Raw genomic sequence first — 144179 nt, 5'->3', positions numbered from 1 at the left:
GATATAATCCAGTTCAAAACAGCTAATCTGGATTTTATATGGCTGTGTAGATGGGGTCTCGGTGCAAGGAGGAATTGTGACAGGGCTTCTGCTTCTGAGGGTTCTTCCAGACCTGAATCCCAGGCCTGAATCCCAGGAGAAACTGGGATATTTTGAGATTGAGGCCCTATATCCATCCCAAAACCTGGGCTCTCCTGGGGGCGGGGGGAGGTACAGTGTGGCTAAATGCCTTCCCAAGTCAATCAAAAATCCAACCCTCCAAACCTCTTGATGCATCATTTTTACACATCAGGAAGCTTCACCTTCAGAACACTTTTTGTATCATTTTAAAACAGAGAAAGAACATCTAGAAGGCTGAACCTTCACCAGAGGTCCCTGAGCATGCAGCAAGGTCCCTCGTGAAAGTTTTTGAGGTAAATGGGTGGCTGGGAGGGGAGAATGGGGGCGCCATCCTGTTCTTTCAGGCTCTTGGGGATCACAGTAGGGATTGACTCCCAGGATCGCAGAAGTAATCCCAGGAGTCAATCACCACAGGGCCCACACCTGTAAAGATCCAAACTTTATATTAAGGTCCAGATCTTTCCAGGTATTTTATTAATTTAATTGATCCTGGGAAATCAACATTTACTCAAGATTAATTCAGGTTTACCCAAGACATCATTTGGATGCCTAAGTAAACCCATGACAGGTCCAGTGTTTTGGGCCTGTCTGGAAGAGCCCTGATTGTTATACCAGAGATCATGGGCAGGAGATTGACAACAGAACCCATTTGTTTATAGTGGCTAATGACTGGTAAGGTGGGACGTTTGGGGAGACTCAGGAACATGACTGTCTTTATAGAGTCTATCCATTTGTAATGTGGTCTTCCTCTTTTCCTACAGTTTTCAACCTCAACCTTACCTTATGACTCATGTCTTCTCATGATTAGTCCAAAGTGTAACAGTCTCTGTTTAGTCATCTAGGCAGAGTTCAAGCTTGATTTGCTCTTTCACCCATTTATTTGACCTCTTTAGCAGTCTACAGTACACAGAAAAATCTTCATCTTATGTCCTTATTCCTTAACTACAATTTGCGCTATCCCATTCTTTTATCTTGTTTACAGTTTGGCCATGTCTTGCAGCACTTGTCACCATAGGTAATTGGGTGTTATTCTGAGTTTTAAATTGTTGTTTTTATATACTATTGTTTTCTACTTTTTATTGTACTGTGTGTTTATTTTATGCTTTGTTTTAGGCACTTTTTGTCAGAGAAACCAAGGTTGGGGGTGAAATAAGTACATTTGGGAGTTGTGGCTAGTTGTATGGATGCATTTAGGGTAATATAACATCTGGGTGGAAAAAGAAGTTGAGAGTTCATTAGGCGCCCTGAATCGCTTCGGGAAGATGGAGGTGGGGTACAAAAATAAAATTATTGTTATTTATTATAATTATTATCATTATTATTATTCTATAGCACCACATTTCAAATTAGTTTTCTTCTTCAGAGCTTTCTCCCCTTCCCAAATTTCACAACAATACCAAACTAAGTAGCTGTTCTAGAATTTAGGCTGCAGTTTCTTTCACAGGAAAAAAGGATACATTTTGTGTATACTACTACAAATTGTTTTTGAAAATAGTGCTGTTTTTGAAAAGTTTCTCACAGCAAGGAGATACTTCCTAATATTATTTATTGCTTCTTTTGAGAATTAAATAAATGAAGAATATTAATCCTATTAAAAATTCAGCTGCCATTGACCAATTCCGAGTAAATCACTATGGCTGGATCTACACTGGCCTATATCCCAGGATCTGATCCCAGATTATCTGCTTTGAACTGGATTATTTCTATACACTTCCAGATAATCCAGTTCAAAGCTGATTATCTGGGATCGGATCCTGGGATATAGGCCAGTGTAGATCCAGCCTTTGTCATTGAGAGGTAATAGACATTGTTGAAGTAAGAGCCAGTAAACCTCCCAATGAACTCTCAACTGCTCTTTCTACCCAGATGTTATATTACCCTAAATGCATCCATACAACTAGCCACAACTCCCAAATGTACTTATTTCACCCCCAACCTTGGTTTCTCTGCCTCTTTAGGGACTAAACCTTGTGGTTAGAAGCAGTGTCACCTTTATGTTCTGCACGTCTCCAGAATACTGTTAGCACAGAATAAATGTTCACATAATAAGGGAAGCATCACTGCAGGACAATTTTTCAAGTGTTTTGGGATACATCAGTGCCATCTAGTGGAACACATCTTTATTTCTTCATAGGGTGTCAAACAATCAGTCTGTTTGACAAAATGAAGAATAGGATTGTGAAGATTATGCTGAACAGCAAGTTCAGCAATAGATTTATGAAATTAAATTATATTGTAAAATCACTTTGGTTCTTCGGTTGCTTTGTCAGATAGTGGCAGAAAAAAGTTGTCTAGAAGAGGTCTGGGATGATTTATTGCAGTTTGAAACAATTCTCATGGGTGTTCATTCATGACTGGGTACAATTGTCTTCCAGAGGTAGAGTCTGGTGGTGGATCCATAAATGACTGGGAAGATCAGTTGTGGATCCATGCGGTCTTTCACACCAAGGACACAGATTTCCAGATGGAAGGTGGTCATGACAAGGGTTTGCTTGATGTTCCTCTTGGCACATTTCTTCCTGTTCACCCTGTATTCATGTATCTTCAAAATCCATTGCATCATTGGTAACACCAGTCACCAACTGTTAAGAAAAAAAGTATGACTCATTTATTTCATCATCCCTAGAAATAAACATTTGAAATAGATAAATATAGATGACAAATAGATTTCTGAAAAACATCTATTGTACAGTTCCACTTACCAGCTACACCTTCCTGTCAAGTATCTTACTCAGTGGCAAACCCACAACAGTTTCTGAAATTAATAATAATAATAAAAATAATAACAATAATAACAATAACAACAACAACACCATTGCTCAGATGATTCATTGGAACCTGTGCCACAAATAGCACCTGCCAAAGAACTTGTGGCATCACAAGCTGGAAAAAGTTACAGAAAATGAACATGGAAACTACTCTGGGACTTCCGAATTCAGACAGACAAGGTTTTGGAGCACAATACTCCTGACCTCACAATTGTGTTAAAAAAAAGAGTATGGATTGTCGATGTTGCAATCCCAGATGACAGCAGGATTGAAGAGAAACAACTGGAAAAGCTGACACGATATGAGGATTTAAAGATTGAACTGCAAAGACTCTAGCACAAGCCAGTAAAGGTGGTCCCAGTGGTGATCGGCACACTGGCTGAAGTGCCTAAAGACCTTAAACACAATCGGCACTGACAAGATTACCATCTGCCATCTGCAGAAGGCCACTTTACTGGGATCTGCACGCATTATTCGCCAATACATCACACAGTCCTAGACACTTGGGAAGTGTCTGACTTGTGAACCAATACAACTGCCAGCAGAGTGATCTTGTCTGTTGTGGACTCATCTTGTTGTATTTCAAATAATAATAATAATAATAATAATAATAATAATAATAATAATAACAACAACAACAACTTTATTTTTGTACCCCGCCTCCATCTCCCTGAAGGAGCCAAGCCCAATCAACATAGTTAAAATAATACATTAAAATTCATTAAAACAGCAACAATGAAAATTATAAGCATTCTTTGGTTGGACATGAAGTCATAGATCTGGAATCTTATTCAGAAAGCACAACTGCCAAGGGCCAGTAGTATCACATGGATGAGGAAATGCATAGTGCTCCAGATGATGGTGGACTATAGCCTGTCAGTATTGCTTCTGCTTTCAGTTGAAAATTTGAAGAACTTTACATTCTTCACTCTTTCCATAGTAGGTTATTATAAAGAAATAAGTGCTTTCTTTGTCCTGTAACTTAGTTTGAGTCTGTTTACACAGGCCCAAAGTCATAGTTTGCCAGAGATTCTTGGGGAGGATTCGACACAACCCATGGCTTTTGCTAACACCATTTAGCGCTGAATCAACCTGAATTAGGTCCATGTATCCTTTAGCCACAATAGAGCCAATTTGCCTCCCCCACTTTTGGGATAACTGGTCAGTGTAGAGGTGCTCTTAAAATCTTAATTTACAACCAGAGAATTAGGATTTAAGCATGACAGATTCATGCTTCAATAGTCCCGTTACTTTCAACTAAAGTCGACCCATCAAATCAATGACATTTACCTACATGTTGATTTACAATTCAACAATTGATACAATGGATCTACTCTAGTTGGGTCTAATTAATTACATTGAGGACAATGTAAGGAAGGAGGAAAAAGAAAAGCTATGGCTGCTACATTCCCACCCACCCCCAATGCCAGAAGATATTGCATCAAATATTATGCAAGTTCACACCACAGATGCTCAGCCCAACTGTACCATGATTAGCACTCTACCTCAAGAGCTAAGATCTGAGTCTGTTGTGCTAGACACTTGGCTTATTGTCAAATTGCTGTAATTATATGATTTAAAAATTTTAAAAGTAATTGGATTAACTGGATTGTATTAGTTTAGCATAAGCTGGTTGGCTAAGAAATAGAGTGGATACCATGTTTCACTGCATTCAAGAAAGTAAATGAAATATGGGGAAAATCTATTTAAGTGTCAAGAGATGTCAATGAAATCATTTGGAAGTGAACATATTGATGGTTCATACTCACACCTTATTCCCTCAGTTCTAAGTGTCCTTAAAGTCTTGGCAGTCGAAGTGGAAATCTGTGCAAAAAAAGAAAGGAAAGGAAAGGAAAGAGGGTGTTACCCTAATCCAGGAAGTTCCTCAAACCTACAGAATATGTCTTTGTTCATGCTTCACACATTTCTATTTCTGATCTGATAGCAAGTGGATATTAGTGGTGTGCACAGTATTTGTTTCTTTTGTTTTATTTGTTGTTTTGTTCCTTTTGTTTTATTAATTGTGCATGAAACAGTAACATTCTCTAGGGCAGTGTTTCTCAACATGGGGGTCGGGACCCCTGAGGGGTTCAGGAGGGGGTGTCAGAGGGGTTTGAAGCTGGGACGGTCACAGAATCTCCAGCATATCATGGAATTCTGGGTGCTGTGACCCAAAAAGAAAGCTTTAAATTGCCTTTTTCAAGACAATGTGTGGCCTTTTCTCTTCTGCTGGCAACTTCCCTTGTTCTGGCATACATAGAAATGACAGTTCCCAAATTTCCAGCTGTCAGTGTCTGAGGACTGCAATGAAATTGACAAAATACAGAGTGATAACTGAATCAAGTCGATATGGAAATATTTGAGATGGAAAGATGATCCCTCTAATTTAAGATGAGGCAGAGAATACTTTGCAGTCAGGAATAGTTCTATCAAGTTGATTTCATTTAAACTGCCGGGTTCCATCCTATGGAATTCTAGGATTTGTACTTTAGTGAGATACTGGAGTTGGAGACCTCTGAACTCCTCTGAACTGTAGCTCTAGAGCTCCCCAACAAAGAACTTTAAATACCTCACTAAACTATACATTGCAAGATTCTGTAGGAACAGAGTCACAACTTTTCAATTATCAATTATATTTTGAGGCTGTCACTTTTCCCCCCACTTTTCCCCTCAGTGTGAGACTTCACATGCAATGGAAAAGAAATGGATTGAAAGATCCAACCCCAGAATCAAACATGGGTCCTTTTATACTGATTTTAGATGCTTCCTGTTACAAAATGGGCTTCCTTCTGAAAACAACAGAATTGAAGCCAGGCTGAAGCTGAAATGTCACAGGGGCTTCAGGTTTCACAATAGCTATGGAAGAAAGAAAAGGAGAGTGCACCCATTAGGTCATGTTTTATAAAAATGCTTAAGACAGGAAAGAATGGGAGGTGACAGCTCAAACTTCCAGTCCAAAGGAAGGTTTTAGAAGAGACGTTTTGAACTCTTCTTTGGGGTAAGGCAAGGATGGGTTACATTTTGCCAGTAGTAAAAATTTTGCTTGCAAAGCAAGTGTCATTTTCTTATAAAGCATGTATTTACAATGGAAGAAAAAGAATAATAAAACACTCCTCTGAAAAATACCAGATTTTTTGTAAAGAGATCTTGATGGCATATGTATCCTTTAAGAGCATTTTTTTTAAACAACAACAACCTTTGACTATCTAGCTGAAACCAATAGTTTACATCTAATACCTTGTATGCTTGAAAAGTCAGGAAATAAAAATATTCCTTCGTCAGTGAAGCTGCTAATACTTTCTGCTGTACAGTCCAAAACATATTTTATTCAAAAGCATATATCAAGCTATAATTCCGAAAAGTGTCTGCTTTTTTAGGGCTTCTGTGTTTACTTTGAGACAGGTGGCTCTACATCTCCATCAGAAAGACTTGTATGATTTAAAAAGTCTTTCCAGTGCAAAGCAAATTAAACACTGTGATGAAGTGGTTTGATCATTGGACTTGGGTTCAAATCCCGACTCAGTTGTGAAACCCATTGGATGGCATTTGGCAAGTCTCACTCTTTCAGCCTCAAGGTGCATCTATGCAGACCATACAATGCAGCTTGAAGACAGCTCAAGGGTGGGGTGTCCACAAAGTGCACACCCTATAATGCACGTTGTTGCACACATTAAGCCTGAAACAGCATGTTAAAAAAGTGCACCAGAACGTCTGGTATACGACAGATAATACACTGCAGCCGGTCAGAGTATATTTCATGCAGAGTTCGAAACCGGCATATGAAAATGTAAGCACTTATCAAGATACCTCTAATGCTGACACATTTTTAAAAATACTGAAACACTCTGGCCAGAAGGTAAATAAGTACTCCCCCAGCAGCAAGCATGTAGTGGGGGAGGGGGGCTTGAGGGGCTTCAGCCCCCCCCCCCCCAAATTCTCATGGCGGTCTGCGAGAAGGCCTTACTGATGCATTATTTAAACTGTTATGTTTATTCATATCATGATCTGATCACTATGCTCAATATATTCCATATGCATGGGGGTATTGGGGTAATGATACAAAAGGATTGCTAGGGTAGACCCTCTTTCACTCAGACTCACCCCCCCCCCCCTGAATCAAACTCAGCCCCTCCCAAATCAAAATCCTGGCTACGGGCCTGCCCAGCAGGGAAACCACATCATTACCATGGGGACTCTCTTTATCAGCTCCTTTGTTATTATTTCCTGTATCCCACCACTGTCCAGCGCTGATCCTGAATGGACATGCTGATGTGCATCTGTGCATCTCAACAGATGGGTTAAAGAAAGAGATTCCCAGGATCAGTTCTGATCCACAATCAGTAGCTACTAGGGGTGTGCAATTTGGCAAAAACCTGTACTGGTTTTGGTGCCTGGTTTTCGGCTGTCCCCTTATTCCATTTTTAGGGAACTTCCCAAATTTGGAAGTGGATTCTGTTTTTATTCTGGAAAGATTCGGTCCATTGCTGCCAATGGGGAAAATTTAGAGGCTCATTTCTCTGTCATATTTAGGCTTACTAGCATGAAGCTCACCTCACTTGTAGGCTACATGTACTTCTGCAAGACTGCCAATTTTCAGAATGTTTCACTAATCCACTGATGTTTTGGAATTTTTTAAAGTTTTTATCATAACATTTAAAAAAACACAGTTCTGGGAACTGAAGTCCCAAGTGCACACCACAAGACAGGAGGAGAATTGATGGACATAGAAAATCAGGCATCTGATTGGCTGAGAAAGAAAGTGAGAAACACACTCACAGGGTAACCTGCCCACACACCACCACTTCCGCCTCAGATAGAGTGCCGCTAAGCCCCATTGGTCCCCATTATTAGCCACCATTCGCTGAAAAGATCTGGCTGCTGTGATCTGTACTGGCTATGGCTTCAGTTGCCTTGAGCCATGCTCATTTTCATGCATTCGGCAACTGAATCTGCTAAGTCATTCAAATCTGGTACATAAAAACTAAATTGTGTACACCCCTAGTACCTACCATCCCAGCCTATGGTGTTTATGTAGGTGCTACAAAGCAAAATTGGTTTGTTTTCATCTACCTCCAAACTTCATAATAGCATCACTGTGGGAGCATCCTCAGATAAAGTTAAATAAATCCCCAAACAAATTTTGTCAAGAAAAATCTGAGATAGTTTTGCCTTAGTGTTAACATTGGTCAGAAATAACTTGAAGGCATAAAACAACAACAAATATAGCCCCAGAAGACAAAAGTCCTTTGTCTCACCCTGGTCATTCCACAGATATATAAACCCATTTTTCCTACTTCCAACAGACCTCACTACCTCTGAGGATGCTTGCCATAGATGCAGGTGTAACGTCAGGAGAAAAATTGCCTCCAGAACATGGCCATACAGCCCGGAAAAACCTACAACAACCCAGTGATTCCGGCCATGAAAGCCTTCGACAATACATTGAACAAATATAGAGTTAAAGATAACTAAATGCATGTAGCATATTTTTTTGATATCCTACTGAAATATTACATTCCAGTAAACTAGATCTAATAGTATTGTCTATTCAAACAGATTATTTGGCAAAATCAACACTAATTTTAAAATCCACAATTGATCTGGGCTTAGTAACAAAAAATTCGCTGCTTCCTGTTTTGAGCATCAGCTGTTAATTTTAACACTCTGCCCAGGACAATATTCTTCTACATTCTCCAAAGCCTATAAATAAGGAAGGGAGATTAAGGGCTGATTTAATTAAGTTAAAAGCTTCATGAGGTGCCAGCTTTCAAAATAAAACTGGAGAAAGGCTTCAAAATTTATCCTCAATTTCCAGACATGGCAAACTTTCAATGTCTGTACTGCAGAGCTGGGAAACCGACCAATCTGCCTGGATGGGTCAGGAAAATGTCTAACAAGATGAGTTCTGGAATGAAGACAGTATATGTTTTATTACATTTTATAAAGGAAGGAAGAGAACTGAAAGATGCCGTGACAGCCCTCTGCTAGGCTAGCCTTATCACTAGGCAGAAGTTACAGGTTTATTAGATGCTGAGGGAAATTGGTGATAGCTTCTTGAACTCTTCAGATGTTTGCTTATGAAAAGAACAGAGCTTTGTATACCACTTGGTCTTATCTTCACCTTTAATAATAAGGTGTGATGGAAGCAGAGGCGGTCCTAGGTAATTTTCAACGGTAAGCAAACATTATTTTGGCACCCCCCCCCCCAACCAATCACTGATATATATTTTCTGTTTGTGTGGGAGTTCTATGGAGTTCGGAATGCTCTTTAATTGTAGGTGAACTATACATCCCAGTAACTACAACTCGCATATGTCAAGGTCTATTTTCCCCCAAGAGCGCCTCAAGAGCACTCCTGGGCAAAATCAACTATACTGCAAATGCTTACTTTGCATAATGGGTTGAGCCGCCCCTGGATGGAAGACACTTTTTCAAATGACAAAAGTTCGACTAATTTTCAAATGTCAGTCCAGATATCTTCTGTATGTTTTCTGGGGAAGGCGATTCCATTTTGTCCTTCACCTCAAGCCACAAATCGCTATGCTTTATTCACTACTGTTTCTGGACCTACTGTAATATAAGTAAAAGTGATATAAACCTATTGAGAAATGAAAATTCAGACAAAGCTTCTCTCTAGAAAACCTGAGAGGTAGTCGCTCATTCCCCTGACACCCCCCCCCCCCCCCAATCTATCTGTCTATCTATCTCACTGGTTCTCAGCCTGTGGGTCCCCAGATGTTTTGGTCTACAACTTCCAGAAATCCTAAAAGTTGATAAACTGGCTGGGATTTCTGGGATTTGTAGTGTAAAATACTGGGGATCCACAGCTTGAGAACCATTGATCTATATGGAGATCCTTGGATGCATTGTCATTATTAAAACATCATAAATACTAGCCTTTCAATCTAGCGGAAAGCTTCAGTGTGAGAGGAAAATGGGCTAAAAATAGAGCATTATATCAGATGAAAGCAAGGTACTTATTATAGAAACTAGCTGAAACTAGCGAATGTATTGGTAATCCCAGGACACTTTTTTGACCATCTGAACACTCCATTTATGTGTCCCTGCATGGCAGGAGGTTGGAATGGATGGTTCTTGTGGTCTCTTCCAACTCTATGGTTCTATGAAAACTCAGCAACACTTTCACTGCTCCATAGAATGGCCTTCAACGAATCCACAGGTCATAGCAATATCCATAATTTTGGCCTCAAAATTTGCTCTTGACTTATACTTGAGATTGACTTATAGACAAGTGTTTAAGTCATGTATGAAGTACAGCTGTATCTCACTGTAACTGATGAAGCATTACATCAGAGAAGTAGGTATTTCCTCATGCAAATATATACTCTTGTAGACAAGTTCAAAGAATATAGCTCACCCAATTTTTCTGACTGTTGTATGCTGAAATTAAAAATTAAACAGATATCATCATGGCCTGCATTTTTGACCCCTTTAAGATATTGGAAGGAGCATGTTGGTTAACACGGACTTTTGGTTTTACCCAGCAACACCATAATCATGTTCTTATTTTAATTTTTATAAATGGTTAGAAACATCCTTGTTCAGCTTATGTATCAAGGGGTACCTCTTTGTTCCACTCCATATTGTACAACTTGTAGATACCTGGCCTCTTTTAAACTCTTTCCTGATCACGTGAAACAGTATTTGTATACACGATCCATATCATAGTTCTGTGCAGACACCTGTTAGAAGAAAATGCAGTGACTGATGGAAGGACACTTGTGTACACTGTGAATCTCCTCTTTCAATCTCTAGACAAGGCCCAGTTTTAGTTATCTTAATACGGCTTTTTTCTTACAAATGCAGAAGGCAGTTTACTGAAGTGATTACTAACAGCTATCTGGATACATTCTACTTTCATGTTTTCCATAATGTATTTTTTTCCTCTTGGAAACATGCCTTTCCCTACCTTATTTTGAAGACTGCCATCAAGTGAGTGGGCTCCAGACATTCTGTAAAGTGTAGAAGGTGTCATGTCAACATGTTCTGGAGATTATCTGTATGAATCAGATGTCTGAAAGCATCTTCAGCATGTAAAATGAAGCGTTACTCATACCAGGAGACAATTTCTACTGACAAAGTACATTCAAATTAACCTCCCTCCTGCAACTGCCCATGACAATAATGTGTTTTGAAACCCTGTGCCAGGTCTCCCAAGGAGAAGCGAATGACAGGAAGACAGTTTTGCTACTGATTAGGAAATGCCTCAAATTAATATATCTTTATATATTTCTACAAGAAAGTTCATGGGAGGGGAAAATGTGTTCTCTCTCACTTAAAAGCAAAAACAGCTTGCTTGGACAACCTGCACTTTTGCATTGGGCAAACTAGGTGAACTGTAGAAAAATGTTATCTAACTCTATGACCCATGCAGTCAGGATCAGATTTGCAGTAGGCTTCTACTTTGGAGAAATGGCCTTTTAAATTATTCCCATGGGATGTAAATATGGAGAAACCTGATATTGCAATATATCGTGCATGCTGAGATGTGCCTTGCTCCATACATGATTTTATGAACTGAATCTGAAAGTACCCAGATTCTTAAGACTGACCACTGAACATGATGTCATCCAATGCAAGATCTTCACATATGTGAATTTGCATGTATTGTCACTTTTCAGGTTATTCTCTGGCTTTAACACAGACATGGGCAAATTCAGGCCCATGGGCCAGACATGACCCTTTGGGTTCTATGCCCCAGCCTCCATCTGCTTTGGCCTCCCTTTCAGTACGTGGATGCAGTGGCCCATCACGTCTCCAGGCTGAGAGGAGGGCCGAGGCAGACACACAGCTCTTCCAAGTACTCTCTGGAGAGCACTTAGCAATGGTGTGTTTGTCTCCCTCCCCTGATCCCAGGGGAAGATAGGCTGCTGTTTTCCCAGATCCCAGAAAAGAGCTGAGGAGAGGAACACATTGTTGACAATTGTGCTTGACAGTGACGTGTTTGTCTCCCTAGAGACAGAACCACCCCTTCCCTCTACCAGCCCCTCTAAGGCTCTAGCTCTTCCAGCCCACAACCCTCCCCGCTTCTGGACCACCACCCTGACTTTTCTGCCCCCCCCCCCCCCAAACACACACACACCACCTCCCAACCCAGCCCTTACAGCAAGGCCCATAAAGTGGCCCCAGGGCAAAAAAGTTTGCTCATGCCTACTTAACATATCATATTAGAACAAGTGAATCAGAGGTTTGCTATTGTGTTCCTCTTTATAAACAAATAAGTTCTAATAGTTTTCATTAAGTTGTTTCTGATGTAGGATGACCCTAAGGGAAACCAATTACAGAGTTTTCCTGAAAATATTAGTTGGGGGTGGGCTTTGCCTTTGCCTTCATCTGGGGCTGACAGTGTATCATTAAGTGGGTTCCATGGCTAGTGGGAATTCAAACTCTGGTCTCCAGAGTCATAGTCCAACACTCAAACTATTGCATCATGTTGGCTCTTTCATTAGGAGTAGCCTGTTGTAAAGGTAATGCACCCTGCATGGAATATACTCTGATGGGCTGTAGCACATCACCTGCTTGTTCTGGACTTTCTGGTGAGTTTTTAATGCTCTGTTTCCAGTTTGATGTGTACTGCAGTATGTATGGGGGTGTATGGGGGTGTACTTTTGCCATCTAATCCATACCATCTATGTTGCCTGTAAAATATTGGGAGTTGTAATTTAATGATTGACTTTTCCACCTAGTGTTACCCTAGTCTTGATGTGTTTAATGAAAATGTGCTCAGCAAATAAGTATACTGTCTTGCCTTTGAGCCTTACTTGGCACATGCCTCTTCTGGGATTAAATCTTCCAGATAAAATGAAGAACTAAGAGGCAAAGATGGTGCTGTATAGCATGTTATAAATCCTATTTATGTTTTTTGAGCTTTGAGCTGAAGATGGTTCAAAACCAACCTCCTGCATTCCCTTTCCCCCCCCCCCTTTTTTTTCCACATATGCAGCCTAACCTTTGGAGACATTCCATTTACATCAGCCTAACTTTGGAAAAAAATATATACATGGGAGCTCCTCTTCCAGAAAACTGTCTCAATGAACTATGTGGATGGATGTAGAATTATTTCCATTGTGTCTGTATTTGTAGTACCAGTTAAGCCTCCCTTACATATAATTTCAAAATACTCCAAAAACCAAAACTTTGCTGTCAACCATCAACTTCTTCTTCTGGGGAAAGGGAGCTAGTCACACATTCAGTGGCAGCTAATTTTTTCCTCAAGGAGAGGGCAAAGAGACTCCAGGGAGCAGGGAGGACTTAACTAAAATGCAAACATCCCAAAACATGATTCTTTAGGTAAAGGTAAAGTTTTTTCCCTGACAATAAGTCCAGTCATGTCCGACTCTGGGAGTTGGTGATCATCTCCATTTCTAAGCCAAAGAGCCAGCATTGTCCATAGACATCTCCAAGGTCATGTGGCCAGCATGACTGCAATAGGTACTGCCAGAGCAGTACCTATTGATCTACTCATATTTGCATGTTTTTGAACTGCTAGGTTGGCAGCCGCAATTCTTTATGAATAGTTTTTCTTTACTAGACAAACTATTTCACCACATCAGAGGATGAATCCACTATAAATCCAGTTTCTGCCTCCTGCAGAATTCTGGGATTTGTAGTTTAGGGAGGAGCATTTAACAGCCTCACTGAACTACAAACCCCAGAATTCTGAAGAAGGTAGAAATCAGATTTAAAGTGGATTCATGCTTTAATGTGATGAGACTGAAAGAGTATGTCTTTTCTAGTATCCACCATTCAGTAAAAAGACATCTTACCGCATCCAGATTCTGCACCTCATCAGAAATCCAGAGAACTCAGGGGAGGACGGGTATTTCAGATAGGTATTTTTACTGTGCTATTGTGAGGCATCTAGGCTCAGATACCTCTTGAATTATTGCCTCTTTTCCTCCATAGTATGTATCACCAAATAAAGCATGCAAAGGAATGATACAACTGTAAATGGTGCTGTTCACCATTTATACATTCCTGAGAAAAGACTGTAGCCTTGTTATTTATATTGTATACTCATTTCTAGTAAATACAGAATTAACATTCCTTCAATTACTTATCTGTATAATAAGACTTAACATTTTTTCCAGGATCTATAGTTCTTAAGGCATTTGATCTCAGCAGGTTTCTGTTGTAAACATGCTTTTTCTTGCTAGGGCAACGCTAATTTCCAGAAGCCATCAAACCAAATTATGCCAAGATTGATAGTCCAGCCTTCCATGGAGAGAGAGAATTAGACTATCTATCACTATCCTCAACAACACAGAGTTATGCATGCATTTGCCAACTGCATAGCAGATGGGTTCGTTTTCCTAAGCTATAGATACAATTTTCCATTATATACATACACCGTGTGACATCTAATTAAGGGATAAAAATTACTCCAGATCCTTAAAAGCACAAATCCAAGCAAGCAAGTTTGCATTAGGGAAAGAATGCAATGCTCTCTGAAAGGTTAATGTCATAATGAAAATGCAGTAGGAATCCAGTTGAGTGATTTCTACAGCTTTCAGAGATGGCTTAATGCAGCTTGGCTATTCATTGCATATTTTAACCATCCTTTCATACACAAACAGTGAAGGTGGTTAAAAAGAATTTGGTGCAGGGTGAGAACATGAAATGATGCACATTTGAAAGTGGTGAAGGAATGAAGCTTTTAATTTCTGTGAGATAACTGTCTGCATTAACTACTCTACTATGAAACAGCATATGTGTTGACAGTAAGGATATAGATCTTTTATTTTCATGTTCTTTTTAATCGCTTTAGCTCTATGAGCAAAATGCTGGTTGAAAGTTTAGAAAAGATGTTTGTATCAACTTCACATTTCCATACATAATATTAATGGTAGACATTAGTTATTTTAAAAAAATGTGGAACTAGTGGCAAAAATAACTGAGACCAGAAGTCTGTGTTGCTCCAGCTCACCTTTACTGTCCTCCCTGTACTGATGCTGGCAAACCCCTCCTGGCTAGAGAGAGGATGGGGAGGATAAGGCAGGCTGAGGGCATGAATAGCTGTTGGAAAAAGAGGATTCACCATCACAGTTTTTTTGATGATGATGACGATGATGATGATAATAATAATAATAATGACATCACGATTGTGGAAAAGAAAAAAGTCTGGATTATTGATGTTGCCATACCAGGTGACAGTCGCATTGAGGAAAAACAACAGGAAAAACTCAGCCGTTATCAAGACCTCAAAATCAAACTGCAAAGGCTCTGGCATAAACCACTCCAGGTGGCCCAGTGGTGATCGGCACACTGGGTGACGTGCCAAAAGATCTCAGCCGGCATTTGGAAACAATAAACATTGACAAAATCTCGATCTGTCAACTGCAAAAGGCCACCTTACTTAAATCTGTGCACGCGCACACACTTGGAGTTTGACACCCCTGCTGTAACCACTACACCAAATTATCTCTGACATCTACTTTGCCCAACAGAGTCAGCATCTCTTAGCAAGACTGGTGCTGAATTTGTGGATTAAAAAATGTGTCTAAAAATGACAAATGGTAGAATAAAAGAGACATTAGTGTTCTGGATTTAATGGAGATGTGTGATTTGCAAGGCTTGTTTATTGCCCCAACGAGTGAATAATATATATAAAAGCAACACTTAACAGAGTGTGGACCTTTGAAGGTACTATAATTTTTACATTGGTGAATCCTGCAAATTCAGCAGTGTAACATTTGGAGATGTGACCCTTTTGTCCTTACATACTATTCTCAGTAGTTGATAAAATGAAAGTGCTTTCCTTTTGTGGAATAGAGGCAGCTGTTTTCCCTCTGCAAGTACTGAAGAAACAAGTTGCTTGGGGGAAACAACACCTGATCCTCTTACTTCTTTTAGCCTAGTTTTGAGTCTGCCACTGCCTTTAGGGGGTACAAATATTGGATTTATAGTTTGTGGAATCCAACAGTTTCCTGATAACACAGTCTGCCTTCTACAGACTCAGAAAGTGAAGCACATAGAGCAATTTGGAACAATTGTATTTGATCAGCTACTGGGACTGTCAGTGTACAACTCCAAGATATCACGGTTTCTTAGTACTTGGACTGTGGTAGCTGGCTGCTTAACAGTAAGGATATCAGATCACAGCTTCAACCATCCCTTTGCAGTAGGACAGGTTATGGTCATTTCATTCCTGGCCATGTTATTTACCAAGGCCTGTTTCTATCTCCCTCCCTGTCTGAAGTCCTGCTTTCATGAATGGGGTCTATATCCTGTAGATATGAGTGTGAAATTCGCTCCTACCATTTCTACTGTTTCTTTCATGTCTTCCGTTTCTGGAAGTACTGTTTTGCAGTGGCTCCAGTCATTCCTAGAGGGTCGATCCCAAAAGGTGTTACTGGGAGACACCTGTTCAACCCCACAACCTTTGTCTTGTGGTGTTCCTCAGGGCTCAATATTGTCCCCCATGTTGTTTAACATCTACATGAAGCTGCTTGGAGAGATCATCCAGAGTTTCGGAGTACGGTGTCATCTGTATGCAGATGATGTCCAACTCTGTCACTCCTTTCCACCTGCTACTAAGGAGGCTGTCAAGGTCCTGAACCGGTGCCTGGCAGCTGTGACGGTCTGTATGACGGTGAACAAATTGAAATTGAATCCAGACAAGACAGAGGTACTCCTGGTCAGTCGCAAGGCCGAACAGGGCATAGGGTTACAGCCTGTGCTGGATGGGGTCACACTCCCCCTGAAGACACAGGTTCGCAGCTTGGGTGTGACCTTGGACTCATCACTGAGCCTGGAACCCCAGGTTTCAGTGGTGACTAGGGGAGCATTTGCACAGCTAAAGCTTGTCCGCCAGCTGCGCCCGTACCTTGGGAAGTCTGACTTGGCCACGGTAGTCCATGCTCTGGTTACATCCTGATTAGACTACTGCAACGCTCTCTACGTGGGGTTGCCTTTGAAGACAGCTCGGAAGCTTCAACTAGTCCAACGTTCAGCAGCCATGATACTAACAGGAGCGGCGCGCAGGGAGCATACAACCCCTCTGTTGCGCCAACTCCACTGGCTGCCAATTTGCTACCGGGCTCAATTCAAAGTGCTGGCATTGGCCTATAAAGCCCTAAACGGTTCCGGCCCAAGTTACCTATCCGATCGCATCTCTGCCTATGAACCCACTAGATCTTCCAGGGAGGCCCTGCTCTCGATCCCGCTTGCAACACAGGCTCGGTTGACGGGGATGAGAGACAGGGCCTTCTCGGTGGTGGCCCCTCGGCTGTGGAACGCCCTTCCCACGGACATTACATTGGCTCCATCGCTAATGGTATTTCGGAGAAAAGTGAAAACCTGGTTATTTGAACAGGCGTTTGAATAGGCAGTGCAATGAATATAGGAATGGAACAATGGATGACGAGTTTGGATCATGTTTTCAGTTATGAGATGCCAGTGAATGGTTATTGTTGTTAATTGATTAGTCTGTTATTGTGTTAATTGTTTTTAATATCTTGTTGTTGTCGCATTGAATTTTTGCTGCTACTGTTGTTAACCGCTGTGAGTCGCCTGAGAACAGCGGTATACAAATAAAGTAAATAAATAAATAAATAAATAAATTACTTATTTATTTACAGCATTTTACCATGGGGCGGGGGGGACTCACATAGGCAGCAATTCGATGCCACAACGAAAACAGCAGTATAAAACATAAATACATAGCAGGTTAAAAACAGTAACAGTTATATCATCACACCATCACATAACCACATATCCGTTTCACAGGGGTTTAGCTCTGCAGGGAAAAATAAGGGGTTCCGACCAAATTTTAGTCACCCAAATGAAATTTTCCATCAGTTCCCAAATTTTTAACATTGCAAGGAATGAGATGTTGAAAGCTGTTTCCACCTTGATTGATGTGTTCATTTTTTTATTTATCCATACAACAGAATAATGAAGGGGAGTGTGCGGGGGGGGGGGGGGGGATTAGTGTTCTTGCTACACATTACTAACCATTGTGCATTTATTCCAGCATGACTTTCCCTTCCTAACTTGCTGTTATTACCATTGTCAACAAGGAGCATTGGGCTTTCATGGTGATTTTTAAACATTATCAAACAGAAGGAAAGACAGGCAGCTGGTATCCTTTGAAAATGTAGTCCTCAGCAAAATCTTGGAGCCTCTTAAGGCTCCTTTGGTGCAGCAATAAAGGAAGTGATACGACAGAGAGCTACGGTAAAACAAAGTTGCCATCAATTATTCATATCATAAAATCTAATTGTATATAGAAGATAGGGTGTATTGAAAGATGATGAGGAGAAAAGAGACGTGAGATAAATTGAGAATAGCTATCCATCTGGGCTTTTGAGGGGCTTTATGATGACCTGGATGGAGTGAGTGGTACATTTTCTGCTACTTTCAATTCTCACGGTTTCTAGCAATGTCTGTAACATAGTACAATAGCAGAAGGATTTACCTATTCACACTTTTATTCAGTTCTAAGCCCAAAACAATGCAATGATAGTAGTGTTGCAATTTTCTTTAAAATGATTGCCTTAGATCAGTGGTTCCCACCCTTTGGTCCTCCAGGTGTTTTGGACTTCAGCATCCATTATTCCTAACAGCAGTCTTTTCTGTTTAGCCTACAGAAAAGAAGGCTGAGAGAAGACAGGATAGCCATGTATAAATATGTGAAAGAATGTCATATGGAAGAACTAGGAGAAATAGATTCAAATTACAAGAAAGACAATTCCAATTGAACATTAGGAAGAACTTCCTGCTAGTATAAGATGTTCAACAGTGTAACTCCCTGCTTCAAAGTGTGGTGGAAGTTTCTTCCTTTGAGTCTTTAAACAGGGGTTGGATGGCCATCTGTCAGGGTACTTTGTGTTTTTTCTGCATGGCAGGGGGTTGGACTATGTAGTGCCTTCCAATTCTATGATTCTAAGGTTATATACAACATGCTGCAATAGTTAATATTTTACACAATAAAATGGTAGGAGATGCACTAAATGTAGAATATAGATTTGTTTCAAATGACAGGTTTACACATTTCCCTTGAGAAAAAGCATTTGTCATAAAAAATGCTTTGGGTCATGCTGTCAATAAAACCCACTTTTGCTTTTAATAATAATAACAACAACAACAACAACAACAACAACAACAACAACAACAGCACCAATAACCACAACAGGAAAAACTCAGCCGTTATCAGGACTTCAAAATCGAACTGCAAAGACTCTGGCATAAACCAGTACAGGTATTCCCAATGGTAATCAGCACACTGGGTGCCATGCCAAAAGATGTCATCTGGCATTTGGAAACAATAAAGACTGACAAAATTATGATCTGTCAACTGCAAAAGGCTACCTTACTTGGATCTGCACACATAATTCGAAAATACACAGTCCTAGACGCTTGGGAAGTGTTTGACTTGTGATTTTGTGATACAAAATCCAGCATATTTATCTCGTTTGCTGTGACATACTGTGTTTTTGTGTCAGTAAAATAATAATAAATTGATGTGTAACGTGGATTCCTTCTAAGAGTAGATTCCTCAAAAATGGCAGTGTAGATGCAACTGTAGACTATACCCTCAGCATATGTCTTTTAGTGATGTGCTACCAATGGCTACATCAAGAGAAAGAATAAAGAGGTGGAGATAATCCACTATATAGTTCCATGATTTCACACAATTCCTCCCCTAAACACTGTGATTAGAGAGGATTGATGAGATCTATTGACCGGGTTTCCCTATCAAGACTGTCATTGAGTGAAGCCTATTTCCATTATATAGTTATGTGGAAGACACACTGCCTGTCCTTTTCTTGCATAGTTTTGTTTTTTTTCCTCTAGATCAATTTGAATCATTTGAATTGTGTGTTGTTCCATTCCAGAACCAAATTGGACTAATCCGATTCAATCCAAAGCTGGCTCAAATTTGTCCAAACTGACTCCACATTAATTCTTATTGAGACCTCAGATGAAACAGTTGCACATTCCTAGTTAAAATTAATTTGGAACTGCAATGTGAGTATAGTAGGGCCTGAGTATCCACTATGGTTTGGTTTCAGGAACTTCCATAAATATCATAACCAGTGGATTCTCAAATCCCATTATTTAGATGGTGTAGTAAAGTGCTGTGCCTTATTTAAAATGCTGAACAATTCAAAGGTTTGCTTTCTAGACTATAAAAATATTTTCAAGTCATTGAATCTATTGATGCAGAATGTGGATACAGAAGGCCAACTGTAGTTAAATGCTATGAATAAAATTAAGCACTACTAACATTAGTAGCTATGGTGATCATAGCATAATCCAGACAATCTCCTTGGAGGAAAATAAATGGATACATTATAGTACTGCTGTCTCTGGAGTTCCACACAACACAGCAATTGCTGCACAGCCTTTCTATGAAAGTTTATGATCAATGCAAAATGAATGTGTGTGTGTGCACGTGCATATGTGGAAATTGTAAACTAGGGAGGCATTTTTCTAACCTCTCATTTCAACCCATAAATCAAAAATAGGAAAGATTACATATGGCCTCCAAGGTTATTTTGATGTGCAAACACATCGCAAAAATATTTCCTGTAATTCAAGGGGCTATGGGGACAATTCTGCCACATCTTTGTGCTTCCCTGATCCATTTTAAAATCAGGAGAAGGTTTGACATCCATTTTACTTCCTGTTTAGAAAAGGACCTCTTCTCAACTTAAAAGAGACCATGGAGACTAATATCATAGTGGAATTAGCCTTATGCCTTCTGGATGAGGAAACAACCATTTTAAAAGATAAAAAATGCAGACATAGTTGAGGTGTGTGTGGCTTTCTGGTTATCATGGAAGATGGATAGATCCTCCCAAACTCCGGCAATTGTTCTGGTCTGTAAATCATAACCATATGAAGACCAGGATCATATATTATTGACTATGGCTGTGTGTACATGGGCCAAGTAATATAGACTCACATTTTAACTGCTGTGGGGAGTCTACACAACATACAGTTGGATTCACAAGAGAAGTGCTGCATCCAGGAAGATCTAGTGATCCTAGTGTTTTGGAGATGTAGACAGCTGAAACAGCAATTTACTCCAGATGAAGTGAGAAAGTGTTGATTCATCCTTAGTTATCAATGTGTAACTAAAGACCTCATCAGGTGGGCTTAGTTTCAGCAGCATGTGCCAGATCTTGTACAGTTTTATGATAATGTTGAACTACTTCCAGTAGGGCTGCATTGTAAACTATAGAAGATCCAGTGCATGCCATCATGGCAGCAACACAGGAGGCTTCCTGTGTTGCCTTTGAGAAAATGGGGAGAAGCCAGATGGCCAATGTTTCCCCCTGTGGGATGTGGCAACCATCGAGTCATGAGATGTGGGGTTTGGGGCGAGGGGTTCCTCCCACCCCCCACTGGGGAACGCTGGATTCACCATGATGCATGGCGATTCCAGTGGCTCATCTGAAGAGGTCCTAAGTATTGTCTCCTGGCCCAACTCTACCTGAACAACCAGCATCCACATCATGTGACAGAACTCTGTTCTGTTGGTGATTCCACACAGAATCCCTTGCCTTGCCATCTGTGGTACAACAAGGAATTTCACCAAGGTTTTCTGCTTTTGACTATCACGACCGCAACTGCTGGTGGGTGGTGGTTGGAAACATCATCCTCTTGCACCCTGATCACCATCATAACAGACTTTCATTGCTCAGAGCAGCTCCTTCAGTTTAAGATGTAATTGTAATTAAGATGTAAATGTGTTTATTAATCCCACCTATGTGAATACATAGTATATTATGCAGTGTATGAATATGTAATATAACTGAATATGGAAAAGGTTATGAATCTGTAACTGCAATACAGGATACCAGCCAATGTGTTTTACTTTCTTATTTGTTTATCCCTAATAAATTAAAGGTAAAATAAAATAAATATAATTGGAAGTCTGGCAGAGGTCCAGTAGAGTGTGTCCTGCAGTAGCCTCCAGAGTTGTGATGCATGTGGTCAAAACAATTCAGGCTTGAGTCTTGTGATTATGAAAGCATAATAAGTCTTAATCTACACTATGAGCTCTGCAACACATGGTTTTCTTGGCAAGATTTGCTTTTTTGGTACTTTTTAAATTTTAAAATAGCTTGCTCAAAGAAATACAGCATAGGAAAGTTGTTCCTTAGAGAAATATGGCAATTGATATTCTCTGAGCTCTCCAAGGAAAAATGTTGTGTGAGGTATTCAGAAACACATGCCTTCCTCAAAGATGTAGAAATGCCCAGGATCGTTCATTGACTTAACAGAGTCAACAAACTATTGACTCTTATTCCACTCAAAGAACATACAACTGATGACTAACCACGGAATAACAAGACCTGACAAATAACCGGACTGAGTAAAGGCAATGTTATATGGGCAGAAATTTATTTAGACTAAGAGCTCATCTACATGGGCCATGTTAACATGTTATAAATCTGCCTTGGAACAGCACATACATGCTGAGTTTGGGGCTATTGTCCAAATGACTCAGGTGTCTTCTTCCATGTGGCTGTTACCACCACTTCTAGTCAGCCACAAAACTATACCTGAGTATTAGGATACTACAGTTGCATCTGCTGATATCAGAATGGAGCACTCATTTGATGGGTGAGATGGAGGGGTTAATCTCCCCTCTTTCTTCCTGGGTATGTGGCTACATCATTATGACATCAACAGAGGTGACTATAGGAACCAGATGTTCCAACTGAGAGCCATGGTCAGCTAAGAACAGCAGTGGTGACATGGCCCCTTTCTGGGTAGAATAGTGTCTCCTGAAGAGTATTTTTGTTTTGTAAATATTTTAAGTCATTTGGAAGCTGCAGAGAGTCCCACTCTGGGGGGAAAGCAACATACAAATGCAATAAATAAAATAAGTAATATAATAAATATTATGGGCACATCTGGCAAGTGCTATTGGATGTGTCTGGGTCCTGCATAACCATGAATGACAAGAGGATGAATGAGGTCTTGAAGGTCTATATGGCATTTTTAGAACAATACCAAGACCTTTTGGAGTTGGGCAAAAAGCTTTAAGTATATTCACACATAGACATAAATGTTTTGGGATCAATGTCTAATTGGTATGTGCAGAAATTACTTCATGATTGAGAAGATTGAGACATATTATATGACCTCATCTTTTTTGAATTTGATGAGACTTTTGTGGCAGTGACTATATGGTCAAGGATGTTCATAAACAGAAAGTATATTTCTTGTCTGACAACCAGGCAGTGGTCCAAGTTATCATAAAGCAATCTTCCCATTCATATAGAGTTATGGATTTGCACCAGTTTGATCTATCTTGTGATTAACATCACTTTCTCATTCTGGCATGCTCCATGGCTGGATAATGGAATTGCAAATGCTTTATCTTGATTTCAGAGAGACGGTTTTTGTGCATTAGCATTGGAAGAATAAGGGCAACCCACACCCTTTCTAAAGGAACTATGGCTATAATATGGAGAATACTTGATTTGGTGGTCTCCTTTGGGTATGTCAGAGGGAAGTTTAAGGTTTTGCCACATTATTCAAGAAATAGGGTTATGGGATAGCATGGTCAGCCTCACCATCATGATGTTGCATTATTAGGCATCACTCAAGTAATTGGGCTTTACTTTCTTATTAAAAAGCATGGTGATGGAAAGAAGGAACACATTTTACTATCAGATTCCAGACTATTATTCCATGCCATGCTTGTTGAAATCTATTTTTGCTCTGTACTGTACCATTTACATTAAATAGACAATTGCTATAGAGTTTGGAAATTTAACGTTTTTGGATTGTAGTTCTTAGAACCCTATGAAGTAGGAAATTCTGGGAACTATAATGCAGGAAGACATTTTCCAAATATCTAATTGCAAGTAGTTTACAATAAGGGCCTGATCAGATGGGCAAAATTGTCAATCGTACAATATTTCCACTTCACTTGCGGCATGGAGCCCGCCGGCTCCCATCCCATGACATTGATGAGGTCCTGTGCCACAAGTGAAGTGGAAGCGTGTATCATGTGAGACTTTCCGTGTTGCATAAAAAACAACAGTGCAGAGCCAGGTGCCAGATGCTTCCTCCATGGGATGGGATGAGAGAAAAAGGCAGGCAAGATGGGGTGCAGGGCGGCGGGTACCTCGTGCAGGAGTTGCCATAATGCGTGGCAAATCCCAGCCTTAATGTGATGAAGTCTTTAGACAGAGCAGAGTGTATACTGGGATCTACTGATAGAACTCTGGGACATCTACAATAGATTTGCAGGATTTATGAATCTTAATTTTCCAAGAACCAAAAAAACCCGACCACCCCACACTGGAACCCTCAAAAAGCAAGTTTTTTTTTTAAAAAAAAAAAACAGAAATGGATTTGAATATTGAAGTAATCCAATTTTTTTGAACTAAAAAAACTTCATTCCAGTGCTCAGAAGCATTCTACGATATATCTTAATTCAAAATTTATCCCACTATTTGATACTTGACCCTTGTTGAAGGGTAAAGAACATAAGGTTCACCTGTTGTTGTTAAATTGTTACACTTCATCTCCCATCAGCAGGGCCGTAGCCAGAAAAAATTTTTGGGGAGGGTTGACAATTTGGGGGGGGGGGGGTTGAAAATGGGGGGGGGTTGAAAATTTTGGGGAGGGTTGAACATTTGGGGGGGGGGTTGAAACCTGCCTCCTAGCTCACGCTGAAGCAAAGAGCACAGCAGGGGGCAGAGCAACCTTCCATAGCCTGCAGCTCCGCCCCTGTCAACCACCTCCACCAAGTCTGGCCTCCTTAATGAGAGCATTCAACACACACACCCCCAACTTGGTTGCTTCACTACATCGGCTATTGCTGCAAGTAATGACAGTGTAAATAAATTGTCAATATTTGCTTGAGATAGTGCTTACAGTTCTGGAGGGACTCTTAATTTTTTGCATCTCATAGACTTAGCATGGGGATTTGGTTAACCAATTAAAATTCATGAGTAAACCAGTTTTTTTAAAAAAAAAATCTGAAACATTTCGGGGGGGAGTTGAACCCCTAAAACCACCCCTCGCTACAGGCCTGCCCATCAGTCCTTTCCAGCATAGCTGATGGTAAGGAACAATGGGAGTTCCAGCCTAGTAACATCTGGATGACTGTACTGTACTCTCCCCAACTATGCTCTAGTTAATGATTCCCTAAGTTCCAGTAAAAATAGTATATAATGGTGAGAGCATGATATTTTCACTTTACAGATTCAGGTGTCTTGAATACCTTGGCACACCACCCACCGAAAAGCTACCCTCACATTCATGTTACACGTTTGATTATATATTTCCTTATCCAGGTAATTAGAAAGAAACACAACTCTATAAACACTGCTGCCTTAGTCTACCCAGAAATACATACACCAGCAAGACAGATGCTTGGTTAGCATCTTGTCTGCCTGCACACAGGGCACCGTTTAATATGCTGCAGAAGCTATTACACGGATAATGGTGAATAATCAGAATGTTCTATGGTCTTGTTTGATTGACTGCTATTAATTTCCTTTGTGAATGTGCTATTAAGGAAATGACTTCTTGAAAGACTGCATGGAGGAAGGCAGAGCTTTTAATGGTGTTATTTATTTTCAAGACCTGAATTAATGACAGTGGAGCAGAAAAGATTGACTTTTAGGTGAGCTTTTTCTTTCTGCTGTTCTTCCTTTCCTTGTTCTTCCTTGCACCAATTAAAGCAGAGATTAAACAAGGTGACATCTTTAGCATTTAATCTGATTTCTCAAGCATCTCAGGCTTGGGATTTTTTTAGTCTATGAAAGCTTAGGTTACTAACTTTATTCTCTCAGTTAGTCTCTAAGGTACTGCAAAATCCCTTTGTATATTGATATTCCAGACTAACATGGCTATGTCTTTAAATAGCACTGAAGTAAGCGGGGTACTGTTCCATTAGGTGGTGCTAGAGAGAGAAGGATAGTACATTTTATGGGGGGAAGTTGAAAGAGGAAAACCATTTTCCCCATTTTCACTGGTTATTCCTCTCCCCACTTCCCATTTCTTCAACGAGGATTGTTTCCACAGTGGTAACATAGGTGGGGAAAATAATGGGAAAACGGGGGAAAACGGTTTCCCTCCTTCAACCCATCGTCCACCCCATAAAATGGACTATCCTTTTCTCTCCAGTGCCCCCTTGTGGCCTCCACCTGGATAATGAAACAGTACCATAATCAGGTTGAGGAGCTAACTTTCAGAGTGAATGAGCTGGCCTTCATGCACGATACCAAGCGGAAGAAGACATCAAACTACCATATATAATCATGTATATCTAAGTTGAAGGCAGATTTGGGAGCCAAAATTATGGATTTTGATATGGTCCATGGATAAGACAATCATCATTTAATGGAGAGAGGAAAGCATCAAGAATGCCTCAGGGGAACAGCCATCTCCCCACCGGGGCATTAAAAAACGCCAGAGTAGAGATCATAGAGGGGATCACAGAACATGAAAGGCACCGCAGAGTAATTTAACCAGAGAATACAGCTATAGCAGACCACTTGATAAACCAACCTGGGCACAGAATACTATTTGAGAACACAGAAATGCTAGACCACTCTGACAACCATCATGTCACACTACACAGAGAAACCACTGACATCCACAAGCATGTGGACAATTCCAACAGAAAGGAATAAACCAGGAAAACAAACAAAATCTGGTTACCAACAGTAAAAAAAAACAAACACCAGAATCAAGACAGTAATAAAGAACAGCACTCAGAAACAGGGAAATTCCAGACAACAATAAAGTGCCAGTTAAAACCTTTCAAACAAAGGATACCCCCAGGCAGCAACAGCCAGGCTTTGCAGCTGCAAGGCTACTCAATGCTACTCAAGCTGGCTAATTGAAACATTCACACTGGCTTCAAACAGACCACAGTTCTTCCTTCCACCCTGGACATTCCATCTACAGTAGAGTCTCGCTTGTCCAACATAAATGGGCCGGCAGAATGTTGAATAAGTGAAAATATTGGATAATAAGGAGGGACTAAGGAAAAGCCTATTAAATGTCAAATTACATTATGATTATGTTATGATTTTACAAATTAAGCACCAAAACATCATGTTTTACAACAAATCGACAGAAAAAGCAGTTCAATACACAGTAACATTATGTAGTAATTACTGTATTTACAAATTTAGCACCAAAACAGACAAGGGTTCTTTCTTTCTCCTACCCTGGACTGCGATGGATAATATAGAATGTTGGATGAATGGAGGTTGGATAAGCAAGACTCTACTGTATGTGTGTGTGTGTGTGTATATACACATACATATACATATACATACATACATACATACACACACACATTTGTGGAAACTACTTTGAGTCCCCACAGGGAGATAGGACAGGATACAAATAAAGTTTTATTATTATTATACACCCCACTTGGCTCATTCCCACAGACCTCTGAACAAACCTCTGAAGATGCCTGCCACAGATGCAAGTGAAATGTTAGGCGAGAATGTTACTGGAACATAGCCATACAGCCCCCCCCCCCCCCAAAAAAAAACCAAAAAACAAAAAACCACATACCAACCCAGTGATTGACAATACACAGAGGTGACCATTGCTTCTTTTAGGTCCTTCCAGAACGGACTAAGCTCTTGCATGGCACCTTTCACTACTCAACTCTGAGGTGGTTCTTTTTTATATATAGGAGTTAAAGTAAAATACTCATATTGACCTGTTGATATGATAACCCAATTTTGAGGGAGATTAATGTTTTGACTTAAACGTCTATGAGTATATAAGTCTAATAGCTCAGTGTTTCTTGAACGTACACCCATGGTGATGAGCAAGGGCTATTTTTTAATGAATCTTTGTTTTTCTCCTTTGTTTGATGGATTATTTGTTTACTAAACTTGTGGCAATAAACTCACCACTAATTAACTATAAAGTGCACTTCTTTTTCTATTACCAGCTTCCTATCATGTGTTCTAGATACCATATAAGCCATATAGTCTGACAGCACTTCCTTCTCTAGAGAATGATTTATCCTAGGTCTAGGATAAAGGGATGCAGTGCTCTTATATAAGGTTTAAAGGGATGCAGTGCTCTTGTATTTGAATAGGCATCACCATTGGCCACTTGAACTAGTGGTGCAGAAATGAAGTGCACAAAGGAAGGAATTGGCCCATTATAATTCCCCCCCCCCCCAATTAATGTTTCCTTCAGTTGAATCTTCCAGAGGACCAAGTTTCTCCTGTCCTTTGTTCTTATACTTTTTTCCATCTAGAGCAGTTCTACATAGGCAAATTATGCAGGCCAAAATAGGCATCCTCAATGCTGGTTCCAGCCTGTTTTGTTGCCTCAGAAGGATGCCCTAAGTTGCCTCAGTGGCAGAAAGATGTCCCTATTTTGTTCTAGATTTCTGTTCTAGATAAACACCACTCCTTGCTTGTCACTGCTATCTGCAGTTACTTACTTAGGCGATTCCACATTGTCCAAGTAAGATTGTCCTCCAAGTTCGCTCTCCGGGCAGTGGGTATGTAGGTGACTGTGGAACCCGATTCTTGACCTGCATGTTCTCCCACAGTGATGCATCGGTTTCCAGATGGGAGGCGGTCCTGGTTGGGGTTCGCTTGATGTGCCTTCCTCTTGTCACATTTCTCTCTTTTGCCCTCCATTCACATCTCTTCAAATTCTACAGCACTGATGGTCACTGCCGACCTCCAACTAGACCGCTCAAGGGCCAGGGCTTCCCAGTTCTCGGTGTCTATCTCTAAACAGCTCAGAGGACAGAGACGATATGGAGGAATAACTAGGTCTCAGGCCACTAAGTCATAGAATCATAGAATCATAGAATCAGAGTCCTCGAAATAACAAAAGGTCTTCCACCTTCCCATACAACCAGATATCTGAAAACTGTGTGCCAGGAACAGCATTGGCAGAATCAGAAAGTAACTTCAATCTGATTATTTCATTTATATTGCTCCTTTTTCTTTCTCTTTCAACTGGTTTTGTTGGCCTCACTATATTGCAACATAGGCAAACCTGATTATATTGATGCATAATAACCTCATTCCATTTAGTATAGGATTTCTGATTGACTAAGATCTGCTCGGGTGACTTTCAATTGATTTCATTTGTTATCACTGATGATATCATCCCATAGGCAATTTGGATGGACAGTTTTGTATTTTGGCATTATTCTATTCACAACATGAAGCCAATTGGGCGGGATGGAAGAAATTGGTGAAAATGGCACAGATGACAAGAAATGTATATTTTCTGGGTTTTATTCATTTCAGTTTTTTTGTTACATTTACAGTCTTTCTCCTGATACACTCAAGGGATCATACTTGGTTCTCCACTCCCCATTTAGACTGACAACAATCTCATGAAGAAGGGTGGGCTTAGAGAAAGTGACTAGTCCAAGTAATGCCAACAGTTTCATGGCTAAGAACCTCCACTGGAACTACTGCTGATCACCACAGCCCAGTGATCCTGGCAGAGCTCACCCAGGGGACGTAGGGACCTATTGCTTCACACCCCACACCATCCTGGTTTCCTCCCTTCCTCATCACAGAGAGAGAAGCCTTGTTAAGCCAGCTCAACCCATTTTCCTTATGGGAAGATGGAGAGTGTCCTGTCGTGTGTCGCCAGCAATTTTTCAGTGTTGGCAGAGTTGTTTTGTCAGTCTTGCCATGGAGCCGCCCTGAAAGTACTTCTCTGGGGTGTGATGGGAACTATCAGGTTCTGTGGCAAAACTACCAAAAATCTGTTACTTCCACCACTGAAAAACAACCCGTGTGAAGAGGTCCTAAGAAAGAACTAGATCCTGAATCTTCAGTTCACCCAGCACACCTTCATCCACCTTTCCAACCAAGATACTCTACTGGATCTTTTCTGGAAATGATTGAATATTCTTCCAAATAAAATGCCTTTCTAGCCTCTTTTGCAAAGGAATGATTATAACGGGAAAGCATTTAATGCATTCCAACACATAACAGCTTTATCCTTTAACTGCCAGAATTTAGGAGGGATCAGTCATGTATTCAAGAAATGCAGCATGTGTACCTTGACATTCATTATCCTGCCTCAGTAAAATACAAAAAAATAAAAAGACTTATAGATAAGCCCTATAAAATTCCATACCCAACAAACAATCATTTACAAAATTGGAAGGGAAAAACAACCTTTAAAAATCCCTGTTTCTGTGTAATTAGAAACAGCTGCCAAATCAAGGCACAGTGGTATTTTATTGATTAAATTCCTCCACTAGCATTTAGTTAGCTACCTGATGGTTCCAAGTAACATTGATTATTGTAAACTAGCATAGTGCTTTGTTCATTCTGTTCCCGGAAAGGCCATACTAAGATGAAATTATGATCCCTAACATAAGTTGAGCTTTTTCAAAATGCAGTTTTAGCTCTTTAGCTCCTTAGATCTTCATGTTTGAGAGCAGAAATAATCCACCGTGTATTGGCACCTTATATTACTTAATAATAAATCAAAGTCACTTTCTTCCAACCTTTCCCAACTTTAATATACGCTGACATGTTTTTGGCACTGACAAGCAGCTATTATTTTTTCTTAAAACATTCCTGTTAAGATTATTATTCCTGTCATGATGGATATTGTTTGGGTTTCAAGGAACATGAGAAAAAACAATGTGAACATTTTGAGATGCACAGAATTTAGTCCTGTCCATTGACCTTACTTGTTTTAGTTCTGCCTGGATAATAAATCCCACCAACTGCTACTGGGAGCAGAGTTGAAGTAAAAGTCAGTTACTCACTCCTATCAGATCTCAAAATCCAACTGGGACCTCCCTCTAATGAATAGGGATGATAATCACCCCCAGATTCTTTAAGTACCATTTTGGTCCCCTACTGAATCAATGAAAAACCATAGTGTGGTGTGTCCTGTCACCTCTGTGCCAGCATGCTGGCAGTCAAGTGATTCTCCTCCTCTCCCCCGTCTCTCTTACTGTTCCCAAGCTGGCTATTTTCCTTTTATTTTATATATGTTTTTGCCTTTTTCTTTTGTTTTTAATGTTAAAATTGTGCTTAAAGTAAAATAAAGGAAACGTAGCAGTACATCAAGACAGAGTTACAAGGGTATGAATCAGCACAAATGAAGACACTAATCTACATCAAATAATTTTTCCATTTTCTCATTAAAGTCCTTCAAATTTAGAGAGATTGGGATATAAGTTAGTGTGTTAAGGCGTTAATACAAAGACTATTATAATGGATTTAAATGTTAAAAACATAACATTTCTTCAATCCTTCATGGACCCTATGTGATAACATTGCAGTACCCCAGGGCTTTGTGAACCATAGGTTGAGAACCACGGATGTACACTAATGCACCTGTAACAGAATAGTGGGTTGGTGTGATAAAGTCCTTAGACCAAACTGGAAAGTTCTTATGTAAGCATGCATGAATAATGAAGATGACCCAGAAATGTGAATCTAGCCTGCATGAATAAAACTATAGTTTCCAATTTTTTGTTTGAATATCCATTCATCGACTTCAAAAGCAGTTATTTTCAACTTAAGAATAAAAACTCGGATGTCAGTGGAAAACAACAGATATTTAAAGATGAGTTTCCAAAAATAATGCGATATAAACACTAAGAACTAGGAAGCCATGGAACTCGAGGATTGTAAGTCAACTGTTATCAATGATGCTATGGATTTTGAAGAGACACTAATACAGGGGAAAAAGAAGAAACATGCTAAGAAGAAGATACATCAAGCAAATCCTTGCTGTGGCCACCTTCCATCTTGAAATCTTTGTCCTCAATGTGAAAGATCATGTGGAATTGGTCTTCAGAATCATTTATGGATCCACCACCAAGGCTCTACCTTTAGAAAGCAATCATACTCAGCCACAAGCAATCACTCATGGTGATGATGGAGCAGGTGCAGAGAAAGGTAATAAAGATGGTAAGAAGTATAGAGAACAAATCATATGAGGAAAGTTGTAAATACTTGATCTATTCAATCTGGTAAAGAAAAGACTCAAGGGTGACCTCATTGCACTCTTTACATTTGTAAAGAGCTGTTGCAGCAAGGAGGGTTCTCTAATGCCCCAGAAGATAGATGTGTCTGAAGTCCCTTCTACACTGTCCTTATATCCCAGGATCTGATCCCAGATTATCTGCTTTGAAGTGGATTATATGTGTCTCCACTGTCAGATAATGTGAGATAAACAGATAATTTGAGATTGGATCCTGGGATATAAGACAGTGTAGAAGGGGCCTGAGTTTAATGGTTTTAAGTTATAAAAAAGAAAATTTTGATTGAACATTAGAAGAAATTTCTTGAGGTAGAGCCACTTAGCAGTAGAACGTGTTACCTACAGAGGAAGTACTTCTCTTTCTCTGGTAATCTTGTCTTGTCTTTTCTTGTCTTGTTTATTTACATTCATTTAAAATTTATTGAGTTGTCTTTATTTTGTTTATTGATTTGTTTATATATTACTGTTGGCATTGAATGTTTGCCATTGTGTATTTTTTGTAAGCCTAAGTCCCTTCAGGGAGATAGGGTGGGCTATAAATGAAGATTCATTCATTCATCTTCAAAAAGAGAATGGGCTGCTTCATTCTAGGAATGCTTCATCAGTGGGTCCCCAGGTGTTTAGGCCTACAACTCCCAGAAATCCCAGCCAGTTTACCAGTTGTTAGGATTTCTGGGAGTTGAAAGCCAAAACATCTGGGGACCTACAGGTTGAGAACCACTGCGAGATCCTGCACTGAGGAGGAGGCTGGAATCAATGGTATATAAGGCACCTTCCAATTCCATGATTCTGTAAAATTTTATAATTTTGTTCTTATGTCTCTCTACTGGAATATATACTCCATGAGTTATGAAAAGTTTATTTCTCTTAGTAAGGGAATATGTTTCCAGTTAATACGACTAAAATCCTTTTTTTTGCAAAAATAAAAAAATAGGAAGAATAGAAGAATACTACATAAAATGAGGGACCAAAGTTTGAGGAAGCAAAATCTTTTCAAGAAATATTTCTATGATTATAAGTGATGTAAATACAAAGCCTTTTTCTTTTGCTACACAAATGGTTTGCTTGCTTTCCATCTGTTTAGCGAAAGAACTATCAAGTTCAATGTGAATGATGACTAACTTCTTATTAAGAGTCATGTTCCTATTTAACAGAGTGCTGAGGATTATGATGTCGTATAAACTCAAATTTTAATTAAGAGGAAGAGAAGTGGAGGTTATTAGGAAAAGACATTTATGGATGTAAAATTTACACATTTATGAACCTGCAAATAGAACATGCTGGGGGGTTTTGAGAGGGGAATGTTTTTGTTAGCAGTCTCATTCACAATACACCATTATAGTGCTATCTTCCACTTTAACTGCCATGACAATATACCATCGACTCTTGAGATTTGCTATTAAAAGAGGGGCATTTCGTTTTCTCAGCCAGAGACATATAGTCCCTCACCAAAATATAGTTCCCAGTATTCTATGGGATGTTGCCATGGAAATTACAATGGAATATATAACAAATGGACAAGAAGTTTGGGAATGTAAACTTGGTACTAATATTACATGAAAAAAGGAGGTTGACATCTTGGTCTACCCTGAATCTGATTCTTACTTCTAGAACATTTTTTGTATCATTTTAAAACAGAGAAAGAATATCTAGAAGGCTTGGCCAGGAGCTGCAGGGGAGGCGAAGAGAGATAAATTTTAAGAAAGATAATAACCTTACTGTTGCTATGACCAAGTAGCAACAGTAATAACAGACCATGGAACAACAGATTAGTTCAAGGTTGGAAAAGGAGTAGAGCGGGGCTATATACTCTCACCCTATCTATTCAACTTGTAGGCAGATCACATCATGTGGGGCTTGATGAATCCAAGGCTGGAGTTAAAATTGCTGGACAAATCATTAGCAACCTTAGATATGCAGATGATACCATTTTGATGGCGGAAAGCAAGGAGGAGCTGAGGAGCCTTCTAACCAAGGTGAAAGAAGGAAATGCAAAAGCTGGGTTGCAGTTAAACATTAAAAAAACAAGATTATGGAAACCAGAGTGATTGATAACTGGCAAATAGGATCTCTAATGTGTGTCTCCAATGCCGCTCTACACCTGGAGACTGGCTCCTTGAGAGTTGAGGCCGGGGTGTGGGTGGTAATATTGAATTACTTGCTCAGGCTATCCCTCTCTCCTCTGGGCCTTGCACCTCTCATTATGTAGGACAACTTTCAATCCAGTTGGCAAAGGAAAATAGTAGGCAAAATTGCAACTCTGGGTCTATCCTCAGAACTACTAACCAGCATTGGATATGACCAAGACAAATACCAGATCAAACCATGAATAACAGACATTGAGCACCAAACAGATCTATCTAGCACCCCATCCTTTATTATCGGTACAGACAGTAGGGGCTGTACCTCCCCTATGGAATATCTTACTGTGTCAGAGGTAGCCAGCCGTCTGAGAGCCTTCACCTTGGCATGATGCCATGCACTCCCTTCTGCCATACTGAAAGATCGTTACCAGAAGACCCCATATTCTGAGAAGCTATACCCCTGTGACTCAGGTCACATAGAAACAATGGAGCACGTGCTTCCGCAGTACCTGTTTTATAGAGACATTTGATCTCGTCTCGTCTCACCATGGACAATTAAATACCCAGGACGCTCTGCTGCTCTCAGACACAAACTCGGCTGTGACGTACAATGTCACTAAGTTCTGCACAGCTGCAATTAAAATCTGGCGAATGATGGTTGAGGGTCAAAAGACCTAAGCTTCACCTCTGGAATATAGATGGGAAATCAGATATAGACTGATATTTATAGTGTTGGATATTCCCCCTCGGTGCCATCCCCACTACCTCTCTTTAGACTGCTTTCGGATGATCTCGTGGGCTGAGTTGGGTTTTAATAACTATTTGTATGTGGTTTTTTGCTTAGATTTTAAAATTTGTTGAAGTCTGAAGTCTATAACCCCTTGGGTTTGATGTGGATGTGCGGGAATGGGTCCCCCTGTTATGATCTGGTCATCAACCATAATAAAGTTTACTTACTTACTGAAACTGGCAAATAGAGGGAGAAAACATGGGGGCAATGATAGACTTTGCATTTCTAGGTGTGAAGATTACTGTGGATGCAGACTGCAGCCAGGAAATCAGAAGACATTTACTTCTTGGGAGGGGAGCAATGACCAATCTCAGTAAAATAGTGAAGAGTAGGGACATCACACTGGCAACAAAAAAAATGCATAGTTAAAGCAATGGTATTCCCCATAGTAACCTATGGATGCGAGAGCTGGACTATAAGGAGGGCTGAGCAAAGGAAGATAGATGCTTTTGAACTGTGGTGCTGGGGAAAATTCTGAGAGTGCTTTGGACCGCAAGAAGATCAAACCAGTCCATAATCCAGGAAGAATATTAGAGGCAAGGATATTAGAGGCAAAGATGAAGTACTTTGGCCACATAATGAGAAGACAGGAAAGCTTGGTGAAGATAATGATGCTGAGAAAATGGAAGGAAAAAAGAAAGAGGTACTGACCAAGGACAAGATGGATGGATGATATCCTTGAAGTGACTGACTTGACCTTGAAGGAGCTGGGGGTGGCCATGGCCAACAGGGAGCTTTGGTGTGGGCTGGTCCATAAAGGCACGGAGAATTGGAAGTAACTGAACGAATAAACAGCTACAAAAGGTTTTCAAAGTTCAATAGGGATTAAACAGAAGAAAAGCAACCAGTGACAGAAAGCTCTGGAAGAAACAGATCTCAATCAAGAACTATTGGCATGGCTGATATTAAGGATATGATGAATCTGCAGCCTGAGTCATTATGCAGCCACATACAGGCGTCATTAAATAAGCAAGACTGGACAATTGCTTGAGCATTTAATTCATTTTATCTCTTCCTCTGCAAACAGGGCTCACGTAGAAGAACATGCAATAAACCATGGTGTTTGTCCTGGCCAGTGCTGCCATCTCTGAGCAAACAAGCAAGCCTGGTCTAATCATCCCCTGTTATGATGCCCTGGGAACTGTATTTGGAAGGCACAGGACAGAACGTTCCCTCCAAGTGATTGGAGCTAGTGGCCATGGCATCCATCCTCGCTCAAGTGCCACAGGGAGATCAGTTTGCTTCCCAGGATTCTTGCCACTTCCCTTTTAGTAAATGGCCAAAATAAGCAAACACAAATGAAGAGAAATGTCAAGGTTAGGCAATCAGCTACTTCATTATTTGCTCATTTGTCCCTCTCACTGCAAAGACTAGCCAACCCAATGCAACACAGGCGGCTGCTAACATCTCCCTCCTACATCGGCTTTACCAAACTGTCATTGATAGGCTTTGGTCTGCCAAACAGAGGAGCCCTCACAGCTGCTTGGAGCAATATAAAAAGGGAAGTTACAAAGTACACTGGATCATTTATGGCTGTTTTCACCTACTCTGTGTCTATTTGAGGACCTCCCATGTAGAAATTTCTTCTGCTTCAGTGTGTCAAGTGTAATCAGAGATTTGTTTTTATCCTTGCTGATATTGCAATGAGGATGGGCAGATTTAACATTGGAATGTTGCACATTTTGGAAGATTTTGAAAGGCTATCATGCAGCCCTCCACATATTCTATATGTTCTAAGTTTAGAAATATTAGTCAAAAAATCAACCCCCAAAACCCCTCTGTTAACTTATCCATGGGTCAATATCACTGTACTGTATCTTAACCCTTAAGAGAACCATCCCCTTTTATGAGTAGAGTGGCAAACTACAGGAGCTTAGACCATCCCGGAAGAACCTAAAAGAAGCACTGAGCAGATGATCCTCTTAGGTAGCACTGGTGCTTTTCCCTCTCTGTGAACTATCAACTTACCCATGGTTCATATCAAAATCCACAAGTATATGCACTGTTCTTGCATTGATCTTCCAGTATCCCTCACTGATTATGGGCCACTAGGACTTCTGACAACTGATGAGGAGGAATAGCATAATTCTTGAATTTTACCTACCCCACCAGAGGAATGGAATCTGGTATAATAAGATGATCCAAACCAGAACTCTGCTCGGCTTGCACTTGTATATATCTGTAAAATAAATAGAAGACAGACAGATAGACAGTTCATAGGGAGATGTGCAGTTCTTTCATTTAATGTTGCCCAGCATGTCCAACATCCCAACTTGTTGAATTTGACACTATGGATGGTGTAATGAGAGGTCCAATAGAATTGTTATTTATTTATTTATTTATTTAAAACTTTTATATCCCAATCTTCTCAACCTCCGTAGAGGGACTCAGTCCGGCCTTGCATCATTTCATTGTTGTTGTTTTTTTTTTTAAAAAAAAAAAAACAAAACAAGATTTATATACTGAGGTGCCTTCTACACTGCCCTATATCCTAGCATCTGATCCCAGGTTATCTTCTTACCCCAGATTGTATGGCATTGGAGACTTATATAATCCAGTTCAAAGTAAATAACCTGGATTAAATCCTGGGATATAGGGCAGTGTAGATCCAGTCTAAGTTTTCCAGCTGCTGATTTATCTGAACAACAATTTGTCACTGTTGTAGAAGTTTCAAACCATGCCAAGTAAAACACCGCTAACAGAAGCAATGTGTCATCTGCATCCTATCTGACTGTCACAGCTCTGGATCTGTTTACTGAAATATGTCTCAATCCCCTTTCGAATGACAACTTCAAGAAAAGGAAGTGAGAGAACTAGCCAGTACAATTATCAATCACTGGTAATCCTGTCCATGAAGAGAGAAATAATCAGACATGTAGCTACAATGAGATGTGGTGTAATTTTCCACATGTTTTTCCCAAATATAATCATAGCAAATTTCCAAAAAAAAAAAAAAAGGATAGGTTCTTGCTGTATCTTCTCTGCAAATTCACTGTATTGATAAAGGGAAGAATGGAAAATGAGAGTTCTTCTTTTCTTGATCTAATGGGTAGTACATTTTCTCCTCAAGTGTTTACCTCAACAGAAACTGAGGAGCTGGGGCTGAGTTTTCATTATCTCATAACACATTTAATAGAAACAAAGCGTGGATTCATACTTTTTATTTCCCTAGGCATTTTTCAATGTGGTTTGACTTTAGCCCTCTTTAATGAGCAGAGGAAATGAGAGCAAAATTCGCATTAACCTGTGGAATCTCACCTTGTTTGCTTGGAACCATTAAAGGGGGGCAGATTTATTTTATAAAGGTGGTGTCTCATGGGAAGTCAAGTAGATAATATATCTTATCAAGGTATTCAGTAAGACATAGTTCAGTGGTTTCACTGACACAGTACCTTTACTATATGTTGACCAGTGCACCATAGAAATAAACACAAGATCTGCATCTTATCACTTACTAAAATGATACAGGCAGGCATGGTTACCTCTTTCAGCAGCAGGAAAAGGGTTTCTCAGCAGTCAGAACTGCAGATTAAGCTCACATTTATCTTCACAGATTGAAGCATGACACACAAAAGCATATACAATCACAAGTGGCTGTTGCTGAAGTCCAAAGTCATTTTAGGTGATAGGGAAACATTCATAGAATCATAGAGTTGGAAGAGGTCTTGTGAGCCATCCAATCCACCCCCCCCCCCCCCACACACACACACACACACTAAGAAGCAAGAAAAATGCATTCAAAGCATTCAGTTTATGACTGGAGGTGGAAAGAAACTGGACAGAGAAACTAGGATAAGGTTATATAGATATAGGTAATAGATAGAGATAGAAATATAGAGATAACAGAGATAGAGATAGAGAGACAGAGAGAAAGAACCTCATCACATTGATGAAGGGTGGGAAGATGATTTGCCAGTTTCCATGGCAAATCCACAGGGCAGCGGGGCAATCTCATCATCCCACACCCCACCTTGCCCACAGCAACACTTCTTCATCATACATGTTGAAGCATTGCTGTGTGGCTTCCCCCTGTGCTGGCCCCATTGCTCCCTATAGAACACTGGACGCCTCCTGTGTTCTGGGTGAAGCATCATAGGATACTTGCACCACAGTTAATCTATGGAGCCCCACTGGAAGTGAGTGTCGTGTGATGGGTGGCATGGGGCTCCGTAGGTGAAGTGTGATGCTTGCGAAGACTTGTGTGATTAAGTGCAAAGACAGAGACAGAGATAGATATCTGTTTTTTAAAAAGAAAAGATGTTGAAAGACAGGAGGTGAAGTGAGGAAATACTGTGTAAATGTGTGGGGAAAAGGGATAGGGACTATGCAGGGCGAGGGGGGCATCTAAGCACATATAAGGCACGGGTCAAGAGCAAATTGAAATACTGTACAGAAATCCAACTGAGAAGGACAGAGCTCTCCATCACCAGTCAACTGTAACACAAGGGTGCAAAAACAGCCATTCGGCATTATTCAGCTATTTTACCTCCCACCTTGCCCACCTCTCTCCCAATCCCTATGCTTTGTGTCACCCCTTCTTTTGATATCACCTACTTTTGGCTGCACCCTTCACACACCTTTAATAATGCCATTGATAAGGGACAGCCTTTCTTATCACCCCAGCAATCCTAGCTGGTATGCCTGAGTCATGTGGTATAATGTAAAATAAACCATGTGTGGTTCATGTTTGATCAGCCCATACACTGCCTTGCCAGAGAAAGAAAATATGCCACACAGGTGAACAGTAAAGAACAAATTGTTTACTCTTTGTAATTCAGTACAACATATATACAAAATGATCAGTTGCATCAACTCACAAAATGTTCTTTTATGAGAGACTAACCATCCCCTGCCACACATTGTTGTGGCCCAGTCTGTGTAGATATGTGTGTATATATTTGTGTATATGTGTATATATGTGGTTTTGTGCATGTGTTGTAATGTTAAAAAAATGGTTTTTAAAGTCTCTTCTGCTATGTTTTTCAGTGGTTTTATGAGTGATAGTCACTTGTCCTGTTAAGTTTATTGTGTCCAAATTTGGTGTCAATTTGTCCAGTGGTTTTTGAGTTATGTTAATCCCACAAATGAACGTTACATTTTTATTTATATAGATTTAAAAGGATCCTTTCTGTGTCCATATGAGTACCCTTCTCTCAGCAGCCAAGAAGCAAATCAGTCTGTTGCTCTCTGCTTCTCTCTGCATCTGTATAGCTCAAGCCTGAACAAAAGTATAACAGTAACCAAAAGTCCCAGGTTTAGCCATCTCCCCAGGCATTGCCCACATAATCTGCTTTGTGCATTTTATTTTACTGTTGACACACCCACTCACTCACTGATTCTTGCATTTTCCAACAAATCAGACCTATATAAAGCCCCCCCCCCCAAGTCTTGCAAGAGAAGAACCTCTAGTAAGAACTCCAGGATCCACCAGAGATCTTGCAGAAGCTCAGTGTTCACTTGAGAGTCCTATCTCCAATCTGTGTGGGTTCAGTTTCCCTTTAAAAAAAAGCCACAGTGAATCTGTGACTTTCAGACATTTGTGACAACTTAATACAGCATGTTTTTCCCAAAGCAGCAGACATATTCATTTGTTGAATAAGAGTTGTACCATATCATTTGATGTCAAGTTTTGAAAGCCAGGATAAAGTTTTGATGAGCTGCACAAATGGGAATTAGTGAAGTGACTCTGAGAAAGCAGAGGTTGACATGAGGAACGAGAGTGATGGTAGCAGTGGCAGGTTCTTGGATGTTGCTGTGACGGCTCATGAATTCAGAGCGGTTTTAGGATTCCAAATTTAATCCATTTTTCTTGGCATTGTACGTTTTTGTTTCATTGGAGTTTTTTTTTAAGTGAACAAAATGAGTATTAAAGCAACCCATTGGTTTCAAACTCTTTCTACCATCAAAGAGCTATGCCTGCATCTATCAATGCAACCCCTCTGCATTGCAGTAGATTTTTGCAGGGGTAGATCCTATTTCTTTATGTTAAAGCATTGTTATACTCTGCCTTTAAGCGATTTTTTTCTACAGACAGTTTATGAAGATATAAAAACAGAAATATACATAATGAGAAAACAATGCAATGCAAATAAAAAACCACAGAGCTAAGAACATTAATAAATACAGGCCAACAAAAACAGATTAAAATTGTTATCTTCCTAACTTAAAAAATCTTTTCTGCAATGTACTTAAAAGATAGAGAAAGCTTCCTAGATTTGTCAGAGATAAGCAATTCAACAATTATAAAGACACATTGGAAGATGTCCTGTCACTGGTTCTCAACAAAACAGTCTGAATAAGTAAGACCAGATAACGGAATCTATTGTCCCTTCCACACAGCCATATATCCCAGAATATCAAGGCAGAAAATCCCATATTATCTGAGTGTGGACTCAGATAACCCAGTTCAAAGCAGATATTGTGGGATTTTCTGCCTTGTTGGTTTGTAAGGGCCCTAAGATGGTCTTAAAACTACAGGCAAGTTCATAAAAGTGAAGCAACCGTTTAGATCTCTGGATCCTAGACATATGATGGTAGAAATAGGTATGTTATGGACCTCATAGGGCCATATAATCTCACTTTTTGCACCATAGCGTACCACCATGACTAGCATTACAGTGACAGGAAGTGATGTTGCAAACATCTCAAGCATTTCAGAGAAGGAAACACATTACATCTATGTATTTTTATCACTATGCAAATTGGTATTCTCTGTCTCCTTTTGCCACAAAAAAATTGCCTGATGTACTATTGAGTAACTGAAGCACTCCATCCCAAACATTGTGTATCTGGTGGAACCAGAAAAGTGTCTGCATCTTCATAACCACATACAGAATGCTTCCACTGTGATCCACTGTAGTCCTCCAGAAGTCTCAGGAGATGATGTACACATCCTGTGTCTGGCTACAGGGTCATGGCCAGATGTTTTTGTGATTCTCTTAGCTGTTCAACAGCTTGTCTACCAACCACAGAATGGTCAGCTTTCTTGAACAACATGGAGATGTCAAAGTCAAGAAAGAGGAATCTTGCTTGAAATGCAGCAAGGCTGGGCAAAATTAACAGGTTATACAGGTGAATTTATGCACAAAGAAAAGATGGCAATGGTGACTGCCATTGCATCTGTCTTTCTGTTGATGGTCTCTTCTGTTGAAGGCAAAGGGGAGATAGATTGCAACTCCCATTGGTCCCAGTCCCATGGCTGATGATTGGGTATGATACAATTGCAGCCAAAAATGCCTTCAGTATTTCATGTACTGCAAAGCTTTTAAATACAATGATTAGAAGATCCAAGAACTTTTGCAGCCAGCCTTTCTATTTTAATTCCACAATTTACATGAACCAAAGACCGCAGTATAACATCACAGAGTTCTATGTCTAATGGGTTCTTATTAGCTGAATATCTCTGCCATGAATCTGTATTTTATTAGGCCAGTCAGATATTAGCGAGTCACGTGCCTCTTTAGTTATTATACTGCATGCCATTAAGTTGTCTGCTTAATTTAGTTTTCTTTAGCTAACAAAAAAGCCATCTTTTTCATCCGTTTCCAGTCATCCCAGTTTGTTTCCCCCAGATGCTGTTCATTCTCATGAGCAGCATGAAACACGACCGAGTCAATCAGTATGACAATAAACTCAGAGCCAGACAAGACATGCGATTCATCTGGGGTCTGCTCTGCAGATGTCACACTAACTTCTACTAAAGCCTGCTGAAACCCAAGAGTATTTGGTGACCTGCACTGAGTAGTCTTGGCAAGTCAGTGCCTTCTACTCCCCTATCCCCCCCCCCCCTCTTTTTGCAGGCTCAGTGGGGGAAAAGTTTTAGCACCAAGCTGTGACAGATCCTTTTGAAGATCATTGGTCAGGTGGAAGAATGTAAGAGCAATGCTGCCATCCTGTGGCTAACAAAGAATCAGTTGCTCATCTTTTCGCAATGCCTAAACAGGTTCTTCAAAATGAAAGTTCTCACAATATACCTCCTTGACTCTTGCAAGGTTTTGCTTGCTGTTGTTACTTCCATGTCCACTCATTCTAGTGGCTCACTTGAGGGTTGTGAGAGGTGCGAAACATACCATCACAGGGGGTGACACCAAATACCCCCTCTGTGTGTGTGTGTGTTACACACACGTTAGACTTGTGCGTGGATCTGTTTTCCTTTTGTAATGATAAGGGCCCTCCTGGTATGAAAACCCATAAATTACCATTTTTTTCACCCCCAAACTTTCACCTTTACACTTGAAATATGGCATTTTCAGAAAAGTTAAATTTCATCAAATCCAACAGAGCCCCCGGTGGCGCAGTGAGTTAAACCCCTGTGCCGGCAAGACCAACAAGTCGCAGGTTCGAATCCGGGGAGAGGCAGATGAGCTCCCTCTATCAGCTCCAGCTCCTCATGCAGGGACATGAGAGAAGCCTCCCACAAGGATGATAAAAACATCAATTCATCTGGGCGTCCCCTGGGCAACATCCTTGCACATGGCCAATTCTCTCACAACAGAAGCAACTTGCAGTTTCTCAAGTCACTCCTGACACCAAAAAGAAAATCAAATCCAACCATTTCCTCTATTATCTCTAGTATTTTAGATACAGAACATATGCCATCTACCAGTCATCATCTGCTCATGCTTAGAGAAACATATCTAGGGAGCTAGAGCTGGTGTCTTCTATCCAATGCAATTTTTTGAATCAACACCCCAAATAACTCCAAGAACAGGCCTAAAATCCAAGACACCAAGAAATTATTTATTTTTGTTGGACTATATAATCAGAATGTGAATAATTGTAATCAGATTGTCTCTGACCAAATAGGGTCACACTTGGTATTTCAGCCTAACTACCTCTTCATGTGTGCTGCCAGAATTGGTGAGTATTGCCACGTCCTGGTGGCACTTGCGCAAGAGGTGTGCACCCCACTGCACTGCAGCTTCTCCCCGCCTCAGCACATGGAGAAAGCCTGTTTTCAGCAGTTCAATCCATCTTTCCTAATGGAAAGACAGGGAGCCTGCCGTTGTCTGCCACAGTCATTTTTCAGCAGTGGAAGCAGTTCAACACAGAACTACCCGGGAAGAAATTCTCCAGGGTGTGATGGGAGCCATCAAGCTCCCTGACTGAAGTCTAAAAGCCCATTGCCACTGCCAAAAAAGGGTAAGTGTGAAGAGGTAGTAAGTTGATCAAAGGTGCTCCATGCCACTATGGTCATTTATATTTCAAAAGACAATGCCAGAGCTAAGGGCATCCTCAAACTGTAAATCAGATCACTGAAAGGGAAGGGCACAAAATTCATCCAAATTGACATCTCAGTCAATAAACACTAGGCTTGGACCTGGATCAGTTTGACTGAAAGTGATTTTCAATATTCAGTGGTTTGTTTTGTGTAATCCCTGAAAACAGAACAGGGTGGAGGGAACCAAAAAGCTGGGCAAAATGGATGAAGAGGGCAGGATTTATCAGCTACTGGAAAGGATGGAATTGCCTGCAGAAACTTTTCTCCCTCCTTGGCAGTGAAGTGTCTACAGTATTCTTTTTGGAAAAGTTCCCTAGGCTCCTTCTCCAGAAGGGGCCCCACTGGGAACTCGCTTTCTCGGCAGCACTTGCATGAGATGAGCATTGAAAAGTCTCTGAGTTCCTCTCAGAGCATGATGGGAGTTGAAGTTTTCTCAGCCAATAAAAGGCCTGCTTGTATCCATGGTCTGATTGGTTGAGAATGCAACCTTCTATTACGATTTGTCTTATTTTAAAAAAATGTTATGATAAACTTAAAATAATTCTAAAAACCAGTAGATTAGTGAATTGTTCTGAAACTTGGCAGGCCTTCAGTTGTAACAGGCAGTTTTCATGCAGATAGGTCTGAATCTTTTCCAATTGACAACAGCAACTCTCCTCCCAATTTTTGTAACTTCCCAGTAAACAGAATGAGAAGTTAGCCGAAAATGAACCCTGAAATGGCATGCCTTTTGGCTGAATTGCACAAGCCTAATAAATGTTTCACCATCCTATCTGAACTGCATATATTTAATAGCACTCATCCAATTCATTGTTGCATCCAACAAGAAATTTAGAATCTGCTGTTTCACCTGGATTTGATGAAAAGAAGAGACAGTCCAAATTTCTAAATGATTTCTCCTAGGAGTTCCTTGCAGACATTTAAATGGCTTTAGGAATAATATAGAACTCTACAAATTTCCATATCAAAACTGCCTGGAGAAGAGCAATAATGTCCCAGCACTCCTTCTGAAATTGGCCACCTATGTAGAAGTAGAACCTTTCCAATGCACACCTGCACATCACACTATATATACCTGTAGCTGTACCTGTAACCAAACAATAGTAGTAAGGATACCATGGCTATTGGAATTGAAAGCTGCTGAGAGGCTCTAGTAAATCAATATGACTGCAGCCATCTGGTTCTGTCTTGGCAAAAGTGCATGCATAGTGTTCAATTATAGCAGTACTATGCAACTGTGGCTGGAGTTGGCCAGCAACCACCAGCTCTGACAACTTACCAGCGAAAGAACATTAGCTACTAGCCTTGCAGTTCACATCTTCAGGGATCAAATTAAATTTCTTCAAAGATGGTCTAATTAACCTCTCCCTCTTTCTTTAAGAGGCTGTTATCACATAGTTCCTCAAGGAGAAATTTGCAGCCTTCTGGACCCAACTATTAAATATAATAAGCAATGAAGGCCAGGGGTCAAGTATGCAGGTGGTGTTCCAACTTTGGACACCTCATCAGGCATGAAATGCATCCAATAGCTGAAACTCATTCAATAATACAGCACAAAATGGCTCTCTGAACACTTCCATTAATGAAACAATGAGTGAATTTGCCTACCAAGGATCTTGTGAACCAAGCAACTATTGTTATCACTCTTTTTAGTCTTTTTTGGAGAATGGGAACAGCAGAACTACATATCCAACCTAACACAGAACTGCTCCCTAAAACACTATCCTTAAATTGAGTTGTATTGTCTCCTCCATAGCATGTAGATCCATTGTCCTATAGTGTGATGCTACTGCATTACGTTCATTTCAGTTCCCACTGAAATAGCCAAATGATGCTGGACATAGATGGGAAAGTATCCACAGATCCTGTATCCATAGATCCTATATCCATGAATTCTGTATCCACGGATTCAACCATCCATGGCGTGTGTGTGTAAAATTCTATTTATAGAATTTACCTACAAAGGATCTTGTGAACCAATCAACTATTGTTATCACTCTTTTTAGTCTTTTTTGGAGAATGAGAACAGCAGAACTACATATCCAACTTAACACAGAACTGCCCCCTAAAACACTATCCTTAAATTGAGTTGTATTGTCTCCTCCAAGGCATGTAAGATCCATTGTCCTATAATGGGATGCTACTGCATTATGTTCATTTGAGTTCCCACTGAAATAGCAAAATGATGCTGGACATAGATGGGGAAGTATGCAATGTGAGGCGGCCTGTCTTGTTCTCTAAGGCCATACTTCTCACTTCAGATATGAATAGACTGGGCTCAAGTCATTGACGAACACATGTGATTGGGAGAAGCTTCATCTTCAAAATAAATAAAGGAAGGGGCATCACTCAATAGTGGGATGCATATTTTGCATGTAGAAGTCTCCATTTACAATCCTTGACATTTCCAGTGGAACAGGATCACATAGCAGGTGATGGCAAAGACTTCAAAAGGTGTTCCCAGTCAGAACTGAATGTACTGTATCAGCAAATAGCTGGAGTTTATGGACAAATGTTCTTATAACTCTACAGAGAAAGAGATCCTACACATTACAGAAGAGAAAGGAAAACCTTAGCATACTGAGGACACTTCCAACAGCACTGTGCCATACATGAAATGGATTCCTAGTCATGCCTGAGGGAGGCCTGGACAGTTTTCTGCTGGGGAAGTTTTATGGAGAGGATCAGACTCAAGAAACCTTCCAAGTTTATAATTTTGTGACAGCATGACAAATTCTCTGTGTATGCATCTGCCTGTGTGTTGTGTCAAGCTGACATTTTAAATATTTATAGAGCACACATAAGCATGTGCATACACAAATGTTTATTGCATTAGGTCATTTCATACTGCACTGAAATTACCCCTCTCATCTCAAGGTATTTAAAGCTTAAAAGCTGATGGCAACGCTCCAAAAACGACCACTAAGAAGCTAAGATGTGAAGAAGATCAATAGGAAATGTTACATGGCCTCTTTGAATCCAAACAGCTGACAAAGGCTCATATAAAAGAAACAGTGAAGATGCTTTCCTCGAGTTAGTTAATGAGTTTTCCAAGTAAACATCCAAGTTTCCTTTTTTCGTGCTATCAAGTTTCTTTTATCTGAACCAGGCCTGTCCATTTACCATCCCATCAGTAGAAACCTAATCTTTTGAATTCTCCCCCCATGAAAAGAAAAAGATGTGATGAAAATGAAATATATCTGAGATAAATGTAGTTTAAACAAAATATGAATAATTGAAAATCCCATACAATTGAAATCCAGTGACTCAAAACACTGCCGTATTTTCATGCTGCCATCATTAATAAAGTGCTGTTTTTCCATTTATTTTCTGTAGCTTAAAATTTATCCCCTGACCTTTATGGTAGGCCAAAATGACAACTATTGCATCACATTAATTTTTCAAAGAGAATCCTTTAATACATACCAGAGTTTCAAAAGCCAACAACAATAAAATGAACAAAGAATTCAACTCTACAGAATGTTTAGCATAACACAGGCAATACTATATAGACATACAGTCAGTCCTCCATGGGTCCTGTATCCACAAATCCTGTATCCATAGATCCTATATCCATGAATTCTGTATCCACGGATTCAACCATCCATGGCGTGTGTGTGTGTGTGGGGGGGGGGGGGGGGTATGTATGTATAGATATAGATATAGATATAGATATAGATATAGATATAGATATAGATATACTTTACCCCAACCAAATCTTTATTTTTCCATTATGTATGATTGGACTTCTTCATCCACTAGTTTTGGTATTCTGAAACCAACCCCCAGCAGATACCAAGTATATTGAATTCTTGGGACCAATTTCTATAGACAGATTTAGAATAGTCTTTATATTGAGGCATAACATTTAAAATACTAAATGTTGTTCTCTATGAAATAACAAAAATTTAAAGCACCAAGTATTTATTCAAATAAGACATTGAAATGATATGGCCTTCCAGATGTTGGTGGACTACTTGTCCCAGCAGCCATATCCAGTGCAGCCAGGAATGTGGAATTCTGAGAATTGTATTCCAACAAAATCTAATTTTCAGTGTAGGTATAATACAATTGTTATTCTCAACTAGAAAGTATTAAATGGTAACTTAGTATGTCAAAATGTATGTAAGTCCCATTGATTTAATGAACTTGCTCTAAATTGGGAAACAGGATTGAGGCCATTGGCAGAACAAGAACTTGCCCCAAAATATTCCCTATCTGATGGTACCTCTTTCTATTCCTTGTACTGAGGTTTTCTGTACTTACAACCGAATTATACTTTAGCATAGGAGAATAATACCACTACACCATTCTTCATCTTTTAGTATATGCCATAGAGCAGATCTGGCCTCTAAAGCTAGATCTACACTGCCCTATATCCTAGGATCTGATCCCAGATTTAGCATTTTTCCCAAATTATCTGGCAGTGTAGACTCATGTAATCCAGTTCAAAGCAGATATTCTGGGATCACATCCTGGGATATAGGGCAGTGTAGATCCCCCAGAGCATCCCACACCTAACCTCTTCCATTGTCACTCCTAGCTAGAGAAAGAGTTCCTGATGAGTGCAAAGAAAGGATAATGGTGCTGGAGTCCAATCTGGACAGAGGATCTGCCTGAATCAAACCTAATCCCACTAGGTTTGTGCATTTTGGCTGAACCTCAATCAATTTCTGCTTGCTACATTCGGGAAGCCCCCCATATCCGTTTTCTTGTTCCTCCCAAAAACGGGCACGCTGCTAAATAGGAATTTTTGTTCCGCATCTGGAAAAGCGGCTCTTTTTGGCCCATTGGCAGCAATGGGGAATTTACAAGGCTCCCCTTTACCCTGAGAACCTTTCCTTTCTTTCCTTCAAGGGAGTCTAGGTGTCAGTAATAGGGTGAGAAAGCACCATATCCAACCCATTATGGGGGAACTTCCCACAGGCTCCCCTTCCATCTCCTTCATTGAGACCTGGATTTTAAAAAGCATCTCTTTCTGGATCCTTTAACTTCTGTTTGTAGAGGAAACCATGTTTAATGCCTTTTAAAACTGGTTTTACTCTAAAGGAGTGGCAGGCGCATGAGCTTTCTCTCCCAACACCAGCAGCACTCAACACAATTTTCTTCCAAGGCATTTTAAGGTGGCCCAGGGAAGGGTGATGACCTGTAGCTATGTGGAGCTAGCTATCCTCCCTGGATTACCTTAAAAATCCCCTCTGTTTTCTCAATTAGTGCCTGCAATCGGATTCTGCTTGGGGTTTTGCTTCCTTAAAGCTGTTTCTACTTTCTACTCTAGAAGAGAGGTAGGCTTCTCTTTTAGTTTGCTGGGATTGCTATTATTATTAAGAATAATTATCTTTTAGAAGTATTTTCTGAAGGAGAGGAAGAGAAGGAGAAAAAGAATGGCTGAATCTCCAAGCTCCCAAATGTGTACACACGCACCCCACCCACCATCCCTCATGTCCCCAACTCCAAGTCAGTCTCAGTAAATAAAAAGAATCAGAAAAATAAAGGAAAATCAAAAATATTCAACTGTGATGTCAAATAGGGGAAGAGGAGCCATTATCGGCTGCCACGTGATCCCGTTTTGGTTGGGAATCTGTAACAGCTGGCCCCTTACTATTTTGGGCACCCAAACCAAACAAGTAAGCCAAATGACCAAAGAGACCAACTAAAAATGGATCCATGCATAAGTCTAAATCCCACTATCCGGGCTGCCCTGAAGCTGCATTATACTCCTGAAATTCCAGTAAGCTCGAGAGCATTCCGTAACTTACTTTGCCCAAAGCAAAAAACAAACAAACAAACAAAAAACCACCCCCCCCCCCAAAAAAAAACAACAACAACAACACATTACTTATCAGAGCTTGCTAATATAGATCATGGAGATATCCAGCCTTTCATTTGGAGTGAGTCAAGATTTTTTTTACAAGTGTAGATAAGCCCAATGTCATCAATGACAGCATACACACATTATAAATTTGACTTTGTGTTTCATTTGTCCAAAGATACAGTCATCATCTTGTACAGTAGATACATATTTTTGAAATGTACTTTGTTTCTGATATTGCACAAGCCCATGTGAATCTCCCTAGCCCCTCCCCCCTAAATAAATGTTTAACCCCTTCCCTACACAGAGACATATATTACCTGCAATTTCCTTTGCAGCTTTCACAATGCAGATGCTCACGGTCTATTGTGATTTTTGGCTTGCATATCTTTCAGATGGCACATTCAGCTGCATTTCACACCTTTCTGGACAAAGTGACAGCTGGGTACAGATTTTTTTAAGCATCTGCCTTCCTTCTTTTAAATTTCAGCCTTGTATATGTGTCTAATTCAACAAATCCAAACACTTTTTAAAGAGATAACATTAACACAACTTTCAAGAGCACAGTTTAAAATAGCTTATTTCAGTAATGTAAAGTACATTTTCATTACAAAATTTGGCACTTTCTTTGGAGAAGTGTCAAACCTTTCTCTGGAAGTTTTTCCTCCCCTTAATAAACATTCAAAGCCAATGACATATTGCTAACCATCAACAAGGCCAAATTAAAGTGCTTCCTCTTAGATTCTTTTGTTTTGTTTTGTTATAAGTGTATGGAAAGCAATGTTGAATAGCTTTAGTTTCCATAGTATTCGTGTGTTGTAATTTTCGTGGGCATGATTTGATGTAATTATTTATATCTCACCCTCAACGTGCAGTAAACTGTGTTTTACAGAAAAAAGAGAACGGGTTCTCAACACAATTTGAAATGTGCCTCAGGGGAAATAATATAGAAACAGAGAGAAAGTGGAGGATGGGTAAACAGAGGAGAATATAGATCCATTGTGGTTTGGGATATACAATTCCTTCTTTGGGAAACCTGTCTTCCCACAAAGTTGTAGCAATATGCTTTAATGCTCCCTTCACCATTGAAATGGACACCTGCTAAAACAGTTCATTGGCCTTCGTCCAGTCTGTTTCAGCACATAATGAAGCATAAGAGCATATTGCTGCAAATCTGTGTTATTTTATTACACCCACTGTGCTTGAGAGTATACAGTCTTTGAAAAAGAGACTGTATACTTTCAAGCACACTGAGTGCAATAAATAACACACACGGTTATTTCTCTTTCACTTTTTCTTTTCATTATCAAATGCCTTCCCTTTTCATTTTATATTATTCTGATTTGTTTGGTGGTGATGTTATCCAGAGCTTAAACGAATTCCCTTTATGGACCACATCTACAATTCCCCAGTCAATATTACTACAGCTGTACTGGCTGGAGCAAGGATCCAGTAGTTGTAGTTCAGAAAATAAACTTTCCACAGCGATTTCAGCTATGCTTAGTAAGTCAGCAATCCTGAAGCATCCCAGAATGCATCTGATGTTTTTGTTGTTGTTTATTCATTCAGTCGCTTCTGACTCTTCGTGACCTCATGGACCAGCCCACGGCAGAGCTCCCTGTCGGCCGTCACCATCCCCAACTCCTTCAGAGTCAAGCCAGTCACTTAAAGGATCCCATCCATCCATCTTGCCTTTGGTCAGCCCCTCTTCCTTTTTCCTCCCATTTTCCCCGTCATCATTGTCTTCTCTAAGCTTTCCTGTCTTCTCATGATGTGGCCAAAGAACTTCATCTTTGTCTCTAATATCCTTCCCTCCAAGAAGCAGTTGGGCTTTATTCATTTATATAATTTATATTTATTTATATCAGATGTTTTATTTCTCCCGATTCCAAGGCAAGGGAGAGAGAAAAGACCTGTTCAAACTATTGCAAAAAGAGAGAGATTTGTGATCAGAGAAAAAATAAACTACAAATATGTATATACCATATTTCATCACATAATAGTTGCATTCACATTGTAGTCACACTCCCCTTTTTTGGGTACTGATTTTGGTATATTTGATGTTCCTTACATAATAGTCACACTCTTTATTCCCTCACCCATGCACCTGCCTGGGCAAAGGAATGAAGGATGCTTAATCTTTGGAGCTACAGCTCGAAAGACTCATTCACCAGCATGCCTCACTCATTCGACACCACCATAGATCCAAGAGGTGCAGGTGCAAGGCACTTTTTTCACCACATAATAGTCACCATGTAATAGTTGCACCCCTCTTTTTGAATAAAAAGGGGGAAAGTGCAACTATTATGCAATGAAATAGGGTGTGCTAGAGAAAGAATGCAACTCTCCCCATTCCACCATTTATTGTACAATCTATTTGCCTCCTTCATGCAGATCTTCAACACATAAGGTGCATGGGTTGACTGTGATACATTTCAAAGTAAAGCTCTTCAAGTATTCTCTGTGAAATAAATACATGAGGAAAGGAACACACTACTGTCACACCTTCTATTGCCTTACATAACTTTCTGAGTTGTTAACTGTTTGGTTTCTGTGGTTTGAGGAGAACCTGGGGCAGTGGTTCTAAGCCTGTGGGTCCCCAGATATTTTGGCCTTCAAGTACCAGAAATCCTAATAGCTGGTAAACTGGCTGAGATTTCTGAGAGTTGTAGGCCAAACACTTGGGGACCCACAGGTTTAGAACCACTGACCTAGGGGAAGGTGAAAAAATGGACTTGGGCTGACTGCATGCAGCTGATGGGCCACAGGTTGCCAAACTCGTTGCTATGAGTTATGGAAGTAGGGGAAAGTGCGTTGTGGGGAGAAAGAGAACAAGAAAGAAGAGATACTATAGAACAGGAGTCCTCAAATTTTTTTAAACAGGGGGTCAGATCACAGTCCCTCAAACTGTTGGAGGACCGGGTTATAATTTGAAAAACACATGAATGAATTCCTATTAATATTGCACATATCTTATTTGTAGTGCAAAAAACACTTTAAAACAATACAATAATTAAAATGAAGAATAATTTGAACAAATATAAACTTATTAGTACTTCAATGGGAAGTGCGGGGTGATGAGATAAGATTGTTGTTGTTGTGTGCTTTCAAGTCATTTCAGACTTAGGTTGACCCTGGGTAAATGACCTTGGAGGGCCATATCTGGCCCTCGGGCCTTAGTTTGAGGACCCATGCTATAGAAAAACGAGAAGTAAAGGAGTACAGAACATTCTGAGTGAATAAAGTATGCAGTGGAATGCAACAGATTCCAAGAGATCATACATTACAGTAAAAAATATTGAGTTAATTTTGAGCAAGTGCTCACCTGAGATGTTTATAGTAATGTAGCAGTCATGAATTCATGCAAATCTAGAATGCCCTTCAGGGCAATTAAATTTGCGTAACTCTACCATCGTTATATGCCCTGGAAGCTGGGGAGATTTTGAAATATCATGCAACTTTAATTATCACCTACTAAAATTTTGATTTCTATAGCAGAAAAAGTGTTCATGCACACTGCCTTCAAACCTTAGTTATTTATCTGCCGAAATGAATTAATAACCCACATTAGCTTTGCTAAGACTAGGGAATCTTTTTCAAAGTAAAAAATTTCATCTACACTTCTCTCAGAACCCTTTGATTTATCTAATGGCTTAATGACAGATCCTTATACAAATGTTCAGTAAAAATGTTCAACTTAATTACAAGGTAATAAATGTAGCCATTTGTTTGGTTGATGCTTATTTTTTCCCAGAGGCAGCTGTATAATTAATGTTATGGTATTTGCCAACCTTGTATTCCAATAATATATATTAGACTAGAGAAAGTAGTTGGCTTTGCATGGGTTAGAAAAGCTCTTGGTTTGAAACACTGAGGTCTTCAAGCAAGCACGCCCATCTGCTAGAAGTGCTCACATTCAGCTTATCTGAGTGAAGCCACAGCTGCTGAAACCCATAGGCATACCCAGCTGCCATGGTACAGCCTAAATTCTGTACCTTAGATGTCTATCCTCATCTATACACATAATAAAAGTGAAAATATGTATGTGTGTGTGCAGCTGGAGTGCCCACTTACGCAGACAAGCTCCTACCTCCACAATAGCTATAGCTCCCACTACTCAGGGGACACCAAAGGCCCTCCCTGCAATGACATTGCAGGTTATAGTGAGTGCCATGAATATGTACAAGAACCCTGCCAATGTCCTCCACAAACACAATCCTGCCCACCACCCAAGTGAAGGCTTTCCTACGGGGACAATTTCATCCTAGATTTTATGTGGTTTCTCCACCACAGACATCCCAGTGTTTCTTACTCTCCCTTTTGGTGTGAAATTTGCATGACCCCACCCACTACATCACCCTTAACCCTTTCCTTTTCTATGGCACAAGACAAACAGAGGAATTGATCAGCAAATGAAGGTTTGGGGAGAATTCAGCATGATTTATAGGAATTGTAGGTACTGAGATGTATAGTTTACCTGCAATCTAAGAGCATTCTCCATTCCAGCAACGATGGACCTGGAACTAACTTGGCACACAGAACCCCTATGACCAACAAAAGATACTGGTGGTCTTTGGAGGGATTTATAGGAGTTGTAGTTCACCTATATCCAGAGAGCAGTATGAACCCAAACAATGATGGATCTGGACCAAACTTGGCATGCATACTCGATGTGCCCAAATTTGAATAATGTTGGGTTTTGACAGGAATTGGCCTGGACATTTTGGAGTTGTGGATACTGGGATTTATAGTTCACCTGCAATCAATGAATACTCCGAACTCCACCAAAAATGGTATTGGACCAAACTTGGCATACAGAGCCCCCATGACCAGCAAAAAATACTTGAGGCTTTTGGGAAAAAATCACCTTGATTGGGAGTTGTAGTTCACCTAAATCCAGAGAGCATTGTGAATCCAAACACCAATGGATCTGGACCAAACTTGGCACATATATCTCATATGCCGAAATTTTATTATTGGAGGGGTCTGGAGGGAACGAACCTTCCTTTCTGAGAGTTGTAGTTCACACACAACCAGAGAAACGGTGACCTCACCAATGACGGACCTGGTCCAAACTTGGCACACAGGACTACCATTACTAACTCAACCTACTGAAGGGGTTTGAAGGGACTGACTCACCATAGTGGGAGCTGTAGTTTACCCTACAGCCAGAGGGCACACCAAACCCCACAAGTGATGCATGTGAAGCAAACTTGTCTAACATACCAAACATTAATTATTGATGGAATTTTTGGAGTTAAACTAGCATTATGTCAGTTGTACTTAATCCACAGCCTTATGCATATTGTACAATTAAAAACTGATTTTTTTTCAAATAACCCGGCAACTCCAGGTACCCAAGCTAGTATTAAAAATAAATGGAGTGAAAGCTGTGCATTGGTTATGGAAGTCTGCCTCCTAGTGAGAGATGTTGGTAGGATGTGTTTCAAGCACAATGACACATTTAAATCAAAATTCCTTTTTTAAATAAATAGCTGGCATATACACACTGTATTACGTATTCCAAGTTTCAGTGTGTAGAGGCCTGATACTGGGCTTGATTTAGACAGACAGCTACAATGCCATTTATTATTATAGATGCCAAGAGGATCCATGGAGCAAGAATGAGAGAAACAAATGAAGACGCATCTTACTTATGTCTACTACTATTTGATCTGATTTCTATGCATGGTCGTGAAAACTGGACAGTGAAGAAAAAAAATCAGCTCCTTTGGAATGTAATGCTGAAAAAGGGTTCTACAGATAACATGGAAAGCTAAGAAGTCAAGTGATTGGGTGGTAGGGAAAATCTAGCATGAGAAACCAAAATTACTGAACTGAAGTTATCATATTTTGGACATATCATGATATGATATGACTCATTATACATAAAGTAGGTTGACTACTCACAGAATGCCAAAAAGACGACAATATAAATTTGCATTAATATTCTCTATTCAATGTTATGTAACAATATAAATAAACTGAGAATAGGATCCTACACTGGTGTTGCATCGCGTATATCTTCACACGCAGAGTTAAATATTAATTGCACAAATAACCCTTGTCTTGAATGACACATTTGTGCCATCCACTGTGCAAGCCAGTATACATCCATATATACATCTGCATGTACAAAGCAATACTCAAGCAACTTCCCATTTGTAACTGTGAAATGAAATGCATCCATGGATTCCAACATGCACAGCTTGAAAATATTCAAAAAAAATTCCAAAAAACAAAGCTTGATTTTGCTATTTTATTTATTTATATTCCACCCTTCTCACCTCAAAGGGGACTCAGGGCGGATTGCAGAACACATACATGGTAAACATTCAATGCCTTTAAACAGACAGGACAGACAACAGGTAGATGTATTATGTCGGGATTTTTCCCAACTTTGGCATCCTGGGAGTTGTGCTCGACTCCAGCCACAGGAAGGTACTATCGCTCCATCCTTGATGACAAAGAGTCTTGATCACAGACTTCCTCCTTCCTTTGATCACTGGCATTTTCTGGTATTTCTTTTATGGTGCTGTAAAATACCTACACACTTAAAATACCTACACACCTATGCATTTTCTGATATTTCTTTTATGGTGCTGTAAAATGCCTACACAATTAAGTGGTGCCTAATTTCTCTACTCACAGCTGTTTTCGAACTGCTTAGGTAGACAGTAAGCTGGGCTGAACGTTGGGTGCACACCCCAAATCGGACTTCGAACTGCCAACCTTCCAATTGGTAAGATCTATTGCTGCTGGTGATTAACCAGCTGTGCTAAAGGCCAGCCCTTAAGTATGGTATGACATTAACATAGCATTGTATATAATGGGACCTGCCCACCCATGGATTTTAGTATCCACAAGGGGTCTGGCAACCAAACTCAGTGGATACCACTGTACACACAGGGTTTTAAAAAAACCTCTGGTGGAACTATTTTCACTTTCTTGTTAGATTTTATCCTTATGATACGTCATCCATGTGCAATCCTTGTGCAATGGTTCTATTGCTTCTGTTTCTTAAATGTTTTTTATTTAAAAAAATTCTTCACATTCTCTTTAAAATCCTCTCCCTTTAGAAAAATACAAATCCCAGAATTTCATGTTATTTAAACTAGTGCTATAATTGGGTAATGTCAATGGTCCCCATGACTTACATGGGGAATGTGGCCATTCAAGCCATTACATTTTTTTTAAAGAAAAAACACCCCATATAATATATGTGTTCTAGTCACAATGGCATCATGAGATAGGTCAAACTACTCACTATTAAAAGAAAGGCAAGATTGAAATCATAAGGAAGGTGTTTTTTAAAGACCTGGTCTTTGTAGATACCTTCTTCTTTTCCCCCATAATGATGGCAAGGAGATAATATTTATTTACTTATTTATTTATGATATTTCTATCCAGCCTTTCTCAGCCCAAAGGCAACTCATGGCAGCTTACAACTTGGCAGCAATTTGATGCCATAACAGTCATAAAATACAATTAAAAACATTTAAAACAACAATTATAAAAATCCATACAAAAACCATTAAAAACGTATAATCACCAATGTCTTCCTGTTAATCTCATTTTCCAGTAGCATCATCTAAGCCATTCCATGTTTCACTCTTTCATAATTCATAGTTCATCTGTTATGCTGCATTTCCAAAGGCTTGTTCAAAGACCCAGGTTTTTACTTTTTCTCAGAAAGTCAGGAGGGAGGGGGCTGATCTAATATCCCTAGGGAGGGAGTTCCACAGCCATGGGGCCACCACTGAGAAGGCCCTGTCTCTCATCCCCGCCAGACCCGCCTGAGAAGAAGGCAGGACCGAGAGCAGGGCTTCCCCAGACAATCTTAAATTCCTAGATGGTTCATAAGGAGAGATATGTTCAGACAGGTAAGATGGACCAGAACCAGTCCTGTCCTGGATATAAACAAGGGTTGAGTTAAATCCCGTCCACAAAATGCATGTGTCTCCCAAATCAGCTCAAGGGTGGCTTCAAACATAGTGAAATTGCCCCGTGATCCTTTGATATTTGTTGTCGTGTGTTGTTGTTTTTTCTTCTTCTTAAGGTTTTAAAAGGTTAGATATTGGGGTGGGTTGTGATTGGGAGGTATAGCTAGCCTTCCAAAGTATTGTGGAAGTTAGCACATCTTCCCAAACGACTGCCTTTGCCCAGCTCTGACAGAGGCAGATCGATATTGGTGCCACTCTACTCCCTGCCTACACACATGAGGCATAATCCATGGGTCATTTCCCAGCTAAAGACTAGAACAGCCATCATGAATCTGCCATCCTTCAAAAGAACCCAAATTGCTCTAGCGATGAGTTGCATTAGAAGCCTGGCTGCTGAGTTTATTTTAAGTAATCCCCTGCGAATGATGACAGAAGTGTGCTATGAATAACTCCTCTCCTTGGAATTCCAAAACTGCTTTGAACTTGTAAGAAACACTCAAAGAATGCAGAGAGAGACATGAACCAGGAGGCCAGCGGTTACTGTAATAACACTCCACCCAGATAAAGTCTATGAAGAGCAGGTTACAAACAGGCATGACTTGCAAGGAAATTTCAATTGTTTACCCACTTAAAACTGCTTGTAATAGGGACAAATACTAATCTGTCTTTATGAGTCTCCTCACTCTGTGATGTACTGCCAGTTTGCAACTGAAAAGGGAAAGGAAAGGAAATAGAAAGGAAAATTCCAGCACTTGTATTATTTAACTACTGAATATTTGATGTCAGGGAAGGGAAAATGTGTGGTCCTCTAGAAGGTGTTGGACTGCAAATCCCAACTTTCCTTATGATTGGCTAGATAGATGACAACTGATGGCAGTTGAAATCCAAAAAACATTGAGGTAGCGTTGTTAGCTGCCTTCAGGTCAGTTTTGACATATGGTGAACTATAAATGAAAGACCTCCAAATCACCCTATCATCAATAGGTCTTGCAAACCCAGGACCATGTCTTCCTTGATTGAGTCTATCCACCTGGAACATGGTTTTCCTCTTTTCCTACTGCCTTCTACCTTACCAAGGATTATCATCTTTTCTAGTGAGTTATGTTTTCTCATGATTTGGCCAAAGTATGACAGCCTCAGGCTGGATTTACACTGCCCTATATTCCACTTTCAGAATGTGGATTATATCAGTCTACACTGCCCTATAATCTTGATCAATGTAGTTTATTTATTTATTTACAATATTTATATTCTGCCCTTCTCACCCAGCAGAGGATTCAGGGCGGATTACAATGCACATATACATGGTAAACATTCAATGCCAATTAAATATACAACATATATAGACAGACACAGAGGCAATTTAACATTCCAGCTTTTTCCAATTTCATGAGGGTGTGCTCTATTCCAGCTCGATTCTTGCCACAGGGGAAGCTGCCACTTCACCATCCATTTGTAACACTGAGTCCTTTGACGGACTACTTCCTCATTCTCCTGCACACTGCTAGAAGGTGTTATGGTATCATACTGCATCAAGGAGTACCTAAATTTCCTACTTGACAGATGCAACTGACTTTCGGGCTGCATAGGTCAACAGCAAGCTAGACTAATGGTCAGAAGCTCACTCCAACCCGGGCTGGCTTCAAACTCATGACCTCTCAGTCAGTAGTGATTTAATGCAGCTGGATCCCAGCTAGCTGCGCCACAGCCTGGTCCACATTCTGAAACTGGATTATAGAGCAGTATAGATCCAGACTCATTCTGTTTTCTAGGGAGAGCTATCAGGAGAGAGTCATATCCCCCACCCCATTTTACAGATATCACAGGCCAATATAGAACTCTTCCATGTTCCACATGTACAGTACTATCCTCAGTTGGCCTTGGAAGCTGTCCTCCATCAGGTTAGAGTGGTTCTCAGCATGTAGGCTTCTGGATATTTGGAACTTGATCTCCCCAAAGTCTGTACTGGCTGGGGCTTCTGGAAAATCAAAACCAAATAATCTAGATGGGAGTATTTTCTGAGTAACTACAAGTCAGTTTTAGTGGCTTTTACCTCCATGCTGCACTCCAAATTCTATTATTTGATATTATCAGACTTTGCAAAGTGCCCCCCCCCCCTTAACTATTAATCCCCAAATCCCACTGTCAACATGGTTACAACTCTCAGCCAACACGTGGTTCAGGGATTCTGATAATCACAGTCCCAACCCAAAAGAGCTTTATTTATAGCCCAAAAAAGGATGATTTCCAAACAATATTTTGCACCTTTGTCCTGTGGAGACTTTTGGCAAACTTCTTTCCTATTTTTCCTTTTGTTATTCATGTATGTTTTGCAACTTATAGCAATCCCTTCAAAATCATGATGCTTTTAAGGCACTTGGTCATAAGTTTCAGTTCCTACTGTAGACAAGTTCCGGATTCACTCCTTGGCAGCAAATGTCAAATAATGGCACCACCCCATCCCCCAACAAATGCAAACAAACAAAACCAGATGAGCAATTTTATTCTGAGTGCCAATGTGGTGCAGAATCATGCATGAATTAGTCATTTTAGCAGATCAAAAGGTCTGGGAATAGGTCTTGTTTACCCGAGATGTGTAGCCAGGACCTGAGCTTAAAGTGCATCGATTGTACCCAAGATCAAAGGGAGAACATCAAATACATCTGACCCCGCTGTAATGTGGCATGAAATGTACTTATAGTTTTATCATGGCATGTCACATTATATTTCCATTTAATGACAAGCGTATTGTGTCACAACATCATGAACAAGAGAAAGATTTGCCATCTCACATGGTATTATTATTATTATTATTATTATTATTATTATTATTATTATTATTCGGTATGGACTACTTGTCCCACAGTATCTCCCCATATAATTTTATTCAGATGGCGGGTGTTGTAAAGTTCTTTACTACCTGTTGCTACTGTTAGTTATATTTAAACCATCATAGACTGGAGTCGGGAGCTGGTTTGATCTTCCAAGAAGTACAAGTATTCACAGACTAAAAACCACCGAGGGAAACATGTTATTGGAAGATAAAAGGGATTCCCGGTTTGGCCAGCTTGATCAAATAACTTCATGATTAAGGCCAAGCAAAATAAACTCCTGATTCTTAAACCTGGAGAATTTTTATAAAAACAAAGAAAAACACAGTAGCCATGCAACAGATGTTGCTGGACTGTAGTTCCCATTTTCCTTAGACAGTAGAGTCGATGGTGGGGGGTGATGGAAATTGTACTATGCTTTTTCTTAATGTCTTTTATAACCATATATGCTTGTGTACAAGTTGACCTTATATATAAGTCAAGGGCAAGTTTTGGGGCCAAAATTAATTTTGATGTGACCTGTGGATGAGTTAGAAATCATTATGCAGAGATCCATGCTGCCATTTTCCCACCCAGATATTCAAAAAGCCTTTTCACCACACTACTGGAGCCCTTGCAATGGGGTTAAATCCTTGTGCTAGCTGGACTGCTGACTGAAAGGTCAGTTGTGCAAACCCTGGGAGAGGTGAGCTCCCATCTGTCAGCTCCAGCTTCCCTTGAGAGGACATGAGAGAGGCCTCCCACAGGATAGTAAAACATCAGTGCGTCCCCTGGGCAGAAGCCAATTATCTCACACCAGAAGCATCTTGCAATATCTCAAGTCACTCCTTGCATACAGCCAATTCTCTCATACCAGAAGCAACTTGCAATTTCTCAAGTTGCTCCTGACACGGAAAAAAACCCACACACTACTCAGAAAACAGGATAGCTCCTTTTTTGTCAAAGTAATTAATAAATATACATAATAATTATCACATTCTCTGGCTAAAATAAGGGAGAATTCTAAAGAAGCATGAAACCCCAGTATTTTCTACATTCCTCAAAACAGCATCATACCTTTTTGCAGTTTATCAGTAGTGTATCAGTAGCTTTTAAGTTACTTTCATAGTTACTAAGGTGAAAAATGGCACACTTCATGCGCTTCGTCTCAAGCTGTATTGTGGGTTTTGAAGCAATGAAGAGGTGAATGAGGGGCATACGAAATTAGTATCAGAAACCATTGAATTATATCATTCCAACTTTTAAAAGTAATTAAATAGTGACTGTTTCAGTTACTTTGGAGGAATCAGAGAGGATAATTATTTTACCAAATAATAACTGTAATGTTGGACCTTGGGATGATTAACTAACCAACTACTTTTTAAAACATTAACTTCCTCAGGTCTGCTGACAAAGTTGGCTTTAGTGAAACAAGTACTTTTGGGAGCAGAAGGGACATTCATTTGCATATAAAGCAGTCCAGCTAAATTCTGATATTTTCTCCATCCCATACCCTATCATGCGCTATTGTAAAAAGCATCATTTGACTCCCCTGCTTCTTGAGAACAGCTACCAGTGTTTCAGGAATAGTCAGAAAAAAATCTTTAAGTATGATCAGCATTCCATTCTTCTTTCACTGGATTCAATCCTATAAAATATAAAGACATGAAAAAGAAGAGGAATAAGTCAAAATTCACAGTGTATAATTCAGAAACATAAGGGGGAAGTAAATGGTAAAGCCTAAAACGTACAATTTCATTTTATTAATATTTTCATTTGTGAAACCTTAGTGTGCAATTTACAGAATTAGCCTGTACATGTGGGTGTGTTGAAAGATTGCTTTATCTTCGCATCACAATTCAAGTTACTGTAAGATCAGTAGTAGATGATGCAATGGTTTTGAATGTCAGAGAAAAATTCCTGGAGATCAGAATTTGAATTTCTGCTCAGTGATAGAAACTCACTGTGGGATCTTGGACAAGTCACACTTTCTTTCTCAGGCTGAGGGCTCAACACAATCTCATCACAGGCCTCAACCTTGGGAGGAACTGGGATATTAGACCCCAGTTCCTTCCAGTATTGAGGCTTCACAGCCACCAGAAACCCAAGGCTTTTGCTGGAAGAGAGTGACCATGTGCCCTCTTGGGTCAAACAGAAGTTGACTCGGGAGGGCATGGAGCCAGCCCCCAGCCCCCTTTTCCCTGAAACTTACCTGAGGGGCCTGGCTGCATGCTCAGATCCCTCTAGAGAAAACTCCTGGATGTGTTTTATTAATCCGAAGTAAACTGGGAAATTCCAGTTTACTCTGGATTAATTTGGGTTTGCCTGTGCTGTCATTTGGATGCTTCAGGTAAACTTGGAACAAGTCCTATGTTTTGAGCTTGAGCCCTGAGAAGCAATCCTCTTCTGGAAAAGAACTGGCTGAGTAAATCCCATAGATCACCATAAACCTTAGGATCACCATAAACCCTTAAGTTTCGAAGAACCTGAAAGCACATGATAAAGTGGCAGAGAGAGAGAAAAAATATAGAGTGATTGTGCACAGAATTGCCTTCATCAGGTTATGCTCAGAAACTTGTTGCTAAAACTAAAACTGGGTGTCAACATTTCACATAACCCCCCCCCCCAAAAAAAGCATTTGATGGCCTTTGAAAAGGGCTAAAAGAAAATCTAAGGCAGTGATTATGCTGAATTAACTTTTAGATCTAATTATGGGTAAATCCAACATCCCAAAATCACAGAAAGGAACTCTCTTCCCCACTTCTCCAACCCTCTTCTTGTCGTGTGCCTTCAAGTAATTTCCAAGTTATAGCATTCTTCAGAGGACCCTATCACGAGGTTTTCTTGTTTGGAGGTGGGCACAGTCCTCTGTGGTTCAGAATGTGAGTTGCCCAAGGTTGCCCAGTGGATTTGAACAGAGTCCAGCACTCAAACCACTGCACCATGCTAGCTCTATCTTTAGCCCCCTGTGGCTCCTGAAAATCAGTTATGTGAGCTTCTGGAGCCAATTCTGGGGTAAAGTGAGAAATGGTGCTGAATTGGGGAATAGGGCTTGCCCCCCCCCCCCAACTTCTGATTTGTTGGATATCACCATTCTGCTAGCAGATAACCACCACTGGACATTTTCCCTTTAGTGCTTATCTTAACATTTAACTCAGCTTGACAATAATATTGCCATTTGGGACGGTGGAGGAGGAAAGGAAATATTTGATTTGCTTCTCTTGCTGGAAGAAACCGCAATGCAGATCCATTTGAAAAAAAGTATGCTCATTCTTTGCTCTTTTTGCATCCTGATCCGTGTGTACTTTTCCCCTTTGGAGGGCACATATTTAATAGTGGCGAACTTGATTCATATCATTGAGCGTCCCTTATGACAATGCTTTTTCTTTTGAACAAGAGAACTCTGATATGAGATTTAAATTGCTCAGGCAGAAGGAACTCTCACCTTAGTCACTAAGGCCTATTAAATAACATCCCTCCATCTCCAGCTAATAAACTAAAATTTCATTAAAAGTGTTCATTAAAATTAGAGCTAGTACATTTGGTGTTTTATTAGGACTTCCTATGGGGGACTAAAGATTACGTTTGAACATCAGTTCATTTTAGAATTAGCTTCACTCTGTTATAAATATTTTGTTTTGGTGTGAGTTTCTATAAAAGCTGCCCAGGCAATTATTACAGGAATTAACAAAATCTGACTTCTTTCCCATTTGCCTATACTAGGGTGTTGAAGTCATACTGCTCTCCAAATCTTAAGGGACTGAAAGAGATCTTACTAATAATTCCTACATCCTTAAAATTTTCCCCAATAGATTAAGCTCTTGTTTATAGTTGACTAGTTTTAGACTTAGCTGTGTACCCCAAGACTTATAACTTTCAAGCAGGCAACAAAGTACCTACATTTTTTTACAGTTGATATGTACCTAATATTTTTTAAATGGAGAAAGCTTACAATTATAATATAACCAAATAAATGAGCATACATACTCTAGATTAGATTAGTGGTGCTGTAGAATTTGAAGAGGCATGAATGGAGGGCAAAAGAGAGAAGCATGCCAAGAGGAAGGCACATCAAGCCAACCCCAACCGGGACCACCTTCCACCTGGAAACTGATGCCCTCATTGCGGGAGAAGATGCAGATCAAGAATAGGGCTCCACTACGTCAACTACGGACCCACCGCCAGGACACCGATCTTGGAGGATCATCATCCTTGGACAACGAGGAATTGCCTAAGTAAGTAAGTAGTCCCAACCTGTGGTCTGTGGGCAACCAGTGGTCTCCAGGAACTAAAATATGGCCAGCAGTCTCGCCATTACTACACTGTTGCAAAAAGAGCAATTGATCTCTTGAAACCCTCTTATTGTGCCGAGACAACAGAAGAGGAGAGGCTGGCTCCCCCATGAAAGGTGCAACAAGACTCCTGACTGCTGCTTCTCCTCCTCCTCCTCCCCTCCCTCCTCCTGAGCAGAGCAGTTCCATATGGCACCTGGAAGCGGGGTTGCCTTGGTATCTTGGTTTTTAGGCCTGTTCCTGGGGTTTTTTGAGGTGCTGATTCAGAAAATTGTATTGGATGGGCCACATCAGCTCTAGATTGTTAAATATAGTTTTACTGTGGGTGAGTAGATGATGACTACTGGATGGCATATGTTATGTATCAGAAACTAGAACTGATGTGGTCTATCCAATGCAATTTTCTGAATCATCACCCCCAAATAACCACACTGAATCTAAAGTTGACCAAAAACTGATTTGAAACCCTTTTGGTACTAATGTTGGAAAACGGTCCCTGGTCAAAGTGATCCTTGGGGGGAAAAGGTTTGGGAACCACTGCTCTAGATACTCCTTTGTTGACTTGTTTATCAAGAACAGGACATTCCCAAGATGTTTTCTTGCATCATACAAAATATTGAAAGAAACTACCCATATCAAGTCAAGGTGTATAGCATTTAATGCCAGCCATTCTTCATTCTCTCCAGCAAAGGATCGCCGCCTTGTCGGGGCGCTGGAGCTTGAGCACCTCAATGATGTCATGAGCGAAACTGTGAAGGGACACCCAAGACGGGACGGTTGTGGCAGAGAGGTCAGACCAAGCGTGATCCCTGGGGAAGGCAATGGCAAACCACTCCAGTATCCTTGCCAAGAAAACTAAATGGACCAGTACAACCAGAGATATGTCGGTATGCCATTGGAAGATGGGACTCCCAGGTCGGAAGATGGCCAAAATGCTACTGGGGAGGAGCAGAGGATAAGTTCAACTAGCCCCAGATGTGATGACGCAGCTAGCTCAAAGCCGAAAGGAAGGCTAGCGGCCGACGGTACTGGAGGTGAACAACGAATCCGATGCTCTAAAGATCAACACACCATAGGAACCTGGAATGTAAGATCTATGAGCCAGGACAAATTGGATGTTGTTATTGGTGAGATGTCAAGACTAAAGATAGACATTCTGGGGGTCAGCGAACTGAAATGGACTGGAATGGGCCACTTCACATCAGATGACCACCAGATCTACTACTGCGGACAAGAGGAACATCGAAGAAATGGAGTAGCCTTCATAATTAATAAGAAATTCGCTAAAGCGGTGCTTGGATACAACCCAAAAAATGACAGAATGATCTCAATTCGAGTGCAAGGAAAGCCTTTCAACATTACAGTGATCCAAATATATGCCCCAACCACAGCTGCTGAAGAAGCAGAAGTAGATCAGTTCTATGAGGATCTGCAGGAACTACTGGATAATACACCAAAAAGAGACATTATTTTCATTACAGGAGACTGGAATGCCAAGGTGGGTAGTCAAATGACAACAGGGATCACAGGCAAGCATGGTCTGGGAGAACAAAATGAAGCGGGACGCAGGCTGATAGAATTTTGCCAGGAAAACTCGCTGTGTATAACGAATACTCTCTTCCAACAACCTAAAAGACGGCTTTACACATGGACCTCACCAGACGGTCAACACCGAAATCAGATTGACTACATCCTTTGCAGCCAAAGGTGGCGGACATCCATCCAGTCAGTGAAAACAAGACCTGGGGCTGACTGTAGCTCAGATCACGAACTTCTTATTGCCCAATTTAGAATAAAACTAAAGAGATCAGGGAAAATACGCAGACCAGTTAGATATGATCTCACTAACATTCCTAGCGAATATACAGTGGAAGTGAAGAACAGATTTGAAGGACTAGATTTAGTAAACAGAGTCCCAGAAGAACTATGGACAGAAGTCCGAGACATTGTTCAGGAGGCGGCAACAAAGTACGTCCCAAAGAAAAAGAAAACCAAGAAGGCAAAATGGTTGTCTGCTGAGACACTGGAAGTAGCCCAAGAAAGGAGGAAAGCAAAAGAAAACAGGGATAAGGGGAGATATGCCCAGTTAAATGCGCAATTCCAGAGGTTAGCCAGAAGAGATAAGGAACTATTTTTAAATAAGCAATGCATGGAAGTGGAAGAAGACAACAGAATAGGAAGGACAAGAGACCTCTTCCAGAAAATTAGAAACATTGGAGGTAAATTTCAGGCAAAAATTGGTATGATAAGAAACAAAGATGGCAGGGACCTAACAGAAGCTGAAGAGATCAAGAGAAGGTGGCGAGACTATACGGAAGATCTGTATAGGAAGGATAATAATATTGAGGATAGTTTTGACGGTGTGGTGAATGAATTAGAACCAGACATCCTGAGGAGTGAGGTTGAATGGGCCTTAAGAAGCATTGCTAACAACAAGGCAGCAGGAGACGACGGAATCCCAGCTGAACTGTTTAAAATCTTAAAAGATGATGCTGTCAAGGTGATGCATGCCATTTGCCAGCAAATATGGAAAACACAAGAATGGCCATCAGACTGGAAAAAATCAACTTATATCCCCATACCAAAAAAGGGAAATGCGAAAGACTGCTCAAACTTCCGTACAGTGGCCCTTATTTCTCATGCCAGTAAGGTAATGCTCAAGATCCTGCAAGGAAGACTCCAGCAATACATGGAGCGAGAGTTGCCAGATGTTCAAGCTGGGTTTAGAAAAGGCAGAGGAACGAGAGACCAAATTGCCAATATCCGCTGGATAATGGAGAAAGGCAGGGAGTTTCAGAAAAACATCTACTTCTGCTTCATTGACTATTCTAAAGCCTTTGACTGTGTGGATCATAATAAATTGTGGCAAGTTCTTAGTGGGATGGGCATCCCAAGCCACCTTGTCACTCTCCTGAGGAATCTGTACAAGGACCAAGTAGCAACAGTAAGAACTGACCATGGAACAACAGACTGGTTCAAGATTGGGAAAGGCGTACGGCAAGGCTGCATCCTCTCACCCAACCTTTTTAACTTGTATGCAGAACACATCATGCGATGTGCGGGGCTGGATGAATGCAAAGCTGGGGTGAAAATTGCTGGAAGAAACATTAACAACCTCAGATATGCAGATGACACCACTCTGATGGCCGAAAGCGAGGAGGAGCTGAGGAGCCTTCTAATCAAGGTGAAAGAAGAAAGCGCAAAAGCCGGGTTGCAGCTAAACGTCAAAAAAACCAAGATTATGGCAACAAGAATGATTGACAACTGGAAAATAGAGGGAGAAACCGTGGAGGCCGTGACAGACTTTGTATTTCTAGGTGCAAAGATTACTGCAGATGCAGACTGTGGCCAGGAAATCAGAAGACGCTTACTTCTTGGGAGGAGAGCAATGTCCAATCTCGATAAAATAGTAAAGAGTAGAGACATCAGACTGGCAACAAAGATCCGCCTAGTCAAAGCCATGGTATTCCCTGTAGTAACCTACGGATGTGAGAGCTGGACCTTAGGGAAGGCTGAGCGAAGGAAGATAGATGCTTTTGAACTGTGGTGTTGGAGGAAAGTTCTGAGAGTGCCTTGGACTGCGAGAAGATCCAACCAGTCCATCCTCCAGGAAATAAAGCCCGACTGCTCACTGGAGGGAAAGATACTAGAGACAAAGTTGAAGTACTTTGGTCACATCATGAGGAGACAGCAAAGCCTAGAGAAGACAATTATGCTGGGGAAAGTGGAAGGCAAAAAGGAAGAGGGGCCGACCAAGGGCAAGATGGATGGATGGCATCCTTGAAGTGACTGGACTGACCTTGAGGGAGCTGGGGGTGGTGACGGCCGACAGGGAGCTCTGGCGTGGGCTGGTCCATGAGGTCACGAAGAGTCGGAGACGACTGAACGAATGAACAACAACATTCTTCATTCTAGCCCATGATAGGGATAAATCTGTTCAAGAAGATACAGACTTGCTTTTCTTTTCCTGATGCCTTCCAGATGTTCTAGGATACAACACAAATGATAGCGAGAGGAGATGCATTCCAAGATATTGGAAAAAATACAGATACACACGTGTTGCAACATTCCCATTACAGGCTACATCTACACTGCAGAACTATTGCAGTTCAGCACCACTTTAACTGCCATGAATTAATGCTATGAAATCATGGGAGCTGTGGTTTTACAAGGTTTTCAGCCTCCTCTTTCAAAAGGATTCCTTAGCATTGAGCCATGGTAGTTAGAGTGATGTCAAACTGAATTAATTATGCAGTGTAGGTGTACCCCAAGACTTCTTGGTTTTTCTTTAAGGGGCACAGTTGTGAAGACTTTGGTTTATTGTAGAAACAGAAAGCTGAGATACCTGAAACAAGAATGACTTTTTAATCCATACCTCACACTTCTTACCCACCAAATTGAAATAACATTTCAACTTACAAAAATTGATTTTTAAAAAGTTGTTAAAAAGGTGCTCTGCTTTTCCAGTTGTTGTTTATTCTATGACAAGGATGAGCAAGTTCCAGAAATCCAGGGGCCAATTCACTGCAGTCCACATCAGTTTAAAATAAATGTGGGAAGTGTCCAGGAATCTAGCTTCAAAATTAATTGATCTTTGGGGAAGGAACATAATTGGTTTTAATGCAGAAATTGCCATTTTGGCTAATTCCTTCCCTGTTCTCCCCTGGTTACAGAATAAGAAAGCAAAAAAGATTACAGGAGAAAAGCTACTAGAATGAAACTAAGAAAGTCACCTTATCTCCCACCCTATTAGTCTCAGCATAAACCTAGACTGGATAGTATTTGCATTTCTAATTACAGAATCTGTGAGTGGAGAAATTTGTTGAAACAGTTACCCTCAAAGGGGTCAAATACACAAGCAAGATATCATCAGAAATGTTTGAACCAAATATTAGTTCTAGGCATAAACCTATACTGGTAATTCATTTTAGATACATAGAGACAGAGAACTACGTCTTATCTTGGCTTCTACAAGTGTTTCTAAAACACCACTGTAGAATTAATGCAGTTTGACACCATTTTAACTATTATGGCTCAATGCTATGGAATTCTGGGAGCTATAGTTTGATGATATACCAGGCTAAATAAAGATCTAGCAAAACCTCAACTGTTATGATGTACCCTACTCTACCCTCCTTAACTGGCAGGAAAATACAGCAAACACATGCAATAGTAACATTTAGTTCTCATGGTAATCAACTCCGAAATAGCAGCTTGTAATGAAAAGGTACAACAACTGAAGAGTATTTTCTAACAGATTTCTCTATCAGGAATAAAAGCTAATACTATTTGTTTCTCGTTGGTTTTGGCAGTAGTGGCTTCTGTTGCCAGCTTTGATTCTATTATTGTTTTTTGTTCCCAAAAGCTATCGTCTTATCAAGAGCATCCTCTTGTGGCTGAATGTGAAACCACTTTTGGTGCTTGCACATGCAATCTGTTAAAACAAAAGGAAAGGGGACTTGGTTATCTACAGGTTGATACTAAAGTGGCTTTAATAGTGGGATTGTATGTGTGCACTGAAATTGCCTATGGACTAAAAGTGACACAATAATAATAATAATAATAATAATAATAATAATAATAATAATAACTTTATTTATATAAAGCTCCATCTCCCCGAGGGGACTCAGAGCGGTTCCCAAGTAACATCACAAAACATACAGAGTAAAAACAACATAACCATAAGATTAACAAACAAAACATAACCATAAAAATTGTCGCCATAACACACATATATTAAAAGTAATCCTGCCTGTTCAAGGCAATTAAAAATTTAAAAGGCTGGGCCAAGATTTGTGTAAGCCCAAAAATTCTAGAGGACGCGGGAATTAAGTGCAATACTATGACAGGCAACAATAATATTAGGTACGGGTCTGTGGCTGTACTTTCCGGGGCTGATTAGAGGAAAGAATCTGGGTAACTGGTAGGAAGAATAAGGCCGTATTAGACAATGTGTGGGGTAGTTAGAACTGGTCATTTTCAAAGGCTTGCTGAAACCACCAAGTCTTCAAGCTCTTATGAAAGGAGGGGAGGGATGGGGCCTGTCTTATTTCCCTTGGAAGGGTGTTCCAGAGATGGGGGGCCACCACTGAGGAGGCCCTCTCTCTCGTCCCCACCAACCACGCTTGAGATGGTAGTGGGACCGAGAGGGCTTCCCCAGAAGATCTTAGAGCTCGTGCTGATTCATAGGAGATGAGATCGCGGAGACCATGAATTTCATAAAGTTCTCTTAAACAAGGAATACGCAGATATAGTTTTGCTAGTTCCTTCTTCTGAAATACTGTCTAAAGCACCAAATACTTGTTGGCGTTCTCCCATTCAAATGCTAAGCAGGGTTGATTCTGCTTAGGTTCCATGATCAGACAAGATTTGGAACCTTTGGACTTTCTATGTCTCTGTGGAGGTATTTATTTATGTATTTTTCTTTGACACCCAAAGACTTTCCCAAAGACACCCAATATTTATTTATTGTGTCAGAAGCAAGTTGAGGATACAGTTGAAATGCATTTAAAAACACAAAGTTGCATTATGCTAAATGTTCTTTGACTAATAACTGGCCACTTGGAGTGCCTCTGGTGTCACTGTGAGATCCTCCATTGTGCATGTGGAAGGTCTCAGGTTGCATTGTAGTAGGTAGTCTGTGGTTTGCTCTTCTCCACACTCGCATGTCATGGACTCCACTTTGTAGCCCCATATCTTAAGGGTAGCTCTGCATCTTGTATTGCCAGAGCTCAGCCTGTTCAGCGCCTTCCAAGTCATCCAGTCTCCTGTGTGCCCAGGAGGGAGTCTTTTACCTGGTATCAGCCACTGTGAACATATTAATACACCATGAATACCATCGAAAAGAAAAACAGGGATAATTTCCTTCTATAAAACTCTAATGATCCAATAGGAAAGTGTGCACAAGGGCATTCTGTTGACATAGTGCAGGGAAGACATGCTCGATGACTTGTTCCTTTTCAAAACCTGTCAATAAATATTATTTAACATTGTTAAAATCATGAAGAGAATAATTTTACACAAGCATCACATCTTGATTTCTACAACTCGTTTTAGATCCCAGTTCCTTGGAGAATGTAGGAATTTTTGAATGGCTTAGTATGATTTTGGGTTAACCACACTCCCAAACCACACATACCATTGACCAAAAAGATTCTGTGCAGGGATGCGGAAATATATTTAAAAATATAAATATGGATATAAGAGAAAGCCACTCTCTCTTGGTGGTAACAGCGAGATTTGTGGAAATCTTCATAACAGAGATTTATGTAGTGGAAAAAATAATTGAATATGTATCCTTACTTGAGAAAAGTGATAAGACAGCAAAACCCGAGAGCAAGGGTTTTATTTAAAATAACTGTGTAGTTGGAATACATTAAAAACAAAAGGTGCCAGTCCTTTGGCATCTAACCAACAAAGCTTAAATACCTATTAGAAACTTATCTTTACTACAAATAATTGGCTTAAGAATGCTGCATCGGCAGAATAAGTGGTGACATGGCAGCTAATCTTCTCTTATACCAACCTTTGCTAGTTTTCTGCTGAATATGTTCTTGCTCTTAAGTGAGTTTAAGTTAGGTTTTACAATGTAGCTTCTGAACTGAACCACATTCCACAGAAGCTACATGATACAGTTCCCAGGCTTAGATGACAGGATATTCATGGCTACAATGAGGCTTCAAGTACTGTAACATCCATCAGGCTGAAAGTATACCATACATAGCTGGGTTGTATGAATTTTCCGGGCTGTATGGCTGTGTTCCAGAAGCATTTTCTCCGATGTTTTGCTCACATCTATGGCAGGCATCCTCAAAGGTTGTGAGGTCTGTTGGAAACTAGGCAAGTGGGGCTTATGTATCTGTGGAATGTCTATGGTGGGAGAATGAACTCTTGTCTGTTGGAGGCAAGTGTGAATGTTGCAATTGGCCAGCTTGACTAGCACTGAATAGCCTTGCAGCAAAGCCTGGCTGCTTCCTGTCTGGGGGAATCCTTTGTTGGGAGGTGTTAGCTGGCCCTGGCTGTTTCCTGTCTGGAATTCCCCTGATGTCTGAGTGTTGTTGTTTATTTATTATCCTGATTTTAGAGTTATAAAAATACTAGTAGGAGCCCTCAGTGGCACAGTGGGTTAAACCACTGAACTGCTGAACTTGCTGACCAAAAGGTCACAGGTTCAAATCCGGGGAGCGGGGTGAGCTCCTGCTGTTAGCCCCAACTTCTGCCAGCCTAGCAGTTCAAGAATATGCAAATGTGAGTAGATCAATAGATACCGCTTCTGTGGGAAACTAATGGTGCTCCATGCAGTTATGCTGGCCACATGACCTTGGAGGTGTCTATGGACACGCTGACTCTTCGGCTTAGAAACGGAGATGAGCACCAACCCTCGGAGTCGGGGACGACTGGACTTAATGTCAGGGGAAAAGCTTTACCTTTACTAGCCAAATTTTGTTCATTTTCATGGTTTCTTCCTTTCTGTTGAAATTTTCCACATGCTTGTGGATTTCAATGGCTTCTCTGTGTACTATGTGACATGGTGGTTGTTAGAGTGGTCCAGCATTCCTGTGTTCTCAAATAATACCATAGCTGCTAAGGTTCTAATATTACTAAGCTGAATCAACAAACTATAATGCACCGCAGGCTTAGATTTCTTATCCCGTAAGGGGCAGAAAACTCATAACACTCACAACAGAGGTAAAGGTCCTCAGCTGCCATCCATTCAATGAAAGTCAAACAAATCAGCCACAAAACAGGCAAAACACAGAGCAGTCAAAATAAATCTTTATTGAATGCCACACTTGACATTCAGGTTACACAAGTGTTTTCCAATCACTCCCTTCCCTCCACAAAGGATCCCTTTTTATCAGTATTGAAAAGACAAGTTTTAGTTGTAGAAAAATCAACCATATCTAAGAATATTTGATCTGATGATTAATTTTTTCCATTGTTTCACGAGGAATTATGAATGCTAGATGCTTGTGATAGTTCTCTCTCTCGGGTCACTTCTGCCAGGATAATTTAACAGCAGTATAAAAAGTAGCAAGTTTTTACATTTTTAAAAGGAATGCAGCTGTAAGGTAAGGGCAACTCATTGTCCACTTCCAACGAGAAATATATTGGCAAAATGCCCTTATTTAATACCATTTATATATTATTTCAGGTAGTGGTTGCTCAGTCCAATAATTTAGGAGTTTGAGATCAGTCTCTCTTGTCTGGGAATGTAGATCATAAGTCCTCATGTGCATTAAGTGAAGAAACATTGACAGGCGTCTCCTTTTCTGTAAAAAAAAAAAAAACAACAAATCTTAATGCAACATCTACACAGTTACATTATTAATATCATCTGGGATCCAGAGATGCACATGTTTTCATGCAAAAAGTTTTCAGGGGGAAGTAGATGGAAAAGTCTTCTGGGAAGGAGACCAAAAAGCTTCTTTGTACACACAGTACATCATGCAATGTTTGGATCCCAGCCATTAAAAAAAAAACCCCACACAAAATGACAATCCCGTTTTGATTAAAGCTCTTGACTAGCTTCCCCCAACCAGGTACTTTTGAATTAGACTACACATGACTATGCTGTCAGGAATAATGGAGCTGTAATCCAAGCACACTGGAAGGGGCAGATTGGAGAAGGCAGCCATAACAACAACAACAACTTTATTTATATTCTGCCCTATCTCCCCTGGGGACTCGGGGCAAATTCCAACAAACAAAAGGGCAAACCTTCAATGCCTCAATGACAATAAGTACAAATATAATAACTCAGAATAACCCCACATAAAAGACATCTTAAACATAACAACTTTAACTTTAATAAAAAGTAATCTATCAAAAATTATAACATAAAACATGCACATAAAACACCCAAATTAATTTACAAAAGCACCTCAAAGGTTCACAGATGTGCACATTGATTGCATGGCCAATGATGTTAAATGGGTGAATGTGGACTAACAAGGCACAAATGCATTTATACTTTCTAACCAGCAGTCTGGTAATAGTCTCTCTTTATCTAAACCTCCTCCTCTCCATATGCTTGGGAGCAAAGATAGGTTTTCAGCTGTTTTTTGAAGCAGAGAAGGGAGGGGGCAGTTTTATTTCTTTATAGAGGGAGTCCATAAAGAAATAACATAAAGTCCCTAATATTAATATGTTATCAAATATATTAACACCATAGTTTAATAAATAAATGAACTGGGGATAATAAATGAATTGAACACATGGTGGGCCCTCGGTGTTTGTTGGGGTTTGGATCCAGGGTCCTGATGGATGCCAAAGTGTGTGGATGCTCTAATCAAATTGTGTACAAAAGCTTTGGAAAATAAATTCCCTTATATAAAATGGCAAATTCAAGGTTTGCATTTTCAATGGAGGGAGGGATTATTTTCAAGCAATGGATGGTGGAATCTGTAGATATAGAGGGTTGACTATATGGGAGGAGGGTTATAGAGAACAACTACGAATGATTTTCACATATTTACAAGGTAAAAAGAAAGAAAAAATGGAAACCAATTTTAATTTACATTTTATCCCATCCTTTCAAGGAGCTTGGAGCAGGAAGAATAACAAAGACATAAACGGTTCGCCCTCTGTATTCATGGAGTCTGCATACAGAAATTCAAAGATCTATGGTTTGAAAATATTTTTTACAAAATATCTCCAAAGCAAACCTTGATTTTGCCATTTTATATAAGAGACACACTATGTCATTGTATGTAATAGGACTTGATTAGCCATGAATATCATTATTCATAGGTGTCCTGGAAACAAACCCCAACAGATATCAATAGGCCACTGTCACTTATCCTCAGCAATCAGCTTATGAAGTAGTTTAAACTGGAAAAGTGACTTGCTTAAGGTTATCCATCGAACTTCCTGTCAAAGGCTGGATCTATGCTTCCCTTTATCCCAGGATCTGATCCCAGATTATCTGCTCTGTACTGGATTATATGCATCTACATTGCCAGATAATCTGGGATAAATAGATGACATAGAATCAGATCCCAGGATATTGGGCAGTGTAGATCCAGCGTAAGTTACCTAAAACTTACTAGTCCAATACATCACACAGGTCCAACAAGAAGCCAATACATTAAAGGTAAGAAATAGTACAAAGACAAATGTTGGGAAGGTTTTTTAAAAGTACAAAACATACTGAACCTCTGTGTACTATGCTAATTATACATTAACAAATTATTTTCCAACGATCATGAAAGTGGTTACGAAAGAGGCTCACCAAGTTTTACAGTTGGGATGCAGACACCGTCACTGTCTTGAAAACCTTCTGCACAGGCACATTTGTAACCACCTGGTGTGTTGATACAGTCTTCATTTTCTCTTGTGCACAATTTTTCAGAGAGCGCACACTCATCCACATCTGCAAATGCAACATAACCACAATGGACAAAAACAGATTCTATTAATACCCTTGAAACTAAATGCTGTGACACCCTTGTGACGGGACTGAGAATTAGTTCCAGAAAATAAAAGAACAAAAGATAATTTGAAAAAAATCTGAATGCTGACTTCATAAATCCAATATCTAACCTGTGCATTTTTCCTCCTTCATTTCATAGCCTGATGTGCAGCTTTTACATCTGCTGGACCCCTCTCCTGTGCACTCCAAACAGCTTGGATCACATGCTAAAAATGGAAAACAAGTCTATCATTTTCAAAATACAGGAATACCCCAAGTTACAAACATCCAACTTACAAATGACTCATAATTAAGCATGGGGATGAGACAAAGGAAGTGAGACAAATCTACCCCTCAGAAAGGAAATTCACTCCTGAAAGAGTTACCATGTACAAAAGGGGTCTCCAGTGAGCTCTATCACCAATCCTTGTTCCCACAACAAGCTAAATGTTTCAAAATCCAATCATCACAGGGACAGAAAGTGAAGTGAAATCTTTTGAACAGTGGCACGGACTGCTAAACCAACACCACAGATTGTTTACCCTTCCCTATGCAATCCAAACCACTCTCTCTCTCTCTCTATCGGGTTAAACCGCTGAGCTGCTAAACTTGCTGACCGAAAGGTTGACAGTTCAAATCCGGGAAGTGGGGTGAGCTCCTACTGTTAGGCCCAGCTTCTGCCAATCAAGCAGTTTGAAAACATGCACTCCATGCAGTCACTCTGGCCACATGACCTAGGAGGTGCTATGGACAATGTTGGCTTTTCAGCTTAGAATTAGAGTCAGACACGATTAGACAATGTCATGGGAAACCTTTACAATATACAGTGGGGGAAAAAGTATGTAGTTAGATACCGATTCTACAAGTTCTCCCACTTAAAAAGACAAGAATCAGAGCAAATACTTATTTTCCACCATAATTTGCAAATAAATTTGTTAAAAATCACACAATGCGATTTTCTGAGTCTGATTTCTCATGTTGTCTCTCATAGTTGAGGTCTAACTATGATGCCAATTACAGGCCTCTCTCATCTTTTTTAAGTGAGAAAACTTGTACAATTGGTATCTGACTAAATACTCCCCCCCCCCCCACTGTATATATTGTAAAGGTTTCCCCTGACATTAAGTCTAGTCTGGAGTCACACTTAGAAAATGTACCTGTTCTGAATTATATGCAAATTCAACTTAGGAACAAACCTACAGAACCTATCTTGTTTTTAGCTTGGGCACTGCCTGTAATGGAAGATGCAACATCATATTTAGTTCTCAACTATTTCTCCCTATGGACTGAGGCAGGGAACAACATATTAAAATACAATCAGTTGAAAACACATAACTTAGTTAAAACATCAGTTTAAACAATATACAACGAATACATATGAAGACAACCAGTATATAATTGAAAAATCATCTGGATAGGCTTGCCAGAAGATGTTTGCTTAAAGCTTGCTTACAGTAAAATGCTGGTACTCACAGATGTCTCTATGCAAATAAAGATTAAGTTGCAGAAGTAAGTGATGTTAACAATAGCAGATAAAGCATTGCCACAGGTATTGTTTTCACACACAGAAGTGGCTAAAAACTCTCTTGTTAATGGCTCAGTAACTCCAATCCACCTTTTATTACACATGTCAAATGAGTGCTGAATCCTACCTAAAATACATTCAGCACTGTGGATAGCTCATACAGAAATCTCTGCAGTTCTGTATTTTTAGGCCAGAATCCAAGGGTGTCATTTTCCAATAGCAAATCATATTTGCACTTGGCCTTGTGCAAGTGGCAGAATGCTTGAAGACTACAGGAGGAAAGTGTGCTTCTTAAACTGTGAGTCCCAACTCCAAATGGGGTCCTCTTAATTCAATGCTGGGTACGCAAAAAAATGGAAACAGTAAAAAGTTTCTGAATGCCACCCATTTACGCAAATCTGTTAGCAGCAACATGCCACATTGACAGTGGACTCTTCAGAAAATGCTCCACAAAAAGAGAAATTAATCTGTTTAGCAAGTCCAGCAAATGCTAATTAATTTTATTATATATACTTTGGGTCACGTAAAAATCTCTTGGGAGGAAAAAGGTCACAAGGGGAAAAATTTTAAGACGTCCTGTGCTAAATTAACACCAAAACCTGCCTGGTAATTTAGTAGCTTAGAAATGTAACATATTTACGTTCTCCCATTTCACTTTGAAGTCTCCCTAACCCCAGTTCTCACCTATTTACATCTTTCGCTCTGAACTTGGGGTCCTTCTCTCACAGATTTTGCTGAGAACCACTTCTATTTTATTTTTTATTCCTCAGTGCAGCCAGTATTTACTACCTGCCTGGCTTTTTCTAACATCAGCTCCACATCTTTTCCAGCAATAAAATCTTTTTCTTCTTGTTAAATGTATCTTTTTAAACAAATATTTCACCTTTTACAATAATGAGAACAGGAAAACAGTGAAGCAGGACATATCCTGTAAGTTATCTAATATTTTATAAAATTAAACAGGAAGCAATTTTGTTAAGCAAGTGAGCCCCCTTCACACACCAGCTTTAACATTTGTTTTAGCCAATTGAAAAATTAAACATTCTCTGAAGTTGTTTAAATTACATATATATTGAAAAGAAACCTTTGCATGAGTATGAGCCATCCGTGTTTAAACAATATTGGTCAGTCTTGCAAGGAGAGTCCTCTACAACACATTCATCCACATCTGAAAAAGTAACAAGAAATGCAATGCCAGTAAGGTCTAGGGATGAAATATTTTAAGAAAAAAAATCTGATAAAGCAAAGAACTCTTTATTTCTCATTCCAATGTCTGCCACATGAATATTCTGGAAAGTTCTACAGCTTTAAAGAACAGGGAAATATAGCAACAGTGAAGTGCCCCCAGTGGCACAGCAGGTTAAACCACTGAGCTGCTGAACTTGCTGACCGAAAGGTTGATGGTTCGAACCCAGGGAGCACGGTGAGCTCCCACTGTTAGCCCTAGTTTCTGATAACCTAGCAGTTCTAAGTAGATTAACAGGTACCGCTCTGGCAGGAAGGTAACAGCACACCATGCAGTCATGCTGGCCACATGACCTTGGAAGTGTCTACGGACAATGCCAGCTCTTTGGCCTAGAAATAGAGATAAGCACCACCACCCAGAGTCAAACACGACTAGACTTAATGTCAGGAAAAACCTTTATCTTTTTAAAATGTCTTACCATGAGCCTATCCACAGTTGTGCATTTGCAGGCACATCTCAGTCAACTAAGGCCCCTTCCAGTGCCATATAATCCAGTTCAAAGCAGATAATGTGGATTTTATATGGCAGTGCAGTATTTAGCTGGTATTGCACCACCTGACATCTGTTTGGAAGTAGCAGCCAACGATGAAAGGACTAAGGTAGTGACATCTCAGGCCCATTCTCTGTTAAGATATCAGCCAGCACGCTGACAGCTTAAATCAAGAAATATCTTCCTATGGTCGAGAAAGATACTTGCAAGAACACCTCTGCAAGTATGAATCCAAAAGTGGTACGTTAAAACCCAGGACCTTAATCAGTGGCTGAGACCAGACGAGAAACTCCCTCCTGGGCACACAGAATATTGGGCGACCTGTAAGGCGCTGAACAGGCTGCTCTCTGGCACCACAAGATGCAGAGCTACCTTAAGAAATGGGGTTACAAAGTGGAGTCCATGACATGCGAGTGTGGAGAACAGCAAACCACAGACCACCTACTACAATGCAACCTGAGCCTTGTCACATTCACAATGGAGGAACCTTCTCACAGAGACACCAGAGGCACTCCAAGTGGCCAGCTTCTGGTCAAAGGACATTTAGCATAATGCCAAGTTTTGTAAACTTTGTTTGTGCTTTTAAATGCATTTTAACTGCACCCTCAACTTGCTTCTGACACGATAAATAAATATTGGGTGTCCTTGGGAAAGTCACTCTTTCAGTGTCAAAGAAATGGAAAGTCCCATTTAAATAAATTTTGCCAAGAAAACTCTGGCAGCAAGTTTCCTCTAAGGTCACCAGAAGTGACTTGAAAACACACAACTGAGAGTGCATATAATTAATGCACTTTAGTCTTCTAAGAACCTATTTCCAACAAAAGCAGTGAATGTTACTAGTTTTGCAGCAGCTGGACTCACTCACCTACACAGGCGTCTTCATTTCTAATCCAGCCATCTTTACACTCTTTACAATCTGTATTAGTTGCGCCAGTGCATGTTTTACATGAATCATGGCAAGCTGTTAAAACAAAGCAACATGTGATAAACATTTTTGCATGAAATTCTTCAAAAGCAATTTACTATGACAACAGAACAAAGGTAGCTTGGCTCTATAGGAATATTCTTGCTCGAGTCTCAAATTAGTTTAGAAATCAGTCTTGCAGGAAAATGTGAGGAAGAAAAATAAAATAAAATAAAATAAAAACTTTTCTATCCCACTCATTGCAAGGACATTTGTCTCTTCTGTATTATATACTGCTATATTTAGCTTGACCTGGGGACTGACAAGTCTTTATGCCATATACTTTGTGTGTGTAAAAGAAGAGTAAGATTCTTGAGAGTGTAAAAGAGAAAGATGTACTCTTCTAACTTATCTTTCGTACCTGAACCTTCAGGTACGAAGGTTCCTGTTGGTTTTTAGGTCATAGCATGCACCTTCAACCCTGACATTAGACACAGAAATGACCTTGAGATGACTATTTTCCTTTTTCCCTAGGTTTTTCATCCTTCTTCCTGCTCCATCAACTAACCTCACTGATAATTTTTAGCTCAATGGTCTGCAATATTCTGTCCAGAAGATTCATTTTTCTTTCAGCTGTTTTTTTATTAGGCTTTAAGAAATATATTTTTTTCTGCACTGATTTTTATGGGATAAAATTTTATTTGCTCAATGACATTTTTACTTTGTATTTTTAGACACATGTTTACTTTCTTTTATTTTCCCCTGATAGGTATTTGCTGGATATATTATCTAAAATTACTGAATGTCACAGCTGGCATATACTTGGTGAACAAATGGATGTTCTAATCTGTATTGTCAATCCAAATGTAATATTCCCTCCTCCGTTTCCTAGCTTGGTTCAAAACAAAAACAAAAAAGAAATAAAGCTGTAAGAAAAAGCTGTTCCAGAATTGCATTATAGCAAAGACACTCAATATGGCTGCTACTAACAGTCATATTGGTCAGTTCTCTTGCTGTTCAAATCTTTATCAACTATAACAAGATTTGGTGTGAATTTCATCTTAAAGCTTAGTTTTCATTTAGCTGTGAGACCTGCATTTCAGAATGAGGTAGGTTTCAAAAAATATGTGTGTAATTAAACCTATTTTTAAAAAGTTTAATTAGGTCATTAGTTTTGTTATGTAGCTTTACACAATGACATGCTATTCAATTGAATATTTAAAATAGATTTTAAAATGTATGCAAAGCATCTCACTTATCAAAATAGTGAAATAATCATGGATGTGTAACTTGAAAAGGCTACCAAGTTGATAGGTAAATAAAATCTCTATGCATTTCACTGCAATCAACAAAACATACATTAATATTTCTGCAGGGCAGCAAATACCATATATACTCAAGTGTAAGCTGACCCAAATATAAGCCAAGGCACCTAATTTTACCACAAAAGAAACCTGGGAAACCGTATTGACTCAAGTATAAGCCAAGAGTGGGAAATGCAGCAGCTACTGGTAAATTTCAAAATAAAAATAGATTCCAATAAAATTACATTAATTGAGGCATCAGTAGGTTAAATGTTTTTGAATATTTACATAAAACTAATTTAAGATAAGACTGTCTAACTCTGATTAAACCATTATTCTAATCTTCTTCAAGGTGTATGTGCTTACGTATCCCTCCAATAATATTGAAGACATAAAGTAATAAATGTAACTGTTTTTAATTTGCTTTAGGTATTGTATTGTTGTATGGTGTTTTGAGGCCTTGGCCTATGTAAGCCACATCGAGTCCTTCGGGAGATGCTAGCAGGGTACAAATAAAATAATAATAATAATAATAATAATAATAAATATAATAGAATAAAATCATCCATGTAATAATAAAATAGAGTAGAATAATAAATTTAATAATAACAATTCTAAACAGAGTAAAATAATACATGTAATAACAATAATAGGGTAAAATACTAAATATAATAATAATAATAATAATAATAATAGCAAAAACAATAATACCAGAGTACATTGATAAATAATTTTGACTCGAGTTTAAAGCCTGGGGGGGGGGGGGGGGGGCTTCGGCTTATACTCAAGTATATATGATAACTGGATGGATAAAAATTAAGAGGGCCGGATACAATGCTGGCTTTCTCTTAGCATAGAGAAATGGGAAGACATTGACTTTCCCTTCTCACTGTAACTAAAAAGTGCACCTCTGAAGCTGCCTGAGAGGTCTGGAAAACTCTTCAGAGTTTTGGAGTTGGTTTCAGGGCTCTAGGGAGGATGGAAAGCTAGGTTTTATAACACTGGTACCAAGTGTCAGTTAAGAATTGGGCTGAGTCATATAGTCAATCTGTAACAATAATTTACAGAAATCACAATATGAAATCTGATAGTTATGTGAGACGCAGGACAGGTCTAATGGGGACTCTGACATTTTCTCTTTCAGTGGCAGATGTCACATTACAATCAATTTCAATTAGAAAAGCATTCAGCTGTAGCAGAAAAAAGTATTTGGAGAAATTTGAGGGTCTTCGGGTGCCTTGTGACACTTAGCACTCATGGTTTTACCTGTACAAATAGAATGTGTATCATTTCTGTAAGAGTTGTAGTAGCCATCGGAGCAGTCCAAACAAAATTCTCCTGTGTATTCGTTTTTACAGCTGCATGATCCATCTCCACTTCTTGTACCATCTCCGTCGCAGCGCCCATTTCCATGGCAAGGTCTTTCGGATCCCCCACGGCAAGCTTAAACAACGTAAAACATGGCTTTGATTGTTTGTGCAAATATAACCCAAAAGCACAACTTGGAAGTCAAGTGTCCAAAGAAAGAACATTACTGCAATATGTCACTTTGGGGATAATGACACTATCATTTTCGGCATTTAAAGAGTCATCTTGGAAACTCCTGCTGTTGATGTATTCCTTATTTCCTTTTACTGAAGACCATGGCTATCTTTGTAATCGTCCACTGAGATCATTACTACTGGAACTAAATATCTATATATCTCTCTCTCTCTATCTATCTATCTATCTCTGTCTACCTACTTGAATGTTGGCCAATGATTATACCAATACTGCTTATTGACTGAATGGGATTGCGGTACTTGAAAAAAAAAAACCATTTGAGACAAGTCCTTCAACGTATTCTACATCAAATTCCCCGTTAATCCAGCTCATCTCTAGATGCAAATATTTTATTTTTAAGCAGAATTCAGCCTTTATCGAATAAAGACACGAATTAGAAGTTATGCCTACTATTAGTATGAATATATTCCAGTACTTATTTCAAAAAACATTGTTCAGTTACCAATACAGTCTGGTCCATGTGTTCCAGCAGGACAGCAAACTTCAATGGTTTCTATACAAAGCCACTTGAACAAATCAGGGTGCTTCTTCTTCCTATAAACAGGAGAAAATGATACATATCTTGAGCGAAACACAAGATTACTGTATGGGATGCATCTACACTGTAGAATTAATGTAATGTGACATTGCTTGGTTCAAACTGCTTTAATCCAATGCTATAGAATCCTGGGAGTTGCAGTTTTATAAGGTTTTTAGCTTTTTCTGCCAAAGGATGGTGCTGTCTCACCAAACTACAAATTCCAGGATTCCATAGCATTGAAGTAATGCAGTTTGAATTAAGCTGTGTCACACTACATTAATTTTACATTGTAGATACATCCTGTGACTGCATATGTCTGCATGGTTATATGAAACATTACATTTTTGCCTGAAAAGGAATAAAAAACCAGCAGAAGTTCTAGAGAATCTTGATTCAAATTGTCAATGAGAATTCCCCAGTTAAGCTGAATAATGACCTCTAAATAGTTTATTGCTTTATCTTATCACGTTCCAGCACTAGCTAATGAACTTTCTGCTTCCTTTCTAGCACATTTCCTCACAACCTCCTTGTTGACATTAGGAAAATAAGACCAATGACTGGTACTAATATCAAAGAAAAACAAATAGTTGTATTACTACTTCTTTTGTGTTTAGAAGCAGGTACCCCCATCAGTTATAAAACTGTCCATTTCTATATTTGGAAATCTCTTATCAAATATTTAAAATACAAACAGCAAGGTATATCACAATGACGAAAGCTGCAATCCATATTCTGGAATATGACATAAAAAATAAAAAGCTGTCACATATTCATACTATTAACTCTAACCAGAAGCAATTTTTCAGAGTTTCAGAGCAGATTCACTCTTAGCCCTAGCTGGCAATTCCTGGCAACCATTCATCCAACTTCTCAACAGGCCTCAAATTCTCTTAAGTACAGCCAATCCTGCTCCTGATTCAGACACATACCATTTTGTGCTGACCTATTTTTCACCCCTTGTTGACCTATCAAACTTTAAATGTAAAAACAGAAAAAAGATTTCTTGCCTGACACCTCAATATGAGTTAGTTTGTATGCAAAATTATTCAGTGTGTATGTGTGTGTCATAAAAACTACTGAATAAAAGCAAAATGTGCAGGTATATATTAAAACTGGAAAGCTGGTGTGGCAAGAGTACGGCTAAATGATTATATGAGGAAAAACCAATTTGCCCTTTTGATCCGAAGTGGAGTGGCCAGAGCTGTTATTTAGCTGTGTACAACAAACGTGAATCCATAGAAATTTATCATGAATTTTGCAAAATAGTGCCTTGGTCATAACAGAATGTTTTATACCCCCACCAGTACATTTAGCAGCCACATTCACCAGGACTAAAGTAAGGACCACTAGAAAAGAAAATGCCCACTCAGAAAATTGTCAAGCATCCTTATTTTTTTTTCTTAAATGTACAACAAACAATGGCAAAAATGCTCCGATTAGTAAATCAACTTGATGTTTCAAGCCATTGTTTTAATTCATCAGTCACCTAACTAAGCAGAAGGATGTTAGAATCAGTCTCAATTTGCTGTATTTCTCTGACTTGCACTTCCTTGACTCCCATTTTCTTCCTGTCCCTATTTGACATCCCAATTACAAGATTTAGTCTACTTCTATTCACAAAAATACGTGTGTATTTTGGTTTGCACATTTTCAGATGTATGTACTTTTTAATGCGTGTGTCTGAGAACACTTGTTTACTGTTCTCAGACACACGCATTAAAAAGTATATACATCTGAAAATGTGCAAACCAAAATACGCACGTATTTTTGTGAATAGAAGTAGACTAAATCTTGTAAATCTTGTTTACTGTTCTCAAGCACATGCATCCAAGCAGTCTTGAAAATCATAAATGGGAAAAAATCAGGTTAAAAACTGATAAATGTTAAAGCCTATGGCATTCCTACTTAAGAAATTAAGGAGGGGACATTCCTCACTGATATGATCACTAAACTCCTGCCCTTTGTTTTATTTAGCTCCCTATAAACCTGTGGTGATGGGGAATGAGAAGAAAAGCATCAAATATAATCTGACCTTTATTTGCACAGGTAGTTCTGAGAATGCCTGTTGAGACTACCAGTAATTTTTTAAAAAATCCTCATCTTGTTTATATTACTCACACTTAAACAGAGATCTACAATTTTGTGATTAAAGCCTGTTAGATTAGCAATGCCTTACAGAATATCAGAAAAATTGTTTTATACACAGATTTTTAAAATTATCTTTTTAATTAAAACTGTACTCTGCTTTTGCCTTAAAATGCTCTATTCCATTATTGAAATCACTACAACAAATAATGTCATCACATTATTTTACTCACCATTTGAACCACCAGGTCTCTATATGCTCTTCATGTTCCTCTACCATGTTGTTGCATTCAAAATTGCTACTGTCACATAGGTTCTCGATGATTTCTACAAGACGAATTTCACTACATAAAAAAGATAAAATATTATCAAATGATAGCTCAACAAAATAAACTAAGCCTTCTTTTACAAATAAAAAGTAAAGAACAGTGTTATTATCAGGTACTGTTATCACATAAGCTACCAACAGGAAGTCTAATTTTTAAATCCAAGACTGTGGAACTGTTGGATATCCAAATAGTTTGGACTACTGTCCATGCTGACTTGCACTTCTGGGAACTGAAAGCTCAGACTTCTAGAGCATCAACAAGTTTTGTGGGTTTACATTTGAAGGGGAGAATAGATGTCTCACTGCAGCTTGAAATAACCTGAAGCATGCTTGAGTTCATAGAAGGTAATGCCACATAATGGAGTTCATGTCCAAAAAAATACTAAATTAAACATGGCCATATAGTCCGAAAAACTTACAACAACCCAGTGATTCCAGCCATGAAAGCCTTCAACAATAAAATTTAATAAATAAATAGAAAAATGAAATATAGGTGGTAGTACATTGTTAGCTAGGAGTAGAATATTATGCACAGATCAAAGTGCATCGAATCACTTTGGAACAGGGCTTTATAGCAAAAGTATTGCATATCTTCTGCACATTATTTTTTATTTCCTGGAAAATTTGTTCAGATAGATGTGGTAACTTTTGGAAGAAAACTCCACGTATGTGTTTGTTTTCATGTTCTTAAAATGTCAGATGTCTTTCTCATTTCCACATGTCTTCCAGAAAAGAGAAGTGGCCACTTTAAAATTGTGGGCTTACTTAACTTTTTCAAGATTTGAATTTTATATTCTAAGTCCTGTCCCATTGAACTTTATCAGAATTTTAAAACTACGTGCATTGAAACTGGGACAGATATCTATTGTGTTATTCCTTGAATAAGAAACCAAACTTCATGGACTCCTGACTTCGGCTTCTATTTCTCTTACAATTTGTGAAAGCCTCCGAAACAGAATCCATGGATATGGAGGGCTGATTATACAGTGTTGTTCAGGTTTAATCACATAATAACAAACAGGTAGACCAAGATATTACATCCCTGACAGTGGGGAAATGAGAAAGAAAACACATACCATACCTGGACTCATATTTAGATAGTGTTTTTTCTTCCCAAGCTGTATTGCCACCTCCAAAGTTCTTTTTTGCAGTATCTGTTAGACCCTGTAGAACAGGAAATACATTTATGCTTCATATATACTTTATACACACAGTATGAAAGTCGTTTTATACATATTGTTAAAAATGTTGTGCATGAAACGAGGTTTGAGCCATAAAGGGGGCACTGACAGGAAGTTGCTGCTAGCTGTGAGAGAAATAAGGTTGAACACTGTGAAAGTCACCCACTACATGACTATTAGCCTCCTCCCAGTAGACTCAAATCAAGTAAAAGTTTCATGAGCCATTTACAGCTTTATAGGCTAAAGCCAGCACTTTGAATTGTGCTCAGTAGCAGACTGGCAGCCAGTGGAGTTGATATAACAGGGGATTTGTATGCTCCCTCCAGTGAGTAACCTGGCTGCCGCCCATTGGGACTACTTAGAGCTTACAAACAGTCTTCAAAGGCAGCCCCACGTAGAACACATTGCAGTAATCTATTCAAGATTTAATGGCCACCTTGGCCAAGTCTGATTTCCCAAGGTATGGACACAGCTGGTGCACAAGTTTTAATTGTGCAAAAGCTCCCCTGGCCACCATAGAAGCCTGGGGTTCCAGGCTCAGCAATGAGTCCAGTGCAGCACAGGGCAATACAAGGAGTATTTCTGTCTTCATTCAATTTCAATGTATTCACCCTCATTCAGCTCATCACAGCCACCAAGCACCAGTTCAGGACCTGAACAGACTCCTTAGTAGCACATCAGAAGGAGTGATAGAGTTGGATGTCATCTGCGTACAGATGGCATCAAACTCCAAGACTCCTGATGATCTTCCCCAATGGCTTTATGTAGAACCCTGTGGGAACCCACACAGCGAAGGCTGCGGTGTTGAGCAGATGTCACCCAACAACTTCTGAGACCCTCTAAGAAGGACTGGAGCCACTGCAAAACAGTACCTCCAAGGTCCATTCCCTTAGGGCATCTCTGAACTGTGGTCTATGGTATCAAAGACCGCTAAGAGGTCTAAGAGAACCAGCAGTGACACACTCCCCCTGTCAAGTTCACTGCGTAGATCAGTGGTTCTCAACCTGTGGGTCCCCAGGTGTTTTGGCCTACAACTCCCAGCCAGTTTACCAGGTGTTAGGATTTCTGGGAGTTGAAGGCCAAAACATCTGGGGACCCACAGGTTGAGAACCACTGGTGTAGATCATCCACTAAAAAGATGAAGGCTGTTTCAGTTGTATGGCCCGGTCTAAAGCTGGCCAATGAATCCACTCCAGGCTTTAAACAGAGTTTTCAAGGCTTGCCCCAACATGCTGACTCTTATTTTAAGGGCAGAGTTCAGCACCTTGGAGAGCTCCATTGAAGTTCAGAGTAAACTCCAGAATGGCTTAGCTAACACCTCTGATTACCTGGCATGTAGTGTGGCACACTCTTTTACTTTATATTTTATTAGTAGTGACATTTTAATTTTTTTCTATGTATTGTTAACATATTATTGTGCTCAGATGTGTATATGTCATACCCTGTCTCAATGAGAAGTGAGGGAAAACAAATACAATTCACTATTATTACTAGCGTATTTATTTATTTACTTATTTATTTACTGTGTTTGTATACCACCTTTCTCAGCCCGCAGGTGACTCAAGGCGGTTTACAGGGTAAAATTCAATGTTTACAATAACATAAATACAATTAAAACATTAAATATAATAAAAACTAAACAGAATCAATAAAATATAAATCTACAGTGTCTCCTTGTTAAAAACGTTGTCCGGTCTTGTTGTCTAGTCATTCCGTTATCCTATGTTAATCACTCTGCATTTGCAAACGCTTGCTCAAAAAGTCTTGACTTTTTATACCTGCCATTGTCAGGGTGTCAGAAGGGCTGCTGGTCCTGCTTCCTCCCTTCTCCAGCTTTGAGAAGCCCTACCTGATGTTACCATAGCAACGCTTAGGCAACAGCAGACACGCTCTTATTTATGGCATTTATATGCCCCCCTTCTCACCCCAAAGGGGACTCAGAGCGGCTTACAATATATATTTTCATACAATATATTTCTTTCTTTTCATTCCTCCATTTTCCCTCCTTCTCCCGCTCTTTCTTGCTCATAAACCTTCTCCCCTTTTCTTTCTTTCTTTTCTTAGCCTTCGCCCCCTCATACTTTCCCCACTTTTTTCTCTCCCTTCCTTCCCTTTTTCTTTCTGTCTGACCTTCTCCCTTTCTTCCTTTCCTCCCTTCCTCTCAGATGTATGTCACCTAGCAACAGCCAATCCTCCTCACGTCCTTTGCTTTCCAGTTAAATGGCCACTTCAACTACCCAATCTACTTTGTTGCTTTTCTTTCCCTCGGCGCTGGGCTCAAAAGGGAGAGTTTGAGTTCAAACCACTCCATTATTTTAAGTTGAATATTGATGGGTCTATGTGCCAGGTGTGGTTCAGATCCATCAAGCCATCTTTTAGCTGCTCGACCAGGCGTTCTGAACTTCAGTTCCCAGAATCCCCAGCCAGCTGAGTCAACTGCCAGGAATTCTGGGAGTTGAAGTCCAAGATACCTACAGTGATGCCCCTCCCCCTCCCCGGTCGCCCCCTCCTCACCTTGCCGAAGCGCTCGGTGATGCCGCGGCAGGTCTCGCAAGCCTGTCGGAGCCGTTGCTCGGAGCCGGCAGCCAGCCCAGGCAGCGCGAAGGCGGCGAGGTAAAGCAGGGCGAGGGCCATGGCTCCTTGGCTGGCTCACTCGGCCCACCGGCCGGGCAATGCCAGCGACAGGACGCCGGCTCCGCGCCGGGGCCATTCAGAATCCTCATGCGCGCGACGCAGCCAATCGCGAAAGCGCCTCGCGCTCGGAGTCTCGGACGTGGTCCAATCGGAGCTCGCCACGCTCTGAGCCAATAGGAAGCCCACGTGTAGAGAAAGGGGGGGAGGGGAATGATGAAAGCCCTGTCGCTGAGCCATAGATTTATAAATTATTAGAATCACAACGTGTTAGAACTTCTGCGTTCATATTTTTAAGGAGCCAAGAAAAGGAAATGTCCTTGAACTGTGAATAAGCTCCACGTGGTTGGTAGTGGAACTGGCAAGAAAAGGAGGACCAATCTGTTGAAGCCTTTCATGGTCGGAATCACTGCATTGCTGTGAGTTCTCCGAGCTGTATGGCCCATGCTCCAGAACCATTTTCTCCTGACCTTTCGCCCACATTTATGGCAGACATCCTCAGAAGTTATGAGGTCTGTTGGCAACTAAGCAAGTGAGGTTTATATATCTGTGGAATGTCCAGAGTGGGAGAAAGAACTCTGGCCTGTTTGAGGCAAGTGTGAATGTTGCAATAGGCTACCTTGATTAGCATTGAATGGCTTTGCAGCTGCGAAGCCTAACTGGTTGCTGTCGTTTAGCAGATCTCAGTGGACTAGAAACCTGCTGCTAGCTCTATATGGTGAGGCATCATCACTCTTTGGCAGAAAGAGCTGAAGGTCTTGCTAAAAGTCCTAGAACATGTGTTGGTCTCACAACTCCAAGGATTCTTGGTAGACACTGATTATCTGAATCAGGCACAGTCTGGGTATAGGCTGGGACATGGTACTGAAACAGCCTTGGTCACCTTAGTAGATGATCTACGCCGGGAACTAGACAGGGGGAGTGTGTCCCTGTGCTACTGGTCCTCTCAGCTGCCTTTGAAGACTGCCCGGAAGCTTCAATTAGTCCAACAGTCAGCAGCCAGATGGCTCACCGGAGCGGCATACAAGGAGCATACAACTTCTATATTACACCAGCTCCACTGGTTGCCGATCTGCTTCCAAGCACAATTCAAAGTGCTGATTTTAACCTTTAAAGCTCTAAACGGTTCTGGCCCAGACTACATGTCTGAACGTATCTCCTACTATGAATCATCACAAAATTTAAGATCATCTGGAGAGACCCTGCTCTCGATCCCACCGCCGTTGCAAACGTGATGGGTGGAGACAAGAGACAGGGCCTTCATAACAGTGGCTCCCCATCTGTGGAATTCTCTCCCCAAAGACATCAGGCTGACCACCTCTCTCATGCCTTTAGAAGGAAACTCAAGACTTGGCTGTGGGACCTTGCATTCGACCGTTGAACAGCAACTTGTATGAAGAAGACAGAAGCAATTTCGAAGTGACAATGAATTGACCCGGACCCGGATTTTAATTGCCGTGTTTTAACAACTGTTTATTTAATGTTTTGTTTTAATAAATTTGTTGGTTGTTTTTATCATTATAATGGCACTAAATGTGGTTTGCTGTGAGGCTGCCCTGAGCCCCACCTTGGGGGTGAGAAGGGCGGGATACAAGTATATGAAATAAATAAATAAATAATGATTTCATGGGAGTTAAAGTGGTCTCAATCCACCTTAGTTCTACAGTATGTTGTTGTTGTTCATTCGTTCAGTCGTCTCCGACTCTTCATGACCTCATGGACCAGCCCACGCCAGAGCTCCCTGCAGCTCCTTCAAGGTCAATCCAGTCACTTCAAGGATGCCATTCATCCATCTTGCCCTTGGTCGGCCCCTCTTCCTTTTGCCTTCCACTTTCCCCAGCATAATTGTCTTCTCTAGGCTTTGCTGTCTCCTCATGATGTGGCCAAAGTACTTCAACTTTGTCTCTAGTATCTTTCCCTCCAGTGAGCAGTCGGGCTTTATTTCCTGGAGGATGGACTGGTTGGATCTTCTCGCAGTCCAAGGCACTCTCAGAACTTTCCTCCAACACCACAGTTCAAAAGCACCTATCTTCCTTTGCTCAGCCCTCCCTAAGGTCCAGCTCTCACATCCGTAGGTTACTACAGGGAATACCATGGCTTTGACTAGGCGGATCTTTTTTGCCAGTCTGATGTCTTTACTATTTTATCGAGACTGGACATTGCTCTCCTCCCAAGAAGTAAGCGTCTTCTGATTTACAGTGGCACGCAAAGTGGAACTGTGAAGTTCAGGGTGATGGGATTTTGAAAGAAGTAAGTTGCTGCATGGGTTTATGTGGACACAAAGGATGCATCTATTCTATGCTGTAGACTGAATACAGTTTGACTGCCATAATTGTATGCTATGGAATACAACATTGGAGTTATTTTTTAAGCTCCTTTCGCCTTCTCGGCCAAAAAGTGCTGGGGCCATACCAAACTACAGAATTCCATAGCATTCCCAGAATTCCATAGCATTCAATCATGCTAAAAGTGGTGTCAAACTGGATTCATACTTCCACGATGTAGATGCACCCCACATTAATTCACGGAGAAGGGTTTTAAAATATCCCTAGTGTCCTTACAGTTGGCAAAGATACGGGGAACGTAAAAGGATGAACAGCACAAAGGGAAACGATGGAACTCTTTGCCCTCACTAAAGATGGCTGCTGGGACTCTTCTTCCCTACTTCCGGATTGCCTTGGCAAGTCTAGCCCCGCCCCTTTCCTCCAGAAGCCAAAGCCTGCGTCACGTGACTGCTCTGCCCTGAGAGGAGACCACGTGGTTTCGCCTCGGGTGAGTCCGGAATCCCTGGGCGCGCGGGAGGAGGAAGTGACCCAAAGGCAGGGAGAGCGGATTAGAGGAGGCAGAGGCTTCCCCCATGGGGAGTCAATGGGGGGAAGAATCTGATTGGAGATGGAAAGGAGGAAAGAGGGAATGTGGAGCGTCTCATGCTAAAGCTATCCTACACTTACACTGTAGATTTAGTGGAGTTTGACAGCACTTCCAGCTGCCCTGGCTCAATTCTGTGGAATCATGGGAACTGTAGTGCTGTGGCATCTTCAGCCTCCTCTGCTAAAGGGGGCTGGAGGTGCCTCAACAAACTACAGCTCCCATTATTCCTTAACAAATCTGAGATTCTTTCCCCCCATTTCTGTTCTCATTAGACTCATGTAGAGGAAGAATCCTGTTGCATCCAGAATGGCTGAGAAGAAACCTTCAGGAGGGCAGCATCTGCTGCTGTTGCTGATCATCGCTGTTGCCTTCACGCACTTAGCTGTTTGTCCCTTTACGAAAGTAGAGGAGAGTTTTAACCTACAGGCCATCCATGACATCCTATATCACAAGCTGGACTTGGAGAAGGTGAATGGGTTTTCTTCTTTAGACATTTCTTTCCTTTGTGTAGGATGAGGTTGCTGTCGAGTCAGTTTTGAATAGGCCAGGATCGCATTGGTGACCAAAGAAGTAATAGCATCTTCAAACCCCTCATTTAAAAAAAACAAAAAAAAAACAGCCCCACTCCAATAAACCCCCATATGACTACTATGAATGTGGAAGAATAAAAACAGCTCCAGTTTACTTGGGTAGGCTATAATAATAATTTTATTCTTGTATCCCACACCATCTCCCCAAAGGGACTTGGAGCGGCTTACACATGGCACACGGTGCCTAAAACAGAACATAAATGAACACAAATTTAAAATACAATTAAATTAAACGTATAGACGTGTAAAACAACAACTAACAATTAAAAACAGTTCTCATCAACCAATGGCAGTTTTTTGTGTGTGTCAGGAGCGACTTGAGAAACCTCAAGTGGCTTCTGGTGTGAGAGAATTGGTTGTCTGCAAGGACGTTGCCCAGGGAACACCTGGATTTTTTGATGTTTTACCTTCCTTGTGCGAGGCTTCTGTCATGTCCCCACATGGGGAGCTGGAGCTGACAGAGGGAGCTGCTCCATATTCTCCCCGGATTCGAACCTTCGACCTATCGGTCTTCAGTCCTGCCAGCACAAGGGTTTAACTCACTGCACCACTGGGGGCTCAACCAACTGCAGTAAGCTAATATAAACGTGGACAGGCAGTAAATCCGGCATCCTCAAACTGCAGCCCTCCAGCTATTTGGACCCCTAACTCCCAGAAGCCCTAACAAACTTGTTCAGTTGCCAAGAATTCTGGGAGTTGAAGGCCCAAACAGCTGGAGGGCTGCAGTTTGAGGATGCCTGCAGTAAATAATCAAACTGGAAATGGGATAAGTGTAAAGCTGTAGTCATGGAAAGAGGTTATGGGAGGAAGTGCAAGGCTGCACACAACAATTGCATAGATAACTAGGGACTAGGTGTTCTCAAAAGCTTGTTTGGACAGCCAGGTCTTTAGGTCCCTACAGAAGGAGGAAAGTGTTGGAGTTGGTCTAATCTCTCTGGGGAAGGTGTTCCAGAGCCAGGGGGCCACCACCAAGAAGGCCCTCTCCCTCGTCACCACCAACTGTGCTTGTGATGGTCATGGGACTCCCCAGCAGATCTTAGAACTCGTGGCGCTTAATAGGGGGGATACAGTCACTAAAATAGGTAGAACTCGAACAGTTTAGGGCTTTATAGGTAGTAACCTGCCTTTTGAATTGGACTGGAAACTTGTTGGAAGCCAGTGGAGTTGCTTTAAAAGGGACATCGTGCACTCCCAAAAGCTCAACCCAGATAGTAATCTGGCTGCCAACCTTTGCACTAACTACAATTTCCGAGTCATCTGCATAAGCGGCCCCAAGTAGAGTGCATTACAGTAGTCCATTCTGGGTGTAATTAAGGCATGGACCACTGTGGCCAAGACAAGCTTTTTGAGATATGGTCACAACTTGTGCACAATCGTTAACTGTGCAAAAGCCCTCCCGGCCACTGCTGACACCTGAGCTTCAAGCATCAGTGCTGAGTCCAGGAGGACCCCCAGACAATGGACCTGTGTCTTCATGGGGAATGCAACCTCATCGAGCACAGGTTGCCACTCTATACCCCAATGGCTTTGCAACTGAATAGGAGCACCTCTGTCTTGTTTTGGATTCAGCTGCGGCTTGTTAGCACCTTTCGAGTCCATCACAGCTGCCAGGCACTGTTCCAGGATCTGGTGGCTTCCTTGGATTTCGGTGGAAAGGAGTAGTAGAGTTGTGTGCCATCTGCATACAGGTGGCACAGAACTCCAAAACTCTGGATGACCTCACCCAGCAATTTCATGTAGATATAAAAAAGCATAGGGGATAGAATGAGACCTTGCGGGAGTCCACAAGTCAATGGCCAGGGATCTTAGCAGATGTTCCCCTAGCTTTACCAACTGGTAGGTCAGTTACAGCCTGTGAACTGAAGGCATCAGGTGTAATTGTCTTTAATCTGGTCATATCTATATTTGAAATTAAAAGCACCCCTCCAAAACACATTTATAATCAGACTTTTAAACAAATTTATTACTAGTGCTGTAGCAAAAAGCCAGACTTAGGGAACATGAATGATACTTCATCATTTGACAAGGCCTAATAGTTTGGATACTTGAAACCTCAGCCAGATGGTACTTTTTTGGATGATCAGATCAATACATTGTTGTTATTGAAAAAAATGTTTGTGCCTTTTCCAGCAAAATCTTCAGCTCTGATTTACGAAGCGATTCCTCTGGATTATAAAAAGGTTTCTAAGTCTCATCATCATAACAATACACATAGACTTCCTTCCATCTTCCTTAGAACCTCAGCCCTTTTCACTTTTTCCATTTCTCCTTCATAAGGGTAAAAGGTTGTGACAAAATACCCCTTCTAGTCTACATTTTGAAGGATAAATAGAGGGGAAACAAGGCATTTTGGCACACTGGGGGAGTGGTCTGCAAGGAGTGTGGCATGAAGAACTGGCCCCTGGCCCCATCAATTGCCCATGCCTTGGATATGTTAACAACTATTGTTACATGTTGATGAAAGTTATCTGAGTGTATTAACAAGAACTTGTGTTTGATCAAATACTATTTTCTTATGTCTTGTCCATGTGTGCATATAGAGGAACAAGGAAATTTCAGTTCCCTAGAAAAGAGGAAATGATTTTCTGATTACATCTTTGTTGATATGTTTACTATGGGAATGACTGTGAACAACTCAGTGCAGTGAAACATTTGGATTGAAAGTAACAAGGGACAGGTGCCTATATTTGAATGACCTCTGTCTAAACCAGCAATGGGTAGTCTTGGTCCCTCAGGGAGTTTTGACATTTTCTGCCAGAAGCTTTAATCAGCATAGCAATGTTTAAGGGATTATTGGAAGTTTAGTCCAAATAATATGGAGGACCAGAGGTTCTGTTTCTCAGAAGTATTGTTGGGTAAGGTGATCACAATGAAAAGTTATTTAGGCCCCTTCTACACAGCCATATCAAATCTAGGTTATTTGCTTTGAACTTGATTATATGACAGTGTAGACTCATATAATCCAGTTCAAAGCAGATAATCTGGATGATCTACTTTGATTTATCTAAATTATATGGTAGTTTAGAAAGGACATTAGAAGAGTACATCCCACTTTGTTTTCAATAATTGTGAATGCTCAAAAATGGGAGGAGCTATGTTGCAGCAGTGGTTTTGTTCCTGTTTCTAGAGGCTGTTAAAAAGGATTTATATCTAGTGTGGATCTTGATCCTTGGGTTATTATTGCTGTAGTTACTTCTGTGGAGTTAAGCTTTGTTGATCTCAGTGAAACTTACTGAGGGCCCTTCCACACAGCCCTATATCCCAGAATATCAAGGCAGAAAATCCCGTTATATCTGCTTTGAACTGTGTTATATGAGTCCACACTCAGATAATGTAGGATTTTATGCCCTGATATTCTGTAATGTAGGGATGTGTGGAAGGGCTCTGAGAAAGACGTCTTCGTTTAAGTAAGAATCTTTTATCAATATCAGTAGGGCAAAGATAGGACATAGGATGGGCTACAACTCAGGCAGAGTGCATGCCAAAACAAAACTTCAGATTGTATAGTTCTATATTTTATTTTTTCCTTTTGCTCCTCTGTTTACATGTGTGCATACTCTGTTTTTTCTTGTTTTACTTGTAAAGCAACATGTACCTTGATGGTGCACTATAAATAAACAATAATAATTCAATTTCTGTCTTTTCCAGGTAGGCAAAGACTACTGTTTGAAGCACTAGGTTGTCAGTCAGTGCATAAAACAAGTAGATCAAAACAAGAAACTTGTTGGGTAAACTCTTCCGCCATTGCTGGAAAAATCCTCCCAGTGCTGTCAAAATATCCCAGTGCTCCTACTGGGAAACATGATCTACAGACAGAGTGCATCTTGTTTCTGATATTGTTTTTTCTACAGCTGTTAGTAGCCCACTTCTAGTGGAAAACAGGGTGCACACTCTGCACATAGCATGTTCCTTGTGATTTTGATGTTTGTTTTGGAATCTGCAGTGGCAGCAGAGATACATAGGAATACCTGGAGAATCCACCGTCAAACTAGATTAATTAGCTTGCTGTGTAAAAGCAAATTCTTGTATTTTTCCTTTATCTTAGTTGGGTTGTTAATTGGACTGAATATGTGTCGTGATACTTCCGTATAATTTTGTGTTATCCTTCTCTTTCGTTTTAACTACAGTATGACCATCATGAATTTCCTGGAGTTGTCCCGAGAACATTCCTTGGTCCAATTTTTGTTGCTGTGTTTTCCAGCCCAGCCATATACATGTTGTCCCTGCTGCAAATGTCTAAATTTTACTCCCAACTGATAGGTACGAGATCTGTGGGTTAATTTTAGGAAGTACACTTTTAACATTTATACTTTCTGATTATAGTGTTGTGATTGTCCTTTAATTGTCATGGTAAGGTCCTATGGAACTCTGGGCTTTGTGGCCTGGTGAGACCCTTGAACTCTCTGGCTGCAAATTACAAAGACCCCTTTCTTAAAGTATAAATCCTAACTTTCCATAGGATGCTGCAATGGACCTGAAAGCAAAATGGCACTTAGTGTGATACTGCAATTGGGTCAGCCTGCCCCCCCCCCCAAAAGTGATCTCTAGCCAAGAAATAAATCTGGAAGTGATTTTTAAATGACTATAATCAACTTGGAGACCCTGGTAGGTCAAGAGGTGATTAATAAATGACTGCAAAAAGTGATAAATAAATTGGAATGTTATGTGAGTGACACTGTACTGTGCTGCAGCGGGTGGATTTTGGCCTTTGATCCTCCATGTAGTTTCTTATCCCTCTTGTACTATAACATTTAGTGAGACTCTTTCTACTACAGATGTTAATGTGTTTATAGATTTCTTTTTGTTTTAACCTAAGTCCGAGGAAGCCTGGGCTTGAGTGTGATTTATGCCTTGTGGCGGTTGCACAAAGAAGTCAGAAAGCAGTTTGGCTCAACAGTGTCCTTGATCTTCTGTCTGATAACTGCTACTCAATTCCACCTGATGTTTTACTGCACTCGAACTCTCCCTAATGTGTTTGCACTTCCTATTGGTAAGTAATTACACTGAGCAATGCTTTTAAATTGAAACAGTTTCTCCTTTTTATCAGTACTGAGTCATAAAGCATAGTGCAGATCTACTTCAATTAATGAAGGAGATGTGTTCTTGAGCGTTGGGGCTTTAACAGATTAGGTATCAAAGGAAGAAGAAAAAAACAAGAACAAATAGAGATAGGGTTTTGTATTCCTGAAAATAAAAGCAACTCAAGATGTTTCAGAAAATGTTTTTGTTATGGAAAAACTACCCAAAATAATAAAGCAGAGCATCCAAAAACAAACAGAATACAGAAGTTGAGTATCAGCTCATTAGCGAGCAGAGCATGAAGTGCTTAGGTAAGCAAAGATGCAGTGTCCAGTCTTAAAAATCACAAAGGTTTATTTATAATAAGAAGAAATAACTGCATTTCTTAATAATCAAGAACTGAGTCTGAGCTACTCTAACACCCATCTCTTCTAATATTTCAAAGAGAGGGGGAAACACCCATCATTACATCTCTCTTACACACACACAGAGAGAGATCCTTCAAGCACAAAGGATATACACTAATGTAAGAAACAGAAGTCAGAATTAAAAAGGCTTGCGGTAGAAAAGTATCCATAGTAAACAACCAATTGGAATGAGAGCAGAAACAGAGAGGAGAGAAAAAATTAGATGCATTCCAACTGTCATACAGGAGACATGAGGGAAGAGAAACCTTTAGTGTATTCTAACCCAGTGGTTCCCAACCTTTTTTTGACTAGGGACCACTCTCTATTAGTACCAAAAGGGTTACGAATCAATTTTTGTCAACTTTAAATTTGGTTTTGGAGCCCCCGGTGGTGCAGGGTTTAAAGCGCTGAGCATGTTGACTGAAAAGTCGCAGATTTGAATCTGGGGAGTGGCTTGAGCTTCCGCTGTCAGCCCCAGCTTCTGCCAATGTAGCAGTTCGAAAACATGCAAATGTGAGGAGATCAATAGGTACCGCTCCGGTAAGAAGGTAACTGCGCTCCATGCAGTCATGCCAGCCACATGACCTTGGAGGTGTCTATGGACAATGCCGGCTCTTCAGCACCACACCCCAGAGTTGTACACGACTGGACTTCATGTCAGGGGAAAACCTTTACCTTTACCTTTACCTTAAATTTGGTTTGGTTATTTGGGGTGCTCATTCAGACAACTGCATTGGATAGACCACATCAGCTCTAGTTTCTGATACAGAGCATATGCCATCTAGTAGCAGCTCATCTGCTTGCCCACAGAAAACCATATTTAATGATCTAGAGCTGATGTGCTCTATCCAAGGGGGTGGGGCTAGTCAGCAACAGGAAAGGAGTGGCAGGTGGTGCCAAAGGAGCTGAAATAAAATAAATAAATAAAGAGAAGGGAGGCTTACGGACCAGATTATCGTCCTCGCAGCCTACTGGTGGTCTGTGGCCACAGGTTAAGAACCAATGTTCTAACTAACTAAACTGTTCCTCATTGAGGACTTGAGATTTGAGCAGTGTGGGGTTGAATTCCAACAGTTTTATCCAAAACTAGAAACAGGCACAAGTGAAACGAAACCACCAAGTCAGATAAGCCTTGCATAAGTAAACAATAACATTTTGAACCTTTTAAAGACTATTTGAAAATTTCTTCCAAAATCTTGTATTTAGTGTATACATCACGAACTGGACCCCTTTGCAGCTACACTTGGAAAGTGTTAGTAAATTAGCTTGTTCCACAATGTAAAAAGGGTGGTATGGCACAAGAGCATGGAGCTAATTTTTGTATTCAGTTGCATTAGGGTCTGGTAGGCTGTGGCTCTGAATCTGAGATCCTCTTTGCCACCTGTAAACCCAGCTTGGCTGTGAGTAAACCCATCTGTTTTCATATGGAGAGAGTGGAGGACAGATGGACACACATAGCAGGGTTTTTTTGGTTGTGCCTGAAATATTGTAGAAATGTTAAGAGCAATTATGACGACGCCATCCTGGCTGGTTTTTGAGAACTGTGGATATCAAATATAATATGTATAGGTCTTGCACTGTTTTGTTCAGAATGGGCTAATCTGTTCTCCTCCAGATCTAATTGTGAAGTTTGTTTTCAAAAGGTACTAAATATATTTTGAAAAATGAGTTTTTGGTGGCAACACATTATTGACTAGAAGTAGAATATTATGTACAGATCAAAACTATTAAAATGTATCAAATTACTTTGGTACAAGTTTTGGAAAATTGCATTTTATAACAAAGGAATACACATCCTCAGCATTTTTTTTATTGCTGTGAAATTTGTTAGAAGGATTTCTTACCTATTAGAAGCAATTAGACTCCAGGATCCATTAGCCCCATCGCTAATGGACGTTGGTCAGGAATAGTGGGAACAATAGTCCATCAGTATTTGAAAGGCTATATGTTCCCCGCCTCTGTTTTGTTTTTTTAATGCTATTTTGAATGAGATATTTGCTGTTTTATCACTTTAATGTGTTTTGGTAATGTACATTTGTGTGCATGTGAGTGGGACTAACTAGTTTTTTAGTTGTCGTCTCATTCCGATCTCTGACCTCACAATGTAGTGTATTCAGTGTCTGATGTGTTATTTTATTTACCAGTTCTACTGGCAATTACATCTTGGATACAGCAAAAGCACCACCTGTTCATCTGGTTCTCAGCTTTGGCAATTATTGTCTTCAGATCAGAACTTTGCATATTTCTGGGGCTTATGCTTCTTGTGACCCTCTTCAATAGAAGACTGTCCTTTGTGAAAATGCTCTCCTATGCTATTCCTGCAGGAACTTTTTGGTTAGGTAAGTTTCTTAAAGTGCTTTTGAACTCACCTGACTTACTTCTGAAGTGTCCCTTCTAAAAATGTGTAGCTCAGTCTGAAATGAGTAAGTATCTTAAATGTATGTGTGGTTTTTTTTTTTAAAAAGAGTTTCTTTCAGTTGCATATGCAAAACAAAAACAGTCATACATGTGAGCTATCTCTCTCTCTCTCTCTCAGACTCAAACACATATCTTCCAATCTACAAACCACATGAGATGAGTGGTTTAGACCAAGCTTCAGGGGACTATGGCCATTTTGTCACCTGTGCAACTCACCAGCAAACTAAAAAAGACAGGGGAAGAGGACCAAAACTAGGAGACAGTAGAAGCTATATTATTTTTTTTGTAGTTTTACTTGAGGAGACAGGTTGGGGAAACTGACACCTCCCCAGCTAACCTGCAATATTTTGGACTTGAATTCCCAAAAGTCTTGGCCCAGAAGTTAGTAAGAGATTGTTGGAGTCACAGTCCAAAACATCTGGAAGGACAAAGGGTCTCCATTAACACCATGATATATGAATTGGGACTAGTGGAAGTCTTAGAACATGCTACCGTGTCTTGTCTGAACACAGGGATGCTATAGTGCACCTTTGTGCGGGTGGAAGTGAGATCTGATTATTGTAAACCTAAATATATAATAATATTGCACAGTGGTGTTTTTTTATGAACCACACACACATTTATCTTTAGAAGGTATTTAGAGCTGTCTTAGTGATAGTGCCAGCATAAGCCAATGGTTTGCGTCCATACTGTGCTGTACCTAAACCTTTGGACCTTCAGCTCCTAGATGACCCAGGATGGAGGATGTTAAGGGTCTGGAGGAGATGTACATTAAAGACATACATCTTTATTCCAGCAGTATTGTTTTTAAGTTGGTATGAAAATTCTCAAAAACAAATTTTGCTCTTACCAAGAAATTTTCCTTCACTTCTGAATATTGTAGCATTTTAATAACTTAAAATTTCAAGTGAGCATTTAGAAATACAGTTCAAAGATGGGGACAGGCAAAGTAGCCTTAATTACTTTTATTGTCTCATTCTCTATAATTCTAGAAATTTGGAGATTGAAGGGAAATTTCATTGGGGACGCATTTTGACCTTCCTTGGAAGCTAGAACCATGCTTGATTTAGCTTCGTTCCATTTGATGTTTATTCATCTGATAGACATATTATAGGCGGTGTATCCCTTATCCAAACTACTTGGGACTAGAAGGGTTTTGGATTCCCCCCCCCCCCCCCCGATTTTGTAATATTTGGATATATGTAATGGGATCTAACACAAAGTTTATTAAGTGTCAACTACTCCTTCACACATAGACCAAAGTTAATTTTATGCACAATATTTTAAAGCATTCTGTGCTTGATTGAAATATCAGAAAACAAAGGTGTAACTATCTCAGCCACCTATATATATGGACAGGTTTGGAGTGCTTTGGATTTCAGAATTTCAGATAAGGGATATTCAACCTGTACTTAAATCAATAAATAGAAAACATGTTCTGGTTTTATTCTAGAATATTTTCTTCTTTTAGGACTTACCGTGGCCTTGGATTCTGTGTTTTGGAAGCAGCTTTTGTGGCCTGAGGGGAAAGTGCTTTGGTATAACACAGTTTTAAATAAAAGTTCCAATTGGGGAGTATCCTTTAAATTTTGCACACAAAGATTCTCGCAATAGTTGAGTCTGGTGTTCTGATTAGTTATGATGTTTGAAATGATTGGTATAGAGAAGCCTTTCTTGAGCTTCTAAATAACAGCAGCTTATTATGATATTAAAGACTGTAATTTACCTAAGATCATTTTTTGATCCAGTTGTTAAAGGTCTTCATTCCTATGAAGCTAGATGGAGGGTCCACATATTAATGGGAGTTTGAAGCCAAGCATCAAAGACAGATGGCTTCTTACAATTGCTTATAATCCCTAACCCCAACACCTACTGTTTCTTAGATACAAATGTCAGGAAAGGAAAAGGAGAGTTGCAACATTACTTTAAAAGTAGTTACATTTCTATTGCCAAGGCTGCTTGAAGCAGTTGAATGCCATTATAAATATAGTATTACAACTGATGTATCGTATTTCTCTGAAGTTAATGAATCAGTTACATTTAAGTTTAGGTTTTTGTTGTTGGGTGCATTCAATTAATTTCTGGCAACGATTAACCTATCAAGAGGTTTACTATTTTTTAGCAAACCCTCACTACTAGAGGGAAAATGATGCCTCTTTCTGTCCCTATTGTTGCTTCAGCAACCCACAACAGAGCACAATGTAGTGTGAACCAATGCTTGAACTGCATGATGTTTCTTCTCTACCGTTAAATGAAGCTCCGCTCCTGTGAATTGTAAAGTTGACTCCAGAAAGCGATGCTCACATTGCTGATGGAGTCACAGGCTGTAATGTAATAGTAGCATATATTCCTGGCGTTATCCGGATGTCGTTGTGACTGCTGCCTGCTTACTTTCTCCCTCCTCCAGCTCTAAGGGGGCCTACCTCACAGGGTGTGTGTATGTGTGTGTGTGTTTATTGCTCTGTGATCAATTGGTAGTGGTGAATTGTGCCTGCTTGTGTGTTCTCGGAGCCTCCGGTGGCGCAGTGGGTTAAAGTGCTGAGCTGCTGAGCTTGTTGACCGAAAGGTCACAGGTTCGAATCCGGGGAGTGGCGTGAGCTTCCGTTGTCAGCCTCAGCTTCTGTCAACCTAACAGTTCGAAAACATGCCAATGTGAGTAGATCAATAGGTTCCACTCCAGTGGGAAGGTAATGGTGCTCCATGCAGTCATGCCGGCCACATGACCTTAGAGGTATCTACAGACAATGCTGGCTCTTCGGCTTAGAAATGGAGATGAGCACCACACCCCAGAGTCAGACACGACTGGACTTAATGTCAGGGGAAAGCCTTTACCTTTACTACTGTGTGTTCGAAGGGACAAGGCAATTAACTGGGGCTTCCAGACATTGCCCATCCCTGCCCTAGAGATTTGCTGCCATTCAGTGCAGATAAAACTAGACTAGACTAGAAGCTGGTAGACAAGAGTGGTATGATAGTATTTAAAATACATATACAGAATCCGTTTTCTTCAACCCTGATATTTCTTTGCACAACCTGGACTGTGAATGCTTAAACGATTTAAGCACTTTGTTTCAAGAAGTGTCCTTTAAACCAGAGTTTTCGAAACAGTTCTCCTCCAGATGTTGCCGACTTCAGCTCCCACAATTCCTAACAGCTAGTAAGCTGGCTGGGATTTTTGGGATCTGAAGTCTAAAACACTTGGAAGAGCAGAGTTTGCTTCTTTCTTTTGGTGTGAGTGCCTGTTTTGCCAGAGCATCACACTCTCTCAATCTCACTAGAAGGCAAATACAAAACCTCTTTGTACAAATCTCTGAATAAAATTTGCCATGATAGGTCCGCCTTAGCATTGCCAGAAGTCAGACACTTGAATGCACACAACAGCATCACAACCAACAGTTTGCATTGTACATCTGCAGGCATTGGAATTCCTGCATGTTGTCAATACTCCCCCTTGTGGTTATTAATGTTTTGGATACATAAAGATCCACATTCTGAAACTGAGTTCAGTTAACCATTAGGAATTAAGTGAACTTTGTTATTTCAGAAATTGAGAAAATTAGGAATACATTCTTTGTGAGTGTATTTATGTTTCTCCTTTGGATGGCATCGATGCTAATGAAAATACTGTTTCTGTGTTCTACCAAATATTGCCCATATCTGTCCTAGAGATTTGCTGCCATTCAGTGCAGTCAACATAAGAAGTTTTCACATATTATATAAGGAGAAACTTAGGTGCCTTGAAGAAGGGGAATGCGTAGCATTTTGATGGACTACAACTTCCATCACTCTTAGCCATCACTCAATAGTGCATATCAGCCAAATATCCTCTATAGGGCAAATTCTCCTCACCCTTTGATTTGTGATTCTCCAGAATGTGCCAGACAGATAGAAGTTAGAGAGAAAATGTTTAATCAAATCAATAATAATAATATCATCATCATCCTTAACTCTTTTTCTCTTTAAAGACGTCTCCTTTTCTGTGGTATTTTTATTCAGCCTTGCCTCGTGCTCTGGGATGCAGCATTATTTTTATACCATTAGGTGCAGGAGACAAAAGGACTCGAATATTACTTCTACCCACACTTGGTTTTGTTTTCCTGTATTCCTTTCTGCCCCACAAAGAACTACGGTTTATTATATACACTTTTCCTGTCTTCAATATAGTGGCTGCCAAAGGCTGCTCACGAATGTAAGTTTCTGTTTTTATAATACTTAAGTGTCTTGACCTTATTGATTTTTGTCATTCATCAAGAAAAACTGGCTTTTAATTTGTCTGATACTTAGAAAGCCTGTAAAGTTGGCCTTAAGGCCTCAGAGGAGAGGAAATGGCCAAACACTAAGATGTAAATTTATGCTGTCTCCTCATGATGACTCAGATTAGAAAGAGAATCAGAAGATCTAGAAATCTGCAATGCAAAATTGTAGTTTTTATTTGATCCTGACTTCAGCATTGGCCTTAGAAGAGAAGTTGTCAGAGAAGCTTTGAATCAAGACAGATTAAAATTAAAGTCTACAGGAGATACTGTTTCATTCAGTCCTTGTCTTCCCCTATATATATTGTTGGATTAAAATTTCCATAATGCCTAGCTTTAATGAGTTGTTGCATTCCAATAGATTCTAAACATGAATGACATGTGATAGCATGTTATGGCTCAGTGGAAAGTGCCCTGAATCCCTGGGGGGGGGGGGGGGGGGGGGATAGAGTGGTATACAAATAAAGTTTTATTTATATATATTATTCTTTCCAGGTGCAGATAAAGCCATTTTAATTGCTTCTGATACTTGAGTTGGACATACAGATATTAGATGCTGTGATTTGGTATTTTGGAGTGGCTGTATAGTGTTTAATGCATTTAAATATTTTATGCCTAATGGTTTAATGACACAAAGGGTTGAATTGAAGTTTTTTTACACTCATATTGTAATACATTGGCCCCTTGGTGGTGCAGCGGGTTGAACTGCTGAGCTGCTGAACTTGCTGACCGAAAGGTTGGTGGTTTGAATCTGGGTAGCGGGGTGAGCTCCTGCTGTTAGGCCCAGCTTCTGCCAGCCTAACTATTCGAAAGCATGCAAATGTGAGTAGATCAATAGGTACCATTTCTGTGTGCCATACAGTCATGCTGGCCGCATGATCTAGGAGGTGTCTACGCACAAAGAAATGGAGATGAGCACCATCCCCCAGAGTCAGACTTGACTAGACTTAATGTCAAGGGAAACCTTTACATTTATTGTAATACATTTACATTATTTTAATATGTGTCCTATTTATAGTCAGCCACCTTGAGTTCCTATATTGGCAGAAAGGTGGAATAGAAATACATTATTATTATTATTATTATTATTATTATTAATAATAATAATAATAATAATTTTAAGACTGTTCAGAAGCTTCAAATGGTCCAATGTTCGGCAGCCAGGATACTGACAGGAGCGGCGCTCAGGGAGCATACAACTCCTCTGTTGTCCCAGCTCCACTGGCTGCCAGTTTGCTACCGGGCACAATTCAAAGTGCTGGCATTAGCCTATAAAGCCCTAAACGGTTCTGGCCCAACTTACCTGTCTGAACACATCTCCTCCTATGAACCCGCTAGGACGTTAAGATCATCTGGGAAGGCCCTGATCTCGGTCCCGCATGCATCACACGTACGTCTGGCGGGGACGAGAGACAGGGCCTTCTCAGTGGTGGCTCCTCAGTTGTGGAACACCCTTCCTACAGAAATTAGATCGGCCCCCTCCCTGTTGGTATTTCACAGGAAAGTGAAGACCTGGTTGTTCGAGCAGGCATTTGAATAGGCAGTGTATTGAATATAGGAATATGGAACAACGGATTATGAGATTGGATCTTGATTCTACCTATGACACGCTAATGAGATATTATAGTTATGTTTAATTGATTGTTTATTATATCATTGCTTTTAACTGTTGTTTAACTCTTTTTATGATGTTGAGCATTGAATTTTGCTATTGTTAACCGCTTTGAGTCGCCCAAGAGCTGAGAAAAGCGGTATATAAATGAAGTAAATAAATGAATGAATAAATAAATGTCATAAAAACTAGATACATTCCAGATGATACATTGAGTATCATACTATTCTTTCTTTTCTTCACAGTCTAAACAATTACAAGAAATCTTGGCTGTATAAATTAGGCTCTCTGTTTGTGATAGTTCACCTCATTGTTAACACTGCTTACTCAGGAGCTTCGCTCTATGTCTCACATTTCAATTACCCTGGAGGAGTTGCCATACAAAAACTACACCAGTTAGTACCTCCAACAGCAGGTGAGTCAAGCTGAGTCAGCATATAAAATATAAGTTTGGGGCACTGTGCCTCAGGCAATATGTTGGACAAAGTACACATTACATGCAGCTACACATTTTCAATAGAGATTTGAACCTGGTGTGGGAGGGCAAGTTTCTTTTGAGGAGGCAGTTTGGAGCGGAGAAATGACACTTCACTACTTCCTCACTCAAAATCCTCCTAACGCTGCTTCCTTTTGTTCTGGGGAGAGGAGGCATATGTAGTTTGGAATATACATTGCATAATTACCATCTTCAGCAGTAATTACAAAACTGGGAATGTGGATCACTATGTTTAAATGGACTCTCAGAATGAGTAGAAAAGTGTTAAGTTTTTTTTTCCTGGCCATTAAGAAGTGTTGCAGTTAACTGCTACCTTTTAGAGAAGATGACAACGTGTGTAAGGTCAGTGGTGGAGAGGGCATTTCTCTCAAGATCTTTTAGCAGGAAGACAGCAAACAGTAGTTTTAAGGAAGATCCTTGAAGATCTCTCAGGATGCAGCTACACTTGAAAATTAATACAGTTTGACATCACTTGCTGCCATGGCTCAGTGCTATAGAATTGTGGGAGTTGTAGTTTGGTGAAGCACCAACACTCTTTGGTTGAGAAGGCTGAAAACATGGTAAAAATTTCAGTCTCATGGGTTGTAGTGAGCTTTCCAGGCTGTATGGCCATTTTCCAGAAGCATTCTCTCCTCACATTTCGCCCACATTTATGGCAGGCATCCTCAGAGATTGAGGAATCTGTTGGAAACTGAGCAAGTTAGGTTTATATATCTGTGGAAAACTCACAGCAACCCAATAACACTCATGGATCCCTAGTATTGTGTGATGACAAAATAGTGTCAGATTACATTATTTTAGCAGTGTTGATGCAGCCTCAGTGTGAACCTAGTAACAAAGATGGAACAAGTTCCTTAAGACATCAAGCCTGACCTCAGTGGTAAAAAGGTGTTCATTTAGTCCAGTGGTTCTCAACCTGTGGGTCTCCAGATGTTTTGGCCTTCAGCTCCCAGAAATCTTAACAGCTGGTAAACTGTCGGATTTCTAGGAGTTGTAGGCCAAAACACCTGGGAACGCACAGGTTGAGAACCACTGATTTAATCTAATGTCCAATAGCTTCCCCCCTAATTATTATAGTTTTATTCTGCCTTGCTTAGAGAAGACAATGATGCTGGGGAAAATTGAAGGAAAAAGGAAAAGGGGCTGACCAAGGGCAAGATGGATGGATGGGATCCTTGAAGTGACTGGATTGACTTTGAATGAGCTGGGGGTGGTGATGGTCAACAGAGAGCTCTGGCGTGGGCTGGTCCATGAGATCACGAGGAGTTGGAAACAACTGAACGAATGAACAACAACATTCTGCCTTTCTTGCATTTAACACATGTGTTTCTTTCCCATCTTGTTTTACATGTAACACTGTATAAATAAATAAATACATGTAACACTGTATGCCTACAGGACAGGTTAGCCTTAGAGATGATGGCTGGTTTACAGTTTTAGACTGTGCTTATGCCCCATAGATATCAAATTCTTTCAGTCTAAGTGTAACCTCACTCTTAATTTCAGCCATTATTTTCATCTTGGTCCCAGTAGAAGTTACCACAAAATTATTTTAGTAAACAAAGTTGAGCCCATTAGTTTGTTCATGCCTATATAAAGTCCAAATCTTATCCTTTGCTTTTAGGTACCTTCAGCTGGAATGGCTGTTTATTTAACAGTCTTGTATATTCTCCTTTCAGATGTTTCCGTCCATATCGATGGGGCTGCAGCACAGACTGGAGTGTCTCGGTTTTTAGAAGTCAATTCGGATTGGAAGTAAAGAACCCCTTCCAAACTGTGTGGTTTTGGAACCATTGTTTTCTCATTTTAATGCATGAATCTTCTTGTCATTATAACAGTCACTTATACTGGGGTTTGTTGCAGTTTGATAGTCCAAGAATAATTTTCTACTCTTGCTGGGGCAGAATGCTACAAGTAAATCAGGGTACAGGAGGTAATGGGTATCCCAGGAAAGCCTTCTTTATTTTATTTTTCTAGCAGTCTGAAGTAGATGTGAAACCTTTCTCCCAAAGCAGTGTTGTTGTTGTTGTTGTTGTTGTTGTTGTGTGCCTTTGAGTCATTTCCAACCCCCCCCCCCCGTCCCGTCCCCCCCAGCCTCAAATGCCCAACCCTTCACCTCTTCTCCTAGTTTGGGCACTCCATCTTTAAAAGTTTCTCCATTACTTAGGTTCTCCCTAAGGTTTTCTTTCTTGGCAACAGAAGTTGCCTTTGCCTTCTGAGGCTGAGAGTGTATGACTTACCCAGGGTGATTGTATGGGTTTCCATGGCTGAGTGAAGATTTGAAACCCTCTCTCCAGAGTCATAGTCCAATGCTCAAATAACATGGATGGTGTCAACAAAACCTTCCATGAAAGTTCAAAAACTTGGGAGCTGCCATCAAGAAGGCTATCCTCACCAAATGTGGTAGTGAGACTGAGAGAAAGCTGTCCTCTGAAAATAATATAATTTGGGCAGACTCATGTTAAGAGATAGGGCTTTTCAAAGAGTCTGGACCCAAGCTGTATATAGGGCTTTAAAGATCATGACCGGCAGTTTTATTTCTACCCAGAAATGGACCCATAGTCAGAGGAGCCATTTGAAGAAAAAAAAAGAGTTATATGTTCTCCAAAACCAGCTCCAATCAGCATCGGTGCACATGATGTACTCAAGGCATGTGTCTGTTCAAGACAGCTCATGAAATGGTTGCCATTGATGCTGTGTAAATGAGTTTCTAGCCATCATTGGGACCTGGAGGTTCAAGCTTGATTCCTGGAGTACTCCAATGATCCTGCAGATTCAGAGAGAGTGTAACCCTGTCCGAAATGGGTTGAATCCCTATTTTCTTTATTTTGACTCATCAGGAGCACCTCTTATCTTATTTGAATCAAGTTTCAGTTTATTTGCCCTCATCCTCCCCATCACTGAGAACAGATACTGATTTTAGAATTAAGACAGCTTCCGTGGAAATAGATACAACTGCAAGATAGTGTTGGATGTCATCACTATACTGATGACATCCCAGCCCCAAAACTCTGGATAAGTTCTCTCATCAGTTTAATCTAAATGTTAAGTAGTGTGGAAGATAAAACAGATCCCCGGAGGACTCCACAGGCCAATGGCCATGAGATCAGATAGAGATCCTCCAGAAGTTGCAGAACATATAATGTGAAATGACACCCCAGTATACACCACTTTTGGCATAATATATGTCATTTCCCAGGAACTTGGGCCATTACAAAGGAGGTGAAAAGATTAGATCTTGTTATGGGTGTATAGCCCAGGAGACTCTAAGACAGTGGTTCTCAACATGTGGGTCCCCAGGTATTTTGGCCTACAACTCCCAGAAATTCCAGCCAGTTTACCAGCTGTTAAGATTCCTGGGAGTTAAAAGTCAAAACATTTGGGGACCCACACGTTGAGAACTACTGCTCTAAGGTATCCTTAAATACCGTGTGTAGATGAGTGCTGGAAGGTCCTACCAAGTGTTACACATGTTGTGAGCCACATGTTGCCTCCCTCTGCTAGATGGTAAGATAGAGAATCATTTTGTTTCAAATTCTTATTCTTCCTTCATGACCCTGCCATGAATAGTAAATAAACGGTGAGACAACTAGGATGCCCTCTAGCATTCCCCAAAACTTCACAGCTTTATCTACGTTAATCCAGTTAAATTAACAATATGCCTGGCATAATCTTCACAATCAATAGAATATGTTTAGCCAAAGTAAATACTTAATGCTTTTATATGGAGTGTGGAAAATGTGGACTGTGAATTGCATGCAGCCTAGAATTCAATTTTTACAGTTTTAACATCTACAATAACCTTCAAATCACTTGCAATTAGCAAAACTTGCAACCTCTCCCCCTCAAAAAAATGCCAGAAGGTGAAAAATTAGCTTGTTTTTCACCTGATTCAATCACATGGGGAAAAATGTGCGAAAACCAGCTAATTTTCAGCCTATGGTCGGCGGTTACACCACATGCCTGAATATATGGAGGGAGATGAGTGTTAAATGACTTCTATCCCAGTTTCGGGCCTCTTCCACACAGCTGAATAAAATCCCACATTTTCTACTGGAACATATGGCAGTGGGGACTCAGCTAACCCAGTTCAAAGCAGGATTTGTAGGATTTTCTGCCTTAATCTGGGTTATATAGCTGTGTGGAAGGGCCCTTTGTTGCCCATTTCTTGTGTAATGAGTATTCCTAGATTCTAACTATCTCCTAAGAAGCTAAATATTAAAATTCAACATTTATAGTTTCTTTGCACAAATGATATGATAAGGCAATATCGAGGAAAGAACTCGTGATATTTGGGTAAACATTCAAAGTTGTTTTGGACAAATAAACAAATATTCAACTTTATTAAATATGGATATGGGATATTTCTATTTTGTTAAGTCTAGAAACTGGGAAAATAAATCCAACCTGAAGAAATAGTTTTCTCATGTTTTGTTCTGGGATCAAATTGAATATGAATGCCCCAAAGGCATAACTTTAGAGAAGTTGGAAATACTTAATCACAAACCGGAGGAGGGAAATATAGCTGCATACATTTTGATTAGAGTTTTCATAGGATGTTCTTAACTTCCAATAATGGGAATCTATATGCATATTTTGAACTTTCCTAAAACTTCCAAGTAGCCCTGTCACTAAAATTGAGTATATGCTAACAAGGTTAATATATATGAGGGAAACATGCATTAGTGGTAGCCTGCATTTAAGATTGACTCCTAAATAAACTAAATGACTCACATGCGCCCTCAAACCTGACTTCGCTTTCTTTGCCATGACTCAGAATGCCTTAAGGAAAAGCCAGACATTTCATTATCTTCCTTGCAAGACTGGTGGCTATAAGCTTGTCATAAATACGAATGTAGGCAAACTCTATAAACTTGCCACTGCCATTAATGAATTAGGATGAAAAGAGTTTTACTTGCAGGGGATTTTAGAATAATGCTATTCAGGGGAAAGTTGCATCCTAATAATAGGCTATTCAATAGCCAATGGTGTATTTCTGGAAGGGTTCTCCAAGTGTTTAGTTTTATCCTGCAGATATGCTAGATTTTCTATTTTAATTTTTAAAATTAAAATAATAGGTCAGCTGGTAAAGGTTGCTTTGCTTTGGTGGGGTGGTAGTGGTGGGACTGGTTCCCAGAATCTCCCAGGAAATGTAAACAATGGTCATCACTTTATAGTTTCGGAAGAGGACAGGAAAAGAGGCTAGTGAGGAGGAGCCCGTTCTTGAACAAAAGCCTTTGCAGGTGTGCTCTGTGTTATATTGATGACCCTGACTTTTTGGACAGTTTAGGAACCAGAGTACTCCGCAAAACCAGAAATTGTCAAAATGTGGATCCTTCTATCATTTTTCACTTTTAATTCAATCTTATTTTAATTCATTTTTTTAAAAAATGGTTGTACCATATACTTGTGTACACATTGAAGTTCTCCCAGGATGGACTAAACTTTCATTTTTTGTTACTTTAGACAGAGAAGGAGGTGGTCTCTTTTTAAATAGGAGTTAAGGTACAGTTCTTATATTTACCTGTAGATAAGTTGACCCTAGGGTTTTTGGCCTGATTTTTTGGCTAAAATTTCTAGACTTGTACATGAGAATGTAAAGTAAATGTAAAGGTTTCCCTGACATTAAGTCTAGTTGTGTCTGACTCTGGGGGGGTGGTGCTCATCTCCTTTTCGAAGAGCCAGCTCTGTCCATAAACACCCCCAAGGTCATATGGCCAGCATGACTGCATGATGTGCTGTTACTTTCCCACAGAAGCAGTACCTATTGATCTATTCACATTTGCATGTTTTTGAACTGCTAGCTTGGCAGAAGCTGGGACTCCCCAAATTTGACCAGCTGCGCCACTAGGGGTCCCTTACATGAGTATGTACAGTACTTTAAATCGGTTGGTGTTTAATTTGATTTTTACTGTAGATTGGTTGAAATTTAATTCAGCCTTATTTTAATCAATGACAAAAGAGGAGATTGAATTTTGAATATGTGGGTTCTAGTTATAATTAAAAATGGTCAAAAAACTTTGAGAAGCAGATTGTCAAAAAGCAGAGGACGCTTGCATTGGAGTACAAAGATGGGTGGTACATTACTGCCTTTCTACAAATATGAAGGGAATATTTGGCCATCCAGGTGTTGCTGGACTTCCATAAGACTACTCAGCATAGCTAAAGATGAACAATGAGAGCTGCTGAACAACATCTGGAAGGCCACGTGTTCCCCATCCCTGCTTTGCTAAATTTTGGTTTGTCATCTCTTGGAGAGGCAAGGTAATTGTAGGAATCTGGCACAAATGTATCTGCATCTTTCTTAGAGCTTCTGATGATCTGGTGGTTTTCAGAGTCTTACATATTAAACAGTAAATAAATAAATAGGGATGGTTACAGGACAGTTAATTGTGCCACATATAGGTTGTACTGGAGGCATTAATTCATGTGATTAAATGGAGCCAGCCAGCCAGACTCTTGCTAGCTGCCCTCGAGCATGGCCTTTGCAGTCCCCGCCACCTATTTCTGCTGCTGCCAAATATCAAGCATGCCATACAAGCATGCTGGAAGATCAAATAGAATAACTTACATCCCATTGGAATAATCTGGGTTTAGATTGGGAGGCAATGTGAGAACCAACTTTGGTCACCCTTTGTTGGGGGAAAAATGCACAATTTGTTGGTTTCCTTTGACTTTTTAACAGGTTTTGTCAACCATTATAATATTTTAGTCTCAAGTGAGTAGGAAGCCACAGAGATAGAGTGGGGTCCACTCATCCTTGCAGGCTCAGTTTCAGAATGTAGCACTTTCTGAAATGGAAGCGTTTCTGTTAGGTTCTGTAGCATTTGGGCTACATGCTCTTTAACATCCATGTGAAGCTGCTGGTTGAGCTGACCAGGCATTTGGAGTGAGATCATCTATAGACAGAGTAAAAATGCTGTAAATAAAATAAATAGATATAGATGGGGTACTGTGGACCGATGGTTCCTGATGGGATGTCCAATATGCATTCCCCCTGCATTTTGGGATACTCTTGGGTGCAACATTGTCTTCTGTGGCCCAGTTTATCATCCATCAATGAGTGTGAAGCCATAAAACAACACAAAGGTTTAAACCTAGGGTGGATAACAGTACAGAGCATGGGAGCAGTGACATTTTTTCTCCCTCTTTCCCCCATGTTTGACCACATAGGGACATCTCAAGCTACTTGAAATAAACTTTAAATGGCCAGTTTTTCTACTCTGTATTGTTGAAGGCTTTCATGTTTGAAATCACTGGGTTGTTGTAGGTTTTTCCGGCTGTATGGCCATGTTCTAGAAGTATTCTCTCCTGATGTTTAACCTTCATCTATGGCGGGCATCCTCAGAGGTTGTGAGGTCTGTTGTAAACTAGGCAAGTGGGGTTTATATATCTGTGGAATGTCCAGGGTGGGAGAAAGAACTCTTGTCTGTTGGAGGCAAGTGTGAATGCTGCAGTTGGCCACCTTGATTAACATTGAATATCCTTGCAGCTTCAAAGCCTGCATCTATAGCAGGCATCCTCAGACCTCATTACCTCTGAGGATGCCTGCCATAGATGTAGGTGAAACATCAGGAGAGAATACTTCTAGAACATTGCCATACAGTCCGAAAAACTTACAACCCAGTTTTTATACTCTTTTTGGATATGGCAATTTGGATATTCATGGTGGTAGTGGCGGTAAGGGACACTATATTTGATGTATGATTTTTGACATGAACCTTTTTGAAAATAGGAGCATCTGAGTTCCTTAGAGGTGTCCTGAATGTCATAGAAACAGGGTTAAGGCTGTGCTTAGCCTGTGAAGCACATATTATGCATCTTGGCCTGAACAAGCATTGAATATTGAGGTTAAGTTAATGATGGAGAGGCTACCGTGAGCAAAAGACACATTATCACACTGTTGCTATGCCTTGTGCACAGAGAACTCAATTGAGACAACTGGTTGTGTATGTGCATGTGTATATATGCATCCATCTTTACTACAGTTTTCAATTATTTGTCCTCTTACAGGTATGACAAAAGGGAAGACCTCAAACCAGGTGACTCCGACATGTTCTCGTATACACATTTACTAATGGAAATGGACCCGGTTCAAATATCGCATTATAAGATGACCCACAGAGTCCTAGCACACATCCCTGGCACCAGTGGAATTGAACTGAATTTTACTGCACTACCTCCTGTTACTTTGAACTTGAAATCCAAACTAGTACTACTGGAAAAGCTTCCTACTTCTGGAACATAGACATTAGGAGACTTCACCTTTATTTTCTTCAGAAACTTAATTGTATTTGATGTAAAACCATAACTCAGTGACTGTGAACATTATATAGTATCATTCATTTTTTATGGTCTGTGTATGCACAGCTGGTACTATGTATTGTGTCAGATACACACGTGTGTGCGCGCACACACACACAGAGGTATATATTTTTCAATGAAATGGAACTTTGATTTAAAAAGTGCTCTGTGCTTTTCTTACTGGCTGTACTTTGAGACTGCAATTACAATTACCTGCCAAGATTTGGAGACACAGAAACAGGCATTACACTGGAATAGCACTTACATGTGAAATGCCCAGCACACATCAGCCAAATATTTAGTGGGTTCTTGTTATCTGCTGGGGTTTGGCTTCAGGATTCCCCATTGATACCAAAATCCATAGATACTTAAGTCCCATTATGCAATACAATGTTGTAATAAAATGACGTCTTTTATATAAAATTGCAAACAACTCCTGCTTTTTTGTATTAAAAAAATCAAGCAGTAACTGATTGAATTTATATATGCAGACTCATGGATATGAAGGACCGACTGTAGTATAATTTTGATAATATAATTGTCTATAATACTGACCAACACATATTTTGGTGCCTCAAACATTAGAGCAGTTTCTGAGTATGTTTGGCCGATCCAAAAATGGCACCAGCTTTCCCCCATCAGCTCCAATTTTTAAGATACAGAACATATGCCATCTACCAGTCACTACTTGCTTGCCCATAGAAAACCATGACAACAATGTCAAAGAAAGTAGAGCTGATGAAGTCTATTGAACGAATCAGTGCCTAAAATAATTCCAGGAACAGGCCTAAAAATTGTCAGGCTGTGTAATAATTAATGTTTCACACAAAATCTGGGGATGGGTTGTTTTGCATGCTTATTCATGTGTGATACCAGCTTGTTTAGCAGTGGTTCACAACCTCTGGGTCCCCAGGTGTTTTGGCCTACAACTCCCAGAAATGCCAGGCAATTTACCAGCTGTTAGGATTTCCGGGAGTTGGAGGCCTAAACATCTGGGGATCCACAGGTTGAGAACCATGAATGGGTATAGCCTTCCATCCTGGTAAGATGTCTGAACAAGGCCTCACTATCACTTCATAGAATGACTGTTCTGCAGTGATCAAAAGAGTCATCCTGTTAAGCTCTTTTAAGTTCAAAAGGTTAGAGAGGAAGGGAGAAAAAAGTGACAGTACCTTTAAGACTAACTGGTTTTTGTTTTTTGCTAAAATAAAATTCAGTGGATTTAATAGAGTTGCCACATTTCTTTTTTCCTGATCTTCCTTTTTATAATACGGATCAAGTTGTCACCAAAGGTGTCCAAAATACAGCCCAAAGTTTTTAAAAACCCAAAACAAAGCCATGTAGCCTATTGTTGACAACAATATGCCTTTGCGTGACAGTGTTTTAATCATTGTAAGCCATTTTCAGAATGCCACATTACGAATGTGAAAAGTTTAACCATTCAAAGAACTGATATTTAACCCAAAACTTTATTCTATAAATAGCTATTTAATTGTTTTGATTAAACGTTTCAGTGTTTTTTAAGTGATGACAAACTTCCAGAACAGCCATGTGATCTGATCTTTTTAATGTGGCCACTTGGGTGATTATATCATGTTTTCTCAGGGCCACTGTATAGTACCCTGCATATAAAACCTTATAGGATTCATAAGAAGAGAGGTGACAGTGTGACTGATAATGGAAAGTATTAGTGTTGCACCTCTCATCACCAAAAGGAAGTACATGGTACAAATGTATTTCCATCATTTATTCCTTGCATCAATATAATTGTACATGGGGGAAAGCATTGCTGTTCATAATGTTGGGTGTAGTCTGGCACAGAATGAATACGCTGCAGATTTACCTGGTGCAGTAAATAGCAGCTTGTAAAACCAGTTCATCCACACTGCTAGGCAGTTCTTCTGCTTATTATGCCACGTTTGATCAATTTTATTGTTCACCATAATATGTCTTCCTTGATGTAAAGCGTATTTATTCAAGTATTCATCAGGGGCTGGTGCCATTCAGGGCAAGCAATTACAGCAGTCCCCATTCATGACTTTGATGTTAGCATATCGCCCTGAATGTATCCAATTTTAGAACCCAAGCAAGGTCAGGCTCGGTTGAACCTTGACCCTACAGATAGTTTGGAAAGGCACTGAAGTAAGTTCGCTTCCAGGCAGAACACAGTGTCATATACAGTAGAGTCTCGCTTATCAAACTTTGCTCATCCTACATTCTGTATTATCCAATGCAGTCTGCCTCCTGCCCGGATCTACAGCTGCTTCAATGCATTACAATGTTTTGGTGCTAAATTCGTAAATACAGTAATTACTACATAACGTTACTGTGTACAGAACTGTAAACCATGTTTTGGTGCTTAATTTGTAAAATCATAACATAATTTGTTGTTTAATAAGCGTTTCCTTAATCCCTCATTATCCAACATTTTTGCTTATCCAACGTTCTGCTGGCTCGTTTATGTTGGATAAGCAAGACTCTACTGTATTTGTTTTAGAATCATGTAACACACAGTCCAATTTTTAAGAATCATAGTGCCTTGGTTTTTAGGCCTGTTCATATAGTTATCTAGGGTAATTTTTTGGTCTGTTCATGTGGTTATCTGTAGTCAATCCAATTGCCTTGGATTGACATTAGTTCTAGTTTCTTAGATATGGTTATGATTTTCTGTGGACAAGCAGATAAAGACTAGTAGATGGCATATATTCTGCATCTCAAAATGAAAGCTGATAGTAGAAAACTGATGCCATTTTTGGAATCGGCAGGTCAAATGTACCAGAAACAGGACTAACGTTTGAAGCACCAAAACGCGTGTTAGCCAATGTATCCTTTGAACCTTAAAATAGGTCAGTGCCGGTGTTTTGTTTTAAAAAACCTTCCTACATCTTCCGATATTGCCATTTGCAGTCGCCTCATTTAAGGCAGGGAATATCTGGTGATCCAGATACATAAAACCATTAGCGATCCTTTCATTACAATTGAGGGATTATTAATTCTACTGGTCTCTTTGACCCATATCCAGTATAATGCTGTTTTGCAGGATACAACTAAAATATTCATCTCCATTCAATTTGCCAAAATATTCATCTCCAATTTTCCACATTTGGTCATTAGAACTGAAATTGATTTAATTGGCATGGTTACCCCATGATTTAACAAAATACTCAACATTGAAGGTGGTAATTATTTTATTTTTAAATTGTGGCTCGGAAGTGGAATAAGAACAAACCAGTACTTATTGGCTGCATGAATTAACCTCTCTAAATCAATAATTGGTAGAAGCACTTTTGGTAGGAAGCAGAGGTGTGAGTCTCCTTGGGTAAACTGTGTACCTGGAGTAATTATTGTCATTTCTTGGCAAAATTGCTCTGGTCTCTGGATGGGAGAATAACTGTCTGTTAGAGTACAACCTTTCAAGTCTTGTCACAGATTCTCAGGTGGATTAAAGCCTGATGAGTGGCCCGTGCTAAGACATTCAAGTTCTTGATTTTTAAAACCAGAGCTATATTACTGTATATACTTGAGTATAAACCTAGTTTTTCAGCCCTTTTTTAAGGCTGAAAAAGTTCCCCTCAGCTTATACTCGAGTCAAGGTTATTAATTATTTTACTCTGTTGTTATTGTTACATTTATTAATTTACTTTATTGTTATTATTACATTTTTACTCTATTACTGTTATTATTACATTACTATATTATAATAGAGTATAATACATATACTCTATTATCGGAAGGAGACGTAAGCACATTTACATTGAAGGTTACAATAATGGTTTAATCTGAGTTGGTCAATCTTATCTTAAATTAGTTTTATGTAAATATTCAAAAACATTTAACCTACTGGTGTCTCAATGTAATTGTATTGGTATCTATTTTTATTTTTAAATTTACTACTAGTTGTTGCATTCCCACCATCAGCTTATACTCCTAGTTTGTTTGTGGTAAAATTAGGTGTCTCGGTTTATATTTTAGTTTGCTTATACTCTACCATATACAGTAGTTCTGTGTGTTTAGGGTCATTGTTCTGCTAGAACCTCTTCCTTGGTCTCAGGTCCCCTGAAGACAAGAAGTTTTTTCCTCCCTGGAATTGACCTAGATTTGACTCCATCTACCTTGTCTCTATCCTGACGAATTTTCCAACCCATGCTAAGCAAAAGCAGCCTCATAACACTACACTGCCACCAGGAAGCTTAATGGTTAGCTTAGCATTTTGTGATTGTGTTAGTTTTATCAGAGAGCCTTTTCTTACAGGCTTACTGTGCATCTTACATGCCATTTGCAAGGTCTGGAGACTCTTGATGTGGATTTGTTTCCGTAATTACTTTTTTTCTTGGCATTTTTCTTAGTCCAGCTTTGTGAAGCATGCCAGGTAGTTATCCCATGTAATTTCCCCCTTGTCAACTGCAGTTGTCCCAAGCTCTTTCAGAGTCAAAACTGGCTTTTCCTTTGGTTCTCTGACTATGCCATCCATACCCACTCACTGAGTTTTGGTGAAGTTTTCTCTAGGGCAGATTTGTAGTTGGGCCACATACTTCCCATATTGCAATAATGCATTTAATCGTGCTCTCAAAGATGTTCATAATTTGGGATATTTTAAAATAACTCATCCTTAATTGATGCTTCTCCAAATTAGCCCAGACTTGTTTTAGTAGCTCCTCAGTCCTTATAAAGTGGTTTGTTCAGATACACTCTCCAACAAAGTCTGGGATTTAATTTGCAATCATGTGGAGCAGAAACTGCACACATGTGGACTCCATTCAATTACTTATGCGATTTTCGGAGGCAGTGGATTGCACCACAGCTAATTTAGACAAGTCACAGCAAAAGGGGTGGGGGAGTGGGGAGACTATGCAAACATGTCACTTTGAACATATTTAGCTAATTCAGTGTTGTGTATCTTACACACATCAAGAGTTGCAATTATGCCAGTTAATTTCCAGTCCAAGCTGTAACAAAATGTGGAAATGTATGTGCTTTGTGTGTTGATATACTTGAAAGACAATGTGTATGAGGATGAACTTCTATTTTGAAACAAATGCACACAAACTGATTTTATCTATTTCAAAATAAGTAATGCACTTTTAGGTTTCTGCCTAAATAGAAAACACATACATTTATACATACAGCCTTGTGTTGATTTTGAGGTTACATCTGTTCCTGTCTATCTTTCTCCACTTTTTTTAGCCCAATAGAGATTGTTAGTGATTCATGCCATATAATGGGATGGAGGGAGGACTGAGGTGGCTTTGGTTCAATTTTTCCACCTTCAGATATGCAGACTAGGGAGAACAAACAGCTGGCTTTTGAAAATGGGCAATATCTTAGAATCCCGTACAGCAGAGGAGGGGCACTGCAACCTATTTTAAGGGTGAATTGCCCTCCTGGTGACTTCCAGAAAGGGCAATACACTTGCGGGAGGGCAGTCTCAGTTCTCAAAGAGGTCATAATGATTGCAAAAACAGCGTTGAAATTTGGCTACACTAAGCTTTGTTCACATAATAGCTAGCTGTTATGAGGTGGCCTTCATGTCTCAAGTTTGAAGATGAGCCAGGTAACCATTTTCCAAGGACAAGCATGTGTTACACTGAATGGGTTCTGGCTTGCTAATTGATTACGATAGCTGTGGTAGATAGTGAGGCATACCTATCTTCATCACAAGACCCTTTAATTTTTTCAGCTTCTACATATTCATGGCTGCTGCTGAAAACCATAGTACTCCATGGCAGCAATTCCCTGTTTTGGTAAGGAAGCCCTTCAGAAGACTCCCCCCCTCCACCCCAAACACACACATAACCCTAACTCTGTCCCAGATTTTCCTGCAGAACCCTCTGTCCATAAACATTGTGAACCCATGAAGTCCTTCTTTCTTCATCTACTATTGTCTAAGTGTTTTGTATAACATAGGTTTGGAAATAAAGACATTCAGATTTCATTTTTAAAGTGGAAGTACATTGAATTTCAGTAAGATCTTCATACTCTGGCATGGAAACTGTAAAGATTTTTTTTCAAAGAATCCCTATGATGCTTTCGTGAAACCCTATCTTGAACCATAGAAACATGTTACTGATGTGAAATTGGATGTACAGATTCCAATCTTTTGAAATTACCGAGGGTGGGGCAATGTTAATAATTCAATATGTATTTTTAATACCAAAATACAAGCGAATTTACATAGTGTACATAATGAGGTCAAATCAGTTGCCTCATCTGGAACAGCTACACCTGCAGTCCTCCAACTAAAATTTCAAATATACTTTGCAAATACCTCTACTAAACCTCTAAGGCACTGGGGATCAACTAAGTGTACTTTTTCTCCTCACCCCATATTTGTATTTATTTCTGGACAATATTAATGGAGTCATTCCTATATCAAACGACAGTGGTTCTATCATGTTAACCCATAGTTAAATGAAACATGTCAGTGACTGAACCAAGAGCCCTCATAAAGACAGAGTCTATTATACCAATGCACCATGGCATATCAATTTAAACAGAGATGATTGAAATGACACTCCAAATGCTGGACTGAAACTTCCATCAGCCCTAGCCACACAGGGAAGGAGCGTCCAAAAATATCAAGGCCACAAGTTGCTAAGATATATCACTGTTTAGCGTTTGAGGATTTGGAGTAAAAACCTATCTTGCTGTATCTCCTGAGGTCTAGGACCAGGATTCCCTTTGGATAACAAAATCCATGGACACTCAACTCCCATTATATACAATGATGTAGTAAAATGCTGTCACTTACATAAAATGGAAAAAATTAAATTGGCTTTTTGGCTTTAAAAAATATTTTCAAGCCACAGATGGTTCAACTTGTGAATCTGCAGCACTGACTGTATATGAAATAAAAATATCTTAATACAAAAAGGATTATTCCTCACTCAGCTGAAGTTATGATAAACAGAATCATTTGATAATTTTCCTTTTCTCAGATACAGGAAAGATTTGTGGTGTATTCATAGATCAAGCCCCAATATTATCAATCAGAAGTCATATAGTCATATAGACCAACATCAAAATATTACGTAATACATTCTTAGCATATTCCTTTTCAGAGTTAGCAATACCCACTGCCCCCTGAGGAGAAAATAGGAGATTCAACTCTAAATATTGCAAATAAGATGTTTAATTTCAGAAAACTTGAGTTCACCATTTATAAATACACTAAAACATAGTAAATGCAAAAATTAGCAGAGGTACAATATTTTAACAAAACTACATCTTCCCTAAAAGTCACAGTCAGTTCATTTCCCCGAAGAATCTCAACAATGCACAAAACTGGGGAAATGAATCTAAAGATTTTTTTAAATGTGGAGATCACACTGTCTATAATTAAAATGCTGGCTATTCTTACCTCAGTTTGAGGTTTAGAAGGGTTCTATAATTTATTGACCTGATGAACACTGTCAATTATATCAAGCCTACTGTATCATTCTAGTAGGGCACCAATCTAAAAAGGTTAAAAACTGAGAAGCAGCTTCTTGTAAAAGGAATGAAAGATGATGCCATACACAATTTTCAATTAGATAGGAAACCAGGAATTAATTTTTTACATCAAAGAATATTGGATGTTTTTATCCACTCAATTTTAAAAGGCTTTAGCCCAATGCTTACAGTTTATCTTTCAATACAATGCATTAAATAACAAATATTACTTGGAAAAGTTTTGAAAATAAACATCCCAAAGAACCTTATAAATACTCAAGCTCTAATTCAATTACAGTGTAAAAAACCTGAATAGGAACCACTGAATGGCAAGATTATAGGTTATTGTATAACTCATATTCCATAATACCACTAAGTTTAGTTCAGTCAATACTAATTCAATACCCACCCACAGTACATAAGTTATATTTGAATATTACATTACCCTTTAAGTAAGTTGAGTCTGCAGTTAAAACCTGCTAAGTAGAAAGATGGCTTCAATTCCACCTTTATATACAGCTTTCTTCTGACAGCTACAAAATGGTTCTTGCAATTAAAGCAATGATCAACTAATATACAGTACCTGCTTTATGATTTTTACATAATTCAATAAAAAACTACATAATAGAATTGTTTACATCTCTTTGCCATTCTATTCAAATTGTCTGAAAACTTCATTTACACTTCTCAAGGAAAAGCTACATTTTTTAATAATCCAAACAAACACAAATCTAATGCTAACAATCACTTTAAAAACAGATATATACATTATCTGGCCTGGAGGACTATTAATAAGGCACATGTAGACACATAGAAAGCTGAAAAATAAATTTTGAACTACAGTCACTTATTAGATGTCATACATGGCCCCTACTGGAGCAATTTAACAATAGAAAGTTGTAAATACAACTACCCTATATACTCATGTATAAGTCTAGAAATTTTAGTAAATCAAATCCAACTCTTGTTTAAAGAAAAAGGAACTACTCCTCTGAATAGAGTGGCAAAGGCAAGAACGTAGTCTTTTCCAAGAGAACCTAAAATAACAATTGACTCCCTTGACTCTTCGCATTGGTGCCCCTTCAGGCCTTTTTGAATGCCTGGGTAGGGAAATGCCGGTGACTGCTAGGGATAATTTGCACCCTGAGGCAGCACTTGTGTTTTTCCTTCTCTGTGAAATACCCTCAATTTATCCACAGGTCATATTAAAATCTATAATTTAGGCCCCCAAACCTGCCTTGACTTATATATGACATCCACTTACACATGAGTATATACAGTAGGTATCCAGTGAACAAAAACAATTTTAGACTGGCAGCTTGTTCATTAGTTTCAATACTGGAAGTATATCAATGGAAGATTTACTTTCAAAAATATAAGTTTTTCAAAGTGTTCCATTGCTAGTCTTGACTGACCTAAGCCGATGTTCTCATTAGAGGTACTGAACAATCTATCTAATGGAACAATACTAGGTGGACAACCCAGAAATCGAACTGCCAACCTTGACAGTACTGGCCAAGATGATTTTTTAAAGTTCCAGTAAGTTAGGGGATCACAGTTATGCTCAAGCACTTCTTCTTCCAAGTATGTAAGCACCATTTCTTCTGGCAACTTGGCCTTTTCTTTTGGAAGTTTTGCTTTTTTCATATCTTCCATAAGTGACCAAAGATTACTGTCCCCATAAGAGTTTTTAGATGGTGAACCTATACCACAGCCATTGGAAACAGGTTTATCATCATCTGAGGTAGCATTTAATATTTCTAGCTCCCTGATTAAGTCCTGTTTATATTGTTCTGCCTCCTCTTCAGTGAATAAGGAGGCCTTATAGCGAGGATCCAAGAGTGTAGCAAAAATATACCTTGGATCGTGAAGAGTGGATGACAGCCTACTCACCATTGCTTCCTTTAAGGACTTCAGCATAGTATCTATGCCCATTGTTTCTTCAAACAGTAGTTCAATTTTCCGGTTGAGGATGTGAATCATTGGAATTACTTGGCTTAAAGTAGACATGTGTGTACTCATCTCCCTGCTTGCAACTTCAAATGGCTTGAGCGCATGACAAACAGACTGCATCACTTCCCACTGATCACAGCTTATTAACTCCCTGAAGCTGCATTCTATGGACATTTCATCAATAGCTCTTTTCTGTTCAATTAAGCGTTCAAGCATATGGAATGATGTATCCCACTTGGATGGAACATCTTGAATTAACGGATGCTGTGGCAAGTGATATTCTTTTTGCAGTTCTGCCAGTTTCTCTCTGGCTTTTGCTGACCGATGAACACGTTCACATATCTTTCTTGCAATACTAAGCAAGTTTTGAACCATCCTCTGGCTTTTAATAGCTTCATTGACTATGAGGTTAACGGTGTGACCGAAACACTGGACACTTGAATGATCCCCTTCATTTAAAGTTTTTTCTATAGTCTGATTATCTGTAACAGTAATCCCAACTTGAAGCCCAACAGATGCAATCCAAGCTTCCCACCAATATTCTAGTTGCTTTTGAATGCTGATACCACTGTAGTCACAATCAATCTGTGACACATTTAAGAGAGCTGAACAATGGTAATCTTCACACTGTGGTCGAATCCTAGACTCAAATGTTACCCAGTGAGCAGTAAGAGTCAAATATTCCCGGGTTTGATTGCTCATCCATATTCCAGATGTAAAATGTACTACTCCACTTTCAGCTTCTTTAAGATGTGAAACAATTATCTCTTTGACATTATCATACATATTGGGAATTGCAGTACGAGAAAAGTAAGATGGTGAAGGCAACGAATACTGAGGCTGCAAGTATTCAAGCAGTCGATTAAAGCCAATATTGTCTACAAAAGAAAATGGCTGAAGGTCAAGTGCAATCATTTCAGCTATGAGACTTGTGATTTTTTTGGCAACAGGGTGACTGTCAGAAAATTTGTCACTAGCTTCATCAAAAGATGACGATCCTAAGAGATCAGTATTGAGTGGAACATGATTATTTGTAGATGAGGACAATACTGGCTCTGAGGCATCTGGTTTCAGGACATTGCTATGAAACCGTTGTAAATGTCTTAGAAGGCAACTGGTTCCTAAATTGGTTGGCTTTTTCCCTCGACTTATTGTACGTCCACAGTGCATACATATAACTTTAGTTGAATCTGCAGAACAAATTGAAAAATGATTCCACAGTTTTGAGGTCTTTTTGCTACTGATAGGAAAGATAACTTGAGTATCACGAGTAACCACTCTCGGCAATTCAGTCAGTTTTGAGGACGAGCATTCTGCAGAAGCCAAGGTAGCATATGGAGAATTTGCTAAACTAACATCAATAAAGCTCTTCTGGATCCCAATGACCTCAGGGTGACGCCTATATAAGTGTCTTGTCAAACAGCTTGTTCCTAAATCACCTTTCCTTCCACGATTGATCATACAACCGCAATGTCTACACACAACTTTTAGACTATCCCCTGGAGACAAAGAAAAATGATGCCATACTTCTGATTTGAGTTTTCGCATCATCCGTTTATTCTGATGAAAAACAGAGCCATTTTCAAATATCAAAGGGCTTTTTTCAGGTGAGGAAACTAAAGAAGCTTCAGCTACATCTTCAGAAGATGATAATAATGGGGAGTCTTCCATCAGAGTATCACCCAAAGGGATATTAGAATTGTTTTCTTCAGCCATTCTGTCTGGAGAGGAGCATATGGAAGTTGGTTCTTTAGCCATTTTTCCAGGGGATGATACAGAAGTTGGATCACCATCTGAAGGCAATAAAGGTGGCAGTAAGGTTGGAGGAGCAGAGTACAAAGGAGGTATGCTTGAGCCACCTCCGTTCTCTTGCAGAACAATAGAACGATGGGCTCTCCACATGTGTCGTATTAGACAACTAGTTCCAAGATCTTTCCCATTCTTTCCTCTGCTGAATTCATTCATACAGTGGATGCAAACAGCTTTTGAATTATCCAGAGGAGACAAATAAAAATGCTTCCACACAGCAGATCTTCTTCTGGAGCCAGATGTACCTTTAGGTACCTGAATAGTTTTCTCCACTATATTTTCCACAATTTCTTCACACTGGTTGTTAGGAAAGTGTTGTGATAAACCTACACCACTTTCCTCTTTATTGCTCTTTTCAGTATGTGACAGATCTGAGGGCATTTCTTCTTCAGTACAAATTATAGGAACAGATTCCTCGGTTATTCGATCTGGGGATGGAATCTTAGAAACTGCTTTCTTAACCAATTTTATAGGGGCCAACACATTGGTTAAATCTCCAACATCTACAGGCTGGGGTGATATTAATAACGGAGGTGAAGAAAAAGAAGATATTGTCGGTATACTTCCATTTTCTTGAATGAGCACAGTGGGATGAGCTCGCCTCACATGCCTCATTAGACAACTTGTACTTAGATCTTTTTCATTTTTACCCCTGCTAAACTCTTTCATACAGTACATACATATTGCTTTAGTGCTGTCTCTAGGTGATATAAAGAAATGGTTCCAAGCAGGTGACTTTTTACGGGAGCTTATATTTCTGCTTGAAAGAAGGCTCTGTGTTACAGCTTCCATTGCTACATCATAAAGAGTACTGCTGTACTGAGAAAACAGAGATCCGTAATCATCTTCATTTTCTGCAGAGATGTATTTGCTTGAATTGCTATGAATGAAATTCCTTTCTCGCTCATCTTGTTCATCACTACTGTCTGTCTGTCTTAAGTCTTCTGGCTCAGTTTTTATATCCATTGCTTCCAGAGCACAATTGCTATCATCTTCGAGTTCTACTTTTAAACTGTTGATCTTATCCATCATAAAAGTGTCACCAATTTGTAGAGAATCTGCCCTATTTGTATCCATGATTGATGAATTAATTCTGCTGCGCCTTCATAATTGAGGAAATACTTAGAAATTACTTAAATTTGTTTTCTTCTCTCACGCAGGAGAATATAAGTGTGGAACATGAGTTTGTATTCTAGTTTGATGGAAATGTATTTTATACAAACTTATGAAAAAGCATTTTGTTTAATAATTCCATTTCTTCCCAGGATTTTGAAGTATTCAGATCATCTATTATTTCTAACAGTTGTTGGTAGTAAACGATTCATATTCTGAGAAGAAGCCTGAGGACAGAAGTTGAGTTTCTTCCAAATAAATCATATACTCATCTCAACTGTATTGTATCTCTTGGCATCATCTAGAAACAAGATAAAACAAAATATGTAAATTCACTAGTGCAGGCAAGTTTCTTTAGTTCCTTAAAATGAAAGTATTTCCAAACAATTTCCTTCTTAGTTCCATGTAAAGTCTATAATTATCATGATTCTTGTAAATAAGAAAAGGTACACTACTTGTACATTTAAAGTGATTTGGGCTATAACTGTAATAAATCCCAACTCATAGTTGCCAGTCGCTGAATTAAGGAAAAAAGGAACCGTGATTCAACTTTTAGAAGTCTGAAGAGCTATTATTACATACTGTTTCTATTTCCTAGGATACAGCTATCTAATTTAGGTTTAGGATTAGCCATGACCATATTGACTGTTTAAAGTCCTGTCGTTAGCTCTTACCTTGCTTTCAGTAAATTTCTGTGCCAATTTACCAACTGTTGCTAGATATACTTTTGCTTACAAAAGTGATTTGACATTTGAGATACGTAAGCCAAAAGTCACCTTCGTCTCAAAAAAGCAAATGTACATTTTTGGACTCCCAGCACGATTTGCTTGTAACTCTATTAACATACTGTAGTTAGTCTCTCTCTCTCTCTCTTTCTCTCTCTCTCTCTCTCTATATATATATCCTCTTCTTCAGAACATAATATAGTACCATTATGAGTGATAAGCAGTACAAGCTCATTAAAAAATACATCAAGGGGACATAAGCGTGATAATTTGAGGCGCTTTTGCACATCGGCACTAGGGCAGCTATCTGTTTAGTTTCTGTGGGATGGGAAAGCAGAACAGGCAAGGTTACTTTTGTGGTTACTGGGATAAGATTTGATCTGTTTACCATTTCAGTCCAATCCTAGGCTGCCTGCTTCCTGGATATATATTTTCCCCTTCTGATTTCAGTTAAGTTCGTGGCAAAACACACAGTCCCCTTCTCCATATTCTCTTATTCACCAGAAACAGAGTTACAAAGATTCAGGAAGTCCATCTCTACAAAGAGGTATAAAGCTGTACCACAGCAGAAGACAAACCTGATCAACCTGGCTCACTGAAAACCTATGCTCCATTTCCATCTTCACCTCTTCTACCGCTGCCATCATCTCTTAATTTAAGGTAGTGGGAAAATCACCAACTCCTTCCCCCCATACTCCTCTGGTAACTACATTTGTGTGATAGGTGAATGAGGTTTATTCTTAGCAATTACAGCATGTCTTAAGGTGCGTGCACAATGAAATGTGAAAATGGTTCAGTTTATACCACACGCATCAAACACAAGACCTGTGGGCAGAATCTGCTCTGCCACATCATATTATGTGGCCCACAAGGCTTTCAACGGCAGAGCAACATACCAGTGTTGTATACAGTGTTACAATTACAACAAGCACTTTGAAGGCAACCATAAGGCTTTTGTTGAAAATGAGCTTTTATGCACTTCAATCAATAAACAGTAATTTTATATTCTCTGTCACTAGTCAACAGCAACTATGAAACAAGTGACATTCACCGAAACAATACACTTGATCCTGTATTAGCTCTTATAAAAAAAGTAAGAGTTTTTATCCAGCACTTGGATACATAAACAAAAATCTTAAATCAAGGGCGGAAATCAGGTGGCTACCCAAATGTTCTTGCAATGCAGCTCCCATCATTTCCCAACACTGGCTATGCTGTCTGGGACTTAAAAATCCGACAATGTCTGGAGGAATATCTGATTCACTCTCCATCCCAAACAGACATGCAATTAGCTTTCATTATTTTCTTTGCAGCTAGATTTATATAATTGACATGGTTTTTGAGTTCTCTATTCCAAACCTCATCTAAAAATTAGCATATAACACAAACTTGTTGATAATGTTTTTCTCCTTGATACTAACCATTAAATATACAGATCAACAGAGCCATTTTTCTTTTAGCATTCCTGTTCAACCGTCACAAGAAACTTAGGGTTCGATGATAAGCTTAGGATTGGATGCTGTAAATAAAGTAGTAGCTTGAAATGCCAGGTTGTCCCTGGCCTGGTCTGTCCCTGGCTTCACTAGCACCAGATTTATTGCTATTAGTCTTGTCTCTTGCAAAAATTAATTCCTCATTTTATGTCAAAGTCCCTTGTTTTGTGGACTTTGCAGGCCATTTACTCTATTTACTAAGTCTGTTTCCTAGGATGTTTAGTATGGTGAAATGCAGCATGCATACCATAAGACAGAGAACATTGGTTCAAACCAGGCAGGCATTCATTCCTACAGTAGAAAGCCTTGTGGCATTCTCCCTCTCCAACAAGCCAGAGGCGAAGGCATGACCAAAATCAGATCACCAATAAAATAAAATAAATACAAATTTTCTCCCAGGTTAGCCAAACATCTTTAAACTGGTAATGGCTTGAAACATGTTTGATACACACTTGCATTCAATGAAATTCCTAGAATCAATATGTAACCTACCTTACAATGAAGCTCCACATAAATAAAGAATCGTGGCAATTTCACAAACTAGATTTGAAAGCACCAGCATTTTCTAAAATCCTAGGAAAAGAAATGTATAATTTAAGTGTTTGAAATCCCTACTTTCATATGGAAGTGGATGAGATATAAAACTTGGAACAAAGCACAATTTTCCACAAATGATAGTAAAGTCTTGTTAATAAGTTGGCTTGTTAACTAATTAACATCTTCTCTGTCTAGATGAAAGTAGAAACTTCAGTCAATTTCCCCAAATTGTATGGTTTAAATCTTCTCTCACAATGCAGATAAAGAAACTAGTTACAATGATATTCATTCAAATACTTCCACACACACACTCATGATTTTGATTATCACACCTAAAATTCTTTAAACATCAAGTTAATTGAAGAGAAGCACAAACATCCCACTTATTACTTACTAAAATTGTTCACTTTAAAAAAGAGATGGACGAGTTCTAGGAGGCAAGGGGCCAATTGCTGTAGTAGGGGCCATAATGACTCTACAAAAGCCAAGAGGAAGACTTCTGTCCATTTCTGGTTTTTCCAAAAGGAATGAAGAAATTACAGTCGGGTCAAAGAAGGTACAGCCCCACCTTTTTGTCAGGGCAATGTGTACTCTCTAAAAAAAGTAGAACTGTATCTTGTTTACATGGAGAGTTGCTATTCCTAGAGTAACAATAGTCATTTCTTCAGTCCAATTATTTTTCTGGCAAGAAAGATGTAAAAAGTCCACAAAATAACTCTAGAGCACCCAAATGGAAAATCTGCCTTTTTGAATCTTAGGGCTTTAATTGTTAAAAGTAGTCCTATGACTTGCATATATTGCAGCAGCTTTCTGGAATGTTTTGTTGAATTTTCAGTTAGGTTTTTAAACACAATTTTGTATGTTTTGGGAGAGATAGTTATTTGTTTATGTATTTTTCTTTTGTACAGCATTGAATGTTTGCTGACTTTGTTGTTCACCATCCTGAGTCCCTTCGGGGAGATAAGACAATATATAAATAAAGATTAATAATAATAATACTATCAATTATTTATTATTTTTATTGTTTCATAAGTACTACCTACTCTGGGAGCACGTATGATATAAATCATCATCACTAGTGTTGTCATCTTCAACATTACCACAATTTGAACTGGAATGCATATAAAATAGGAAAAATACATAGTTGTCAAAGTACTCACCTACTATATTTGGCCCACTATCTTTTAGCTAGCTTCATTTCTGGGAGAATCTCCAGATCTGGAAGTGGTGAGGGTGAGAAGGATAAGGGATTGAAGAGGGGAAAATAAAATAAAATTTTAATATAAATCATGCTCACTGTTTTTAGCCCCACTGCACATAGATACCAACCATTCCTCTTGCAATCAGTACTACGTTCAGATATTAAGTACCAACCATGTTGTCCATTTCCCCTAGCATCCCTACAATCTGGTTCATATGGCCCGCTCTTCTCAAAGAGTTTTGCTTCAGCTTTTGTCAATTATTTCCTTGAGTTAACTATGCTTTGAAGTTTGGACAATACATAGAAGTGTCTGTGTCACAGCTGTATGAGAAAGAACCAGAAAGTTAGGTCCAAGCTAGACCCCTTACCACTACAACATACTGGGGTCTATTGTGATAAAAAGGAGTATAGCCTCCCTCTGGCTTGCATATCACTCTGATAAACCATGTTTTATTATATCACCCGACTGCAGCCAATATGCTTGCGATTCCACAATAGGCACCCTTCCCTATCAATTAACCCTTGGATTAACAGTTTCATAAGAAGTAAATCTGGGTTTCTTTTAATAAACCAAGTCAATATAATTTGGACAAAACTGATGAGTAGACACAATTGATGTATGTTTGTACGGTATACTGTGTTTTCAAAAATCACTGAAAATAATATGAAGCCACTGCTATCACTAACAAAATGAATATAACTGGGAAAAGACTCTTTTATGGTTATTGTTAATAAATTTTGGGCTAAAAGTAGTCCTAGAGGCTTTATAAAATTACAGGGTTTTTTTTAATCTGGTCAAGAATGTTTTGTTATGAGCAACTGCTATACTTCTCATGAGTTTCCAAAATGCACACACACACATGAGGCATTTTGATAATACTCAGACTTCAACAAAGTTACTATTACATCTGTGAACTTGTTTCATAAAAAATTCAGCATTGGAAAGAGAAATGCTGTTTCTGACTGGGAAAAATCTATAAATACATGGAAGATAAATATAGTGGTACATTAGTGGCATACAAATGTAAAAATATTTGAGTCCCATTTTGGGAGAAAAACGGGACAGAAATAAATACTATAAATGAGTAAAAATATACTCAAAACTGATTAAAAGTATTTTACATCCTTTTTGTATATAAAGTGCTAAGAGTAAAAAGTACCCAAGCTATTAATACATAAATCAGGACCACAATTTTCAATCTCTTGGCAAGGCAAACACTTTCACACATTCACCTTTATAATACACAAATAAAAGCAGCATGAGTCTGAATTTCAGAGAGGTGCTTGTTTCTCATTTGAAGGGGCACTAAGTTTCTCACAGGTGTGAATGTTTCCGACCATGAAAATAAATGCTGATATAGGACTATGCTACTAAATTTTGTTTCAAAATTATTAACTGAATTTTAATGTTACGACATTTAATTCATTGTAATAAATTCTACTCCTTATTATCTTCTAAAGCAAGCTGGGTAATATGTAGGTTGCCTGTAATCTCTAAATCTATTTTTCTAACCCCGGAAGCCCCTTTCCTAAAAAGGTTACACAAAAACAGATCATCACACCTCTGAATGCCTCCAGGAAAGCATGGTTTTTTTCTTAAGTAACACTGGGACATTTTTGAGTGAAAACACTTTTTAAAACCTTGTAAGTAAATTGGGAGAAATTGTGTGGTTCACAACCAGTTTAGGAGCAACAGTGGCTGCCAGTCCTTTTTTCCTCCCCAATTTGTTTTTCTGCTTTGAAGACTGTGATGCCTATAGGTAGCTGTTTTCAATTTAATGTGTATTTTGCATGAAGCAAGGGTTTTGTTGTAATCGCTGTAAATATAAAATCTGCGATGGTTGTTCCAATTATTCTGAAATTGCAATAAGGCTCTAACTCAGCTAGGATATGCCTGTAACCAAGGTTGAAATCCTATGTACTATTCTCGGTGGCTAAAGCTGCATGAAGTAGGTTCCACTGAGACTTACATCTGAGTAAATATTAAAACAATGGGACCTGATTTACACACAGCTAACTTGTTTTACTAGTTTCAGTGGGATTTGGGCTTCAATTCTATGATCTCACAAGGATATAAACCTCCCTAGATACAATGGACCTTACTTCCCAGTAAAAACAGTATACTGTGAGTGACAATAAACTTTAAATGTATGGAGGTCATGGATTGTGTGAATGTTCAGCATTTGCAAAAGCTCGTTAGTGAGAAATTGTACTCTTTTCACAGTAATCATCTGTCTACATCAGTGGTCTGTTACCTGTGGTCCATGGATCCCCAGAGGTCTGCAAGAACTAAAATACGGTCCATGACCTCACCATTAGTATACCATTGCAACAAGAGCAACTGGTTAGTGCTGAGGATTATTAAATATGGTTTTCTGTGGGCGAGTAGTCGGCAACTACTGAATGACATATGTTCTGTATCAGAAACTAGAGTACACGTGCTCTATCCAATGAAATTTGCTGAATCAGCACCCCAAATAACCAAACTGAATCTAAAGTTGACAAAAGCTGATTCGTAACCCTTTTAGTACTAATGTTGCAGAGTACTCCCTGGTCAAAGTGGTCCCTGGTTAAAAAATAAGGTTAGGAACCGCAGGTCAACATGGTCCTTTCTGATAAAACAACTGCATTGAACTATGATTCTGGAGATCAGGGTTCAAATTCCCACTCAGTCATGGGTAAGTCACACTCAACCTCAGGAAAGCCACAGCAAAGCCCCTCTGGCGATATCTTACCAATCAAACCCCATGATAGGTTTGCCTTAGAGTCGCTTTAACTCAGAAATTACTTCAAGACACACAACAACAACAAAGACTTTAATACAAAAAAGTAGCATTTCACTTGTATGATTTTTTCACTATGCAAGATGGAATCAGTTACAAAGAATAAAGCCAAATATAATACTTTCCTTGAACATCCATAGCAGAAAATTTCAATAATTAGCATGCATGCGCTTTTCAAATTCTAGATGAAATCACAGCTTTAACTGATTTTCAAGGTTGTAGTCGCACCTGAAACCTGGATCTTGTAATTTTTTTCCTTCACAACTAGCACTGGTTACATCACAGAGCCCCACAGGCAGTACATTTGACAGAAATTTACATGTACTGCACGAAGATAACATAGAAATGAGACATATAAAAGTGTTCAAATATTATTATGAAGAAGTGATAGAGATTTCAAGGTTTTATAAACTTTCTACAAGCTCACAAAATGCAGACTTGCTATTATTTGATATTATGCAAGAGGAAAAGGACAATCAATGATCTAGCATACAAAGTGAAAAGGGGCATTAACTACACTATCTGTTCTGTGCTTTCATTTACAATTAATAAATTGTTTTGTAGTTCAAAATACCAAGGTCCACCCAATGGAGTAAATAATTCTGAGTTTGTTTATGCTGGTCTATGTTCAGGAGGTCAAACCATTGTGGAAAAACATAATTTTAATTTTAGCACCAATTCCTGGCTGAGAGTTTAGCATTAAAATGAACACATTATCATGATTGCAGTTATTGACTTTTGTTTTGAATTCCTGAACTCAATCAATACTGTGTTTAAAAGTTTAGAAATAGTTTTATACAAAAGCTGTCAGCAAGACGCTTATCTCTGTCGTTTCCTCTACACAAAGGCTGCAAAAAAGTATTTTCCTATTATGACATGCCATGAAGAAAGCAAATACTAACACTTTCACCCCATGAAGTGGAGTTCATTGGGATGCATGATGGTGTCGCAGGTATTTAATCTACCCACTAGGAAATAGATTAATCACTAGGATTATGAATGGGAAATGTCTCTTGGCAGTCTTCATAAGGTGCAATTTCAATTGACCTTTTTTTTTAAAGAACCACATTCATATGAAGTCATATAACACTATCAGCTCATGCCTCAGCTACCTTTAATCATTTAATCAAATAATCTATCTACTGACTGTTTTGACTGACAGCTGCTTTCCAAGGTCTCCAGCAGAGATCCCTCCTAAACCAGAACCCTTCCAGACAGGCTCTATATCCCAGGATCTGATCCCAGGTTTTCTGTTTGGAGGAGAAGTTGGGGTTAAAGGTGGTCATCAGCAGTTTTGTGCATTAGTTGAGCAGAAGAAAACGGAAATAAACTTCTGCCCATTGTGGAAAAGATTGTCCTTTGTGGCTGACAAGGGGCCATTTAGACAGGCCCTTTATACCAGGATCTGATAACAGGTTTTCTGTTTATCCCAGATTATATGGCAGTGGGGACTCATATAATCCAATTTAAAGCAGAACACCTGGGATCAGATTATGAGGTACTGGGCCTGTCTGGAAGGGCCCCCAAAACTTGGGAAGTTTGTAACTGAAGATGGCAAGGACTTAACTTGGGAATTCATGCCTAGAATCAGAATGCTATGTAACATTTTGATAACTCATCATAGGTTTTTTAAAAATATGCTACATTTCCCTCACACTGACAGAGACTTTTCTCCAATAATACACAACTCTATGTTGGAAACATTTGCTGGAAATACATGAAGCGCTTTGAGTGTACCAACTATACAATGGAAACAAGACACCTAGAAATCCCCTAAAAGCACAAGATCCAGCCTGGTTTTAGAAGCTAAGCAAGATCAGCCTTAGTTAAGATTTGGATGGAAGACTAGCTGCAATACCAAATGCTGCTGACTGGAGGGCCCTTCCACACAGCCATATAACAAAGAATATCAAGGCAAAAAATCCCACAATATCTGCTTTGAACTGGGTTATCTGAGTCCACACTGCCATATATTCCAGTTCAAAGCAGAAAATGTTGGGTTTTATTCAGCTGTGTGGAAGGGGGCCCAGGATCTGATCCCAGGTTTTCTGTTTATCCCAGATTATCTAGCAGCGGGGACTCATATAATCCAATTTAAAGCAGAAAACTTGGGATCAGATCCTGGGATATAGGGCCTGCCTGGAAGGGCCCCCCAACACTTGGAATGTTTGTAACGGAAGGCAGCAAGAAATGAACTTGGGAATTCATGCCTAGAATCAGAATGCTACCTAACATTTTGATCACTCATCACTAAGTTTTTAAAAAAATATGTTAAATTTTCCTCACACTGACGGTGACTTTTCCCCAATAATACACAACTCTAAGCTGGAAACATTTACTGGGGAGACATAAAGTGCTTTCCCGGTGGTGCAATGGGTTAAACCCTTGTGCCGGCAGGACTGCTGACCAAAAGGTCAGCAGTTTGGATCCGGGGAGCAGGATGAGCTCCTGCCTGTCAGCTCCAGATTCTCATGCGGAGACATGAGAGAAGCCTCTCACAGGATGGTGCAACATCTGGGTGCCCTCTTGCAGACAGCCAATTCTCTCACACCAGAAGAAACTTGCAGTTTATCAAGTCGCTCCTGACACAAAAGAAAAAATGAAGCGCTCTGAGTGCACCAACGCTTTGAGTGTGCCAACCATACAGCAAAAACAAGACACCTAAATCCCTAAAGGCACAAGATCCAGCCTGGTTGTGAATGCTAAGCAAAGTCAGCCTTAGTTAGGACTTGGATGGGAGACTACCAACAATACCAAGTGCTGCTGACTGCCTTTCAGAGGGAAAAAAACTGGCAAAACCAGTCCTTGCCTAGGAAATTCATGGGGTCGCCATAAGTGGACTTGAAGACACACAGAGCGAGCAGAAACAATCCTTTAAACAGTCCTCCTGGTTTACTTCTTAAGAGGATTAAATGCTTACTAAAAGCACCCTTCTACGCCTTGGGGAAAGGGGGGAACAGGTTTCCAAAATGAAATAAATGAAGAAGCAACTGGCTAGGAAGGTGAAGTTGTTGACAAGGAGGAAAGGCGTGGCTGCTCTTCCCCATCCAACCCACCTCCCCTTTTCCCCTTTCCCCCAAAGTCAAAAGGAAGGCTTGAAGTTGTCTGTGGGGAGGCCCAGCAAAGCCTGACAGACTTTGGGGGCATTAAAGGTGTGTTGTGGGGACAGACAGACATACATATATGCACACACACACAAACATATACAGCCTTTAGGGGCACTAAAGGTGTATTGTAGGAAAAGATATACATATGTGTGTGCATATAAATACACACAAAAAACACATATGCAGCCTTTAGGGGCACTAAAGGTGTATTTTGGGGAGAGATATACATATATGTGTGTATGTGTGTGTATACACATACATATATGTATATCTCTTCTCACAACATAGCTTTAGTACCCCTAAAGTCCGTATACACACACATATACAGACTGTAGGGGCACTAAATGTGTGTTGTGGAGAGAGATATACTGGTACATATATGTATGTGTGTGTGTATACAGACTTTAGGGGTACTAAAGCTATGTTGTGAGAAGAGATATACATATATGTATGTGTGTGTATATACACACACAAATAATAATAAAACTTTATATATACATACTTTAGAGGCACTAAAGGTATGCTGTGGGGAGATATATACATATATGTATGTGTGTATATACATACAGACAGACAGACACACACATATATACAGACTGTAGGGGTACTAAAGGTGTATTGTGGGGAGAGATATACATATATGTGCGTATACATACATACATACACTCACACACATATACAGACTTTAGGGGTACTAAAGGTGTATTGTGGGGAAAGATATACATATGTGTATCTGTATACACACACAAATAACAATAAAACTATATATACAGACTTTAGGGGTACTAAAGGTGAGTTGTGGGGAGAAATATACATATATGTGTGTGTGTATATATATGTACACACACACATAGATAGATAGACAGACAGGCTTTAGGGGCACTAAAGGTGAGTTGTTGTGGGGAGAGAGATACATATCTGAGTGTGCGTGAGGGGGGGGGGGGGGAGGGGGCGAGAAGAGCAAGCGCCTCAAAGCCAGACAAAGCCAAGCGCGTGCTGCTCTGCCCCCCCCCCCCCCCCCAAAGAAGGGAAGTGCGGCCCAACGGCTTCCCGAGGGTCTTCTTCCCGAGGCGGCAAAAGGGCAGGAGGGAGCAGAGAAAGGCCTGAGGAGGGGGCAAGGCAGCGCCGAAGAGCGCCCCTCTCTTCAGGGTTCCCTTCAGGAAGAGGCCCTTGCAATGGGACTCCGCCGCCTCTCCTCCTTCCGCGCGACCCCCGAAGGCTGTCTGGCTGCGGCGGAAGGATCCTCCCGCACTGAGGCGACCACGCCGCCTCAGCACAGCCCCGGCTCAAGAAAGCCTCCGCGGTCGCGCTTTCTGTTCGGGACACACACTCCCTTCCCACAGAGACTCCTCAGCGGGTCTTTCTGCTCCCTGCTCACCTCTGGGCTCCTGGGCGCCGAAGCGTCCCGCTCTCCCCGTCCGCGGCTACAGCGAGGGCTCCAAGCGGCCCGTCCCATTCATTGCTCGGGCGGCGCTTTGTCTCCCGCTGCCGCCGCGACGCGACGCTCGGACTAACCCCGGCTCGGCCGCGCGACGGGTCTCGGCTGCGCATGCGCCGCGCTTTGGACTGCGAGCGGGGAGGGAGGTGGAGCCAGGGCATGTGGGACGACACGCCATCCGCGCGGAGGTCACGTGACCCTCCCCCCCCCCCGCCTTGGGCACGCGCCGCCGGCGCAGCGCAGCCGCGTCATCAGCGACGTCGCGTGCCACCCTCGTCGTCGTTCGTCCTCGGGGATTGCTCAGGGAGACCAAGGCGAAGGACGTCGTCGCGACAAAATGGTCGCCGCTGAGGAGGAACTGGGAGGTGAAGGCCCGCTTTGAGGGTTGGGAAACGTCGCTGCTGGGATACCCGGGAACAGACTAACCTTTGCCTGTTTTCGATCTTCAGTTTAACAGTGGCAACGACGGAATGGTTGCTTATAACCCGCTGTCACTGTCCTCCCCCCCCCCCCCCTTCTTCCTTTGATAGGAAGGAATTGAAGAAGAAGTCCATCTCGGGAATGGGAGGAAAGTGCCTCTCCGTTTCTCCATCAAATGTTCACTTTCGATTAATCATCTTTCACCCTACAGCTTCAGCTGCTTTAAAAATACCCCACTCTTTCTCCTCCCTCTTTTCCCTTTTGTCCTTGTCCCCTTCCACACAGCCATATAACTCAGGATATCAAGGCAGATAGACCACAATATCTGCTTTGAACTGGGTGCCCTTCCACACTGCTCTATAATCCAGAATATCCAGGCAGAAACCCCACTATCTGAGTACACACTGCCATATATTCCAGTTCAAAGCAGATAATGTGGGATTTCATTCAGCTGTGTGGACGGGGCCTTAGATAATATAGGATTTTCTACCTTGATATTCTGGAATATAGGGTTGTGTGGAAGGACCCTAAGTTATCTGGGCAGGCATGTAGCGGGGGGGGGGGGAGCTTGAGGGGCTTCAGCCCCCCCCCCCCTGAAATTCTCATTCTTATTTAAACTGTTGTGTTTATTCATATCATGATCTGATCACCATGCTCAATATATCCCATATGCATGGGGGTATTGGGGTAACGATACAAAAGGTTTGCTAGACCCTCTTTTACTCAGACTCAGCCCCCCCCCCCCCCCCCCGAATCAAACTCAGCTCCCCCTGAATCAAAATCCTGGCTACAGGCCTGTATCTGAGTCCACACTGCCATATAACCCAGGCCCTTTCCACACATCTGAAGAAAATCCCACATCTGCTTTGAACTGGTATATATGGTAGTGTGGACTCAGATAACCTAGGGCCCTTCCACACAGCCATGTAACCCAGAATATCAGGGCAGAAAATCCCACAATATCTGGGCTATCAGAGTCTACACTGCCATATATTCCAATTCAAAGCAGAAAATGTGGGATGTTATTCAACTGTGTGGAAGGGGGCCCAGTTTGTGGGATTTTCTGCCTTGATATTCTGGGTTATATGGCTGAGTGGAAGGGCCCTCAGTTCAAAGCAGATAATATGGGGTTTTATACAGCTGTGTAGAAGAGGCCCTTGCTTTCTGCCCAATTGACTGTGGCCCCTTCTACACTGCCATATAATAATAATAACAATAATAATAATAATACTTTATTTATACCCCACCACCATCTCCGCAAAGGGATTATATGGCAGTATAGACTCATATAATCTGGTTCGAAACAGATAATCTGGATTATATGTAGCACTTGAAAGGCAAGGATTTGTGGGGTGGTTTCCAGTTCTTTGAATACAATGAAGCTCTTTTCCATTAAATTAGAAATTCAAAAGTTGTACAGAACATTGACAGAAACTCAAAAGTTGTACAGAACATCCACACAGCTGTATGAAATCCAAATTGAACTAGATTATATGGACTCAGATAATCAAGTTCAAAGCAGATATTGTGGATTATCTGCCTTGATATTTTGGGTTATGTATATGGCTGTGTGCAAGGGCCCTGAGTTACAACGGATGTGTAATAGATTAGATGTGTTTACCAGCTTTCCTCCTCAGAGTCCCATTTCTCTTTTTCTAGGTATTATTAACTACCTCCAGAAAAAAGTGATCTCTATATAATTTCTATGTAGCCATTATCATCAATACCCATTCATGAATGAAATAAAATACTTGGACTTCCAAATTTGCCATAGAAAAGTGATTGATTTACTGGCTATTATAGATTTTCTGTTGTCCTTTCTATGCCTACTTTTAGATAAAGTCTATTTAGTAAATCCTATTAATATTTACTCCACAGTGTTAAGTTGCATAGATATTTGACAGAGTGGTCTAGTATGCAGAAATGTCACTGGGTCTTCCATAGTATTTGAATAGTATGAAGTCCCTCCACATTTCCAGTGTTGAGTTTTCTGGATTTGATTATTTACGGATTTTATTAAAAATGTTCTTTCTGGGAATCTCAAGATCCTCCAGGTGTAACTCTATGGTTAACTCCATCCAGGTCATAACAATTACTAAAGGGAACACCCCTCTAGGAAACTAGTCCTCAAATGCAGTTCTATTATTATCAAGTGAAGTTGTTGTTGTTGTTGTTATGGTCAGCTGCCTGCAGATGTCGACCAGAATCATACTGGAAAAGCTAGACATTCCTAGAAAATTGCAATTGCTTTATTCATGGCGTATCACTTTTATGGTGGGTCTTATGTCCCTAACTGGACAATTCTAACTTTTCTATTTCACTGTTCCAATCTGTATGTTGGCTTAATATAACATGACTCCCATCAGGTTGGACTCAGCCTTGTAATTAACTGGTTGCTGGTTTGGTGACACCCAAACTTTTCTCAGGTCAGCAGGTGTGGAGTATTCATCTTTATGAACCCCAACTTTGAACTACTGCAGTGTTTTTATAATGTTCAACAACATTTTCTCCCTTCATTTAGGCTGCATCCACAATAAATTAATGCAACATAACACCATTTTAATTGCCATGGCTCAGTGTTATCCTGGCATTTGTAGTTTGGTGAGGCACCAGCACTCTTTGGTAAAGGAGGATAAATTACAATTGCCACAATTCAGTGATTCCATAGCATTGTGTCATGGCAGAGAAGTGGTGTCAGACTGCCTTAATTTTCCAATGTATATGCAGCCTTAGTTGCTGAACTAATTACATGACTTTGCCTGTATAACCCAGGTAAAATACAACTCTCATTTACTTGTATGCAAAAACATCTCAATCATACAAATGTCTTGGTATATGAAGGAGTGTTGTCTGCTTCATAACTGAAAGGTGAGCACATGAGTGGGGCAATGAATCAAGGATGTGACAGGAGAGCAAGAAAAGTGAGAGGGCAACTATTATATGCTAGTTTTGCCTTCCAGGATCCTTAAGTCTGTGCTATTTCCAGTTGTAATAACAATTTTATGAAGTACTTGCAACAATTCTTGCACAACCCGTGGCCACTACATCCTAAAAATTGAAGGCTCCATATCTGGATGGATACACACACAACCCTACCATATTATGTTCTAGGATCACCATAAGTCAGAAACTATTTGAAGGGAAAAACCAACACCAGTGATAATGCCTTGTTGACATACAATATTAGCTAGATGTATCTAAAGACGGCCGACAGGGAGCTCTGGCGTGGGCTGGTCCATGAGGTCACGAAGAGTCGGAGACGACTGAATGAATGAACAACAACAACAACATCTAAAGATATATCTGGAGCCCCTGGTGGTGTAGCGGGTTAAACTGCTGAGCTACTAAATTTGTGATTCGAATCCGGGGAGCGGGGTTTGCTCCCGCTATCAGGCCCAACGTTTGCCAACCTAACAGTTCAAAAACATGCAAATGTGAGATCAGTAGGTACCGCTCCGGCAGGAAGGTAACGGCGTTCCATGCATTCATGCAGGCTACATGACCTTGGAGGCATCTACAGACAATGCCGACTCTTCAGGTTAGAAATGGAGATGAGCACCACCCCCCAGAGTTGGACACGACTAGACTTAGTGTCAAGGGGAAACCTTTACCTTTCTCTAAAGTTCATCAATGCTAATTAAAATGCAATTTAGGTGTATTTTCATACTTTAAACTTTTACATTTTCTTTTTCTTTCTTTATTTTGGAATGTATTTGAACAGTATTTTTGAAAGATCTTGATTAAAAAGAAATTGATATTGATAGAATGCTAAAACCACTGGAATGCGAACGTGACCATTTCACTGGGGGTCTAGGGGCTTTTAACTTTACCCAGAAGCACCAGTTAGCCTGGCTAAAATAAAGAACTGTGGAAGTTAATAAAGCTAAAACACCTGGAAGGCCACAGATTTTCAACACCTGAGATGCAAACTGATCAGATCATTATCTTGATACCCTTTGGCAGCTACTGTGATGAGTGCTTTCAAGTCATTTTTTTCATGCAGTTGTGCGATGTCAGTGGAACCAATTGGGTATGCTCAATGTAATTTCTTCCATTATTATGTTTATTTATATCCTGCTTTTTCTCTCCATAAGGACATTCAAAGCAGCTTGCATTAAAAAAAATAAATTTAAAATATACAAATATTAAAACAGTATTAAATATATTTAGTATTTAAAAGATTAAAGTAATCCAACTGG

At 39.9% G+C, this 144179-nt stretch overlaps 3 protein-coding genes and 1 long non-coding RNA gene across 6 annotated transcripts; 1 reads left to right on the top strand and 3 right to left on the bottom strand.

Annotated features, from left to right (window-relative positions):
- Positions 1 to 2399: 2399 nt before the first annotated feature.
- Positions 2400 to 13875, bottom strand: LOC132775395 (uncharacterized). 2 transcript variants are annotated; one of them, XR_009631526.2, is made up of 5 exons: positions 13676 to 13875; positions 10819 to 10861; positions 4658 to 4712; positions 2823 to 2875; positions 2400 to 2702 (listed from the first exon to the last, which is right to left on the bottom strand). It is a non-coding gene; the product is annotated as an uncharacterized lncRNA (long non-coding RNA). The 2 variants fall into 2 exon arrangements; XR_009631525.2 differs by lacking the exon at positions 2823 to 2875.
- A 59701-nt stretch (positions 13876 to 73576) lies between these two features.
- Positions 73577 to 90098, bottom strand: CRELD2 (cysteine rich with EGF like domains 2). Its single transcript, XM_060777794.2, has 10 exons — positions 89887 to 90098; positions 87273 to 87355; positions 86097 to 86207; positions 83701 to 83792; positions 82962 to 83138; positions 80353 to 80448; positions 78836 to 78919; positions 76358 to 76453; positions 76047 to 76187; positions 73577 to 74085 (listed from the first exon to the last, which is right to left on the bottom strand). Exons 1-10 carry the CDS (start codon positions 90004 to 90006, stop codon positions 74033 to 74035), a joined length of 1053 nt encoding a protein of 350 aa, XP_060633777.2. The 5' UTR covers positions 90007 to 90098; the 3' UTR covers positions 73577 to 74032.
- Positions 90099 to 92671: 2573 nt separating this feature from the next.
- On the top strand, positions 92672 to 117199 carry ALG12 (ALG12 alpha-1,6-mannosyltransferase). 2 transcript variants are annotated; one of them, XM_060777795.2, is made up of 10 exons: positions 92672 to 92775; positions 93147 to 93342; positions 97592 to 97724; positions 98281 to 98454; positions 101035 to 101229; positions 102780 to 102883; positions 105274 to 105497; positions 107419 to 107588; positions 109349 to 109424; positions 115683 to 117199. In XM_060777795.2, the coding sequence occupies exons 2-10, from the start codon at positions 93181 to 93183 to the stop codon at positions 115915 to 115917; spliced, it is 1473 nt and encodes a 490-aa protein (XP_060633778.2). In that variant the 5' UTR covers positions 92672 to 92775; positions 93147 to 93180; the 3' UTR covers positions 115918 to 117199. The 2 variants fall into 2 exon arrangements, with proteins under 2 accessions (XP_060633778.2, XP_060633779.2); XM_060777796.2 differs by having other exon boundaries at positions 109349 to 109445; positions 115683 to 115763.
- A 5887-nt stretch (positions 117200 to 123086) lies between these two features.
- On the bottom strand, positions 123087 to 139683 carry ZBED4 (zinc finger BED-type containing 4). The gene is made up of 4 exons (XM_060777797.2): positions 139501 to 139683; positions 132192 to 132249; positions 130987 to 131067; positions 123087 to 128577 (listed from the first exon to the last, which is right to left on the bottom strand). The coding sequence occupies exon 4, from the start codon at positions 128238 to 128240 to the stop codon at positions 124734 to 124736; it is 3507 nt and encodes a 1168-aa protein (XP_060633780.2). The 5' UTR covers positions 128241 to 128577; positions 130987 to 131067; positions 132192 to 132249; positions 139501 to 139683; the 3' UTR covers positions 123087 to 124733.
- Between the last annotated feature and the right edge of the window lie 4496 nt (positions 139684 to 144179).

This window comes from Anolis sagrei, chromosome 5 (assembly GCF_037176765.1).
Source record: "Anolis sagrei isolate rAnoSag1 chromosome 5, rAnoSag1.mat, whole genome shotgun sequence".
NCBI classification, from domain to species: domain Eukaryota; kingdom Metazoa; phylum Chordata; class Lepidosauria; order Squamata; family Dactyloidae; genus Anolis; species Anolis sagrei.
Note: the sequence above shows the minus strand (reverse complement) of the source record. Positions and strands in the feature narration are given on the sequence as shown.

Excerpts from the sequence above, each read along its gene's own strand:
- CRELD2 (XM_060777794.2), bottom strand. The coding sequence starts at position 90,006 with ATGGCCCTCGCCCTGCTTTACCTCGCCGCCTTCGCGCTGCCTGGGCTG. Across the intron at positions 83,139-83,700 it reads ACATGGACCAGACTGTATTG|CTTGCCGTGGGGGATCCGAA; the intron begins GTAACTGAACAA and ends ACGTTGTTTAAG. Across the intron at positions 76,454-78,835 it reads TGGCTCATACTCATGCAAAG|CATGTGATCCAAGCTGTTTG; the intron begins GTTTCTTTTCAA and ends TTCCATTTTTAG.
- ALG12 (XM_060777795.2), top strand. The coding sequence starts at position 93,181 with ATGGCTGAGAAGAAACCTTCAGGAGGGCAGCATCTGCTGCTGTTGCTG. Across the intron at positions 93,343-97,591 it reads ACAAGCTGGACTTGGAGAAG|TATGACCATCATGAATTTCC; the intron begins GTGAATGGGTTT and ends TTTTAACTACAG. Across the intron at positions 97,725-98,280 it reads ATTTTACTCCCAACTGATAG|TCCGAGGAAGCCTGGGCTTG; the intron begins GTACGAGATCTG and ends TTTTAACCTAAG.
- ZBED4 (XM_060777797.2), bottom strand. The coding sequence starts at position 128,240 with ATGGATACAAATAGGGCAGATTCTCTACAAATTGGTGACACTTTTATG.